This window comes from Polypterus senegalus, chromosome 1 (genome assembly GCF_016835505.1).
Source record: "Polypterus senegalus isolate Bchr_013 chromosome 1, ASM1683550v1, whole genome shotgun sequence".
Lineage (NCBI taxonomy): Eukaryota > Metazoa > Chordata > Cladistia > Polypteriformes > Polypteridae > Polypterus > Polypterus senegalus.
The window spans coordinates 166,897,067-167,041,245 of NC_053154.1; the positions used below are offsets into that span (position 1 = coordinate 166,897,067).

The following is a 144,179-nucleotide window of genomic DNA, read 5'->3' on the forward strand; positions in this document are numbered from 1 at the left end:
GTTCAAATTTGTTTCCATTTAAGCCCCCTGTATCAGAAATTGTATTATCTTTGTTCTCCATGAAAGCAAAAGTTTAAAAGTCCTTTCAGTCATCGCTACAAGCAAAATTGGCTCAGCCATCAGTTACAATAAATGTATTTCCTCTTTTTTAACTTAAGTCTTATGTAGCTTGTGAATTCATATTAGGATTTGTCAATTTTATTCCATATCATACCACACTTTTGTTCAAACATTAAAAAATTGGGCATACGTAAGAAAAATGAATTGACACACACACATGCACAAATGGCAAAAACTACCTGGGATACCTTGCTAGGACCATCCATCCATTATCCAACCCGCTATATCCTAGCTACAGGGTCACGGGGGTCTCCTGGAGCCAATCCCAGGCAACACAGGGCGCAAGGCAGGAAACAAATCCTGGGCAGGGGACCAGCCCACCGCAGGATACACACACAAACCCACCAGGGACAATTTATAATCACCAATGCACCTAACTTGCATGTCTTTGGACTGTGGGAGGAAACCCACACAGACACGGGGAGAACATGCAAACTCCACACAGGGAGGACCCGGGTCTCCTTACTGCGAGGCAGCAGCGCTACCCACTGCGCCACTGTGCCTCCCTTGCTAGAACCATCAAATACAGTATTGAATGAGGTAAGGAAGCATGACCAACAGATTCCCTAATAAGAGCTCAGTATTGACAAGATATGACCAAGAAATGGTAGTACTTCAAAATACTTTAATTCCTGGGGTGGTCAATGAAGAAAAAATGTTGAGAACTCGCTGGAAGATTACTTGTATTAAAGAAGTATTCCAAATTATATTTAGCATGGGTTTAGAAAGGGAAAATAAAGATAAACAAATAAGTTAGTCGTCTTTGAATAGGCAACTGGTGTTGCATGTGAAAACAAGTATAAGTAGATTATGCGGAATTTCAAAAAGCCCTTCATACAGCCCCACAGCTAATGCTAACTCAAAAGGTTTACGCCATTGGCACCACCTTTAAAAATATAGGCTGGATTATAAACAGTTTTTGTGCAGAAGACACAGGCTATAGGTGAAAAGAGAATGGTACATCCATTCAGATAGTGGACTTTCTTTGTATTACAATTACTTTTTTCTATTTTACAGTAATGGCATGATTCTGAAGGATGTGAGAAAACTTGTAAAAATGTGCAAACAGTACCAAAACTAGAGAAACAGCAAACAATTCAGAAAGATTTGGTTAAGTTTAAAAACTAGGAAAACACACTGTATATGAAATGCATTTTAATAAAGACAACTGCCTTATGTAAGTAATAAGAATGTTTAAGAAAAGAATATCCACAGTATAAAAGATACTGTAAATGTAGAAACCAGAAGGAATGCACAATGTAAATGTGGAAGATAAAAAGCTAGACTCTAAAGTATAAAAGAAAACAGAAATTAATGCCCCATAGCACTGGCACTGATAGCAAACATTACCTTTGGCTTTTATAATTATTGACAGATGTAAATCAGTCACGTACTGTAAGAAAAAATATAAAACTTGAGGGTTTGTTTTATAGCAGGCAAACTGTGAATTTTAATAAATACATATATATAATACATATTTTAATAGACCATTATGAATAATTATGGTAATATGTGCCTTGATTCATATTGTCAACATTTCAAGTCATGCTAATTCTATATGTAAGGTCTTAAAATGACTTCTACAGAATAAGTTATATAAAACAGAGAAATATGAGTTCTGTAAATCCTCTTTTCTATTTTTATTACAGGAAATATTTAATTAAGACAATGCAGTATCTTAAAGTGAAGGTAATGGGTTGCCTAAATTGCCTAGCCTTAATCCTGTTGCAAATCTATGGCACATGTAAACTGATGTCCATTACTGTTCCCCAACCCTGGCACCACTATGTGCAAAGTTAAAAGAGTAGTATTCAAAGATATAGACTGTTATAGTGGTTCAACAAATTAAGGCATTTCAGTTTTATTTTATAAATTTACTTTTTAATGCTGTCTTTTTTGAAATGGGGCTTTGCCAAGAACAATGTGATATCTATCTATCTATCTATCTATCTATCTATCTATCTATCTATCTATCTATCTACGTACATACATACATACATACATATATAGACACTTACACACATATGTATCAGAGTGTTGCCTTCCAGGCTCAGCTGAGGTATTTAATACCACTCTGAAAAATTAGTGGGCGCTGCCGCTAACTTTGTCACTTGTTTCTACCTTCACAGCTCCAAGAAAATGTCCAATGAGGGTAACTGACCCTTCCCTTTCTGGGTGAAGTCCTATAAAGCCAGGCACCACTGGAAGGTGATGTTTCACTTTCAGTCAAGCCAGACCAAAGGAAAGAACTCTCCATAAAGATAAAACCCGCTCAAATGAGCAGCAGTTTGGGGTTAAAAGGAGGCTACAGTCCTGTTTAAGGCTGTGCATTTCCTTCTGTTGATTTTGTTAATAGAATTAAACAGGACAATCTGTTTGCCAGCATTTTTTTTTTGAACCCAGATTTTTCTACCACCCAATTTATCAATGTATTTGTTTATCTGCTCACCTTCATATTCAAGTTTCCTTTTTTCCAGTTCAGCCTCCACTTGATCTAAAACCATTCCTAGTTCACTGAGGATTTTCTTCAGGTAGCTTACGTTATCATGGTCAAGAATTTTGGCCTATGTTAGGAATAAAGAAAAAAGAAATCACAGAGAATCCAGATAGCCAAATATAATGTGTATCATCAATAATCTCATATAACAGAGTTCCAGAAGGTTTGTGGCTGAGGAAAGCAAACATTCTGCGGCATGTTTTGTTTAGATTAGTAAAAAAAATCAATTATTATATTTCTGTCCCGATTAGTAAAAAAAATCAATTATTATATTTCTGTCCCTTCATCTTATGATACCACTTCTCTTTTATTAAGATAATGCAAAGCTACTACCTATTCATTTTCACTGGATACAAGCTGCAAAGCATGACTATTTTTGAACCCTGTGTAGGACTGGTATTAGTTTAGATTAGATATCAGTCTGTTACTGAATAGATTGGCTCTAGAAGATTTGAAAATAAACAAATAAACTTGAATTATTAAAAATGCCTATTTTTCTTTTATTTAGATTATTTTTTAATTAAGATCTAAACACATCAGTAGTGCAGTTTAGTTATGTGATTGACAGACATGCTTCACACAGCTATAATGTGCAAGACTCCTGCATCCTTGGTACATTATTTAGTATCTTTCAGCAAAGTAATTAAAGTGGTACATGAACATGAAAACATAAGAAATTTGAGAAAAACAACCATTAATTCTATAAAGTTTGTTTTATTGATAATAAGAAAAATAATTTCAATATCCCATCCGCATAATGTCCCCACACAGTTAAATGGCTCAATGTAGTGTTATGGATGTTTGTGAAACTCAGATCTGACTCTCATTGTACAAATGGGAAATTAAAATCCGCCTCTGTGTATCTACCTAGCCCACATGCTTTATTTCCGTAATAGACCAGATCCCCTGAGTATACACATGGACACATATGACCTTTTTCTTAAAAACAATGACGCCGTTGTGTTACCATGAGCTTCTTCTGTTTTGATAAATATGGCTCTGTCAGCTGAGGTTCCTCATGATCAAGCTTCATCAGTTCTGAGGCAGCATTGGCTAGGTGTCCTAGAGAAAGAATAGAAGCAGCTTATCAGCAGGTAAGGCAGGAAGCAACAGTTCACAGATAACCTCTGGTTCATTGGTCAAAAAACTGTCTGGATCCGGAAGTCATAATGTACAAGTTTTCACCATGGAAGATGGTATATATTAGACCCAGACCAATACTTACATAGATGGAAAATAGCATGAACCCTTTACCTAGGCTATCCCTCAGGTACCAATACAAAATATTATTGATGAAGATATTATCACAACTCATCATTGACCTTATACTGTATTGCCATTAGAGAGACTAACAGGTGATTTAATCTACAGATAGTCCCAATACTCCAGATATGACATCCTTTTCCTATCTTGTGCAGGCTATCATTTGGTTGCTTTTTATGCATGTCCATCAGTTAACAAAACTGCATATGAGATTCAGAAAAGGACACTTTTAAAGGCATTACAACTTACGTCGGATTTCAGCTGTGGCATATTTTGGAATCATTGAGTCTGTGGTGAGTTCTGGGTGAAGAATGCACCCATGTGTATAGGCATCCATTGGCAAGGAGTCCAGGAGTTCTCTGTACTGCTGTACCCTGGCATGAAGTGGTGTCCCCAAATCAGGAATAAGCTGAGGAATATTCTCTGTATCAGAGTAGAAAAATAAGAGAAATATAATCTAAAGATGATTTGCTTATAAATAACTTTTAACAAGCTTAAAGATGAATAGTCATGTTTGAGTTGCAGAGAAGTCAGTTTATTTTTTCTCAAAACAGGTGCATGCGTTTGTTTAGTTCTTTAACCATGAGCAAGTCAGTGACACTGCGGAACTACTCATAAGTCATAGTGAATGTGTTACATTGTGTCATCTTCTATCCATTGTGGTTACAAAGTCATTTTAAAATTGACTTTGCTTTTAAATAGTGTATACCCGTATATTTTTATTTATTTTCTGCTTCCTTGCTCCTGATGTCATTTTTGCTTTCTAATGTTCAGCAGCTTGAAGTTCAAAGTTGAATTTGGTCTCCTTTTGTAAATAAGCGTAGGAACATACAATGTGATTTTAGATCTTCATAAAGTTCTCTGTGTAACTCTGTGCAAGTGCCTTGTTTGGATTTTCACAATACAGTATTACTGTAGGGATATTAACTGCTCAAAATACATAAAAATACACAATTATACAACCCTGTATAAAGTCATGGGACAACATAATGCATGAAACTGTAAAACTGCAAAGATGTCAAACCCTAATTATTGGATGCATAGCAAATTATGACTTAAATGCAGTAAACCCATGTATTTTGTCAATTAAATACCTCCTACAAAGTTTTTCTCTAAGTAATCGATAATCTGGTTGTAGTCACTGACAATTGTGTCACCATGAATGACAACTGGGACCTCTTCTCCCAAGTTTAGTCTCATAAACCAGGGCTCTTTGTGCTCTGTCAGTGGAAGGCTCACATCTCTCTCATCACAAATGAGGCCCTTTTCATTTATAACCAGGCGAACCTGTAATGACAAAAATATGAAAAATGTAAACGTACAGCCAATTCTGAAGGTATTTCTAAAATTAGCTTAACTGCTCACTCAGAAATGACCTCAAGTAGTGATAGCTAACCATTTACTGTGCAAAATGGGCACACCTTGTATTATACAACCTTTGTTCAATGCTGTTAATGATATTTTTAAATAACTAAAATGAAACTGAAGAAGCTTTATGGGATATTTAAATGGAAGCTGATATAGCCTGTGCAAATTTCAAAAGTAAATTAGAAATAAATCAGAATAATCTATATTCTCACTTAATGCATTTTTCCTTGTGCACTGTTTTTCATACAGTACACAGGTCTACAATGGCTGTCTTTTTGTACTAATATTATGCTTAGACTTTTACACAAACCTCATCTTTTGCATGCATGTGCACATTTATTATAAGCATCAGTAGCTATTTTCCTTGATCCTCTTAATGTGCAGTCCCTTGGCAGAAAATCAAAAATGACTTCAATTCAATTCAATTTCCTGTCATTATACCTTACTGAACAATGAAAAGCTTTGGTTCCTATTCCACAGGTGTAAAACCATGCAGTGACGATGAATTATATGATAAAATAACACAAGGCAAAAACTGCAAAAAAAAAAATGTAATTACAATTATAAATAAATACATGTGGCAATTCTAAATTAAAATGAATACATAAATACTGCAGGTATCAAATATAAACATAAAATATGCATTAAACTGAACAAGTAACATTTGCAAAATTCAATTGCTAATGCAAACCTATTGGTATGCAACATTTGAATGATATTTTTTCAAATACCAGATTAACAAACTCACTTATTGCAACCCAGATCAACTAACAGTGAAAAGCTGTTGATGGATATTAAACATAGACAACAGAGCTTTCAAAAAAATTATATCGGGTAAAATATCTCTTTATCCATGTATAGCTAGTTTCCATCCTTTTAAGAAAGGCAGAGCAAAGCCAGCCTAACGAAACAATCTGTTATTTTCTGCCCAACATGGCTGGCGGGTACTCCACATACAGTATAATGTTGAAACCAGAGGGCCTAATTTATCCATTTAGGAAAATATGTACAAATAAATGGGCAACTTGATGCATTCTTGCAGCTATGATGTAAAAAATAGCATCCCCTGTAAAAATTCAAAGAATGAAACATGAACTAACAAGATACACCAGAAAACAAAATCATTTAAACGATTTATAAATTGAAGCCTAACTGACTGAATGAATGCAGTTATTTATAGTTAATTAGTGATAGTTTCATTTAATCCAACAGACACACCATGCCTGCTTTCACCAATGCAAAGGCCAAAATATTAACACCATGTGGCTTTAGGTTTTCAACATCACAGTTAACTGTGTTATTTTGTTGGTTCTGATAGCTTGTCCTCAGCTGCAAACTGAAAAAGGATGAAAAAAAAACCAAAGTGAAGGTAACACCTTTTTCCATCTTGGCAAACAGACTCTACTTTCAGTAAATCTTAAATACTGTACCTACTGCCAAGCCTTTACTCATGATATTAGATTCTAAACCTGAACACATACTGCATATAAACCACAACTGAGCTACAGTGAGCAAGTTCAGAGGTTTTGTATGCATGTGCATGATATACTGAATCATAATCCAAAACTGGATAAAACTCAAGAAGAGCTCAAAAGACATCAAAAGTAAATGAAAAAGGAGAATAAATGCTCACCAATTAACAATACAAAGGTTTCTTGACCCATAGGGCCTGGCTAATACTGAGTCAATCTCTCACAGCTTTTTTCCTTAGGAACGTGAGTACTTTTAAAGTGGACAAAACCATAAACGCACTTTTTTTTTATAAGTTCCTTATTGAATCTGTTGCTACATTTGCTTTTATATGTTGGCTTGTCAATCTCAAAATTAAGAAAATAGACCATCTTAACAACGTTGTAAAAACTAGCTGAAAAATTACTGGTTTACAGCAGATCCCTGTCACTGAGCCGTATTACAAGCAGTCAGTCATTTTCTACCTCGCTTAGTTCGTGGGGTTGGTGCCACAGGACCAAGGCAGGAACAAACCCTGGATAGAGCACCAGCCCATCACAGGGCAAACACACACGCCAAACACATACTCAGGCCAATTTAGCATCGCTAATCCACCTAACCTGAATGTCTTTGGACAGCAGGAGGAACAACAGATTTAAAAACTCTTTTAATCCCCAGAGCTATAAGCATTTTGTGTTCTGACAGTTGCAAGGATGCTGCTAAATGTGAAATACTGAGTTATTGTTTTGTATCATTTTAAAGGTATTTATTAATCTTTATACTAATCTTGAACGTGTGTGCTTATGATGACACTAGTTGTCACCTGTTGCGTCTTGGCTTGTTTTCTTGTATCTGTGTAACAATGACTTATGATTTTGTTCTTTCTCGTGCAAAAAAATTTCCGTGAAAGATAATAAAGCCTACCTAAACTAAACTATCCTCTGTCATTATCACTTTCCAATTCTCTGGCCTCCAAAACATTCTGTCAGTGAATATTTGACACAAACTCACTGCCTAATTTCAGATTCAGTGAGTTCTGGTTAACTTCAGGACAACACCTAGAAAACTGACATATAAAGATTCAAAATACTAAATTATTTTAGCACCCTAATTTTAATCCTTATTTTGTGCCTATTTTATGATTCAACAGATCCCTGGGTTCTGATTTCTGCTATGTAGAAAAAGAATTACATACTTTTGAGTGTAGATTACTAAATCACTTAAAATCAAAGCATTTTTCACGAGCATGTTAAACAGGCATGGGCATCAGTGATAACTTTGCAATTCCGAACTTTATAATTTGCAAAACAAGACATACTTGTAAATGTGTAATTTTCTGTTAGAAAGGGGTGGAACATGTTCTAACCTCGGGTTGTATTTAAGATTTTAAAATGTCCTTTCAATTCTCAGTCATTTATAACAAACATGACATATACAAACGTACTTAATTCAAGACTGCAACATGACAGGAGCCTCTAAGGACAGCATTAGGAGCAAGGTAGACACTAATTCTTCTAATATAAAAACTTAGCTTTATTGGAAGAGTGTGTGTGTGTGTGTGTGTTTACTGTAATTGGAAAACAGCACAAAAACAAAGATACAAGACAGACCCTGTTCCTGCTAATATGAAGACTGTGCTGTACTGGAAGATTGTGTGTGTGTGTGTGTGTGTGTGTTTGTAATAAAAACAACAATTATATCAGGTAGAATGAAAAGCAAAATTGCTGCAGGCCTCATAATGTGCAGTACTGAATAAATATCCTATATTGCACCCACACCCACAACATTACCCTCACCTACAAGGCTATGCCTAGCCCACTCAACTATAATGACCACGATTTTTAATTAAAATTTGGAATGATGAAATCAATACCCACACTTATAGTGCACTTGAACTTGTATGTCTGTAACTTGCTCAAATCTGTCATTGCACATTCATTGAATTCGAAATCTCAGACATCTGACCTAGTCATCTATCCTTTACTGACACCATGTACTTAGCGGTTTTAAGGTTGTGTCCAACGTACCTCTCAGCACTAAACTGAGAAAACCGTAGCAATATTTATTGTCAGTTCAAAACGCATGTTTACACAAGATATTCAGCATTTCATGAAACCATTCACAGTGTATCAAACGCTTCATTTTAGAGATAATATATGTTTCGCTTGTTCTGCCTCGTTGATTCAAGACTAATTAAAAATGCAGGTTAGGAAACAGCATTGCCTCGGCGGAGTGAACAGGCGTGTAAGATGATTTCGTCTGCACGAAGGCGTTTTAAACCTTGGGCTGGCATTGAACTCGTTATTCCCTTTGTCCTAATCCGCTTCCCCTCCAATCGGAACCATTTCCATGCCATCCAATATGCCGGGAAGAAGGCCTTAAAAAGAACAGGGCTGCATACAGTAAATGTAAACGTTACCTTCTGCGAGATGAAAGACTGTGTCCAGTGATAAAGAACGAGGCTGTCCCTCGGTGCGGAGACTACGTCTGCAGCTGGCTCTGGATTTTCCACACCGTCTGCAATTTTACCGTCTTCGTTCAAGGCAGAAATGGGCCACCAGCTACAATTGGTGGGGGTAACGTTATTGGAGGACGCCATGACAGAATGTTAGAGTAACAGTGGGGAGGTGGGGGGGAGAGAGAGAAGAAAATTCAGCACCACGAACAGAGCAATAGCAGCATCCTCAGCATCACTGCTGCTCCCCATCACGCAGCAGCGGGCCACCTGGGAGTCACAATGGGCGGGGAAAGATGACGCGTAGAAATTTAATTGGCTGATCTCAAACCGAGAATAGTGAGGCGGAGTGTGTAAGTCGTAAACAAGGCAGAGCCAAAGTTAGACGCATGCGCCTTTTTTAGACACAACTGAATGATGCTTGAGGTGAACTAAAACCCCGCAGTGTAAATGTTAAGGGGAGGAGAAGAGGGGCAGAGAACAAGCTTCCGTTAACTCAACGCAGCACCGCCCACGCTTCGCGCAGCAATAGCGTGAGGCTGCCAAATACGGCACTGAGAAGTTACTATTGTAAGTTTTAGTTCGGGCAACTTTTATGGTCGTGACTAAAAATACACCTCTGCTCTACCAGTAGTGCCAGCTTTTAAGGCTGGACATAAATTCTGAAGCAAGCACATTTTAACATATACACCCTTTTTATCAAAATGCCGTTCAATAAATTACAAGTGTACGTTTATTTTTTACATTTTGCTACAGCTGCATCTTTGATTCGATGAAGACCACAACTCGTTCACTAACGAATATAGTATTATAATTACACAATCATAACTTTAATAATGCAATATTGAACATTTATCGGGCTGCATGATGGTATTTTGATTAATGCTGCTGTTTCACACCCCCAAAACACTTAGTTAAATCCTGGCGCGGTCACTGCGTGTGCTTATGGGGTTTGCACTAACTCCCCCATATTTGCGCGGGCACTTTAGTGTTCTTTCAACATGTGCGTGTACAGTACAGTAATGTAATAATCTATATTGACTTGGTGTGAATAAGTGTGTAAAATTCGATACATTTATTTTGTGACTCACTGGCTCCCCATCCAGGGTTAGTTTTTGTACACAGTTTGAATTGGAATTAATCCGGTTTCAAAGTGAATGGAAAATAAGTTTTTTAGGAAAATGTTTACCAATTGTCTTTTTTCATTAGAAGATTTTATTTTGTATAGGTTAATGAAACATTTTTAAAAATAATAAAGCATATTCTAATTCCAATTGCAATTTGGCGAGCACCAATTCAAAATCCTTAACTGAATTCATTACTCAAATTAATGTGTATTAATAATTTTTTTACTGATTACAGTGCGTGCCAATTTTACAATATAGATATGAAGCAGTATTTGGTTTGAATACAGCACAACATTCGCACAAGACATTGTAATAAATTGCCATGTAGGAATCTAGGATTAAAAACAAAATCTGGGGTAAACACAACTGATTTTTTTTTCTGCGTTCATCACGTGGGCCGTATGTTCAGATCGATCAATGCAAAATACTCGTTTCAAATTTTTCCTGACTTGTTTATTTTCAGTCTAATCTTATGAAGTATATCGCGCCTGAGAGCAACATTCTACCGACTTGTGAGCATTGGCTGAGCGTTCACAGGTGTTCAAAAGATGTGAAGTGCTAACAGATACAGAGCTCCCGTAACTCCTATCAGTCACCAATGGCAGGATGGAGGGAGCACAGTCCGTGGTTCTTACTAAAAGCAGAGTAACAATAGAGGAAAATGTAGCTAGAGAGGTCCGTAATTTGAACGTCACTTGGACGTGAAAGAAGTGTGCATTCCTGACTACTCACCCGACCAAAAGATATGCAGTGTATGTTTGTATATATTTTCTAGAGGCATTCTTGACCGCTGGGAAGACTATACTGAAAGGTACAGCGTTTGAAATTCCTGTAAATAATTTTAAATACATTGTGGAAACGTTTCGAAGAAACATCCTATAATCAATATTAAACTATATGTTTATATATACTTTGTTACCTTATTTGTGACTGTTCATTGAAGGATTGTTGCGTATGTTGTACTGAATATATCACAAAGCGGTAGAGGGCAACCTTGATCACATTTGCTGTTCGTTTTGTTCAACACACTCATTAACACCGATTGAAAACATTGTAAGATTTGAAGGGTAGTTTTTTTTCCTATTGATTAGCTTAGCCCTTACAAATTCAAGCACATTGTGTGTTTTACACTTTACTAGATTTGGTAAAATGCAAATGAATGCTTTGTGTACTTATTTACCGAGTACTTGTACGTTGTACAGTATCCTAGACTTGGTAAAATGCAACCGATTTATACATACCTACTGCCTTTCTGTATGAGTGAATTAATTCTGCCTAGTACTGGCACCCACAATTTGAAATTAGTAGAACTGAAGATGGAATGATAGATGAATAAAGAAATTTAAACCATACATGCAATTTTTTTATTACTATTTTGAACTAAATAAATATTTCTGTTATCAGTATTGTTAGTTTGTTTATATATGAAACTGGCAACTGATGATGGATATTTTATAAATAATACAACAGGTTAATTTATTGAATCTATTAGACCCTAAGTCTGGGAGACTGAAGAGGATTTCTGTCATTTCCTTTGTGTATTCTGCTTTAGTGCTTGGAGGAAATTCTGGCGTTTCCTTGTTTAAATAATTATTTGTAAACATTAGATATTTTGCTATCTTTTTATAATCAAGAATATAATACAATTTCAGAAAACAATAAGGTTAAAAAGTTTGTTTTATGTAAAAAAAAGTTGATTTATTTTTTAATTGATTGGTTGATTGATTGATTGATTGATTGATTGATTGAAAGAGTTCATGGCCATGTCATGATGTTAGTGAGTTTTACTTCAGTACAATTTAAATAATACAGTTATTGTCAGTGTTGTTCACTGATTTTGTGTTTTATTAGCAAATCTGTCATGATCTTTCAGCTTTATCTGAATCACCTCAGTTTTCACCCACTGCATTGGCAGGTATTGGAAAATTTATTAATTATTTGGTTCTTTTTTCTAAACTTTTGTTTAAAAAATGCATCTGATCCAAAATAGGAATTAACTTTCAAATATGTAACTTAGCACAAAAGTTGTGATCTGTGTAAGCCTATTGAAGACCAGTTACAATTTAAAAATTAAGCTCCCTTTTTGTTTTGAAAAGTTTTTCAATAATGTACATACACTGCAAAATATTCATAAACACAGTATTGTATAACATGTTTATTAAATTATCCTCATAATTTATTCTTATGACAGTCTGAGCTAAATAATGGACAGAGAGCCTTTCCATCATCGCACACACCCTGTACTGACTTCCAGTTTAAGGATGTCAGTTAAACGTATGTGTTAGGATTGTGAGAGAGAAAGCTTAGGGAGATGGCCACACAGACATGACAGAATGTGCAGTACAAGCTCTGCACAGCAGTGACCAGTACACCTGTGGGTCCTGAACCAAGTGTCAATATGTTGCCAGCATATTTTGAGCCAATCAAACTCTGATTGATAAAGTGCCAAATAACAAACATAAAGTTCTTATCAGCACATGTTTGAAAATGATTATCAAAAGCAATAATACTCACAGCCCAGCTTTTCTAATACTGTGTTTCAGGAACCTACAACAATATTGTATGGCCCAAAAACCCCATACATGCACCTATACACCCAAAACAGGAATTTTATAGTTACTAGTTGACCTGGGTACATGTCTTTGAATTGTAGAATGATGCTTAACTCTATGAAAGAAACCTCATAAACAAAGGTAGAATATACACAAGTGTCTACACTCTTTAAAATGATGGTTCCACATAGAGCCATCACTTGACAAGGAATCATTTCATTCTGGGAAGAGGTCTCTGCATATGAAGTTGGTTCATTGTGCTTTTAAAATTTCCTAATATGTAGAAAAAAAATTAAATGTTTAATGTATGGTAGGCTACCTAGCAGGACACTAACAGATTAGGAAAACCTGAACTTAGCCTTTATTATTGTATGAAGCCAAAGTCCTTTTAAAATCATGACCCTTTTGATATTTCACAAATCTGTTCTTATCTATTCATGATTGTTTTTGAAGCCTGGATCTAAGTTCTTTCTGTAACCTTCATGTGAATGGGTCTTTTGGGAACCAAAAATGATTCCCTTATGGCGTTACCCTGAAAAACCACTCTGGCGTCTTTATTTTTAAGAGTGCAGGCACAGCATTTACTTAATGAAAGCACATATACTTTATTATACTACAAGAATATACAAACAAAAAAAAAAAAAGTAAACTTAAATTAGTATCATCAATCCTTCTATTTTCAAAGCCCCTTTTTTCTAGTATGAGGTCACAGAAAACTGAACCATGTCTTAGTGTAAGGCAGGAATCAACCCCAGATAAGACACTGATTTATATTCATTATATGGAAACATTGGCAAATACAAAGCTAGTTTACAGTCACACATTAACTTTACACATATTGGGATGTGGAAGAATCCAGAGTACCCATAGAACGTCCACTTGGGCAAAGACTGCAAGGGCAAATTCCAAGTCAAGAATGTAAGGAAGCAGCACTGTGTTAACAGCCTAATTAATATTATGTATTGTGGAGGACTGCCGGCTTCCCATGCTGGTCCTCACCCCCAGGCCGCCAGGAGGAGCTCTCCTGACAGCAGGATCGTGCCCTGAGGTCCAGCAGGGCCTTATGGACTTTGTAGTGTTTTTACACAGCCCTGCTGGATACCTTGGGGACCACTGGGAGTCGCTGTAGGGGGGCTCATGGGCTCTTGTGTGCTCTATAACCCGGGAGTACGTCACGGTCACGTGACGGGAAGGAACGATGTGCTCCCGGGGTGAAGAAAAGGACTGTTTGCCCTGACCCGGAAGGAATAATGAACTGTGGTCTGATTGGACAGGAACGCCTCGGGGTCAGGGGCTATAAAAGGACTATGGGCCAGTCCAGACACTGAGCTGTGCTGGGAGGTAGAGGACCAAAGTGTCTGGGCGAGGAGGAGTGATTATAGTGTTGAATTTGATTTATAATTAATGAGTAGTGTGGAAGGTGCTTGGTGCACTGTGTTAAAAGAAAATAAAAAGTCTTGGACTTTTACCTGGTGTCTGGAGTTGTACCTGAGGGTTCAAGGGAGCACTAGTGCCACAGTATGTATCTATCTATCTATCTATCTATCTATCTATCTATCTATCTATCTATCTATCTATCTATCTATCTATCTATCTATCTATCTATCTATCTATCTATCTATCTATCTATCTATCTATCTATCTATCCATTTTCTCATTCTGTTTTGTCCATTTCTGACATACTTATTCTAGCAGCTTTGAAAGAACCAAACCTGAACTGGATGCAATTCCTTTGCAGGGTGTAATAATTCATAGTGGGTTCATTTAGAATTGTAGATTATTCTAAAGTGCATGTCTTTTGTATATGAAGCAAATTCAGTGAGGCTGGAGAAAGTTCTATTTATAATCAGCTTTATTTTATACCATCCATACATACATTTTCTCAATTATTTTTTGTCCTTTTTGGGATTGCTTATTTTCAGCAGCACTAGATGCAGATCAGAACAGGATACAAGTCTGCTGCAGCGCATACTAACTCACAGCTAATCAATTTAGAGTAGCAGTTTGACCAAATGCACATCACAGAAAATCCAAGTATTCAGAGAAAGTCAAGTCCAACATGGAGAGTATATCCAAACATCATATAGATAAGAAATGGACTTGTGGAGCAGCAGCTCTAATCAATGTGCCACAGTGACACCCTTGATTTAAAATCGGTGCATATGGTAAATTGCACTTCAAATATCATGATTGTTTTGAAAATAACTAATAAACATCATAAATATAAATAAATTAATTTCCAGATACTGTATGTCTTATGAATGTTAAAGCTAATTATAAGATTAAAAGAATTAATGCGTGCATATGAAATAAACACCTGGGACCGTTTTGAGTAAAAGGTTGTATTTTAATTGTTTTACTTATGAGTGATATGTAATGCAGGTTAAGTCACTGTGAATTCTTCCTTTATATTAATTAAATATTAATTAATTAAAGGATATTAAATTTGTTTGAACTAAAAATGCTTTTGCACTATGCAGCCGAAGGCAGGCAGCATTTGGTGCAATCTAATTTACTGTTTTAAGGAAATAAAACACACACACGCACACACGCCCACACACACACACACACACACACACACACGCATACTGTATATATAATATAAAAATATAGCAATGACAATCCATAATGTATTATACGATAATGCTAAACCAGAAGTTTATGCTCGAAGATGAGAGATTAAATAGCAGTTTGGCATTTCTGTTTCTGAAACTAAGGACAAAGTAAAAAGATAAAAAAAAAGATAAAAAAAACTCGTCTTTCTGAACTTATGCAGATTCATTTGAGTATGACGACCGCAAATAACGTAGAAGATAGCTGATAAAATAAATACAAATAAATCAAACTGCGGAACTGGTACTTTGTTTGTTTGTTTGTTTGTTCTGCGGTCCATCTGCGAGGATCTTCCTTTCTACTGTTCCCAAAGAGCGTGGCGGGTCATAACACAAGCTGTCCTACCCGGGCCAGCCAACCTGACGCTCATTTTGACAAACAGATGAGCCTCGCTTCTCGTGGCTCTGTGCCCAGTCCGCCGGCCCCCATGGCAGTGATGAGAGGCTGGGATTGGGCTTTATTTTTGGAGCGGAATGGGATCTGATAGCCTTGTTAGGTCGCATATAATATTCCCAACATCCTTGTCTGGGAAAGAGACGGAGGGAGAGGAGGAAGGAAGGAAGGAAAACTTAAAACATTTGAAAGCCTGGAAGGAGCCCTCAGCCGCGTGCCATGCAGACCACCGCTGAAGGAGCTGAGCGAGTTGGAGCTCCTACAATTGTTGCCATTCTGAAGTTAGGCGAAACTTTCTGAAACTGTTTCCAGCTAAAACAATGAGTATAAGAAGACAACGGCAAGGAGTGCGTAACAATGTGTAGCTGCAACTTCAAACTCCTGTTTGGCAGAGTGTTCCAGTAGGTCTAAACGGATCCAGCGGATCACGGAACACGAATTAGGGCTACTGCACATGCCAAGCCCACCGCCCCCCAGACTTACCACTCCACCTCCTCCTGCCCTTTAGAAAGGACCCTCTTCGTACCCTGGACAGCCCATGTCCCAAGGCGCCATGAGCGGGGGGCGCTTCGAGTTTGATGACGGCGGTGCCTACTGCGGAGGCTGGGAGGGCGGAAAGGCACATGGACATGGCATCTGTACTGGCCCCAAAGGTCAAGGGGAATACTCGGGCTCCTGGAATTACGGCTTCGAGGTGGTCGGGGTGTATACCTGGCCAAGTGGAAACACCTACGAAGGGTACTGGTCTCAAGGCAAACGCCACGGTCTAGGCGTCGAAACCAAAGGACGTTGGGTCTACAAAGGCGAGTGGACGCATGGTTTTAAAGGAAGATATGGAACCCGGCTGAGTCAGGGCAGCGGGGCCAAGTACGAAGGCACCTGGAGTAACGGGCTGCAGGACGGCTACGGCACAGAGACTTACGCAGATGGAGGTATGTGTGAACATTATAAGATAGGCTTACTTAGCTTAAGTGACCTGCTTGCTTGCTTTGAAGTCATTGGATTCCACGTCATGCCCGATTCAACGCTTGTCTCAGTGCGTGGTGATCGCCCTGGTATGACAGCGATCACAGTACTAATATGTAGCAATATCGACGTGTGGTATAGAAAGGCAAGTAGTTGTGACGTCAGTCTTGGACTACGTATTACACAACTGACCAGATGGCTTTCTAGTACTAACATACTGCATTGTTATCAACTAATACACTAAAAAATCTTCTTTGCTCGTTTTCAGATTTTTGTTTTTTTCCTGATTTAAGAGAAAGCTTTTTTGCATGTGCACTTGCTGTGGTCTCAGTGTACCCTGTGGCATAGTGTTCTGATTTACGTGACACAATAGCACATGTGCAGGGTTTAATGTTTTTTTTTAATATTAAATGAATGTAATGTCTTGAAAATAAATTACTCCATTCTGATTACATATATTATATTTGCATTTAATTTGCAGTATATTTGAAAGTATATATACAAATGGCTATGCAAACACATGTATACATGTTCTGTTTATTAATTATCCCATTCACTTTTTGTGACAAGGTTGCATATGCACTGCATGTCTGTGTGGGTTAGTCACCATATCACTCAGCCGCTGACCTCCCCATCCAAATTTCAAAGTCATGCAATTTGGGTTAAACGGCAATTCTAAATTGGCCCCGAGTGAGAGTGACTGAATGTGTGGGTGTGTTTGTGTGTTAAAAGGATTTCTGCATTGGGCAGTAGTTTAATAATGGTGGGTGGGTTTAAGAATAGTGCATTTTGTATAAGCATCCCAAGAAAAACATTCATCCATGCTCAAACAATTAAAAAGTGTTACACAAAGTGTTATTTGACACACACACATAATGAAAGCTTAAGATCGATTGCAACATTGAATTTCTAACAGTCTTTTTATTTTATAAGCATAGAACTACATATTACATAAATGATATACATACATATGATTTACATATATAAAATGCAAAAACACATATCATTTTTTTCCATGCTAAAAATTTAAAAGAATAATGTGTTTAATGTTAGAGCTGATGAACTGTACACTTTGTAAATCATAGTTTTTGCTGGAATCATCAAAATAAGTACAGGAAGCCTGATTCCAGGACTGAATTGAGATTGAAAGGTACATTGAGATAGCACTCAGGCTTAAATGTTTTTATCTGTACATTTCATTAGAGCAACAATTTGAGGTATTTAATGAGCAAGAGGAGACCATCTCTCCAGTGGCTGCATGAGCTTAGCTTGCAATACTTGGCATATCATTTCAATCCTGTTGTGAAGGAGTATGCCGTGAAAAAAACAATATAAGCTAGATCATTTAATGTCCCTTGGATAAGGCTTTAAATTGAATTAGTTTGCCTTTTAAAATAGGCTTCAAAGTGAAATCACTTCAAAGCAGCCATCATTTTCTTATTTAACCTTTTAGTAAATTCAGACATAGCAGATTGCAGCAACTGTACAAGGAACACAGCCACAAGTGCAATTTTACCACTTCTTTGGTTCTTGGCTTGATAGTAAAGTGTTCCTCTGGTGCCATCTGTGAAGTTATATTCTAGTGCAGACATCATTGGGCCTGTCACAGCCAAAGTAACAAGAAGGAGACATATGCAAAAGGACAATTCCCAAGTCCATCCCACTTCTCAGCTTTAATTAATTGGCATCTCTCAATACAGGACAAACCTGTAAAAAGGATCATTCCAAAAAATGGTGAGATCACTTCAACTTAGATGTAGTACTGGGCACATTATCATAGCAAAGGACAAGGATAAAAAGAAATAGTGGTTGTAATGAAGTACATTTGCTTCTTTCATTCTTAAAGCAGATATTTGCCTTGTATACTCTGTATACTCTATATATGTCATTTCATAGTAGCCTTCCATACTGAAGCAGTATTTACATTTACATTTAGTGATAGAAATTTAAATATTTACATCAGTAAAGCAAATAATGACAAGCCCATTCCATGTTGTAGTCGTGCATGTTGAAGCTACACTTTAATTCCTGTTATGTTCATAGATCATGGACTGAAGGTATTGTTAATTCAATCATCTGGCTGCATTTTTACAAAAACAGCCAGCTAAAAAGAAGGGCATATTTAAGACATGAATAGGAACCACCATGAGGCTGGAATTGGACACAAGCAAAATCACTTCAGAAATGATAGGATGATTATGCAGAGCCATTTAATTCATGGCATAGATGGCATCAGTGGATGAAGAAAAAAAAATGTCCACCACAATTCATCACAACCCAACAGGCATTTCAGACCTTCTTCTCATTCCATATACTTCTTTTTGAACTCAGGATCTCAATGAGGAATTTTTTTTCTCAAGCAGCAATTTGGTCTGCTTAGCTTTTAGGTAACTAATCATATAATACAACATTGTTTACTTTGTAACCATAGACTGATTTCAGTTGTAATAGCACATGTACAAATAATTAAAGAGATTCACTACTTTGGGGTTATAGTCTCACATGCATAAAATTTCCACCAAATGTCCCAGTCTGTCGCTGCCAAGGACTGACCTCAGAACATATAGCATTCTTCATCTCTGGTAGTAGAACAATGGTGGAAGCAATTTCAGTTAGGTGCTACTAGATTTTTGGTGTTCTCAGTTGGGTATCAGTTGCATCACACTGTGCAGTAACCAAGGCCAAATTAGGATCCTTCTCATAGTTTATCACTTTATTAAATTCATCGTGTGGACACCTAGCCATTTATTGCAGCATGGTAATTCCCACTGTTTATGGAGAGCAGAGACTCGTCCATTGTATTAAGCTTGGATATTGGATAATGCAGCCCACAAGTGGCTTTACTGGATGGAATACAGTACTGATTATCACTCATTTAAATAGCTGATAATATTGCATTCACATGCTCTTGTAGTTTACAGAGTTCAATTCAATCTTGGGACATTTCAGCTACCTACTACAGTCCATTCATGTGAATTTCTGGTTGGACTTTTTAGAAAAATGTGAAGTTTATTTTATACAATTGGCTAATGTGAGCATTATTTCACAACTTGCTACATATTATTTTAAAGTAAATATATTCATCTGCATTGCTATAACTATGTAATAACATTGAATTATATGCTATTTTACATGCAAACATATGGCATGTGTATCCAGTAATTGGTCCACTGAATTTTACATTTCTAACAGTTTCACAGCAAGCATGGACTTTCTGAGCATCTGATAAATATGAAAATATTTGAAAAAGCCTTAAAGTAAAATAAATATATAATCAAACATGTACTGCGAACCAAAATCTGTCATTTACTCTCAGGCAATATTTAAAATGAAATGAAAGAATAATGTAACAGAAATAATATTACTTAGGTAGTTTAGTTTTCTCTAAATTGTTTGACTTGTAGCTTAGCGTTCATAGGACATTGATGTGGAATTTCCCATCTGGAAACTCATATTTACTGGTAGTACGTGAACATAGCATTGGTTGTTCATCCCATCTTCCATCCTCCATTATGTCTTCTCATTAAATTCATTTTGATCTTCCTGCTATATTTAAAAGGTTTGTTATTAGTCTCTTTAAAATTATCCAGGCTGTTTATAGGGCCTCTCTTATCCTACACAATTGATTTAAGGGACCATATTGAGTAGCTTACTGCTTCCTCCATGAGATGGCATAATTGCATTCCGATCTTTCAGTTGGTGGTAGGACATGCATTTTTCCACCTTGGCAGCACTTCAAGGTTGGCTTCCTTGACAACTTGTTTGACAACTTGGATCTTCCAATGTTCCGGTATTTACAGACTAATTTTAATCCTCCTAGCTCATATTTTATTGGTCTTCTTGCAAGTCTGGTCAGTGTTCAGGATATGTGACATCTCTTTACCTGAAGCACTTTCTTTGCACTCTTCTTATTCACTATTTCATTCATTTTCACCTAAGAAGAAGCCTGTTTCCACTTTTTCCACTATCATCTGAAATCATCCTATAAACCTACCAAATTTGTCACGTGTCCAGTGATCTCTCTGAAATGACTTCCCATCTTTCCTTGCACAATATATTCATGCTGGTTAGATTCTATTCCACATATCAATTCACACAACTTAAAATCATTTATAGACTTTATCACTCTTCTTGAAAACAATTTTTAATGGGTCTCTACTTCTGATCCATTTTGTCACCTTTGTTCTTTCCTTTTGTCTGCTTCCTTCCTACACATGTTCTGGCACTGCCCCCTGTCTTTTTGTTTCTGGATATCAGTCTGTCACTTTCTCTGTTCATTTCTTTCTGTGAAAATTACTCCCGTGAATCAGGGCCACCTTATCCTTATGCTCTCTCATTTCTCAAAACAATAAATTCTTTTATTGTGACACTTTCAGTAGCCAAATTCCCTCTTCGAATTCCCCATCAAATTTCTTCTAAGCTCATCACTTTTGATATTTGGAGTTTCTCATATTTTACAACATAATTTACCTTAAACTGTGTTCATCTGAAATTAACTGGGCACCTGTTAAATTAATTGAGATCTGGTCTGCCATGGCTTAGTCGATTAAAGGCTGGTCATCTGGGTGCTGAAAATATTGTACTTATCACGCTGATAGCCTGTTTAAGTCAATGTCACATTACATGACTTCTAGTTAGAGGTGGTGTCATTCTACACTTCCTAATCTTGTCATGTGAGTATGACATATTACACTACAAGAAATGTCAGAGTATGTCAAATTAAATGATTGCTTGACAACTTTCCAGCAGTTTCACATTTCCAAAGTATCACAATTTCAACTCTTATTCTAACAGCCAGTAATGTGGTGCCTGGCAGAATTTTAATGTATGTGAAGGTTTTATAGGTACAGCAAGGTCTGCTGCAATCCCTGCCATTTTCTCTTTTGCCCATTCTGCAATAATATGTAAGATATGTGTCATCAGATGCACAATTCTCTCTTTTGTTTGTGAATTCCAAAATACCATTGTTCCTTATTCCTTGTTGCTACATTACAGTTTATACGTTGTACCCCCGGGTAAGCGCTCATTACTTAGCTCTCACACACACAGAACTTAAGACAAGTTAGACTTTGTCAGGTGAGTCACACACAGACTGGTTGAACTGAGCCTCTGGGTATGTGAAACTTCACAACTGGTCGTCACAGGACCATACCGCAATTGTCCCCAATCTACTAATATACTGAAGATCGTTGGGAAAGACAAGTAATGTGACATGGCCTCTAGTTCACAACACTTTATTCTTAATGAGAGTTTTCAAGTAATAAAGGTCATGAATTGTGAACTAGTGGGTTACTAGCCCATTAACTTGCCAATGCTTACATTTTATCAGTGTCTTATACTTGCTTGATACGGTACCAATAAATGATTTTCTGATAGTATTCATATAACACAGTGTCTTATAAAATGAAGTTTGTTTAAGAGGGTTTCATTTGAGGCTAACTTTGGATAATGGTATTTGGTAAATAGCAAATTTGTGAGTTATAATCAGAAAATTTATTTAGGTCTAGGTGGGAATGAAACAAAATTGAAATAAAAAAACACCCAGTTTCAGTCATCACTGCAGTATAAGACACACAATCATTATTGGGCATTCAGAATATGTCCTCATTTTTGATGCCAGGACACTCTGGAGGTCCTGCCCTGAGTATCACTATTGTTTGGATAGATAGATAGATAGATAGATAGATAGATAGATAGATAGATAGATAGATAGATAGATAGATAGATAGATAGATAGATAGATAGATGCTGTAAAATGGCTTGGTATGGTGGAAGCTGTGAAAGGTGCTATACAAAGACAGTCTAATTGAATTGTTACAGAGGGAAAATATGGTGAGCAACATAAGGAATTAGTAATTGAGTCAAGTGTCTTGGCTTATCGGGTTGTAAATGAAGCACTTGCTTTTCCTCCACAACTTAAGGCTATTTAAGAGATTTACAAAAATGTATTCCCTAGGTGCCATTTTCTGTTACACCAAAATAACAATTATTAACCTTTAATTCTTTCAGAGGCATAAAGTAATATTGATATAAAAATAGACATATAGGCAACATGGTAGCGCTGTTAGGTGCTGCCTCGCAGTTAGGAGACCTGGGTTCGCTTCCCGGGTCCTTCCTGCATGGAATTTGCATGTTCTCCCTGTGTCTGCATGGGTTTCCTCCAGGTGCTCCGGTTTCCTGCCACAGTCCAAAGGCATGCAGGTTAGGTGCATTGGCGATCCTAAATTGTCCCTAGTGAGTGCGCCCTGCGGTGGACTGGCTCCCTGCTCAGGGTTTGTTTCCTGCCTTGTGCCCTGTGTTGGCTGGGATTGCCTCCAGCAGACCCCTGTGACCCTGTATAGTTAGGATACAGCGGGTTGGATAATAGATGGGTGGAAATAAACATATACTAACTTGTCCAGTTCTGTCTAAGAGCATTGGTTATAAATATACTAAAATTATCTAGATCTAAACTGCAGTGTCTTTCTATTTTTGTGTTCCATTTATGGACATTTTCAAATTTAACAATGACACAAAAAGATGTTTTATAGTGGGATCTACCTTTGTTATTTTAGATGAGGGTGCCAAATTGCATTGAGCTGGTTATTTCAATGTTTTAATGTCAATGTGTAATTAGTTTCTTTGTAAATGTTACTTAAAATTGGACATTATCACACCTCGGGGGGTAATACAGTGGTTACTACTGCTGCCTAATGAATTCCGAGTTCTGGGTCTGAATTCCACATTAAATTGCTATCCAGGTGGAGTTTGTCCATTCCCAACACATTTTTTGCATGTATTAGATTTCTTTTGCAACTAGAAATTAGCCCACTGTGGGTATGTATGTGAGTAAGCTCTGTTACGGATTGCTTACCCATTCTCAGTTGAACCAGGACATTTTAAAGTTGCCAGTTTATGTTTCATCTTTAGAATGTGGGAGTAGCCTGGATTAACCAGAAGAAACACGAGGGGAGAACAGATAGGCAGGTGAGCAGCAACATATGCAACCCAAGGCTTTGGAGTTGTAAGGCAGTCGCATTATCCAATGTGTCAGTCATATTCAATAATTCATTTGAAAGTTTTAAGATTCTTTCCAAGCATAGGTTAAGATTCATGGAAGAGAGAAAGAGTCTACTAGCTCAAGTGAAACTGTTTTGAGGAACACAACTTAAAAGAGTATGAGTGATGCCTCCATTAGCCCAGTTAGTTTAACTGCTACCACTTTAAAGATCTGAAATTCATGTACGCAAGTGTTCAGAATAAATTAAGAAGGCTCAGAGAATGATGGGTTACGTAGCATCCTTGTTTGGATATAAGTCAAGGGATGTTATGTCAAGCTGTATAAATAACTTCTTAGTGAGGCCTCGTCTGTAATATTATGTGCAGTTTTGGTGTTCAGAGTGCAGAAAGAAAATAGCAGAGCTAGAGGAAACAAGAGAAGAGTCTAAGAAGATGAGGTAGGTGCTTTGAAGAGTTTAGCAAACAAGGGTTAAGAGGGGACTTAAGTAAAACTGAAAATGTAAAAGAAGTCAGGAGGGTTAATGCCAACTGTTATGTTAAAATGAGAAAATCAGCAAGAATACTGGGTTACAGATAGGATGGTGGATTAAGAGTAAATTTCAAACTAACATTACTTTTTTCACACCATAACCATACATACATGGAATAAGTTACCAAGGAGTGTTATAGAAAGTATGACTTTGGGGATCATAAATCTCCATCTGAAGATATTTTGAAAAAGTTATATGAATGGCAATACATTTGTCATGTAGGGGCCAAACAGTCTTTTATTGTATCAGCTTTTTCTTATCTCAATAAATATGGTCATCGGGCATTACAAAATCGTCTTTTTACAAAACTTAGGAAAATGAGTTGCTTGGTCTTACCATGGATAGACGTAAGGAGTCACAGTAAACTCTGATTCACCTTCACACCAGTGTGTCATTTTCAGTGGGATAAAAGGAGTATTTCACCTTCATAAGACACTATTTACAGCACTACATGTGGAACACAGCAGATATGTACTACACTGTGACATGTGGATAAAAATATGTTAGCCAATTGAGGGTGCCAAATTCCTCCTTCTCACATCCATGCCAAGGTAACACTAATAGAGGCAGAGTTTTACAGTATCTAGTACTGTTAAGACTAATCCTGGACAATATACTCTAATATTAATATGATAGGTTGCTATAGGACAGCACAAAATATGCTTCTGTAACCTAAGAGTTGGGACATTGATCTATTACAATATCTGAAAAGAAAATCACTTCATAATCTGAGTGGCAGGATAATTAACGCTATGGGTGTATACAGTGTTCATGTTAAAAATGTATTTGATTTAAAGTTTGTACAAATCTTAGAAACATTCAAATTAAATAATTTAAAAATACTCTGCACTGCTCATTTCAGTATAAAAATAACACACTTAACTTGGTAATTAATTATAGCCCCTTCCTTGTCGGTGTCTATCTGGAATGTGACATTGATCCGCACCTTGGCATGCAATGGCCTGCATATAGTAAATCTGGTGGCTCCTTTTTTAGCTCTACTGGGATAGCCCTTGGAGACATCTGTGGAGGAAGATATCACTCTAAAATATCTCACTGCTGAGCTTTGTTGGCTGTGAGAAGGTTACATGTTGGGGCAGGCCAAAGGTCAACCAGCAAAACCAGGTGGTCAGCTGTTAGGTATAGGCAGCTCAAATTTATGACTTCAGCTATTACTGTAAATGTATTATGCTATACCAGTTTGGCTTCTGATCAGATTGAATTAGATAATCGATTGCTTCATCATTTAAAAGGAGAGGCCTAGACAATGTGGTTTGCATTAGATTAATGTCTGGCCTTTTTGAAGTCTTTGTTAACACTCAAACATGGTTAATCTGCACATCTTTGAGATGGCAAGAAGAAAAAAAAACACCAGTTATTCAGTAAACTGTACATTTTGTGACATATTTTTATTACAGGTTCAAGGGGAGCTAGAGATGACCAAGGTAGGAACTGGCATAACATGGGCGTGATCCCTAAGTAGGATGCAATTTTATTGCAGAGCACACTCATATACATATTCACACTGGCTCATGTTGGCATCCAGGTTAAATTGCTGCTTTTCATGTACCAGTCAGGAAGTGAAAATTAATACATTTTGTTTCTGATAATATCACTGTTAAGGACTTGACAGAGAAATTCACTGTTAGTTATTTGATTTCATTCTGTCTAGCTCCAGACGTGGGTGAAAGACCTATTCCCCTGTTCTGTCATGGAGATGGAATAATTTGTATCTTGGTCAAGGGACAGTGGGTAACAGTAGAAAATGTTCAGTTTTAACTGTTGTCAGAATCATACATAGTTTACCTCAGGAAGCTGGAAAAGTTTCATTAAACACCATGCAGGAGTCACTGTCTTTGTCAAACATATTTACAAGAAAGGACAAAAGGCTCCACAGTGAGTATACAAAACTTTTCTCCTGTTTGGCATACATTTCTAATGGCATGCCAAGGTGTCAGTGGAAATGTGCAACACCATTTTTTTAATTTTGGCCAGAAATAAGCAACCAAATAATTCACACTCGATACTTCTTAATATTGACCTTTTTTCTCTTTGTTTTGTAGGCACCTACCAGGGTCAGTTCACTGGAGGAATGCGTCATGGCTATGGGGTTCGTCAAAGTGTTCCATATGGAATGGCTGCTGTGGTTCGTTCCCCACTGCGCACGTCCCTCACTTCCCTTCGGAGTGAGCATAGCAATGGCACTCTTGTACAACAGGATGCTCCAAACCTTAACCCTGGAAATGCAACTCCAGGTCTGGAGAGTTCCTTTATTCCTGCCAGCCCTTCCCGAGGTGGATTTGCTCTTACCCTCTATGTAAACCCGGAGGTGGTGAAGCCTAAAAAGAAGGGTCTCTTTCGAAGGGGCTCCTTACTGGGGAAGCTCAAAAAATCAGAGTCAAGAACCTCCCTTTCCAGTCAGAAGAGTAAAATTAGCTTTCTTAAGAGTGAATCTGGTCTTAGCTCTGCGGCAAGTGACGCAAACTCCACCATTAGTCTAGGAGAGGGAACTGAAGGGGGTGAAGATTTTCCACCCGTTGAGGCAGACATTGATGCTACTACAACTGAGGTCTATATGGGGGAATGGAAGAATGACCATCGTTGTGGCTACGGGATTAGTGAGAGATCAAGTGGGCTGAAGTATGAAGGCGAGTGGCTGGATAATCAGCGCCATGGTTATGGGTGCACAACATTTCCAGATGGGAGGAAGGAAGAAGGAAAGTACATGAACAATATGCTAGTGAAAGGAATGAAGAAAAGAGTGATACCACTGAAGAGTACTAAGATAAGACAGAAAGTAGACAGAAGTGTGGAGGGTGCCCAGCGAGCAGCTGCTATTGCTAAGCAGAAGGCAGAGATTGCGGCCTCCCGGTAGGTATATCGTTGGCATATTTTCTCCAGATACTGTACATTACCAACTCTTCAGAGTATCAGATGGTTCAGTATAAGTTAATTACATTTTTATTGTCAAAACAACATTTGCCAGACACACACCTCATCCACAAACCTACTGTAATTGTTCAACCCAATTGGAAAGGTCTAGTGTCCTCCTAATTATGTTCTTTTCTTCTAGTTTTTGTGCAACACCAGAAAAACAAAGGACACAAAAAAGCTGATGGTAGTTTGTGCCCTGCATGAGGTGGACATAAACCATAGATTCAGTCTGGATTTGCACACATTGGTACACTCTGTGCTCTCCCTTTGTAGACTTTTGCATATGATAACAGGCAAGGTATAGTAATGACCATGGAATTTTCATTTTAGTCCTGATACTTCCTTGCACTTGTGGCACATGGGTTAGCACTGATACCTCACTGATCTATCATCCTGGTTTCCAATCATGTCTTGGTTGCTGTCTGTGTGGACTTTACTTATTTGCCCTGCATCTGTGTGGATTTTTCTCTGCATACTCTGACTTTCCTTCCCATGAACCATAGACTTACACAAAAGGTTAGTTGGCAATTCAAAATGTAGTAAATGTGCTTCCCTCTGGAGTCTGTACCTGCCTTGCACCTTATGCTGCTCTAATTTAACAGGTCTGCAAATGTTCTGGTCGTTTTTAAGTTTTTTTGGTACACAAAAAGAAAGGAAAGTTCTGAGCATCAAAGATTATGGAACAATTTGAACCAGTTAGTGTCAAAGCGGCTTTAATTGGAACTCCTCCGTTCTTTCCTTGTGTCAGCTTTGTGTATACCTATGTGGCTAATGCAATTAAATCTAAGAAATCTTAATCAGTGAAGCCCGTTCATACGTCTTTAAACATCAGATGTCAGTAATATTGGTTCTGCTGTGTCACATGCTTTGCTATTGCATTGTGGAGATTTCTTCTTCTGGGAATTTCACTTGCTTTGATTCTTTCCATACTCAAGTAATAATATGTCAGCTTTTTGTGGTACACTGTGTGGAGAAAGGCAGGTTTATTTCATTACAGTTATTCATCAGTAGGACATGTCACTAACGGAAAGGTTTTCTATTTCAGCCTTGTTTTCTACTGCTCACTTCTGTTTGCTTCGAAACTAGACACTAACACAGCATATCTTCCTAATACTGACCATGTTTTTCACCACAGACCAGTTCAAATATTTGCCTGCTCTCATCCATATAGGTCTGTGTGAGTCAATGTATGTGTGTTTGGAAATACCCATTCAGAATTGATCCATGTACCCAAAGCTAGACAACCACAGCCTTTAAAAGCATTAAGCATTCTTGACATCTGGTTAATGGATGTAACTTTGACGGCCTGTTAATACCTTATGAATTAACAAAGTGATCCAGAGCAGTCACCTCTCTTTTGTGAAATTCTTTCTTTTATATTGTATCATGCTTCCATAGCAGTACTGTACAAAGCTGTGTATTGTGCATCTTGTGAGACAGAGAAATGGGGTTGTGTTATTTTTATCAGATTAAGTTTTTGCATGCAGCACAAAGAAAAAGAAAGGAAAAGAAAATGTCTTCAGGTAGTCAGAGTCTGCATAGTATTTAAGCCAATTAAAGGCATCAGTCTTTATAAAAAATTTTTAAAATATATATGGGTTCTTTCGCAAACTGGTGACAATAAAAATAGGCAAGGGTGAAGAATATAATCAGCTATCATTTGGCCAAAATGAAAAATGCATTTTCCCAGCCAGCTAGATAGAAGACAAAGGGTATTATATGAGCACTACAATACTTAAAAACAGTGTGTAGTTTTAAATGTCTTATTTGTGTCAAATATTCTTTAACGCCCTATTGCCTCTTTGAGATTGTATCTGATACATACACGATTACTAACAATCATGAATTATTATCTGACCCAGGTTACTACTAAATATGACTTCCATGAATCTGGTGCTTAAGTCATAAAAAATGATTCCTGCAACAGCATTAACAATTTTTTTTATTGTACAGCCCCAATACTCACAAGGAATGCCCCAATAGGCTTTAACAGTTTGACACCATTCCATCCTTACTCTCTAAGAAGACAAGAAAAAACTCCTAAAAAAAACACCTTGTAGGGAAAAAAATGGAAGAAATTTTTGGTAAGGGCAATTCAGAGAAAGATTCCCTTCTAGGTAGGTTGGGCATACAACCTGTAACTGTAAAACTACAGATGCTGGATTAAACAAAAAGATGCATGACAAACCAATAACATTTCTAATACTCTTTATATGCTATATTTATGAAAAATATAGCACATAATAAAGCTTTGCATGGAAAACGTTATTATAATTGTTAAAATTAGTGTAGTACTAGAGTGTTGTACTGTGTTAGTCAACATGAATGTAGTGAGAAGTCAAGCAAAATGACAAGTTTTAATGACTAACTAAAAGATTACATCTTGCCTGAAGTAGGGGCCAGAGTTGCCTCGAAAGCTTGCATATTGTAATCTTTTTAGTTAGGGTTAGGGAAAATAAAGTTCCCATAAGTTCCGATCACACTGCTGCAATAGTGAGCTTGGTGTTCTCAGTCTTATGGGTGCTCAGAATGCACTGGCCATCAAAACTAATTTGTTTTGGCCTGACACTAAGACCTCCCCTTGTTCTAATGAGATTAAATATAGGTGATGGGCCCTATCCAAGTTATCCCTATCGTTTAGTTTTATTAGAACTCAGCCAATAAAAGGTGTCATTTTTCTTGACTCACTAAAATTAGTGTGAATGTAGAAATTGTAAAGAAAGTATTTAATTTTTCTGTTACTATTGTTTCACCAGTAAGGCTTTTTTCAGTTACTATCCTTATAGTTCTATTATTCTTTATTTTTTCTTTTAAACTTGCCCACAGCAAAGTAAGCAAACATACAAAACATATTGTTTCCACAGGGTGCCACGGTGGTGTGGTGGGTAGCACTACTGCCTCGCAATTAGGATGGAGTTTGCATGTTCTCTGCGTGGGTTTCCTCCGGGTGCTGGCTGGGAATGGCTCCAGCAGACCGCCGTGACCCTGCAGTTAAGATATAGTGGGTTGGATAATGGATGGATGGATTGTTTCCACAATGTATGTTATATAGAACTCCTCTGGCATTAACTTCCATGTTACCTTCAGGCAGAGTTTAGGAGTGGAGCTGACCTGAAAAAGAATTATTTTGCGAAACACCACAGAATGATATGTTTGTGACCTCGACAGAAGGCATTGTTCATTCTGTAGTCATATACAGGATAAATCATCCAAAGAAGGAAGGACAAGGAATAGGCCAAGCAAGGTGGACTCATGGTCCTACTGTACAACTGGGCCCGCTTTTCAGTCAGTGTGTATCAGTTTTCAAAAAAAGGCTTTATGTCCCATTGAATTGCTCTGAAAGCATCTAAACCAGTCACCAGAGATTCAATGAATAGTTAGTTCTGCAATTCCTTGAACACAAAGCAGGAGCACATTTGAGTTTAATGACATATTTATATACATTTAAAGTCAAATGTGTCATTGTAAAGTAGATTTTAAACTACATGTATATTACATTTTATGGTGGGTGGAACATAACATTCTAAAAGCCTTTTAATCTAATTCAGGGTTATAAAGGGATGGAACCTATCCTGAAAGGAATTTGCAAATGGCAGGAATCAGCCCTGGAGAGGGTACCAGTCCATTGCTGAGCCTGTTTATGTACACATCTGAACTGAGCCAATTCATTTATCCATTAATTGACTGCACATATCTTTGAGATGTGGCAGGATAACCAAATGACCTGGAAGAAAGCCCCCACAGTCACATAGAGAACACTACGTAGCAGTTCAGTGCAAGATACAAACCAAAAGCGCTGGGTCCATGAGGCAGGAGTGGCAACCAAAGCACCACCATGGGTTTAATGTAAGGATTCTAAACTGAATGTTTTTGCAAATGAATGATGAATGCTGGGCAATACTGAGTACTCTGACGTGATGATGGATTAATCAATCAAGCTATTTAGTTTTGCCAGCAGCACACGTACATGTTTTAAGAGACAATATTTACATTTGAATGCTCTAGGAACAGGTTCTGGATCTGCTCAATATCCACTTTCTCTTAGCAATGTACGCTCTCATACACTCTTTCCTTGTATGGAGAAATTTGATCAGATAGTGATGAAAGTGCAGTACAGTAGCAGCTCCTTTATGGTATGCGTAAACACGGAGGACTTCCAGACTACAGAAGAGCCATTAGGGGCTTGAAATAGTGAAAATCTCGGCTTATTACTGTGGAATTACATGGCTGTTGCGCGTCTCTTTCTACATTCCTAGCAAATGACAAAGTTCTTGTTTATTACCATTCCATTAAATTCACTACATGCAAACTTTTAGTGGATAAAGTGGTTCTGAAAAAAAAGTAATTAATAGAATAACCTGAATTTTTAAATTTAGGTATAGCTGTTGCAAAGCAGAGAGATGAAAAATGTAGTTATCATACATTATTTCACTGTCAAGGGCAGTGAATCTAGCTATTCTAATATAAAATAAATAAATAAATAAAATGCAGTCTACTGGAGATGCAAATAAAAACTGAAAAGCTTGCTCTTGATGTTTAAGATCTTAAAAGATAGTAAAAGATGCTCATTAATTTCTGAGAATTCTTTAAAGAATAATTAGTTAAATAGGTGTACACTGTGCATCATCTGTGCAACTATGTGGCTGCAACTCAATAAATATAGCAGACATGGTCATGAGGTTTGGTGGTTATTCAGCCCGACATGAAAATGGGCAAACATGAGACTTTGACAGTGATATTATTGTTGGTGCCAGATGTGGTGGTTCTAGAATCCCAGAAACAGCTATCCTTTTCATTAAAATCTCCAAAAAATTACGAGACAACAAAAATTTTCTGCAAGTAGCAGTTTTTTTTTGGACAAGCATACTTTGTTAATGACAGAGCTCAGAGGAGAATGGCCAGACCCATTTAAAGCTAACAGAAAGGTCACAAATACTCATATATCTGCTCTTACACCAGTGGTGTGTGGAAGGGCAGATCTGAGAACTCACAATGCATCAAAAGTGGACGTCCTGTTAAAGCCAAAGGCCAGAAAAGGTTCTACAGGTTTAGATAAGAACAGGAAGATGATATGACACTGCGACCATTGTCACTAAAACTAAATGACTAAAGATTGGAAACTGATGCTTATTCTAGTGTAGCTCAGTTTGTGCCCTTACGTGCAGATTCCAAGGCCGGAAACCACCATGGATCCATCTTGTCTTGTGTCATCAAATATATGAAGTTGCATCTATTAATACCCCATAGTAGATCTGTATTCTTCAGAAACCATCAAAATTCTTTCTAGGGTCAGTTCCCTATGACATTTGGCAGGTAATGGCTTCAATAAACCTCTTAAATCCTGCCTTGCATTAGAAGGACCAGAAATCCAGAACTGTTTTTGGATTGTGTTCTCTCTTCTATAAGTAGCAGGATCCAAATGAATCGCTGCTGAAATTCACCAGCTGTCATGCTGGAATTACATTTCTGGGCCACCTGCTAACTGTACATGTATTACCCCCATACAAGTGGTAACAAACTTAACTCATTTTAGCGTTGACAGAGACACAGATTCTGGAACCTGCACAGAACATGACCACTAGTCCTTTGTAGATCACACTGGTATACACAACCATACTCACTTACATAAGCCACAGTTTACTTTAGAGATGCCAGTTAACCTAATAATTATATCTTTGGAATGTGGCAGAAAATCAGAGTTCCCAGAGAAAACCCACACAGATACTCGAAGACCGTGTATACATCTCACTGGCAGATGGTTACCGTCATGGGAATCTAATCTAACTCAGATCCTAAAAACATTTATTTTCATTAAACAAAGCACACAAATAAGGAATAATGAAAGACAATACAAAATGCAAAGGAAAAAAGAACAAACAAAAAACAAACAGGATGCTGCCATTCCAGGCCTGGTTCACAAGTAGTTGACACTGAACTGGAGTGGCTAACCCTCTTCTCTCTCTCTCTCTCTCTCTCACACACTGTCTCTCCTGTCTAATATTTGGCCAAGCAATTTCTTTCTTCCACTTGTGTGTCTTCATCCAGGTTCTCATCCTAACTTTAAAATTTAAATAATTCTCTGCCCTGGACCACCTTATAACCCCCACTTTCAACATTTGAGTGGCTCTTATTTAGTTACAGGGATGCCAGGAAAATCAAAACAATATGTATCCAAAGATCCTGCACTGCTGAACCCTAAATAATTCCCCAGGTGCCAAGTCCTTTAAAACACCTTCCAACTTCCTTAGTCAGAAAACATGTGCCACCCCTATCAGCCAGGTGGGGTAGTCCTAGCCTCCTGTCAGTTCTTTCTCTTAAAGGCAACCTGGTCCTAGCTCCTCCAGCTACAGACCCTGTTCTACTTCATGTACTGTAGCCATGAAGGACAAGTAGCCCCATACCAGCCTATTATGCATTCTGACCCTATCATTAACTGGTTAGACTCTATCTTCAGGACTATGTGCTTCATATTGTTTGGTTTTGGGGTGGCATGACTAGTATTTATCTGACTTGGTCTGGTATCTAGTTCTAGAGGTTTCTTTTCTGGGGCACTCCAGACAATAGGATCTTCTTGCACTGCCAGTGTTTTGCCCTGTCTCCTCAGATTTTTTTTGCAAGATGACTCTTGTCACCTGGGGGACCCACTTGCTCCCCTTTTAGGCTGGGCACTCCATCAAAATATACATTTATAACCATCTTTCCCTAACAAAAAAAATCTTCTAAAATACTAATCACCAGTACCAGTACAAGACTGTACCCTACCTTGCAAAGATTAGATTCCCAAATTCATCTTTGCCCCCTAAAGTCCCTAGCACCTTCCTCCACATGTTCCGAGAATGGCCTCCAGCTGACTGGCACTATGTGGAAGAATCTCTCACTACGATCCTTTCTCTCCCCATTCCTTTGTCCCCTCAAGTTCTTGTACTTTTGGACCTTTCTTACATTTCATCTCTTTCCCTTTCTCACTATTAGTGGAGGCTTTTAAAGACTGTAACTATTGCAGCTAAGTTGCTTTTAGCCATTTGCTGAAATTCTCATGCCTTTGTCTCTCCTGCCAACTGAATTCTTCATTTTACAGTCTTACAGTCTTGAACCTTCTGCATCTTGGATCAACAAGTATTCCAGCTCTACTATTCACAACTGGCTTCATGCTGTTCAGTTAGTAAAGAGCTGGCTGGGGTTTGCTCCGTGAGACAGTTTCTCCAGTCCACCATTTCTCGTTCTTTTGTTTCCTTACTGTGCCACATGTTCCTATGGTGTGTGTGCATATATGCCAGTTTACCCACTGCCTTTTTTTATTGTATTTGTGTTTAGTTAATTGTCTTAGGTAGGGTTTGTTAGGTGTGGTGGTTCACCAGTAAGAGAGTGTTTGTTTTTGTTCTTACATAGCCCTAAAGTGTTGGTTTGCAGTTACTGTACTGCCTTTACTGTACTCTTTTTCAATCTATACAAATTTGATTGACAAAATATGCATTCATAATTATATGTACAGTAGGAATATGTATTGTAAGACAAGCAACAGACACAAAAAAGGTTTAGGGCATATCCATGATCCCGTATAATGAAAATAAATCAAAAAGAAATGATCTGTTTACAAAGATATCGATAAGGTCTTTACAGATGCCAGTCTGATGTAGAGCTGACTCAAAGATGGGTGAACTTTCCGGATAGCTACCATCAGCAGAGTCCTTAAACTACCTCCCAAGTATACATAAGTGACAATATATACAGAATTTAGTGAGAACACACAAAGTAAGGTAAGGTAAGTAAAATAAGATGGCCCTGAAGGGCAATGTATAAAACCAAACTGAAATAGAACTGCTAGTTTTTAGCCCCAGCTTCCTCACAATTCTGCCCTGGATAAATGGGACGATGGATAAATGGGATGGATGGATGTTTCACATGGCTCAGTTATCATTCAGCTGAAGAAATAGTACAATATTCTGTAACTATTGATGAATTAACTCTCACATTACCCTATAAAACCTATCCATCCATCCATCTTCGTATTCTACTTAGACAGGACAGGGATGCATGGCATCTGGAGTCTGTCCCAGGCGCCATTGGGTGCAAGGCATGAACAACACTAGGACAGGATACCAGCCCATCGCAGGGTGATGAAACACACACACACATTAGAGCTAAATTAGCAGCGGCAAATCACCTGACCCACATTTCTTTGGACTGTAGGAGCACATGGAGGAAACCATTGCGGCCCTCTTATAAAACTTATGTAACTCCTAATAAAATGAAAATTCGTCTTTTCTAACATATGTGATTACTATAACTCCAATGCTCATTTTAATTTAATTTCCTCTTTTCCTCCAAAAGTGACATAAAATACACTAAAATCTTATTAACAATCCTATTACTTGTATATTGTATATAAGCTTTACATTTCCATATAATGCTTAATGAAAAAAATCCAACTCCTGACAGCAAAGTAAACCAGATCTTCTTTAACAGCCTACTTTCATTCCCAACATCCACTAAAGGCAGGATCAAACAATGTCTTTTGCTGTTGGCAAGTAAGAAGCAGATCACTGGTTTTATCATTTTTAGATGCTACCTCAGTTTTGGAAGTTGCATGTTGACATTTCATTATTTCTTACACTTTAAAATGTAAATATAAGGGAAGTGATAAGGACTACTTCAGTCAAATAAGGTCTCTGATGGGATTTGACTTTAAAAAGATAACTATAGTCATTGCAGGTTTAGCTTATTAAAGTAAGAGACATGCTTATAGCTTGGTAGGTACTAACACAAACAGTGGTGTGGCATTTCTGTACTTTGAGTCACATCTGTGATCAAAAAGTAGGCATGGTGGGCATATGGTCAGCTGGTCTTTATAAACCAGATCAGATATTCTTCAGATACTCTGCAAAATGAGATAACCAGTTCAACTGTGGCAACTAAGAAGGGAAGCAAAACATTTCAAAGCTGGAGGTGGTCCTGGTCTCCTTCAGAATCAGAATGTAGTAGTGTCTGAATGGGAGCAAAGGACCAGGAGACATGTGAAATTTAGTGCATCTAATTCTTGGAAGAAAATGGTATCATTTTACAATAAATGCATGTCATGTGCATGTTGCATGTGTGAAATCGGTCATGTGAATATTTTCTGCAGAAAGCTCATCTGAACCACTCTAATATCTCATTTTGATGAGAGTTTGAAATAATAATATTAATTTGAGTAAAACATAGCATTAAATGTATGCCTATATTATATATAATCAATATATACAATATGTATATATTATTTTTACTTTTAACACTGCAGTGTCTTGTCTATTTTTACCCCAGTTAATATCGCTTGTGAGCAATTGCCAATTACTTAAATGTCAGCTCATCACTGCATACCAGCGTATCACAGGAGGATTAAGGATCCATACTCATCTCATTTCATCACAGGCCAGTTGTCTGTTCATCAAGAAATGTAACATATACAGTAGATGGAGAAGTTGGCACAATTCAGTTGAGCTCACCTTTACTTGTCAGCTTCCTGCCTAGCTTCACTCAGATGGCTGTTGAAGGTTGATAGATTTTGAGTGGTCACCTTTCCTTAGCTGTTGACAAAGACTCCGATATCTGCTGCAGCAATGATGCTTCATGTTGCATGTTTCAGTGGTGTAATGATTCTTTAACCTTGCACAATAATGTAGTGATGGGCTGTAAAATCTTTAAGTTGTATGGAAGACCCATTGGGCACTGTGGCTCAGCATGTTCGTGTCGGGTGGCATTAATGATACTAATTCCTTTGTGCACAATGAAATTTGTCTTTGAGAGTGTTACACTTTGAAAACCTAGAGAATTGAAATCCTAGAGGTACTGAGTAATTATTTAAAACCACCTGCTGAAGTACTGGGTTTTAGAAAGAAAATACTTCAAAAAAGTTTAAAAAATATATATTAAAATCAGACATTTTGACATTACGGCATTGAACTATAGAAACAAAAGCCCTGGAGTTGTGCTGTGCTAATAGTTCAATATTTTAGGGTCATCCTTGGGCATTACTTTATATCCCTGAGCTTCTCAACATTTGAGTGGACAATACATGCAGAACTGTGGAAGACCAATCTTACAAGCATCATGGAATAAGGTTTGCATAAAAGTGTATCTGTCTCCAAGTCTGACTCATAAATGTTGCTTTAGCTGTCATATATAAACAGAGTCATGGATAGAATGGGTGGCCTCATTCTAAAGGACAAAGAAGGTTATTGTCAGGTAGCAGAAGAAAATAATAGATCAATACATTTTATATTACAACAGTAAGGAGTACATCAGGTAAGCTGATTTGTGTTTTCTATTAATTAAAATGAATTTATGTGTTAATACATTTTGGCTTTCATGACACCGGAGTGTGATGGCATTTTGCATGTAGGGTGGACATTTAAGTAAGAAATTCATACTACTTTGTATACATTACAAGATTAATACAGCTACAACAACTGAATATTCAAAGCAAATGTGCTGTACTTAAATCATGCAGAATATGCAGAGTAACACAAAATGCAACAATGCAATGTAACATAGTCTTTAATGCCAAAGGACAGTTTAGATGCATTAGGCCCACAGATAAGGAGTTTTACTGCTGCTCATCCTTTAGCTTTGAACATAAAGCAGGCAATGGAATCAACAGCATTCATGTTCTTCTCCAGGGTTGGCAATATAAATAAGCTTCTGCTTATTAATAATCATGGTCCATGTATTCATCTCAAACAAGTGCCTAGAAGGTTCATTTCTGACTCTGGATTGGCCCTCTGTGGGTGTGAATGTGTGTCTGTATATTAGCGGCTGACTAGCATCTTGTCCAGGGATGGATCCTGCCTTGCACCTGATGCTGCTGGAATAGGCTCCAAACCTCAGTGAGGCTCAAATAGATTAAGTGGGGTTGTGTGTATGTGTGTGTTTTCTTTTGGAGTTAGTGCTTACATTTTTGAGAATTTCAGCATGGAAAGAATTGGTGGCCCCATTCTAAAGGACACTTATTGGCAAAGAAGGTAACTGCCAGGTAGTAGAAGAAAATAATAGATCAATACATTTTATATTACAGAAGAAGAACAATTGGTCGTCAGGGGCTCTTCGTGGTTTGTAACTTTGTTCATCATATAATTCTTCTGTTCAAAGGAAATAATCGAAAATACACCATGCCTGTAAATAGGAGGTTTAGTAAATGTATTGACATACAATAATAGAACTTTCTAAGTAAAATGATTAGTTCTGTTGTGCTTCACTAATGAAGCAGGAAAGAATATGCATTCTTGGTCCAAACACATGATTCACGTGTTTTATTACTGCATCAAAATGCATTCATATATTTTTTAAGCATATTTCATTTTCAGGGACAGGCTTTAATAAGCAAATACTCCATAGTGTGGATGCTAATTCTAGCCTGAGCAAAGCCTGTGTGGAGTTTACATGTTTCCCCCGTGTCCCAGGGGTAGGTTGTATTTTGATTGCTGCCTGTGTGTGTGTGTGTGTGTGTGTGTGAAGGTTTTCTTTGAAAACTAACCATCCGTCCTGAGCTGGTTCAGTGCTGCCAGATTGTGCTCTGGTGCCTGCTGATCCTTTACTGGAGTTAGACTGCTTATAATTGATTCTTTATTTTGTAAATTACTAAAAATATCATTTTTTAAGTTTTCCTTTTGTTTATGGTAATAAAACATAGTCATTGTAGCACTTGCCAAAAGTGAAAACAAACTGACTTGGATTACTGGTAAGAGCATTTAATGTGGGCATTTTTAATATGCAAAAAGAAAAAAAGAAGAAGAAGATTGGTAGTGTAGTGTTCCTTTTGTTTGTCTGGCATTGTAGTGAGGTAAGAAATTATAAATAAAATCTGCCCATTCATTATTAAGCTCAGTGTTACCCAACACTCCAGTATGACTCTCCGGTCATCAAGTGCCTCTGTTCAGAATAAGGAATGAGAATTGGCTCAGAAACTGCAGGGCCAGGGTGTAAATGACGCAAACAGGCACCGGGCCTGCCTGGAACCCTGACTAAATAAGGGAAAGCGTAGGGTTGCTGTATCACAATCACTGGGGAATTCAACAGCTGAGAGCTCTGTGCCCGCTCCACCCCCCACACCTCCCATTCTGGAGCGCGGCCTCACAAAGGGAAGCCACTTATAACTAAAAGCCTTCGTGCCTGCTGCTGGACCTGTTGAACCTTCTTTCTAGACAAGAGTCAGAGTGTGCTGGCATAGTTGATACATTAGTACCTTTGGGCATCTGCCTTTCTTCAGCGTGTGAGCCAAAAGTAGCTGCAGAACTGCGCCTGGGGGCCAGAGAAGTCAAAAGGAGCTTGGAAGATAATAGATTATTTTCTTTAAAGATTTGACTACAATTGGCAATGCTGCATTTCTTACATGTCATAAGAGCAATTATTTAGTACAAAGTGAAGGTCCTGATGTTGCAAAAGACATAGGGATATTTCTTCTTCATTCACATGTTTCCTAGTTTACCTGTCCCCTCTAATCCCTCCAGTGAGAATGCAACCTTGGGTCTCGACAGTAGCTGCTCAGGGTTGGCATTTCCAGGACCAGTTGAGTAAGGTTGTCACGAAGGTCTATTAATCAGGGCTGCGTGTTTTCATATCCAGCCAATGCCTGCTTTCAGATGGATCTGAGTTTTGAATAAACTTACTTTCTTTAGGTTGAATAGTGTGAGCAAATGAAGAAGCATGTGTGCCTGTATGTTCAGAGTTGGTTCCTACCTTGTGCACAGTTAAGCACCCACTCCCTATCACTTTGCACTGGATAAGCAGATAACAAAGTGGGTGGCTGAAGGGATGCTATTTGGTCCAAAGTGTAATAACTATGTTACCGATGTGCCACATTATTACTACTTACCTGACGCCTTTATCCAAGGTGTCTTAAAATATTTGAGTTACAATTGGTTACACTTCTTGGAGCACAGGCAGGTGAAGTGACTTGCTCATGGTCTCTCAGTGTTAGTAGAATTTGAACCCACAACCTCAGAGCTTGAAGCTTTACTATTGCAACACCACATCTGTCAGAAGAGTTTTGGGTTTCATCCTAGATGTTGTTATATATTTTTTTTTTATAAGTGCAAATAATATTTTTGAACCAGCACCTTATTATTGACTCTGAGAGAGTCAAGAAAAGACTTAAACCACATGCTTGGATGTACCATTAGGGTGACTTGGATGCACACCCTAGGGCCCAGCTCGCAATGGGGCCTTGTGATACATAACAGAAAAATGCCTAATAATAGAAAATGTTTTCATCAACGGTAGAAACATGCACAGAAGTCTGCTATCCAGCACATACTTCTACCCCACTTTGACCCTCACAATTGTTACAATATAACTCCTGGTTGGATGATATGGGCAGTTCAAAACCAGAGCAGTCTATCAGGTCACTTTTATGAGATTGTATGTGTGATATGTTGGCCATGCTGCAAAGAAGTTTTAAAGGAAAAGTAATCTTGGATGGTCATTCAAAACAAAAGCCCAGTGGTGCAGCAAAAATGAAAACGAATAAAGTCTGAATTAGCAAAAGATGCCCTACTTCAGGGTGTTCATTAGAAATGTAACGACTTGCTTCATGAGGTAAACGTACATAATAAACAAGAAGAGTTCCATCAGATAAATGAAATATTAAAATGTGTGATTCAGTATTAATGTTTAAAGTCTCAGTTCTCAATTCTAAGTAGAAATTTGTTGTTTTTCACCCTTTCATAGAAGTCCATAGTAAAGGAGCAAAAATCGAAAATAATATCATATTTATGATCACTGACCTTGAAATAGTCTAACAAATTTGTCATTTTTAACCTTCTCTAAAAGGTTAGGACCACCAGTAAGGAATATTTGTGATCAGCATCCTTGAATTAACATAAAATGACACTCTGCATGCCTATATTATTAATCCCCATTTTTGGGGAGTTTTGTGAAAAGGAGTAACTTTGACCTCTTGTATCCCATTAGGGGGTGAACCCTTGGGGTTGGCTGGTGTGGCATAGACAACTACAAACCCATCTGATCATTTTTGCTGAAGACATTTACAGATTTACGTTTTATCATAAAGGTGTAATTTCCTGCACAAAATATGGCCCAAAAATGGCCAAAAAATATGGATTTGTTGGGTCAGAAGGCCAAAAGTAGGGGGAAACCCCGTCAAGCTCAATGTCTTGCATAACTCGACATCAATACAAGACAAACTGTATAACATATGATGGAGTTTTCTTGTACCAGTAAGTCAAGAGGCACTGGACAAAAGAAGTAAATAAAGTGATTTCAAGGTGTTCATAGGTCATTCTTACAAAAACAAAACAGAAGCAAAAGACATTGTTTTGTTGACCACTATAAAATCCATCCATCCATTATCCAACTCGCTATATCCTAACTACAGGGTCACGGGGGTCTGCTGGAGCCAATCCCAGCCAACACAGGGCGCAAGGCATGAAACAAACCCCGGGCAGAGCGCCAGTCCACCACAGCACACACACACGCACACACCAAGCACACACTAGGGACAATTTAGAATCGCCAATGCACCTAACCTGCATGTCTTCGGATTGTGGGAGGAAACCCACTATAAAATAAAAATAAAAAACTAAAGGATGATTTGAAGAACTACTTTGAACAAGCTGCTAATGCTGCAGTTGAGACTGATGACAGTGACCTTACCAAGAGTCAGGAAAGGGCTGATGTTGCCTCTTCTAGCAGTTTTAGCATCAATGTGCGGTTCAATTCACCAACAAAGATGTGAACAACACTGTGACATCTGCTTCAGGTGATACACACCAAGTGACACCAAACCCAAACAAAGGATCCCCTTGCCAGCTTTTTATTTTATTTGGCCTCAAAACACTCAGTTAAATGACATCTTTCTGCCACAAAGTGGCCACACTGAGAAAAGTTCATATTCAAAAACTAGAAAAAAAAACTTTAAATGGGAATTGTTTTGCTTTTATTTAGCAAACATATCTGTCAATAGGATAAGCAAATTGTACTTGACAAAATTTCTTAAAGTAAGCTAAAAATCATAAGTACAATTTTTATAACAAGTCAATAATTCTTACAATAAGGAACACAAGATTTAATGTCATAATAATAATTATAGTAATTTATAATAATAATCCATCCATCCATCCATTTTCTAACCCGCTGAATCCGAACACAGGGTCACGGGGGTCTGCTGGAGCCAATCCCAGCCAACACAGGGCACAAGGCAGGAACCAACCCTGTGCAGGGTGCCAACCCACCGCAGATCATAATAATAATAATAATAATAATAATAATAATAATAAATTTCCCTTGGGATTAATAAAGTATCTATCTATCTATCTATCTATCTATCTAATTTAAATACTTTCACTTTCTTTATTTCATTTTTTGCAGTGCACAAGCTTTTTGATAATGTTTAACTGATATTCATTAACTGCCCTGTCAGACGAAAGTTGATTCGTACTTGTAATGATGCATTTATCAATTAGTTTATTATATTCATTGTAATACACTAATGAATACAAAAGGAGGGTGAAGGTGGCTCTACTAGTACAGGCCATGCTGGCACAATGTCTGCCATCACTCTCAGTTCTGCACTCACATGATGACTAGAAAGCAGTGTACATTAATCATGCCATGTGAAGACACTTTATGTACAAATTGTAATGCCACACAACATATCAAGATACAACAGGGCTGAGCAAACCTGATCCTCGAATGTTAAACACATTCTGAAGAGCCACGATGGCTGCAGGAGTTTGTTCAGGCCACTTTCTTAATTAGTAACCAGTTACTGCTACTAATGGACCAGGTATTTTTTACATCAATTTTAATTGACTTACTCTTTACGTAATGCTTAAAATTATTACTTTCCTTCCCTTAAACTACAGACAGACAATAACAAGATGCAAAACAAGACAACTAATGGCCAACTAACTTGTTTCCTAGAAGGTCATTGTTTTTTTTTCCACCAATTTCTGAATCAGAAGCCAGTTCTTGTTGATAATGAAATGTGTTAGTTCATTCACTCTATCATGCCAGACATTTCCATAACTTTGAATTTTCTTTTTTTTCTGAGAGCACTATCAAAATGTTTTGGTGATCAAGACCTTTGTTGTTTTCTGTCCAAACATTTTATTGAAGCAAATATTGTATGAACATTGGTACAAGTTGGATCAAGTTAGCTAACCATCTGTTGGCTCACTTTGCATCTAATTATTAACCAATAAAGGTTCTGATTCCTAAAAAAGCAAGTCAATTAAAATCAAGGCAAACGTCTCTTCCATTAGCGGCAGTGACTGGTTGCTAATTTAAAAACTGAGTGGAACAAAGCCTGTAGCCACCCACTCATAGCCCTACAGGGAGTTTTACACCCCTGGTGTAGAAGATGTTGAGATCTCTCCTCTGTTTTTAATCTTCTTATTTTGAGTAAGACCACATGTTTCCAGGAAGTGTTTATAAAGGAGCAGCTTTCTGATTCATGGCCATTTCTGTGAATGCCCCTGTCATTCATCTTAGGTTAAGACCTCTGTCCTTGAGCAAATACGTGATGTGACTGAAACAGAACACAATTTATGCACTCTGATTGACTGCAAGAAAATCAGCAGGCAATATAGCTCTCCAGGGCAGGGTTTGTTTAGATTACAAGATACATAAAATAATGCAAATGTCATTGGTAAATCATCATTTTAGGAAGTAATACTTTATATTCAGACAGCTATTTGGTGGCAATCAGAAATTTTCCCAAGAAAAAAAGTGCTTCCTCAACAAGCTAAGACACACGTTAAAGTCACAATGGTGTTTACTTACTTAGTTTTACATTTGTACTAGTCATGATACCTGTCAAAGACAGGTAAAAGAATAATTGTAAAATATTTCCTATTTCTTGCCCTACTTGTACTTTCAGCACCTTTCATCTGTATTTGCATGTGTCTAAACCTCCCTTGACCAGGGCTGCTTTCTTGAGCATGTTCCTATAAAGTCTGTTTCTCAGCCTCTGTGATTATTTTTGAGGCATCTTTTTTGCCTCCTGTCTGCTTTTTATACCTTTCCTCTTTGAAGGCAACTCTCTCAGAATGCCTCCTATGCTGTTTCTCATCTTCGCATATCTAACACTTGCACTTCCTCTTTCATTGCATCACCAAAGCCAAACTGACCAATCAGATTACTCTAATGGACAGAACACACAGACCTGAGCATTTTATTATATTGTAGATAGATACCTTATAGCATCCTTTATGGTGGGCACCATACTTATGTTCTCATTGCTTCTTTTAAATTTCAACTTTTATCTGGATAGCAGCACCTTCTTTATTGTCTGTTCTTTTCTGTAATTTGCTGTGAACGGTTCTAGAAATCTCAATTTGGTCCTTCAACCACAAAGGTTTCAGGAATCTGTATTGAACTGTGGGGTCTTGTGCAAGCACAAACACCTCCACCTTCCACTTTGCATCATTAAACTGCCAGATTGCTGTCCAGTCTAGTCTACCCTTAAATCTCAGATCTCTCACCATCCCTTCTTTCTGCTTGCATTTCCCATTTTTTCCCTCTGCCAATCAGATCCAGCCCTGCCTTGCTCCTACCAGCCACCCTTTGTGTGTGCTGAAGATCTCTTCTTGCATGTAATACATTCGACACACTTGAGTGAGTCTGCCTGTGTGATTATTATGAGAGAAGCCCTGAAGCAAGAGCAACGGCCTAAGAAACCTGACTGACTCAAGGATTTTCCAATCAGCATACACAAATTGAACAATCAGTATTTGAGCAAAATTTGTGCATTTGTCTGAGTGCAATTTATATGAAGCAGGCAAGTGTGGGGAAAAGTTTGGCTTCATTTGTCATATAAACAGAAACCAGCCTAAGAATTAATATACCAGTCATAAACAGAAGCAAACATTTGTCCAAGGATTCATGGTGCTACCCTATATGTGTGCTGTGTGCCTCATAAAAATTTTAGCACACTGCTGATCTTTTATGCACTGCTTCCACACTACTAGGGTGAGTCATCGTTTTAAACATATTGCTGCTCTCCATGAACACTGAGCCAGCTATTATCAGCATACGTTTGTTACACGTTTGTTGTTAGAATAGATGGATTTGAAGATGGATGGTTGGATTATTGAAAATGTTGTTAGATTAAGACATTGAATACCACGTTCAAGGTATGCAAATGCTTTTTGGGTTGATACAGTATTATTGTCACTGTAATTGTCCTGCAGGGAATCTGTGTTCACTTGTTAACTGAAGAGATTGAAACTATTCTTGGCGACGTTTAAAGTTACAGCATTTGAGGCATCCACAGAGTCATCAGTCTCTTAGAGTGCCACTATCTGTCAGGCAAAACCTTAGATAGCAACCAAACACACACACACACACACACACACACACACACACACACACTCTCGCTGCTTGTATGGAAGAGCAGGTTTAAAACCATTCTGGGTTTGGACAAATAGGCTTTTAGGTTTCATTCTTGCTGTTGATCAATTCCTACATTAATCAGGTCATCAGGTTACTCCCTGAGACTCTGCACTTTCCTTTGGGTTTGAATAATCTGGTATTTGACTGAAACTTGTTAGCTTATTTTGCTTCTGACATTTTTGTTTTTATTGCAAAGCACCTTTTGACTGTGTTCGCTCTGAAAAACACTGTATGAATGTCATAAATCATAAAGAATCATTAATTTGGTATAGAGGTACATAGCTGCATATAGGGCACAATATTTAGTGCGGAATCACAGATGTAACAATTGGATTCAAATTCCAGGCCAGTGTGGCCATGCATGTCCATTTGGTGCTTGTGTGGTTTTATTCCAGCTCTTCTACCACATCTCACAGACAGACAGACAGACAGACAGACAGACAGACAGACAGACAGACAGACAGACAGACAGACAGATAGATAGATAGATAGATAGATAGATAGATAGATAGATAGATAGATAGATAGATAGATCTTTATTTGTGCATGTCAGATTAAATGTTAGCTCTAAACTGGCCCAGTATGTATGAAGTGTAGGTGTGTGCACAAGTGTGTCATGTGATGTAATGGCACCTTATTCAGGGTGGTTTTCCACCATGTCTTGGAAGCTGCCAAGATAGGATTTGGCCCAGTGTGACTCTGAATTGGGAAAAGTGGATATCATGGATGAATGTTTATTTATTCCTACCTGTACAAGATTTTTTGCTGTTCCATTATTTTGCTCTACTTGGGCATTGAATTCACACACATTCAGAATATGTTATCAGGTTATGTATCTACTTATTAACCAGTTGCAATAGGGGTATGTTTATAAAGGTACTGATTAGTTACTCCATATTGGCCTGGTGTAAGTGAGTATGCCCTCTGAAGGGTTAACTTTTGCTTTAGACCCTGTGCTGTTATCAGTCCCATCTCTGCTACTCTGTAACACTCTGTTCATACTTTCCTAAACTAAGGCTCAGAACCTATAATCGGACAGTGGGTGCTGATGGTACAGTTTGCAAAGATTCCCCACATCTGACAGTCGTCATGTGCTGGGTCTTGAAGTCATGAATAAAAAAAAGTTTAAGAAACACTGCTGCAATTGAATTATCACCATCAGCCAAATTCATGAAATTTGGGGTGATTCTGTACTCCACATTTTCTTTCATTAAGCTTATTTTGTTTAAAACTCCATCTTGTCGATACTATCTTCATAATATCGGGAGGATTCAAGCCTTCCTCACAATTATGTTACACAACTCCTTGTTCAGGCACTGGTTCCACCATGAACAGAATACCCAATATAATTTCAAGCAAAACTCAACAATGATGCAAGGATTTTAATACATTTTGTTCAAACACCCATATTTTATTGCACTATCACCAACATTTTATTATAACATTATTTATTTAGTCCCCTGCTACTCTGAATTAATGTGTACAAGTTTACAAATGTCATGTTATTAAAAAATTAACTCATGAAAAAGGATACATCAAATGCCTCTATTAAAATATAAAAATGTCATTTTAAAACATGTTGTATATCTTGACATGTTTGTGAACCGTATAGAATTTCACAATCAAGAACAATCACCAATACAGAGAGAGCCAGTTACAAGCATCATAATGATATACTTGCCCCAGCAGTGAGCTGTGCCATCTTAGAGGTGTTCCCTCAGCTTAGCAGGATGTTTATTTGGTTTTTACACTCAGCAAGGAGATCTGAAGAATGTCCGGTTATAATGGTCTCATAGTGACACCCTCTTCTAGAGTTGGACTATTGAGTTGATATACGTATTATAAAAGTGGTGTTTTATATATTTTAAAAATGTCCTTTTTTGTATTTAGGCCATTATCTTTAACAGCAGCATTGCTTTATGGTTCATTATCTAGCAGTATCTGTAGTATGTTCTTGAAGCTCAAAGGAACCTTCTCAGAAAGGGAAGACAATCATTTACGAATGTAATTGAAGTTAATACCATTCATGAGCACCTTCTTCATCTTCTTTCGGCTGCTCCCGTTAGGGGTTGCCACAGCGAATCATCTTCTTCCATATCTTTCTGTCCTCTGCATCTTGTTCTGTTACACCCATCACCTGTATGTCCTCTCTCACCATGTCCATAAACCTTCGCTGAGGCCTTCCTCTTTTCCTCTTCCCTGGCAGCTCTATCCTTAGCATCCTTCTCCCAATATACCAACATCTCTCCTCTGCACATGTACTCATTTCCAATCCTATGCATCCTCGTCACACCCAGCGCAAATTTTAGCATCTTTAACTCTGCCCACCTCCAGCTTTGTCTCTTGCTTTCTGGTAAGTTCCACGGTCTCCAACCCATAGAACATACTGTAGCTGGTCTCACTACCGTCCTATAGACCTTCCCTTTTCTTCTTGCTGATATCTGCCTGTCACAAATCATTCCTGACACTCTTCTCCACCCATTCCACCCTGCCTGTACTCTTTTTATCACCTCTCTTCCACAATCTCCATTACTCTGTACTATTGATCCCAAGTATTTAAACTCATCCATCTTTGCCAACTCTACTCCCTGCATCCTCACCATTCCACTGACCTCCCTCTCATTTACACACATGTATTGTGTCTTGTTCCTACTGATCTTCATTCCTCTTCTCTAGAGCATATCTCCATGTCTCTAGGGTCTCCTCAACCTGCTCCCTACTATCGCTACAGACCACAATGTCATTAGCAAATATCATAGTCCACGGGGACTCCTATCTAATCTCGTCTGTCAACCTGTCCATCACCATTGCAAATAAGAAAGGGCTCAGAGCTGATCCCTGATGTAATCCCACCTCCACCTTGAATGCATCCGTTGCTCCTATCGCAGACCTCACCACTGTCATACTTCCCTCATACATATCCTGTACAACTCTTACATACTTCTCTGCCACTCCCGACTTCCTCATACAATACCACAGCTCCTCTCAAGGCACCCTGTCATATGCTTTCTCCAGGTCCACAAAGACGCAATGCAACTCCTTCTGGCCTTCTCTATACTTCTCCATCAACATCCTCAGAGCAAACATTGCATCTGTGGTGCTCTTTCTTGGCATGAAACCATACTGCTGCTCACTAATCATCACCTCACTTCTTAACCTAACTTCCACTACTCTTTCCCATAACTTCATGCTGTGGCTCATCAATTTTATTCCCTTGTAGTTAATACGGTCCTGCACATCCCACTTATTCTTAAAAATCAGCACCAGTACACTTCTTGTCCACTCCTCAAGCATCCTCTCACTTTCCAAGATTCCATTAAACAATCTGCTTAAAAACCCCACTGCCATCTCTCCTAAACATCTCCATGCTTCCATAGGTATGTCATCTGGACCAATGGCCTTTTCATTTTTCATCCTCTTTATAGCTGTCCTTACTTCCTCCTTGCTAATACATTGCACTTCCTGATTCACTATCTCCACACCATCCAACCTCTTCTCTCTCTCGTTCTCTTCATTCATCAGCCTCTCAAAGTACTCTTTCCATCTGCTCAACACGTTTCCATCTTTATCCTTTATCACCCTAACCTGCTGCACATCTTTCCCAGCTTGGTCCCTCTGTCTAGCCAATCGGTACAGGTCCTTTTCTCCCTCCTTAGTGTCTAGCCTCTCATAGAACTCATCATATGGCTTTTCTTTAGCCTTCACCACCTCTCTCTTCACCTTGCGCCTTATCTCCTTGTACTTTTTTCTACTTTCTGCATCTCTTTGACTATCCCACTTCTTCTTTGCCATCATCTTCCTCTGTATACTCGCCTGTATTTTCTCATTCCACCCCCAGGTTTCCTTTTTCTCCTTCCTCTTTCCAGATGTCACGCCAAGCACCCTTCTTGCTGTCACCCTTACTACATCTGCTGTAGTTTCCCAGCTGTCTGGTAACTCTTCACTGCCAACCAGTGCCTGACTCACCTCTTCCCTAAACTCAGCCTTGCCGTCTTTTTCAACTTCCACCATTTGATCCTTGGCTCTGCCCTCACTCTCTTCCTCTTCTTGATCTCCAACGTCATCCTACAGACCACCATCCTATGCTGCTTAACTACACTTTCCCCTGCCACCACTTTGCAGTCTCCAATCTCCTTCAGATCAACTCTTCTGCATAGGATGCAATCTACCTGTGTGCATCTTCCTCCACTCTTGTACATAACCCTATGTTCCTCCCTCTTCTTAAAATACGTATTCACCACAGCCATGTCCATCTTAGCACAACTGGTTCACATGAGGTGCTTTAAAAATATTAACATACTTCACAGGTACCCAATATACAACACTAATAGGTAATTATTTTTATTTATCCATCCATCCATTATCCAACCCGCTATATCCTAACTACAGGGTCACAAGGGTCTGCTGGAGCCAATAATAAAGGTTAAAATCCAATTTTGTTGAGTAACCTGTCCACAATACAGTACTTAATGTGTTCATGTTCAGATCCTTCTTATTCCAGCACACAGTTTCCATGAGTATAAGGACCAAGGCAGGAACCAGCTATGAACAGAGTATCAGTCTGTCCACAGTGCTCACACACCCTGTGGTAGAAATCAAACACGTTAACTGAAGAAAGAAACTTATCCCCTACTAGGATACGTTTGATAAAACCTTTTGAAGTCAGTAATCATGCTGGAGAAAGCTTGTCCATCTATGTCATTTATATACCCTTGCAGCACTATGCTGAAAAAGGAGCGTTCATCACAGCAGTCTGTTACAGAATGACGACAGAATAAAAGCAGAAGCTCATACTTATTGATAACTGAATTTATATAACAGTGCTGAATTAGTCCATAAACATCCCCTGACATTTACTCTGATTGGTTCATTGGCTTGCACCTAAATGACTTAGTGAAATAAAAGTATTATTTATTACACCCTTGCTCTTTTCATACTCCTTAAGTTTAGCCATCTCCCTTGAAATCTCTGTGTATGGAACAACTGTCCAGTCTTGTTGATTACAGGACATCTGCTGATCTCTTAATCATACATTTGATGCATTACATGAACCTTCTCCTTGTTCTTCACTTAACCTTTATCTGGTTTCCTGATATGCCCAACAGGTCTCTGACATTTACTAACCCTAAGATAGATGCTATATTTTAATATGGAAAACATAGTAACTGTATTACCCCTATACCTCCATGTGCCCCCTAAGTCCAGTTTTTCCTCCACAGTCAGTAATGCCAAACCGTGCAACTGAGACTGCATGTTTGTATGATGTGAGAATAATTCCAGACAGAGACAAACAGTGTGTGACTGGCACAAGATTTGAACTCAAGTCTCTTTGTCTACATGCCATGAATAAATACAAAATAAAACATAGCAAAATAAAAACACGGTTCATTCTAGTGTAGAATGATACCTTAACTATATTAAATATGGTTGAATCCATGTTCAAATCACAATATTGTCAGTCAGTCAGTCATATTCCAACCCGCCATATCCTAACACAGGGTCATGTGGGGTTTGCTGGAGCCAATCCCAGCCAGCACAGGGCGCAAGGCAGGGACAAATCCTGGGCAGGGCGCCAGCCCACTACAGGACACACACACACACACACACCAAGCACACACTAGGGAAAATTTATGTTCGCCAATGCACCTAACCTGCATGCCTTTGGACTGTGGGAGGAAACCCACTCAGCCACTGGGAGAACATGCAAACTCCATGCAGGGAAGACCCAGGAAGCAAACCCGGGTCTCCTAACTGTGAGGCAGCAGTGCTACCACTCCGCCACCGTACTGCCCTCACAATATTGTGTGACACCTTTATCCAAGGTAACTTTTGAGAGGCAATCAGTTACATTTCTTTTGTTTTTGTAAGCTAGAGCACAGACAGGTGAAGTGATTTGCTCACAGCACAGCCTCAGCAGTAGTATTTTAACCGACAACTTAAACCACACTTGACTGCCTGCTTTTACAGATTTAACTTATTTAATTCTTCTCCTAAACTGGCGACCTCTGAGTTTGATACATCTTTTTAAGGGAAAACTATCCATCCATCCATCCATCCATTTTCTAACCCGCTGAATCCAAACACAGGGTCACGGGGGGTCTGCTGGAGCCAATATAGAATAATTAAAAAGGCACTTAAATCAGTACTGTATATTTATACTTAAAATCTGTTTTTGTACACATTACATCACAATATGAATGAAAATTTGTCTTTTTTTCTTTGCAAAGATGTCAAAAATCATGTTACTGCTTTTTTTTGTCTTTTTTTAATTTCCCTGCTCCCAATCCCTGATCATTAAATAGCCTTTCAAAGAGTCTTTGTAGTTTTCTGTGAACTCATGAGCCACTTCTCAGAATTGGTAGACAACCCAGTAGATGGCGCCCAATGCCACATTGTGCAGCATAAAGCAATTTGTGCCAAATCTGTAAATTTTTTCTCAAGTAAAACTCACCATCTTTAAGACATTCAGCACAGCAAGAAATTAACTTTGAGTAAGTCTGGAAAAGATAATTTAAATGCTTTATATTTGAAAAAAATAAAGTGTTAATCATGTTTTTAATGGCTTCCTAGTAAGTGTACCTAATAATGTGCTATTATAATTTTATATCCATTCATCCATCCAACTTCTGATCTCTTTATTAAGTACATAGTCATAGGAAGCCAGTGCTTATCTAACAGAACTGGATGCAAAGCAGGAACCAGCCGTGGAGTGAGTGCCAGTCCTTGGCATGGCACATTAATGCACACCAACACAAACACACTGGATCAATTAGGAATAACTAGTTATTACTATTATTATCACCATGGACATGGGGGAGCAAAACACAGAGAGTGCAGAGAAAAATTCACACAGAATCGGGAGAGAGCTTCACACTCCATATCAGCAGTGCTTGGGCCAAAATTTGAACGTGCTACAATAAAACCGAGAGCAGTACCAACCAATGGGCTACTGTGCTGACTGTATTATTATAATTCAGTGTTTAGTTCCTCTCACATGATGTCTTTGCAGTTTTAGCTGGTAAATCCAGGCTACAACAAGAAGCCAAAGTGATTTACCCTAACGCCTTTCTAAGGATGTGTGCAGTGCCCTTAAGTGCGATCTTTTGCACTTTACTAGCTGATGGATGGCCTGGGGGCATCTTCAAGTTTTCATCATGATCTTTCTTTAATATACCTAATGTTCCAACTATATCTGGTACAGTTCCACATCCTGCTAATCTCGATTTCCAAATCCTTGTATTTATTGATCTTCTCAGTTTTTTTTAACATGATCTGCAAGTCGTCTGGGATGGCTATATCAATCAACAGGCGGGTTCTCTCTTTCTTATTATGCAGCACAATATCAGGAGAATTCCCTAGGATTGTTCTATCTGATGTTATTGGAAAATCCCACATGATGGTGATATCGTTGATGTTCACAACGTTTTCTGGCTGGTGTTCGTAATACTTGTCTGGCACTTGTACCCCTAGATTCTTGCGCATAGTCCAGTATACATAACTGGCTACTTTATTATGTCTCTGTGTATATATTATTCAGCCAGCAACAATATTATCATTATTATTATTAATATTATTATTGTTGTTTTTGTTGTAGTAGTTGTTGTTGTTATCAAATATGCTATTTTCTGATTCATTAAAACCTTTTACGGTCATGAGGATCAAAGTTCTATTCTGGATGCTATAGATGCAAGGCAGACAACACCCGTAGTTTGGATGCCAGTCCATTGTAGGGCACGTTCATACATTCATTCACACTCTGAAACAATTTAAAGGAGAATTTGATGAATGTCTTTAGACTGTGGGAGGAAAGTCAGAGTTTTTGGGGGAACTCACATGAAACAGGGAAGATTCTATACAAAAGGTTATTCATCTAGGAGTTTTAGACAGTTCTGGCTCAATTTGCTTGTAATTAATTCCAGAGAATTGTGGTCACTGTGAATCCCTTATATTCTATAAATCTTCATATCTTCTTTGTATTTTACATAAGTGTTATTTTCACAGGACTACCCACGCCAAAGCTAAGGCAGAAGGAGCAGACCATGCCGCCTTGGCCTCCAACAACGAGTCAAGCATAGCCAGGGTGGTCGCACGTGAGCTCTCCCCATCTTTCTACCAACCAGGTACTGCCTCCAGTATTCAATGCAGGGATGAATAAGAAATGTCTTGAAGTTTTAGTAGTACAATTCCTTGTGTTCTATGAGATCTATGGCTACTTTCACATTACATGCCTCATTGCTCAGATCACATTTGATCTGATGGTTCACATTCATAAGTACAAGTGACTTGTATCTAACTGTAATGTGAACACTTCTGTCCTCTGAAATGTCCTACCTACGCACATTGAAACATTTGTGCAAGAATCATCTGCATCATCAACAACAGAAAAAAGCCATATTTGTGAAATGAGTCATGGTTTCAAAACCAACAAAATGGACGCATTAGTTGCTAGTGTGTTCATCACATTTTGCTCTGGAGGACAGCAGTTTATCAACTATATATGGTTAGGTTGATAAGGCGAAAAAAGCCAGACAACTAGCTTTTGCTGTTTTCACAGTTGTCTCCTGCACTGCTGAACCAAGAGAGATGTGTGGGTATGAGAAAGGAGCCAGCAATGGTAGGGCCATGACTGTTGTCACAGCTGTAGCTCTCCTCCATTGTTGTTTTGCCTTGCTGCCAGTGCTGGCTGATGATGGCAGTGCTCAGCCCGTGCCTACAAGCAAAAATATCAGATGAATTCCTATTTGGCTGTTCTCATTCATAGCGCATGGCCACGAATCGGATACGTATCCCATCTAGGACCACATGTGGCTGATCTGAAAACATCAGATTTCTGTGTCCATACAGCCATGAAAATATCAGATTTGTGCCACCTCAAGGCAAAACATTAGATTTGAGTCATTTCTGCCTGGTAATGTGACTGTAGCCTGAATGTCTAATTCTTTTGTCATCATTGTAGAGTCCTATGAAAAAGTGAGGTGTTAAGTTTACAAAATAAGATAAAAGTTTGCAATCTCAGGTTGGTTCACTGTTTCTGTATTACTTTAATTGCCCATCATTTTCTTGGGGTTAAGATATAAATACTATTTACCTAAAAGTATGAAAAATGATTCTAAAAATGCTCCTTTGGCCGTCAAGTAATTCAAAGACCCATTTTATGATGTCTTTTGACTCACCAGCTTTGACTAACCGTCATGTTTGTATTGGGAGCACCACTCGACAAACCACCTGAGCTGGGACCTGAGTGTAGTGGGTGACTAAGTATTCCTACATCGGAAAGTTTGCATCAGCTCACTAATCCTACTTGGTTTCTTTGGAAAAACTTCTTCTAAAAGTTGTCCGGTTGGTGATTACATCTAGAATGAATGTGATCTTTGATTGTTCTTAAGAAATACTGTAAGTGCTTTAAGGATCCATCCATCCATCCATTATCCAACCCGCTATATCCTAACTACAGGGTCATGGGGGTCTGCTGGAGCCAATCCCAACCAACATAGGGTGCAAGGCAGGAAACAAACCCCGGGCAGGGCGCCAGCCCACCTCAGGCTTTAAGGACACTATATTAAATGTTAACTCAATTTGCAAAATGTATATAACTGCAGCAGCAGCATGTTGTGTTAACATAATATAATGACAAAACATTTTCACACACACAGTCCATTTCAGGGTTGTGGGAAGGCCAGAATCTATCCTGGCAGTACTGGGCACAAGGCAAGAAACCAACCTGGAACAGGATGCCAATCTGGTCCATTCTCATATACCTCACTGGAGCCACTTTGGAATCACCTTTTAATCTAATGTGCAGAGCCTTAGGGATGTGGTTGTAAAAGTGAAGTACCCTGAGGAAAACTCTGAGCAAACAAAAGAAGAACTTGATGTTCTGTATTATGGCAGCCCATAGATGATCTAGTTTGCATTTTTCTCATAAAAAGGAAAAACCCTAAAAGTAAAAAATTATTGCATATTATTTGGTGAAAGATCAATGGCAAAATTAATGTGAGATTGTTCTTGCATTTTTTCAGGGGAAAATACACTATCGATGGTGTTGGGTTCAGGGCTCCCAGACGAACGTAGGGAGCATGGAAGAGAACCCACATCATCACAGATTAGATTAGATAAACGTTATTAATCCCAATAGGAAATTTAGTTGTGTACAGCAACAGCAGAAACATAAAAACAAAGATACAGACTAACAGAACAAATAATACAATCAATCAATCAATAAATCAATGAATTAATAAATAAATAAATGTGTATTGTGCAGAAATTGCAAAACAAATGTGTGATGTCAATGTGTGTTGTCATTGTGGGAGAAAATCATCAGAATACAGATAGCAGTTGGGAATCCAGAACCTCCTCAGCTCAGTACTAATTAATCAATGCTAAATTAAAGAGTTTCTTAAGAGCCGAAACACACACACATTTTATTAGCAGTACATGGCAGATGAGACTACACTGTCAGTATGAATAAATAAGAACATATTCAGTCATTCATTGCTCACACATTCTACATACTGTATACAGTCAGCTTATTAATGAGCCTATGCACATATAGGTTGACTATGACCAGTGAGCAGAAACTGCAGCCCAGAACCTCACCTTGCCCATTCATGATACAGTATATGTCTTGTTTGTTTTGTCAATCCAAAATAACAAAGTACTCTTCACCTCTGGTGTTCATCCTGTTTTCCAAGCCCATACTTAACGCACAGGTTGTTGTTCAAGGCAATGCATGGATGCAAAGAGAATATTTTTGTCACAGCGAAGCACAGCCAATCTTTGATTTAGAAAGGATCTGACATTTGGAAGCAGGCAGTTGAGGGGATGTTGATAGCATGGTCAAGAGAATCAAGACTTCATGCTGAAGTGAGTGAATAAACAACTCGATCAGTCTATCAAAGTTAAAAGGAAAGGAAAGGAAAGGTAACGTTGATGTGAAGACTCTACTTATGCAGCCAAATGAATTTATGGACCTCAGGCACAACTGTAATTAGAGTAACATAGTAGAAGGAATCAAAATCATTAAAAAAAAAAGAAAGTTATATCAACAAACATGGCAGCAGGTATCGAGTTCATTTTGTACAAGATGTCCTTTCTAAAGTTATTTTTAACTGATACCTTTAATCCCTGAAGATAATATATCCATCATACTATTAAATGCAACATGCTGTTTAACTGCAAAAGATAGTCAGACAAATTGTTTTCAGTTATTAGACAGGCTCATGTAACTGTTCAAAATGTAACCAAAGAGGACATGTACGTTGTAACAGATATAAAAACTTCACAGAATGAATTTTGTTCAGAGGGGTTAGGATTATATGATGAAGCAACTATGATCTACAGTATCTGATTCTGTGGCATTTCACTAAAGGATTAAATGTTTACCAGAGACCTGAACGAGCCTGAGAACTTTATGTGCAGACAGGTACAGGGCCTCTTAAACATTTCCTTATAGATAGATAGATAGATAGATAGATAGATAGATAGATAGATAGATAGATAGATAGATAGATAGATAGATAGATAGATAGATAGATAGAGCACTTTAAAAAGTGGGGAATCATTACCACTTCATCCACCACTAATGTACAGAACTGACCTGGATGATACGACAGCAGCCATCTTTGCTCCAGTAGTTTCTAAACATATTAGCTATTAGTTGGTGACGGGTTAAGAAAGACAGTTAGCCAGTAAGGGACAGGTGGGCAGTTAAGTCATGGCATCAGAAAACACTGTACTCTTTTTGCAAGATGTCCAGTGATCTCGATAAGGATGTTTCAGCCAAAGGATAGTGCCATATTTACAGAACAGTGTCCCTGTCACTACACTTGGGCATTGGGATCTGTACACAGGGTAAATGCCCACTGATTGCCTCTGTAACACCTTTTCCAACAGCAACCCAGGCCTTCCCTAGTTGGTCTCCCATCCAACTACTGGTCAGGTATAAACATGCTTAGATTACGTTCTAAAGTGCAGGTGGCATCGCTAAAATTAAGAGGTGACAAAAGTAGGGTTCTCTTGCACCATTACTCCTTTTAAGCTACTAGAGGGGCAGATCTCCCATTAGGGCATTCTGGGCATGTGTCCATGTGTCCATAACAGGAAGGGACTTTTTTGCCAATCTGCCACTCCCCCATCAATGAAACAATCGAGCCTCCATATGCTAAAAACAAGAGTGGGAAATACTGCACTACATTGTTAAAAGGGGGCTTGTCAGGGGCTTGGCGTATAGAAATTATGTCATTCAAATACGGTGATGGATAATTTGCTGGATAAGCGGATCTGGCTGCAGGGGTCATTTAGCCAGGCTAAGGAACTGTACTGGCAGGAAACTGAGGCAGAAATTAGCCCAGTTGAGACCCTAAGGAAGGCACCAATGGCTGTGTCCACCTATCATAACCTACCACGGAACTAACTAATTTAATTTCACAATAATTTTAAATTAGCTAGCAAAATTCAAGGAAGTGTTAAGATATTAGAGGTAGAATCAGGAGGTGAGATCGAAAAAACAACCATTTAGTAGAATTATAGTCTACAACAGGGGTTCCCAACTCCGGTCCTGGAGGGCCCCAGTGGCTGCAGGTTTTCATTCTAACCCTTTTCTTAATTAGTGCATTTTTTTGCTGCTAATTAACTTCTTTTGAATTAATTTTAATTGAATTGTTTTTTAAGATTTGTTCCTCTGAATTGCAGTGAGTGAAGTGAGTGAGCCAACAGAAGACCAACTAAGTCAGGGCCTCAAACTCCAACCAATTTCACTCCAACCAGTTGCTTAATTAGGCACAGAGTCTTGTTGTTAATTAAACCCATTCTTTAATTTCATGGCTTGTTGCTGCTCTCATTGTACAATAGCATGCATTTCCAAAACTGTTGATTTTCTCTATTCTAAGAGCACTATTAAAATGTTTTGGGAACCTGAGCAGATCTTCGTTCCTAAGACCTTCATTTTTCTTTATTTTCAGATATTGTATGATGGACACAGTGTGCTGGTCATGTTTTGGCTCATTTTGTATCTCGTTATTGTTTGGCTGCTATTTAAGGGGTCTGAGTCTTCAAGAGCAATTCAAATAAAATTAATTCAAAAGAAGTTAATTAGGAGCAAAAACAGGTCACTAATTAAGAAAAGGGTTAGAATGATAACCTGCAGCCACTGGGGCCCTCCAGGACCGGAGTTGTGGACCCCTGGTCTTGAAAGTACCTTGACATACGTGTGTAAAATTATTAAGGAAATAAATAAAGTCAATGCCAGCTGATTCTTTAATCTTAGGAGTAAAGGAACACACCCGGTTTTCATGAACGATGTTTTAAACACTCTTTTACACACCACATCTTAGGAGCCAGCTTCCTTATATTTCAATTCAGTAAGATGCATTTAAACTGACTTTATAAGGAATAGTTTTGATTGACATGAAAGCAGATACATTTTTGTACATGTTTTAAATTGCATAAAACCAACTGTTATCTAAATATAATAGACAAATGTCCTCGCATGGAATGGAGGCAGATAAGAGTTTAAAATACCCTGGCCTGGCTGACATTCCAAGAAGCTCAAGAGACTGTCTGGAGTCTTCTGCTTTTCCCACCCCCACTTGTCTCTCTGTTTCATCTATTTTTATCTGTTGTGGATTGTGCTATATTATGAGACTACATTTTTGTTACAATATTTCTCAAATCATCCAATGTATGGACAGGAGTGCAGTGGTCAAGAATCCAGACAGTGCTTATGAACAATCAAGACTCATTTTCTATTGAATTATTTGTTACATTTGTTTTTATGTAAGTGTAGGATGCATTACAAAAAACAAAATTGTCTGAGCAACTTTTTAAAAAATAAATTAGCAGTAAAAGTATTGGTTTTCAGCAGCCTTGTCTCACTGCACTCTATTACAAATAAGTTGGAAAGAAGAGTTCAGACATTAGCCATCCTCTTGTTTCCAAAGTTTCAGTATGTTGCCATCATTCTGTAGATTTAGGATCCCAAGAATGAAGAGCAACAGATTTAAGAACTGTTTTGTTCCCAGACCTATGAGCATTTTGAATTCTAGTAGTCGCAGGGATCATGCTGACAGTATAAAGTATATTATAGTATACTGTTAGAATTCATTATTCTTATTGGTACAAGCTGTATAGGTGTGTGAATTGATTATAATAATGGTGATCATATGCTGGATTTTATTCTTGTTTCCATGTAACAATGTACTATGTTTTGTAATTACCTGCTGCAAAAAAAGTCCCTCTGGGAAGATAAAAGTCTGCCTAACCTAACCTAACCTAACCTATCCAATCTGTCTTCTGCTTTGCCTGCTAGAAGTTTAAAGTGAGCAAATCTGTATCACAATCTGTGACCTCAACCACATATGGCCACCTACTTGTTAGGCCCATTGCCTCCTTGGAGCTGGAGGACCAGTTTCACAGTGTTTAGCTGAACATTTTTCTGAACCTGTAAACCTACATGCTATGGTACATGACCACTTGTATTACCAACCATACAGGCTTGTCTCAATAGAAATGTGCCCACAGTACTAGTGGTACTCAAAGTGTCTTTGACTTTGTTAAAGCAATATCTAACAGCAGACCACTTGAGTCTGACAGTTACTTGTTCTCGTAATTCTATAAAATAGATTTGGAAAATGCATTTCTCCTATGGTCCAAAGACATGCAGGTTAGGTGGATTGGTGTTGCTAAATTGGGCCTAGTGTATGTGTGTGTGTTCACTCTGCAATGGACTGGAGACCTATCCAGGGATTGAACCTTCTCTGTGCCCTGTGATAGCTGGGATAAGTTCCAGCCCCCTGCAATCCTGCTCAGAATTAGGTGGATGGTATAGTATTTATGTAAAAAAGACTAAAATTCAGTATTACTGTGTTTACATTTCAAAATCACGCATTTCAGCCAGTGATCCATAATAACCACTTAACCATGAATATCGATTAACAGAAGGCAGCCTCTCAGCACTGATGTGCATATCACTGGTGGCAAGGATTGAAAAGACTGCCAGGAACAGACGAGGGCTCTCCACAATGACATCAAAGTGAGTTTAGAAGAAAGTCCTGTGCACTGACTGAGATTGACTGGACTGGAGAGAGGCTGAGGTTGAAGAGGTGTTGAATGTAAGAGAGTGAGAGACATAGAGGGGCAACCACAACAAGAAAATGGGAATGGAGCTGTAAGACATAATATTTAAGCAGAAGTTGTTAACGTCTCCAAGAAAGCTAGACAGTATGCTCGGTAGTGATAATTTTAGACCCTCTTCTAATTTATCTAAGTATTCTGATTTAGTAGTGCTGATGTTGACTATGAGTTGTGATTGTTACAAATAAATGCTTCATTAAGTACATACAAGACTAATTTATTCAAGCGATTGAAAAGTCACTTTTCCCTGATGACTGTCAGACTACTTGACTCACACTTGGGGACCACTTGTAGTCCATGGACCACAATTTGAAAACCACTGCCCTCTGCAGGTCCATTCTGGACCAGCATGTTTTGGAGTCATTTCCCATTCACATATTAGCTTTTTCATACAACGATTTTCTGTCCAACTGAGCCATTAATTCTGAGTGCAGTATGTGAAAATAGTATAATGCTAGGAAACATTTCTATTAGGAAGATGTTACATTTCTAGTTTGGGATTATCGGTTCAGTTATAATTTTTCAGAAAATGCAGCGCTGAAGAAATTCAAACTCAAAATTCCTTCACCTAAATACCTTTCAAATGTTGGAAGCCTGCTTGTTGTTGCTTCTTGACATGAATTCTCTTTTAAATTCATGCTCTTGTCCTGTTTCACTCCTTGTTGAAATGTTCTTCTTTGGGTCACTGTTGTCTGAATTTTAGGGTTTTTACGCAATAGTTATGTTACAGAGTTTAGCATGTGATTACAGTCTAAATATCCAAAACGTGACATCATTTAAGAAAGACTCAACATTTTTCCAAAATTTACCTGCAGATTTCACATTTAATTTTTCTTGGTTTGATTTGTGGGTGTTAGGAGATTAGCTATCTGGTGTGGTCTTTTGCCTAGTAAGGACAAAACTGCATATGCCCCCCAGTTTCCCAGCTTACAAAAGAATTGTGTTTCTAGAGGTGATTACTTTACACATGACTCTTTCATGATTCACAGTTAGTTATGTCTGCTGTGTAAGGCGCTTATACAACCCCAATTCCAATGAAGTTGGGACGTTGTGTAAAATGTAAATAAAAACAGAATACAATGATTTGCAAATCCTTTTCAACCTATATTCAATTGAATACACTACAAAGACAAGATATCGAATGTTCAAACTGATAAACTTTATTGTTGTTTTGCAAATCTTCACTCATTTTGAATTTGATGCCTGCAACACGTTCCAAAAAAGCTGGGACAGGAGCATGTTTACCACTGTGTTATATCACCTTTCCTTTTAACAACACTCAATAAGTGTTTGGGAACTGAGGACACTAATTGTTGAAGCTGTGTAGGTGGAATTCTTTCCCATTCTTGCTTGATGTATAACTTCAGTTGCTCAACAGTCCAGGGTCTCCGTTGTCGTATTTTGTGCTTCATAATGCGCCACACATTTTCAGTGGGAGACAAGTCTGGACTGCAGGCAGGCCAGTCTAGTACCCACACTCTTTTACTACGAAGCCATGCTATTGTAACACATGTAGAAGGTGGCTTTGCATTGTCCTGCTGAAATAAACAGGGACGTCCCTAAAAAAGACGTTGCTTGGATGGCAGCATATGTTGCTCCAAAACCTGTATGTACATTTAAGCATTAATGGTGCCTTCACAGATGTGCAAGTTACCCATGTCATGGGCACTAACACACCCCCATACCATCACAGACGCTGGCTTTTGAACTTTGACATGATAACAATCCGGATGGTCCTTTTCCTCTTTGGCCCAGAGGACACGACGTCCATGGTTTCCAAAACCAATTTGAAATGTGGACTCATCAGACCACAGCACACTTTTCCACTTTGCGTCAGTCCATCTCAGATGACCTCGGGCCCAGAGAAGCCAGCGGCGTTTCTGGGTGTTGTTGATATATGGCTTTCACTTTGCATGGTAGAGTTTTAACTTGCACTTGTAGATGTAGCAACGAACTGTGTTAACTGACAGTGGTTTTCTGAAGTATTCCTGAGCCCATGTGGTAATATCCTTTACAGAATTATGTCAGTTTTTAATGCAGTGCCGGGAGGGATTGAAGGTCACGGGCATCCAGTGTTGGTATTCGGCCTTGCCACTTACATGCAGAGATTTCTCCAGATTCTCTGAATCTTTTGATGATGTTATAGACAGTAGATGATGAAATCCCTAGATTCCTTGCAATTGTACGTTGAGAAACGTTGTTCTTTAACTGCTGGACTATTTGCCCACACAGTTGTTCACAAAGTGGTGAACCTCGCCCTGTCCTTGCTTGTGAACAGCTGAACCTTTTGCGGATGCTCCTTTTAGACCCAATCATGACAAACACCTGTTTCCAATTAACCTGTTCACCTGTGGAATGTTCAAAACAGGTGTTTTTTGAACATTCCTCAACTTTCCCAGTCTTTTGCTGCCCCGTCCCAGCTTTTTTGGAACGTGTTGCAGGCATCAAATTCAAAATGAGTGAAGATTTGCAAAACAACAATAAAGTTTATCAGTTTGAACACTAGATATCTTGTCTTCGTAGTGTATTTAATTGAATATAGATTGAAAAAGATTTGCAAATCATTGTTTTCTGCTTTTATTTACATTTTACACAACATCCCAACTTCATTGGAATTGGGATTGTACTTAAAGTTCAGCAACTGAACTGGTGTTGGTAGTTTGACTGCAATTGCAAATTGTCCAGAATCTTTTGTGGAGATAAGTAATCTTGCATCATTTTTTTGCCTTGAATAACAAAACGGTGACAGGACACAAGAGCAAAATTATATAGGACGACCAGGAGAAAAACAAAGGTAAATGAATGAAGGTCAAAACTGGAAGGACTTTTAAATTTAAATCAGGCAACCAAAACCAAAAGAAAACTTAAAGTCAAAAAACTAGAAGCAAAAATGAGAGCTTTTAAATATCAAGGTTTTAGGGTTTATCTGACAACTAAATACCCGCGCTTCGCAGCGGAGAAGTAGTATGTTAAAGAAGTTATGAAAAAGAAACGGAAACATTTTAAAAATAACGTAACATGATTGTCAGTGTAATAGTTTTGTCACTGTTATGAGTGTTGCTGTCATCAAGGATTTGATTATCATTATTTCTTTCAATCAGGTTCGTATTTGGAGGATGTGTTGTGTTCAAGTTATATTCCGTGTTTGTCAACTGTTGTAAAGTTAACAGGTTTCATTCTTTGAAGTGTTCACTACCCAAAGCGGTACTCGTAAATCTAAGATGTTTAACAGGCATTCCCGGTATTAAGATTTGCCTGCGAATATTTAGCGGTAGCATGTCTATGAACTTAATTTAACCTTTCCCAGTCCTGCAAAGTCAGTTCACGTGAGCCGCTCGGAGTACATGCATCAAAGCTTCTCAGCTGTGCTTGTGCTATCTCGTGCGATCTTGCGATGTCCACGGCTTTATTTAATGTAAGCTCAGACCTGGCATACCAGCAATTTTAACTCTGTTACAAAGTGATCAAAAGTCTTGTTTAAACCCTGCGTCTTCTCATTAAACTTTTATCTCACAAACATCGTATTTGTTGTGGGCATGACAAACGCCAGCGGCAGCCTGTCTATGAACTTAATTTAAACTTTAGGTTTACACCGTGCTTTGTTTCCGAAGTAGCTGCACTCATGAATATGCTTGTATGCGTCACTCGCTTCATATTCTTTTGCTGCCTTCTCAATTGTGTAATGTATTTTTTGAACAGGTTTCATTCATCGAAGTCATCACTACCCAAATCAGTACTCGTGAATCTAAGATGTTTAATAGGCATTCCCGGTATTAAGTTGTGGATTTGCCTGCGAATATTTAGTGGCAGCGTGTCAATGAACGTAATTTAAACTTAAGCTTTACACCTTGCTTTCCTATTGATATGTGTACAAAGACTTGTTCGGCGTCAGGGTTTCCGCAGTAGTTCACATGAGCCGCTCGGAGTACATGCATCGAAGCTTCTCAGCTGTGCTTGTGCTATCTCATGCGATCTCGCGATGTCCACGACTTTATATAATGTTAGCTCAGACCCGGCACTTAAAAGTTGTATCTTGCAAATATCATATTCGTCTTAGGTATGACAAACGCCAGCGGCAACATGTCTATGAACCTAATTTAAAGTTTAGCTTTCCACCCTGCCTTCCTATTCATTTGCATAAGCACAGTCCTTCTTCACCAGCAATTTTAACTCCATTACAGCAATTTTAACTCTATTACAAAGTGATCAAAAGTCTCATTTATACCCTGAGTCTTCTCATTAAACTTGTATCTCACGAATATCTTATTCATCGTAGGCATGACAAACACCAGCGGCAGCCTGTCTATGAACTTAATTTAAACTTTAGGTTTACACCATGCTTTGTTTCCGAAATAGCTGCACTTATGAATATGCTTGTATGCGTCACTCGCTTCATATTCTTTTGCTGCCTTCTCAATTGTGTAATGCATTTTTTGAACAGGTTTCATTCATCGAAGTGATCACTACCCAAACCGGTACTCGTGAATTTAAGATGTTTAACAGGCATTCCCGATATTAAGTTGTGGATTTAAATTTAAGCTTTACACCTTGCTTTCCTATTGATATGTGTACAAAGGCTTGTTTAGCGTCAGAGGGTTTCCGCAGTAGCTGCACTTATGAATACGCTAAGCACAGTCCTTCACCCGCGAATATTTACCTTATATGGGCAGGCACTCAATAACGCGGGAGGTGTGATGATGCGGGACACAACTCCGCCTCACACGGCGACCGAGCTGCCACTCAATTACGTGGGAGGCGTGATGATGCGGGATGCAACTCCGCCTCACACCGCGACCGAGCTGCAGGCTATGGCTATGGCCGTATATACGAAATTAGGTTCCAGTTATGACCGTTACGTGTAGAATGAAACCTGCCTAACTTTTGTAAGTAAGCTATAAGAAATGAGCCTGCCAAATTTCAGCCTTCCACCTACACGGGAAGTTGGAGAATTAGTGATGAGTCAGTGAGTGAGTGAGTGAGTCAGTCAGTCAGTCAGTCAGTCAGTCAGTGAGGGCTTTGCCTTTTATTAGATCAAGAATGATGCAAGTAGTTTTGATGCAGGCTGTCATGCTAGTGATGCAACATTGTGCAACAAAGTCATCCTCCTAGCAAAGGATGATTGCATTGTGAAAATGTCAGCGCCCGCAGGAAAACAATTTATGGATGCGGTAAAATGTAAATAATTTTTATCTTTGCTAAAAACATTTCAAAGAAGGATTTTTATTCTGAAACTGAAATCTCCATCATTTAAAAATCAAAATCACTTTCATAAGTATACCATTTTTATAGAAAAATAAATGATAAAGTTTGTTAAATCATAACAATCATAAACAACCAAAACCTTTGGGGCAATCTAAACGCTTAAAGTTTCAATAACAATGCAAATTATTCCTGTTGGCTGAAGATGCATGCAGTTAGACACAGTGGTTGAATGGTCAACGTTGCTTAAGAAATTTTCACATTAGAATGGACTTACTGGAGCACTGTACTTTTGGTTAAAGTTATTGCTGGGGCTGGAAAAGAACTGGGCTGCAGGCAACTCAGATTGTGACACAGCTTAAGCCAAGTCCAGTAGCTCACATGATAAAATTTGAGTTTATGAAGAGGAGGTCTTGTGATAAGTCACACTAGGTAAATGTCTAACTTCAACACATATCATGGCTTTTCTTTACAATTAATTCTACATTTTCATTTTTCAATGAAGCTCCAGTTACCTGCAGCATAAAGCTGAAGAACTATCAAACATGATTGCACATTCTTCTTCGCTAATCCATTTTTGTAAACTGCACAGTGTATTTTATCATTTTGGAAGATGATTAATATAGTTTAAAGGATTAAACTATGAATGGGAATATTTACTTGGCTAGTATCTTAACTAAAATTACTTTGAGTTATGGGATAAAATACAAATTTCCCCCAGGTGCATGCTTATTGCGGGTGACATTGTGTTGTGTAACACCAGGAAAGATGAAGTAGAGAGGAAGTTCGAAGAATGGAGAAGGGCTATAAAAGATAGAGGATTGAAGATAAATAGGAAGAAGACAGATACAAGAGGTTTAAAGATGATCAGGATTCGGAAGTTAACCTGCAGGGAGAGTTATTGAAGAATAGATAAATTTAACTATCTATGATCAGTGGTAGCCCAAGATGAAGAATTAGATGTAGATATAACTTACAGAGTGCAATGTGGATGGAACAATTGGGAGAAGGGATCAGGAGTATTGTGTGATAGAAGAATTAAAGTGAAGGTTAAAGGTAAGGTTTTTAAGGTAGCTGTAAGACCAACAATAATGTATGAACCTTAAACATGGGCAGTTAAGGGAGCACAGGAGAAAAAGGTACAGTAGATGTTCCAGGAATTGTTGAGATGGATGTGTGGAGTTACAAAAAAGGACAGAATAAGAAATGAGACAATCAGAGGTACAACAAAAGTGGGAGAGATATGTAATAAAGTACAGGAAAGTAGGTCAAAGTGGTCTGGATATGTGATGAGAAGAGACAATGACCAAATAGGCTAAAGGGTGAAGGATATGGAACTACAGGGATAGAGAAAGTGAGGGAGGCCAAAGTGGAGGTGGATGGATAAGTAAAAGAGGATCTGAAGGAAAAGGGTTTAACTGGTGAGGAAGTGCAGGACTGAGCTGTTTGGAGAAGGTTGATCAAGCATATCGACTCCATTTAGAAGTGGGGAAATATGAAGAGGAAGAAGAAGAGAATATCTTTGTTAAAATGCTATGATAAAATCTAGTTAAGGTGTGAAAATGGTGAAGGGGTGCCAGAGTACCTTTTGTGGTGAATGGGATGGATTGGATGAGATGAACTTGCTCAGGGTTGATGGTGTTGTGAATCCTGTCTCATTTAAAGGAAAACTTAAAACAATCAAAATGTTCTTAAATGTACTTTATATTAGCTTTTGTGCAGTAGGATCAAGAGTATGGTCTCTGAAATATCTTTGACTTTATTTCAGGTCCAGAATACATAAAGAGAAAAGTGCTTCAAGAAATTGCTGAAAGTAAAGAAAATGTAGAGAATGCTGAACAGGAGCCCCCATCAATAGAGGAGCCTCCTCCAACACCCCCAGAAAGCCCCCAGCTTCATGAGAAAGAAAGTCTGGATAGGAGCTCTTCTCCGGCCCATACGCCATCACCAAGTCCTGCTGCAACACCCCCAGAAGCCAAAAGGTCTAAACTGTCCCCAAAGAAGGAGACACCAAATTTTCTCAGTCCTGGAAATTGGAATGGAGAGCAGGCAAGCAGAAGTGGAAGTCGCACAAGCAGCCACCCTAACAGCCAGCCTGGCAGTCGACCCAGCACTCCTAGTAATGTGTGTCATTTGGTAGTAGATGAGAGGCATGGCTCCAGCAGCCGCAGTCATTCACGGGCCTCCAGCAGGCAGAGTAATCGGGCAGATCAAAATAGCAATTATGAGCTAGAGATTAAACCACTTCAGAAGATGGACCGTTCCAGGGAAGGCACTCCAGAACCAAAGATGGGAGATGTGCTTCATGCGTTCCATAGTTATCCTGTGAAGACCAAGGTCATCTTTCCTACTGAAGAAATTGAGAGAACACCTTTTGTCAAAGTCCCCTCAAAACCTACTACTCCAGAACCAAAAGTAGAAGTGAAGGGGCGAGAAACCAAAGTGGAGATTCGCGAGACACCAGCTACAGTACAGCATGCATCAGAACCAGAGCCTAAGTTGGAAGTACGGCCTAGTCAGAAAGAAGAGCCAAAGCCAAAGCAAGAGCCTAAAGTTATCTCAAAACCAGAAGCAAGTCCACAAGTCAAAAGAGAATCTAAAGTGGCAACTAAACCAGAACCAAAGCCAATAACCAGGTCAGAACCCAAGCCAATTGCCAAACCAGTCCCAAAGGCTGAGCCTTCATCAAGATCTGATCTTAAATCTAAGGCTGCAGCTACTGCTAAGAATCTTGCCGAAGCAAAGGAGCCATCAGATGCTGAACAGGTCAGTCAAGCATACAATATGTTCATTTGTAACATAATTTTCATTAGAACTTAACACTTCTTCCAGTAAATACTTTAACAGTTCTAACTGTTTAAAAGTTTGACATTCACATCAATTATATACTTCAAGAGACACATCTCGGTGCAATACCATATCCTAAAAAATGGGCCAAAGTCTTCAAAATATGCAAAACGGTTTTACTCAGGTTAAAAAAAATCAATGGAGATTAATGATCAGAGAATAGAAGCACACATTATCCAGCAACATCGGCAAGAGCTAAAGTCTGAATGACTTACTGGTGAAGGGGGTGACTTGTCCAATACATCACTAAACCCAATCTGAACTTTCCATCTTATTCTCATTCTTTCTCTATAAATAGTTGCATCACATCCAACTTCAGAGTCGTTAATCTGAGTTGGAGTGATGGCTTTTAAAACCACCATGGGTGTTCTCTTTTGGAGCCATTCTGGAGACATTTTGAGGATCAGGTTAGCTGAATAAAGTAATGAAGTCAGTCGGCCACTGATTGTACTGTATACACCTATGGCCTCTTGTGTCTTGTGCAGCTAACTAACACCACACCTTAAAAGAGCCCTTAAAAGTTGACTAGTTCTCTCATGGGGTGTCCTGTCAGCATTTCTTTAGTGTGCAAATGAGGCCTCTGCTGTGTCTTATAAATTAGTTTGTGCCTGCAAGGTTCTTGTTTTTAGGAAAATGGCTGTCAGACATATAAGTACAATCTGCCATTATTGGATTTAGTTCTTATACAGTCTTTGTCTTCTCTCATACTACATTACACAGAAAAACATCAGTGCTATACTACAAAGCTGACAAAGGGTCAATGGGGACATGGTTCATGGGTCAAATGGGTCATCAATGTTGGATGGGCCATGAAGGTCATGAGTCAGTGTCCATGACCCACTGGGCCACAATAAAATTTATGAAATTTAAATATAATGCAAAAAGTATTGTCTCTATAATGTAATAAAACGAAAATAGCCACAGAACTATTAGGCCTACTAACTTACATATCTCTAGGAAGACTGACTGATCGATTAACTTTATTTTTACGTTTTCATAATATGACATGCATGTGACCGTTGTAACATCACTTTGTTGATCACCATACTAATAAGAATTTTTACGTTATCTGCATAAAAGTAGTGAAATATCAGTCAAGATGTCTAAAAATGACTGTAAACTATCTCAATCACAGACACTGGACAGTTTGTATAATGTGATTTGAAATGGTTCTGTTGTTCTGAAACAAAATGCTAATGGCAAAGCCAAATGTTAGAAAACATTCAGATTGGTTGAAATCGCAAACGGTGAGCAGATTTTTGGCTGGGCGGCTTACGTGAACTGTTTGAGCGGTATACTGGTAAGTCAAGGTCAGACAACAGATCTATTAAACAGCATGGTACAAAAAATATGACAGATCATATGAAGTAATGTGCTGTCGCCAGTGAAAGGCAAACGCTGATTGATAGGTTTGTAAGAAAGGTTCCTTGTACAAATATACTCGGCAAAAAAAGAAACGTCCTCTGACTTTCAACTGTTTTTAGTTTCAGTAAACTTAATGTGTAAATAGTTGTATGAACAGTAAAAGAGTCAACACCATAAGACATAAACTAAAAATGTTTCACAATGTGTCCCTGAATGAAGGGAGGCTCAAAATCAAAAGTACCAGTCAGTATCTGGTGTGGCCACCAGCTGCTTGAAGTACTGCAGTGCATCTCCTCCTCATGGACTGGACCAGATTTGTCAGTTCTTGCTGTGAGATGTTACCCCACTCTTCCACCAAGGCACCTGCAAGTTCCTGGATATTTCTGGGGGGAATGGCCCTAGCCCTCACCCTGCGATCCAACAGGCCCCAGACGTGCTCAATGGGATTGAGATCCGGGCTCTTCCACTGTGAGGATGATCAGCTGTCCTTCCTGTCTCCCTGTAGCGCTGTCTTAGGCGTCTCACAGTGCGGACATGGCAATTTATTGCCCTAGCCACATCAGCAGTCCTCATGCCTCCCTGCAGCATGCCTAATGCACGTTCATGCAGATGAGCAGGGACCCTGGGCATCTTTCTTTGGGTGTTTTTCACAGTCGGTAGACAAGTCTCTTTAGTGTCCTGCGTTTTCAGAACTGTGACCTTAAATGCCTACTTTCTGTAAGCTGTTAAGGTCTTAACGACCATTCCACAGGTGCATGTTAATTAATTGATTATGGTTAATTGAACATGCATGGAAAACATTGTTTAAAACCTTTACAATGAAGATCTGTGAAGTTATTTGGATTTTTAAAACATTATTGTTGAAATACACAGTCCTGAAAAAGGGACGTTTCTTTTTTTGCTGAGTATATTTCACATGGGGATAGAGATGCTGTGAAGAGTGCTGAAGTGCATCTAGTTGTTAGATTTCTTTCTCTCTGTTATTGAGAGCTCGGGTTTGAAGTAATTTGCCCAGGAAATGATTTTAATCAGCAGAAAGCATTTATGTATTTTATAGATGCCAAATAGTAAAGGATGCAGTCTCCTAAAAAATGAAGTAGGAGATAAAGAAACAAGTCAAGCCTAATTCTGTCCATAAAGCCATGTCGTTCTTCACAGACATGATGACTGATGACATCAACAAGAATTCTTACAGTGATTTTACTGTGTTTTGGGTGAATAACTGAGTGCTGCATCATGCAATGTATAAATGTGAGTATTTTCTAGAGAAAAACACAGCAGAGAACATAGAAAACTTCATTGACGTTGCACTCACAGAACATGGACTCAGTTTGGATGATACACCATGCACGGCCAACAAAGGATCAAATGTTGTGGCTGCAATTACTGAAAAAATGTACGTAGATTGCTTGTGTCACTGTCTAAATACTTCCATTGACACTTCCTGAAATGAAAGTCATATCCGTGAACCCTGATATATGCCAGCTGGACAGCTATTCCCATGAACTGGTCAAATATGCAAACCAGGCATCGGGCATACAGTCCAGCCTGCCAAAAACCTTTAAAGATGGGTGAACACTGAGGCCATGGCATAGCTTGAGTGACATGTTTTCATCCATTTTGGAGATTTGTAATGCGCTGATTCTTTTGCTGAGGGACAAAAAAGAGGAATATTTGATTTTTCAATTGATATTGACCTTTTAAAGGATGTGGTGTCTTTCATGAACATTTTTCCTCCGTTATTCGATTTTCTTGAATATGCCAATATTCCCACTTCGCAAAATTCATTGCCGGTTTATTACACTCTTCACAAAGCTTGGCAACTTCAGCGTTCCGACAGTGACATAATTAGTCTGGTGAAAAAAGAATTTCTAGCAGCATTAACTGACAATAACTGGAACAGTTTCACCATGTTGCACTTTGGTGCAGCTTATCTTGATCCAACTTTGTGAGGATTTAGCTTTGTGAAAAACCTAAAAGATCACCAAGAATTCTTCGAGCAAGTGAAGGCCTCCCTTCACATGCTAGCCATTGAATCGAATGACTCAACTGCCAATGATATTAGTGAAGCAGCCTCAACTTCAGCAGGTGTTTCAGATGTCAACTTGAACGGTTATAGAAGAAACTGAAGGCTGATCCATTTGCGGTCCCAAGACAAGTGCCAGTAACATGATTCAAGTATCCAGGCGCACACTGGAACAGTGAGTCAACGATGTAATAAGAGATTATGAAAGAGAAGAGAACGCACTTCAACCTGCAGCTTCTGTGTCTGACCACTTTGACCCACTGCGGTGGGGGGGGTCTTTGTTCCAAGATGTTTCTGTTGTTATCAGACATCGCTAGATAACTTTATGTAATTAAAGTGTATGAAGCTGAATGTGAGAAACACTTCAGAGCATTCAGTGCTCGACACATATTTACATCTCAATGCAGTAGCATGTTTCCTGAAACTGTTGAAGCTATTTCGATCATACTTGAGGGGGTACGAAAATAAGCTGATCAAGTGATTTTGAAAAAGTGTCTGGCACTAGCAGCACTGGCTCAGGCTGACACGATTGTCTTTGTTTTTGCAGTCGCTGTTGCAATGCATGCCTTTCTGCCATTTATGAATGAATAGTAATTGCATTAAGCTTACAAAGTGTTTAATGAACCAACAATATTTTACGGACAATAAAATGTCATTGCAGTTATTCATTAAAATACGGAGGGTTACATTCAACAAACCAAAACTCATTTTATTCTTCAGTATTATTGCACATGTATTCCTGATGGAATACAGAATTGAAGAGAGCATAAAATGTAAATGCATAGTTGTGTATGCAGTAATCATAAAAAAAATCAACAATAATAAAAATAACCAATAAAAATAAAACAAAGAGGAGAACTTGTACCATTGCTGTCACAATCAGAACTAGTCTGGCAGTTAATAATGCAGTGCCACTTAGCCAGAAGGCTATATTCATCAACTGCAGCCTCATCTGCCAGGAAAATGCACTGCAGGTCATGAGTCATACGGGTCACGCATGGGTCAAAGGTGTCATGGGCCACAAAAGATAACCCACTGTCAGCTATGCTGTACTGGCTCAACTAAAAACACTGGCCTTATATACACATAGTGCCTATAAAAAGTATTCACCCCTTGGAAGTTATTGCATTTTATTGGTGTAAAACAATGAATCACAGTGGAGTTAATTTGGCCTTTTTGTCAAAAAGGGAACAGATCTCTGTAAAGCAGTCTAATTTAATTTCAAATATGAAACACAAAATTACTGATTGTATATGTTTTCACCCCCTCAAGTCAGTATTACGGAGATGTGCCTTTGGCAGCCATGACAGTCTTGAGGCCTCACGCACAGATCTTTCTCTATTAGCCTTACACATCTAGACACTGTCACTTTATTGCCCCATTCTGCTTGGCTAAAACTGCTCAGGTCACATTGCATGGGGATCATGAGTGAACAGCCATTTTCAAGTCCAGCCCCAAATTCTCGGTTGGATAGAGATGTGGACTGTAACTATGCCACTCGAGGATATTCATATTGTTGTTTTTAAGCCACTCCTGTGTAACTTTGGCTTTATTTTTGGCATCATATCATTTTCTGAGGAGGTGTTACCAAAGGAAAACTTCCTCAAACTCCTTCTGGGGTCACTCAATACCTCTGCTTGTCCTTCAAGGGGACAAAACCTCTGTTTTCTGTTCCTGTGTGTGTTGTTGAGTGACTGATGCTGGTTCTTTTCTGAAAAAGGGTAGAACAGAGTTTGAGTTGCCCAAAGTTCAGGGAAACTCCTCATGCAGATCCAACAAGAGCAAATGACTGGTTATATACAGTGACCTGAAAAAGTATTCCCTTTCATATACATGATTGTCAAAACATGGAATTTTGAACGATTTGACTGGGAATTTGAATTTGTACAGAAAGTCAAGTACTCTTTTCCACAGTGCTGCCTAAAAAAGAAAGAAAATTATTAACCATAAAAAAGTCAAATTCTGGAAGTTAAAATGTTAACAATTGAAAGTATTTGTCCACCCCAATAACCCCCCAACATTTTTCAGTACTTGGTTGAGCCAACTTCTCACAGCTATTACAGGAAGTAGTTTTTATGGCTGTTTCTCCTTACAAAATTGTTCAGAATGTGGCATGATATTTGGAGAGCAGTGGACAACAATATTAATGCCTAGCGACACATCCTCAATGGACAGAAGGTCAAGACTCTGAAAGGGCCACTCTAAGCCATCAGTTTTAAGCCACTCCATTGTTGCCCTGACAGTGTGGTTTGGGTTATTGCCCCGCTGAAAGACAAAGCATTACATTTTTCATTCATTTTCAACATGATGCTGACACCAACACATTTAAGAGTAGGTTTTGCAAATTATATATTATATTTATAAGCCGGGACTTTTTTTTTATTTTGTCAGTCAGGGCTTTTTCCTTTCCACTGTTCTATAAAACCCTTTTTTGTGCGATGTCACTGAACTGCAAATATCCCCTTCATTCGAAGTCACTGACATCCACAACTTGGTCAAAGTGACAGTTGACATCACAGTAGCCTCTCTGACAAGTTACGTTTAGTGGAACAGCCAGACCTAAATAGTTTAGCTGTAGATTAATATTTTTTCAACTTCTGTATGATGGACTGCACTGACCTCCAAAGTATGTTCAGTGCCTTTCAAAGGATGTTGTATCCATCCCAAATCTGTGCTTCTCAATAATTCATGCCCTGACTTGCTCTGAATGTTTTTTGTCTTCATTTTGGTCTGTTTTGTGGAAAATATCTGCCATTCTGTCAGACCTCAGTGAGGTAAGGTGGTTTTACTCTCATAAATGAATTCAAAATATGTAGTCTACCCATTTCATACTCAGGTGGACACCATCCAAAAGGCTGTGTGAGTTGTTGACTTCATACACTTCAACTGAGTAAAGTTGGCATTGTATTTTTAAAAGTATGTGACTACCTTTTAAATGACAACTTTAATATACTTTTTAGCAATCAGCAAAAGATTTTCAGTTTGTTTATTTTGATTTTGTAGATCAGCTGGGAAAATTTGATGTAAATAAAATGTGAATAGGTTTGTGATTTTTAATAGTTTTTAAGAGATACTACTATAAATGATCCATTTTTTTCATTAAATATTGTTGGTGGCATGATGTTATTAAACGTGAAAGAAAGTCTGAGATTATTTGGTTGCATGATGTTACTAAAGGTGACTCTACTTTAATCTAGACCTCAACAGACACCTGGAGTTTAATTAAGATGTGTAGTTTTAGTGCATATATATATATATATATATATATATATATATATATATATATATATATATATATATATATATATATATATATATATATATATATATATATATATGTATATTGTAATAGGTGAGGCCAACAAAGATAAAGAGTTGGGGAACCACCTTGGTTACCCTGTATAATTGAATCAATGAAAATAACAAAAGGCATGCAACTAAGTGTGGAGACATCTTCTCAAAAGTGAGTTTGTTATTGAACTTGAACAAGATGGCCAGTTCCTTGGTTAAATGGTCATGCAGCAGGAAGGGATGGGTCCAGGTAAACAATGGAAGTTGCATTAGGAGTGAAGTAGGAGATGTAGGAGAAGGGAAGACATTATAGCATAGCGCCAACCATTGGTCTGGTGGGTAACTGCTATCACCAAACCCCTTAAACTAAGCTGTCTTCTATAAACATACATGTGATTATATATATATATATATATATATATATATATATATATATATATATATATATATATATATATACACATACAGTGGAACCTCAAGATATGAGTTTAATTCGTTCCAGCACTGAGCTCGTATAGCTTAATTTTTCATATCTAAAACAAACTTCCCCATTGAAAATAATGGAAATCCAGTTAATCTGTTCTGCACCCCCAAAAATATCAACATAAAAATCAATTTTCCTATCAAATAACACTGATAAATAATATATACAAGTGGAACCTCGGTGTGCAAGTGACTTGGTTTACAATTTTTTAATTAATTTTGACTTGATAAAACGAGCAATGTCTTGCAATACAAGTAGTATGGATACACTTTGTCTGCTGAGCGTCATGTGATCATATCTGAGCTGATGGTTCTTCTCTCTCGTGCGCGTCTCTCTCTCCTTATCTCTCGCCCAGACGCCGCCTTTCTCTCTCTCCTTATCTCTTTGCTCGCCGAGCGCCTCTCTCTCTCTCTCTCTCTCTCTCTTGAGGGCAATCGTCTCCTATTCTCCGTCTACATGTCCGCGATATTTTTGGATACGCTTATACGCGAACTGCTACAGCGAAACAATGAAATCACAAGCGAACAAACGCGTAGATCCTCACGCTACGGGAGAACAAGGAACACTGAGTGAGCTGACGGGCTGGCAGCGTCAGCTTGGGTGAATCCCCGAGTTGAGGCGGATCGGGAAACGCGTCACGCATAACCACAGCCTGGCTCGTGGTTCGTTACGCGAGCCAATGCTCGTATTTAAGATCCAAATTTTTCGCTCATACTTTACTCTTATCTTGAATTTCTAGTATACAGAGGTTATCGTATCTCGAGGTTCCACTATATATATATATATATATATATATATATACAGTGCATCCGGAAAGTATTCACAGCGCATCACTTTTTCCACATTTTGTTATTTTACAGTCTTATTCCAAAATTAAATTAAATTTATTTTTTTCCTCAGAATTCTACACACAACATCCCATAATGACAACATGAAAATAGTTTACTTGAAGTTTTTGCAAATTTATTAAAAATAAAAAAACTGAGAAATCACATGTACATAAGTATTCACAGCCTTTGCTCAATACTTTGTCGACGCACCTTTGGCAGCAATTACTGCCTCAAGTCTTTTTGAATATGATGCCACGAGCTTGGCACACCTATCCTTGGCCAGTTTCGCCCATTCCTCTTTGCAGCACCTCTCAAGCTCCATCAGGTTGGATGGGAAGCGTCGGTGCACAGCCATTTTAAGATCTCTGTACATTGCTGCAGTCATCTTTCCCTTTATCCTGACTAGTCTCCCAGTTCCTGCCGCTGAAAAACATCCCCACAGCATGATGCTGCCACCACCATGTTTCACTGTAGGGATAGTATTGGCCTCTTGATGGGCGGTGCCTGGTTTTCTCCAAACGTGACTCCTGGCATTCACACCAAAGAGTTCAATCTTTGTCTCATCAGACCAGAGAATTTTGTTTCTCATGGTCTGAGAGTCCTTCAGGTGCCTTTTGGCAAACTCCAGACGGGCTGCCATGTGCCTTTATACTAAGGAGTGGCTTCCGTCTGGCCACTCTACCATACAGGCCTGATTGGTGGATTTTTGCAGAGATGGTTGTCCTTCTGGAAGGTTCTCCTCTCTCCACAGAGGACCTTTTAAGCTCTGACAGAGGGTGACCATCGGGTTCTTGGTCACCTCCCTGACTAAGGCCCTTCTCCCCCAATCTCTCAGTTTAGATGGCCGGCCAGCTCTAGGAAGAGTCCAGGTGGTTTCGAACTTCTTCCACTTATGATGATGGAGGCCACTGTGCTCATTGGGACCTTCAAATCAGCAGAAATTTTTCTGTAACCTTCCCCAGATTTGTGCCTCGAGACAATCCTGTCTCGGAGGTCTACAGACAATTCCTTTGACTTCATGCTTGGTTTGTGCTCTGACATGAACTGTCAACTGTGGGACCTTATATAGACAGGTGTGTGCCTTTCCAAATCCTGTCCAATCAACTGAATTTACCACAGGTGGACTCCAATTAAGCTGAAGAAACATCTCAAGGATGATTGGGGATGCATGTGAGCTCAATTTGGAGCTTCATGGCAAAGGCTGTGAATACTTACAGTATGTACATGTGATTTCTCAATTTTTTTATTTTTAATAAATTTGCAAAAACCTCAAGGAAACTTTTTTAATTTTGTCATTATGGGTTGTTATGTGTAGAATTCTGAGGAAAAAAATGAATTTAATTCATTTTGGAATAAGGCTGTAACATAGCAAAATGTGGAAAAAGTGATCCGCTGTGAATACTTTCCGGATGCACTGTGTATATATATACACACAGTATATATATAAATATATATAATAACTGTTTAAATTGTACATCCGCTCTTGGCAAAAGTCTCGTCTCGCCGGACTTGAAAAAATCTCTTGCCAATAGTCTCGTCTTGTCTCAAGATTTTCTTTTATAATAGAAACCTATATATACATATACACTGTATATCTTATCTTATATATGAGCATACATGGTGTTTATACTGTAAATCTTTAACAGGTAATACAAAAAGTATGGCTTTCTCACCAAGATTTATTGTGTGGTGCCCTATCCAGTGTTTTTTCCAGCTGAGCAACATCTCACAATTTCCATAACTGTTATGCAGACAGTTTACGTTTTAGCACACAGCGTGTAAGAGCCAGATCTTTTAAGTTATGGTTCTTTGCTTCACATTCACAGCAATATGCACTTGAATCTGGTTTCACGATTAATATAAATCATTTAAACAGTCTTTAATTTCTTAAACTGTTTTATCTGTGTTTAACACATTACTTTGGTAATGACTTATCCATTTTCATCTCTCATGGCTTATTTTGGCCCACTTACAAGCTCAGTATCATTTTAAAAACCCTCCCCTAAATCAACTATTCACTTTTACTGACTGACTTGACTCTTTTCATCAGTTAGATCATTTTTGAATGATCATCCCCCTATCATTAAAGCTTATCCTGAGTTACTGGACGTTCTGTTGCCACTTTTACCCAGTTGCTGTGAGGACAGCTGGTGACCTTCTTCCTGCCCTCAATGAAGCCGCAACATTCCAGACTTTAGCTCCAAATTTATTTTTTAACCATGTAGCACAGCTGTTATTTAAAGCAATATGCTTTTATTTCAATTAAATCAGCAGTAATTTTGTTGAAATAGTTTGCATCACACAGTTTCACCAATAACTGGGAACAATATGAGAATAGGAAATAAAGCTTATTAGACCAACTTGCTGCAGAGATTAAAGCCATACAGAAAGAAGTGAAATAGTCACTGAGGTGTCACTAGCCATTTTATTAACTTGAGGCAAGTCAAGAATCATATGAAGTGAACATTTGTGCAATTTTGCAAATGGTGAATTTGAATGATTATATATATAATTTTTTGATAATTACCTTTGTGTTTTTCTTTTTAGGGACCTAACACTATACTGATATGTATGGTTATACTTCTGAATATTGGTTTGGCAATTCTGTTTGTGCACATTCTGACATGAAACACCCCGCTTTGGGTAAGTGCAGGTGAAAGTCTCCAGTGCTTCCGGCTAAAAATTGTGTCTGTTATGTTGACCTCTTTTATAAATTGCTTTGGATCTGCTGATCACATAAATGTAAGCATACAAAAGAGTGCTGCTCCACCACTTACGGGTACTTTTCTTTAAATGTTTTTTAGTGTTTAATCATTTTTTTTATCAGTTAAATTATGTATAATTATAAATATTTACAATTTGTTAATTAATAAGAAAAGGAATAAAACACACAATACAAATGTCACTTTAAACTATTTATTCTTACAAACCCTCAAAATGCCTTTGCATTTATTGTTACTTGTCTAACTACTTGTGTTGCGTTTTTTTAGCTGGTATTACAACCCAGAATACAAAATCATTACCAATAAAAGTATAAAAATAATGCAATTTTAGCCAATGTTAAAAAACACATTTTTGAAGTTGTTCAAATTGTTATTTATACTTCTACAATGAAAATTTAAAACCCACTGAAAATCTTAGTTCACTGTGTTCTTACTCTGAGACAACATTAAAAGTGGGAAACTATGGTGTGCAAACCACAACTAGGCCAATAAGGGGCTTACTGAGTGTGTACTGCCAGCCATTAACCCATTTTGGACCACTAGAGAAACTTTGCTACAGGCCCCCTTGTAGCAGACCCCACAATTGGGTCAATGTGATGTTTAATTGGATTTTCCCAAGCTCACTGTGCCCATCTTATGCCCACTGGTGGACACTGTGTGCATGTTTACTGGGCAGATATTTCCCAGTTGGCGGCACGGTGGTGTAGTGGTAGCACTGCTGCCTCGCAGTTAGGAGGCCGAGGTTCGCTTCCCGGGTCCTTCCTGTGTGGAGTTTGCATGTTCTCCCTGTGTCTGCATGGGTTTCCTCCCACAGTCCAAAGACATGCAGGTTAGGTGGATTGGCGATTCTAAATTGGCCCTAGTGTGTGTTTGTGTGTGTCCTGTGGTGGGTTGGTACCCTGCCCAGGCTTGGTTCCTATGTTGGCTGGGATTGGCTCCAGCAGACCCCTGTGACCCTCTGTTCGGATTCAGAGGGTTGGAAAATGGATGGATGGATGGATATTTCCCAGTTTCACAAATTAAATTTAAAAATGCTAAATATAAATTCAGCAGTTTAGCACCTTTTATATAAATCCCAAAGCAACATAAATAAAGGGCAAATTAATTTTCTCTTCAACAGTAATGTGCATTTCTGCTTCCGGTCTTCCAGAAACAAAATATATTGTTTGCTGAATGAAACGTTTGTTATGCTTTCAGATCATTCAGGGTTTGATGTGAGTGTAGGTTTGGCGTATTAACATGTTTCAGCAGAGAAAAAATGGCAGCTCATAATTGCAGCTCCACAGCTCTTTTTTAGTTACAGGATGTACTTTACAATTTTAATTTACTACCCACTGTAATAGTATTTTAAGTCACCACAAAGGAAATTAAGTGAGCCTTTGAGGAATTTCTACCACATTCACGTGATTATGGGCATTGCCTTAAGTGATGATTTGGCTTCTTTGAGGCATACTAGAAAATACTGAAACAACGAACCTATGCATATGCAAATTCAGGATCTTATTTGGGCTGTGGTCATCAATTACCAAAATAACATTACAGTGGCATAATACTCTCAAACCCTCTTCATGCAATTCAGGGCCATAGTAGGGTACACATATAAATGGAGATTTGTTAAAACACACAGGGATCAAGGTAGGAACTGATTAAATATAAATAGAAACCTACAATATCCATCCACCCATCCATTCCGCTATATCCTAACTACAGGGTCACGGGCGTCTGTTGGAGCCAATCCCAGGGCGCAAAGCAGGAAACAAACCCCGGGCAGGGTGTCAGCCCACCACATGGCACACACACACACACACCAGGCACACACTAGGGACAATTTAGAATCGCCATTGCACCTAACCTGCATGTCTTTGGACTGTGGGAGGAAACCGGAGCGCCCGGAGGAAACCCACGCAGACACAGGGAGAACATGCAAACTCCACGCAGGGAGGACCCGGGAAGCAAACCCGGGTCTCCTAACTGCGAGGCAGCAGCACCACCCACTGTGCCACCCAACCTACAATATCTGCTTATTAATTAATTGATGAAGTATGGCAGGTTGAGTTTAAAATTGTAAAAGAGAAACAGAATTAATGTACATAATATTGTAAAGAATAATCCTTTCAGGGGAGCCTGGGCCTCATTGAGAGAGATTAAGCTTTCTTTGGTCCCCTAGATTTTACACCATGTATGCATAAGTTTTGTATCTGAGAGGAGATCCTGAGTAACCACAGAAAAAACCCAAGCAGACACAGGAAGAACATGAACACTCCACATAGGTGGTGACTGGATGTGGGACCACCGTGCAATGTACAAGTCATCTTGTATTTGAATAACACAAAAAAGCAAGGTGTGCAAGAAGTTCATTTAAATGTGAGACTTGGTAAAATAAAAGACAACAAGGAAATTCGGAGATAATTTCTTGCCATTGAAAAGAGAATAAAAATTGTCTGCATAGAAGCTGTTATAGTATAATTGGTGGGGATTGAATTAAATTTAGTTTTATTAAGTTTGACTTGTATGGAATGTTACATGCTTTTAGGAAATTCAATAAAAAATTTAAAAAAAAGAAGTTGCTATAGAAAGAACTGATAGTATCAGGACTGCAGGCGCAGAAGCAAACAAATAAAGCCCATTTAAAATGGTCAAAAAAACAGTGGTGGTGGTGGTGATGGGATTGGCACCTCCTGGAAAGATTTGAAATGGGAGTTCCACAGAGAAGGAGCCACAAAAATTAGTGTTTGCCAAGACTTCTGCAGTATGACTTTAGGACAGGGAGAAGACCATGTATTTACTAAATGTAGAGTAGGCAATGGGGATCCTGGGAGATTTGTAATTTATAGCTTTGTAAATTAGTTTAGTTGTACAGAACACCAGATACCAGGGTATCTAAACCCATTGATTGGTGATGTGCCTGCAATGCCAACTCTAAAGCAGCACCCTGGCAAACTGTTCACATTTTTGTTAAGGAGAACCAACCAAGACATGGTGTAGGCATAAAAGATCATTTGCACAGCTACAATGGTGATTAAAAGATGTTTTGATAGAAGATAATGGAATAAGCTTCCAGGATCCAACAAAAAAGGCCAAACTATCCAAATTTGTCTTGTCTTCAATTCCACTAGAAGTAGTTCAGTTTTTTAAGGGTTCGGGGGCAGTAAGGATATAGCAGACATCCAGGCACTGAACTTGACATCCAGGCACAATCAGTTGAGAAAACAAAGCACAAAAGCACGGAATGCCAAGATTACTACAGTTATCTCGTCCACTTTTTGAAGGGCATCCAGGAATTAGACTACCGGTATGTGCCAGGAATTAGCGTAAACTTTGAAATCTTTGTTATATTCTGTTTACTGTATGTGTTTTTAAATTGTTTTGTGGTTTCTTATTTGAGGTTCTGTTACTTGCAAGAAGGCTGATGAAGTAATAAAAGGTTGCCAATGGTTCCCAAAGCTGCCCTTTTATCTGATGGCATCCAAAGCACAACAAGTGAACTCACAAGAAGCTTCTTGGAAGTGACGGTTTGCACTACGCCTTTCAAGCATAGGCAAAAAGTAGACATTTGGACAAGTTTGGAATCTGCAGTTATGTGTATATATATGTATGTCTTTAATCTAAAATGGCAATATGGGCCACCGCTGCACCACATGCACAGCTACCGACGAAACCACCCAACTGTTCTGTTATCTTAATAACTTCCTACCAGAAGAGCTACATAGAGTTACATAAAATTGCCTTCAGTAGAAATGTGAAAATGATTTGGTGAAAGGTTGTTTAACTGAACAAACAATCACCGGTTTCATCTGATTATTTCTTAAATGGAGCGGGTGAGATTAAAACAAGTGGGAGTACATTAACAAAGAAATTTTCAGTTCCAAAGTATCCAGCACAGCATTCTACAGTTGCAGAAGAATTATTGGTGGAGACAATGTAAAGCATTATGTCAACAAACCTAACTTGGACTAGCGTGCCAGTCAGGATTGGTGCAGAGATTGGCTTGAGCGGCCTGTAATGTTCTCCTTGACAGGCGAGTTCAGCAAATGGATGGATGAATGGATGGAATGTTCATGACGAGACGTACAATCTCCCTTTGATTATGTGCATTTTGACTTTTTAGAGGGTATTTATAGTGTCTAATTTCAGAGCTTGAAACACATTTTGTCAAAAACAGTTATTAGTTGATTGACAAAAATGCAATGCAAAGATGAAGTGATTATAAATCTGCCTTTCAAACTAGATTTAATAGCATCTTCACCTTTATTAGACTTTACAATGGAGAAATTTCTCATACAGAACATGAATCTGAAACAAAGAGAAATGTGACATAGGCACCGATGCATATCCCAAAGTGACCATCTGTGACATAAAAAATGAACACTGATCCGTTACCTGCAGGGCCAGTATGTCTATGGGATGTTACTACAGGCCAGCAGGGTTTAGTGCAAAGCTTTTGTCTTGGGTCTTTTGTAGACCACTTGCTTTGAAGCTGCCAAAGAAATGTAAATGGAAGACCTCCCAAGCAGCAGGGGCAGACAAACCTCAAGACGTTGGCAGCAAGAGCAGAGAAGATGGTTCTGAGGGAGACATGGGTGGCATCTCTCTACGCAAAAAGTGAATTTCATCTTTGGGTGCAAAGAAAGAAAGAAGCAAAGAAAGAAAATGTGTACACTGAAAATCTTGGAGAGATTGTCCAAACAAAATGCATTTTGTTTTCCTCCCACATACTGTAGTAGTTGGGCTGATGCAAACTGCATTCCAGCTCCCTAAGAAACTGCATCAAATTTCAAAAACTAACATCACAGGACCTCAGGCCTTGGTGCTTAACAGTCACTAACATGTTAAGCATCAGGGTCTAAGACAAAAGAGGCCAAAGATTCCAAGTTTCAAGCCTAAAACACAAGATGGCATTTAGTGAACACTAGTGAAGTGGACATTTGGACATGATCCTAAGTATCATACAAGATTAGGCAAATAAACCAGGCGAGGCCTTTGTTCTGATCTGTCTTCTGGATCTGCCACATTGGATTACCCACTATACCCTTCTCTCTGTACCAATCACCCCCACCCATTTTTTTCCTGCATGTGTGTGATTTTTTTTTTTTTTGTATATTTTTATGAATTTTTGTTCTGTTATGCACACGAGTGTTTGTAAGTGAATGGTGATAACTGACAAACAATACTGTGAACTTGGGGATGTATTGTGCCCAATGCCTGTTTTCACACAAAAAGAACATGTGTGTCGCTCTCAGATGTAATCAGTTTTAGTAAAAACAAATCATCAGACTTTAAAAAAAAATAGTCACTATGGAGTAAAAACTGGGATTTCAGTATTCATGTTGATGACCCCACAGAATGCCTACGATTTCATGGAGCATTCTCATTTTTATATAATGTGGACTGTGTTATGTATACATAATGTCTCGTTATGTTCCAAACCCACCTCCATATATATTTACATAAATTCCATAACACTGTCCACTCATGGTCTGAACACTCCTTTCAATGATTTACATAAATATTAATATTGTATTTGGAGAATGAGTACAAAACTGCCTCATTATGGCCCAAACACTCCCTCAGATATATTTACATAAATTAAATAATTTAGCCATCTTATGGACTAAGTAAGCATGGCCTTGAAAATTTTGCATACATTTTATAATTCCGCCTGATGGTTTTAAATGCTCACTTGAACAATCTTGCATGAGTTTCATACATCTGACATCTATCTCATGGTACTGTACAAACACCTCCATGAATATGAGTGTGTGTCATTGTCATACACGGCTTTGTTATGGTCCATACAACTCCTTGCACTTCCATTCGTGAGTGTCATGCTGTGGTCTGAACACATTTTTCCGTATATTCCCACTATACTGCTCATCCAAACTTCAATGTCCAGCGGTAGCAGATCACTCCCTAACTTTGTCTCCACATCTCCCTTCTTTACAAATACAGTAAATATAACTTCACTGAGGTTCATTGTAGCTTTCAATGACATTCCACAGCTTTTTCCCAAAAATGGGGAAAAATAACAAGCTTAGTAATTTTACACCAATTATTTTTTTCACAAGTGATACTAGATTGGCATCCTGTCCAGGTCTGATTCCTATCTTGCACCCAAAAAGGCTGCTGGCTTTTCATAGATTTGATCAGTAAAAGTGGGTTCTACCAATCAATGGGGCTTTACTGTGAAAGTTCAAGACTCACTAAATGGGTTTTATGGAATACATTTTACATCCAACAGCTGAAACACTGCCTAGCAGAAAGAAGAGTCTCATAAAATCAAAAATGATTTCAGTTTGGATACTCTGGAATGAACCCCTCTGATTTCTTGTAAAATCTTATGGTAACGGAATGTAAAATAAACCCTCAAGCCAATTTATACCTGAAGAGATTTCACCATGATTATTCTTGGCGGAAGTTCAGAAATGAGTGATTGGATAATTTGCTGTGTTTTAACAACTCAACATTTGAACTCTGTGTTTTTTTCCCACCTTCCCATCTGTTTAGAAACCCACTTTCTTGATTCAGAATACCTGGCAACATTAAAGTGCAAGGAAGGAGCCAAACCTCCCTCAATTAGGAACAAATCACCAGAAGGCACATATTAAGTAATAAGGTCTTCGTTTGGCTGTGACGGCCCTGAAGGTGCTGCTTGCTGCCCTTCACTGTGCGAGTCAGTCAGGCAAACGGCTTGAGTAAAGCAGTCAAATTGTCCTCTATGTGTATGCGGGGGGTCATCAGCTGCAGGGTGTCAAGTCTTGTGGAGCGGACGAGGCAGGATGATCTTTTACTCGCTCACAAGTCAGTTTTCCTTTTGTTTTGTGTTGTTAAGTCAAAGTGCTGCTGCTGTGATATTTTTTTTTAAAGACCCAGCTTGTTCAACGTGTGACTACAGGAAATAAAGAAGAAACAAAATGTAGAATTACACTGAAATAAAACTGTTGTGAAGCCCTTCTTCAGTTTCTGTTGTGCTTTACTGAACTTTCCTGTCTTTTTAACAAGCTAAACATTCCCAAATGATATGCACATAAGTCCCTCACATAACGAAACCCCAAAGAGTGCTCACAGAGTGAAGGCAGTGTGTGTAGTTTGGTGACTGTAGTAGTGTAGGATGACAGAGGAAAGATGAAATGAAGCCACACTGCTACAGTACGTTTGCTGCTAGGGTCATTTAAAGCATATAAATTTTTAATTTTTATGGTGGCACAAAAGGCAGATATAAGAACTAGCAAAAACTTGAAATGGGAGTTGTTTTGCTTTTATTTAGCAAAGAAAATCCACCAGATTCCTTAATCTTAAGTGGAAATATATTGACAAGTCAATAAATCTTATAATAAGAGAAAACAAGATTTAATAGAGAGAGAGAGAAATTAGGAGCATGTGCTGATACAGCGCATTGCCGTACCCACCACCTGACAAACCAACTCAGGATCCTAGATCCCATGTGACGGGTGACACCTCAGCACCACACTAGTTCAGGTGGAATGGAACAGTGTAAGGTTTTTATGGTGGCTGGCATGCCAATTCTGCCACCAGCTCCCAGGTTTTTCCCTGCAGGTTGGAGGGCCTACATGCAGGGCTGGATGCAGATTAACGTCATACGCAGGAAGGAGCAATTGCAGGTTAAGGGCCTTGCTCAAGGACCCAATGAAGTAGAGTCACTTGTGGTGTTTACGGGATTCAAATCTGCGACTTTCTGATTGCCAGTGCAGATCCCTAGCCTCAGAGCCACCACTCTGCCCCCAAGATTTAATAGCTTGATATAAATACTTTTTACTTGGTAACAGTGGCCACTACCAACATAGACAAATAAACTGTTAAGACATGCTTTTAAAAATCAAGATGGGCTGTCTTGTGAAACAAATTATTGTCATAGTCAATTATGAAAAAGGGGAGGCACAGTGGTCAGTGTGGCTACCTCCTATTGTCTGTATGAAGTCTGACTGTTGTCCCCATGTCTCTGTGGGTTTTCCCCTCATACAGTATATTAAAATTTATGCCAATGTTATTTTAGTTCACAATTCCAAAGTGTCGTCACTGGCAGTCTATCTAAGGCTCCAGTGCTGTCAGGATAAGCCTGTCTGACTGGTAATTGAATCAAGGAGGTTGATAAAGTTATGCAACATTTAGAAATAGGTTTTATGATCATTTTTACTGTGAAAGGCAGAAAATAAATTGAGTATAGAGTGCTTTGCAGCAATTGGATGGGTGTTTTGCAAAATGATTTCAGATAGTGCTCATTATGAAAGGCACTACAGTAAATGATGTGTTGCTCACTTTTGCACTGAGCTTTGCAACAATGTTTATTTTTAAGGGTGCTCTCAAAAACATAAGCCACACTATTTCCTAAATCCATTTGCGATAAAGCTCACTTTGAAAGGTAAGTTTGCCCAGTGGAAGTGGGATGCGTGGACTTCATGTCAGGCTCTGCCACCGGGTTACTCAAAGATCTGGAAATCCAAGACCAAGCTTTAAAGCAAACAATCAAGTCTGCCTCAGATGTGGCAGAAATAAAAATAGCCAGTGGCTTAGGTTGAAGAGGCACAACCTCAGGTGGTCTCCAAAGTATTGATGCTGAAGATTAGATAGACACAGAAGCGGGGGATTCTGGGATGCCAGAAGTCAATTGTTGAACCCTACAGAGACATAATGGGCTAACTGACAAAATATCAAGGAAGAAGAATACCCACTTGAAAGGCCCTCCATGCCAAGAAGTCTTCACTATCACTAACACCAAGTAAGTGCTCCCACAATGGGTATCATCCTCTGTTTAAAGAATCCAACAAAAAAGGACTGCTTGTTTAAAGTGTTAAGTTAACATTGGGTGCTCTTTTGTTAACTATTATGCTCAGGTATGAAACTAGCCACATACTGTAATGAGGCAGCTTAATATATATATATACAGTATGTGGCTAGTTTCATACCTGAGCATAATAGTTAACAAAAGAGCACCCAATGTTAACTTAATACATATATACTCAGCAAAAAAAGAAACGTCCCTTTTTCAGGACTGTGTTTTTCAACAATAATGTTTTAAAAATCCAAATAACTTTACAGATCTTCATTGTAAAGGTTTTAAACAATGTTTTCCATGCATGTTCAATTAGCCATAATCAATTAATTAACATGCACCTTTGGAATGGTCGTTAAGACCTTAACAGCTTACAGAAAGTAGGCATTTAAGGTCACAGTTCTAACAACGCAGGACACTAAAGAGACTTGTCTACCGACTGTGAAAAACACCCAAAGAAAGATGCCCAGGGTCCCTGCTCATCTGCGTGAACGTGCATTAGGCATATTGCAGGGAGACATGAGGACTGCTGATGTGGCTAGGGCAATAAATTGCCATGTCCGCACTGTGAGATGCCTAAGACAGCGCCACAGGGAGACAGGAAGGACAGCTGATCATCCTCGCAGTGGAAGAGCCCGGATCTCAATCGCATTGAGCACGTCTGGGACCTGTTGGATCGCAGGGTGAGGGCTAGGGCCATTCCCCAGAAATGTCCAGGAACTTGCAGGTGCCTTGGTGGAAGAGTGGGGTAACAGCTCACAGCAAGAACTGACAAATCTGGTCCAGTCCATGAGGAGGAGATGCACTGCAGTACTTCAAGCAGCTGGTGGCCACACCAGATACTGACTGGTACTTTTGATTTTGAGCCTCCCTTCATTCAGGGACACATTGTGAAACATTTTTAGTTTATGTCTTATGGTGTTGACTCTTTTACTGTTCATACAAATATTTACACATTAAGTTTACTGAAAGTAAATATATATATATATATGCATATAAATGAACCAGCCACTTAGAAAAGCTATATGAAATGAAGATGGAGTGTATTCATCCATCCATTTCTATTCTGGCAGCATCAGGCCAAGACAGGAAGCAGCCTTGGCTTGCAAGCCAATCCATTTCAAGTGATAGAAACAGAAGGCTTAGCAATATTATAAAGGTGCTATATGAAATGGTCATGCTTTAATTTCTGTGTCCATTATAAACATTTTACTAAGCTAAAATGGTTTAAATTCTAAGTAATCAATGTAGACCTCAGTGTTAACATTTGCAGTGTACCATCTATTGGAATTGCAGCAGACTGCACATCACAAACGTGTGAATCACAGATATTTGTAGTAATAAAAATAGCATGTCTGAATCTGTTGGAATGATAAATGCAATTCATATGCCTTTGTTATATGCCATTTGGTATGGGATTTGTTAAATCAGTGTTAATGTTTTTGACGTGCCATCTTTTGTAATGGCGAATGCAATACATTTTATGATGACCAATGATTGTGATGAGCCATCTGTTGCAATGACAGAAACACAGCAACCAGACAGACACACAGATACTGTCATGATTTAGTTTGTGTGATGTGGTAATGATAAGACACACACAACATTTATTATTCCCTGGTTGCAAAATAGGTTGTAAATTGAACAGAGATGTTCACTGGTTTGAGTCCAAGACAGAACTGACTATGAGGAGGTAAGATGGTGGCTTTAAAGGCCGGTGGAGGAAGTGATGTCATTGATGCCTGAACCGGAAGTGATGTCATCACACACACCGGGACAAGAAGTGACGTTTTCAGAGGCGCCGGAACCGGTGGGATTTCCCAAGAATGGTCTGCAAGGAACTGAGAGAGGCAATCAGCGCACCTTGCCACCCCCTGGTCTGGTGTAGAATTACAATTACTCACACCCTTTAGCTGCGTCCTACTCACACGTGTGTGACAGTGGTTTTATTTTTTAAATTCTAACATCTTAATGACTATTTTCAGGTCCATTGCCACCGATTTCAGAGCCATTATTACTGATGCATTCTGCGTTTCTAGGTGCATGGCTTCATGGATCGTGACACGCGGGTAATCGGTGTGACAGGGTAAAAGGTCAGCTGGGGACTCGTTTCATTGTCTGATCTCTGGATAAAACCTATTTGAGGTCAGCGTGTCCCATTTGAGTGGACTTGTCAAGTTATATTCTCCAGTTATATTTTGATAAAGTCAGCATGTTATCTTGCAAACATTTAACTGAATACTGTAATGAGAAAATCCGGTGTATGTTAACATTAGGGTGGCACAGTGGTGCAGTGGGTAGCGCTGCTGCCTAAATAAATAAATAAATCTTTGCTTTTGTGTTTCTTACAATTTGTTTTATTTTCTTTTAATTCAATTCTTGTCTTTTCTTAGGATGTGTTAGCTGTGTTTATTTTTATTTGTTTTGGTTTCATTTTTTATGCACTTCTCTCAGTTAGCTCAGTTAAACAAAATCGCCTGTCCATTCCTCAGTAGGACAAATACACAGACACAAAGACTCTCATCATGTTGTTAAGGTGGATGCAGTTATAGCTCATTGTTCTATATCTTGTTAAAAGGTAAATAAATCTTTATATGTAATTACGCTACCGTGGCTGTTCATTTGTCTGTCCAGGATTTTAAATCACCTGAAGCTCGCAAACCATTTGACCTAGTGAGCAGAAATTTGGCACACATTTACTACGTGATGATGTCTGTTATCTACTTTCATGGTGATGATAGACCTCCAAGGTTATTCCTCTTTTTATTTTTATTTTATTGTAGAATCAACTGTCAGCAGCGGCCTGCAGGACGGCATGCATACGAACGCCGTTCTCATCCCTACCACCTTGGCTGTCACTTCCCCCTATCTCTTCATATCTTAAATCATTCTTGAGGCAGATTGAAGATTTAAGTGCCCGCTTAAGTGAAAAATTAAGGAAAATATACTAAGTAACTGCAACACAAACACTGACTTAACCAGTTTTAACACAAAAAGAAGAAAAGAAGCGGGTCGCTAGGGTGGAGAAAAGAAGAGCTGCTCAGGAAGAAGCAAGTGCATCAACCTCTGAGCAAACGAATGCTAAACGTACAGAGACAGGGTATGAAAACTATAAGTCAAGCGTATTCACTGCACGTTATTGTACAGTCTGCCATTACTGGTTGTATTATAATATGAAAACTGTTAATAAAGGATAACATAACTAGAATGTTATGGATAAAATAAAGAGCAACAATTCAGAGAAGACCTTTCAAATGAACATGGATCTCTCAGTGAAGTATCTGGTGAGCATGTCAGAGACTCAGCAAGGGGAGTGCTTTGTAGAGGTGATGAAAGGTGCTCAGTTACCTGTTTGTCCTGCTAAGCGCTTGGGGTCACACTTCTCTGTGAAGTGTGAAGCAGTGTAAAGAATACATCCAGTGCTAAAAGTGAAGAAAATTTTTGCTTCTGAAGTTTCATTAGGTGTTAAGTAAGAAAAAATGTTAGAAAGATGGGCAGAGGGCTGTGGACAAGCCCATATGAGAAAAAAGGGTGGCACGTAGCCATCTATGAGAATAAAATGTCCTTCATTGTATTTGGGGTTGTGGGCAATGATTTTGACCAATATATAAACTGAAATAGCTGTGAGTCTGTGATGGGCTAGTGCCGTGCCCGGGGTTTGTTTCCTGCCTTGCGCCCTGTGTTGGCTGGGATTGGCTCCAGCAGACCCCCGTGACCTTGTAGTTAGGATATAGGGGGTTGGATACTGGATGGATTGATGGATAGCTGCGAGTGTTTCAACCAATCAAGGAAACAAGTCTTTGTTGGATATGAAAACAGAGATGGTGTGCATAACTTGTTGTTGTTGGTCATATCCCAGTGATGCCATGCTGAAAAGTAATTGTTTGCACCTTCTTTGTTTGCAAGTCCATTTGGGACAGTGCATGCTGTTCACCGTCAGTAAAGTTGGACCCATGTTTGTTGAGGCTATAAGGCCCTTTTTTAGTACTCTGATAAAGGACTCAACCATTGTATGGGATACAGGTAAGCAATTGAGGCTGGGTCCTTCTGAATGAAGCATGAGCTCCCCAACATGAATAATTACGAAAGTCTGAGGTTGCCTTTATTGTAATTTAAATGGGAACTTTCCAATATGTTATTTTTATAAACAAAATATATAAAAATTCCTTTATAATAATGACAAAATGTGATGTTTTTCAAGGTGTTTTGGTTGTGGGGAAGTGAATAAAATGGGAATATAAAGTGGCATGACAGTTTCATACACTAAATGCAGTTTCAGTGGTCTTCTACAACTCCTTGGTGCTTCGTTGTGCTAATCTAAACTGACAAACACACATCTAAATAAAGCAGCTCAATAGGAGGAATTATGAGAACATCTCCTGTAAGGCATTACACTTTCATATAGGCTTACAGGGTCATTACTATGACTATGAAAATTATTTGACAGACGCCTTTTTAATTTTCACATTATTATTATTAACTTATTTGGCCAATGCCTTTATACAAGGTGGCTTACAACATCTGAGATGCAATTGGTTAAATTCTTCTGCTTTTCCAATTGGAGCACAGGTAGGTGATGTGACTATCTCATGGTCACACAGTGTCAGTAGTAGGACTTGAACCCACAACCTCTGAGTTTGAAGTGCAGAGCCTCAACTCAAGAGTGATGTTTGGGCGTGGTAAGTGGGGCAACTACCCCAGGCACCGCACCTAAGGGGGCCCTGCTTTTGAGGTCAGTGTGTCCCGTTTGAGCGGATTTGTCAAGTTATATTCTCCAGTTATATTTTGATAAAGTCCGCATGTTATCTTGCAAACATTTAACTGAATACTGTAATGAGAAAATCCAGTGTATGTTAACATTAGGGTGGCACGGTGGTGCAGTGGGTAGCGCTGCTGCCTCACAGTTAGGAGACCTGGTGGCGCCCTGCCTGGGGTTTGTTTCCTGCCTTGCACCCTGTGTTGGCTGGGATTGGCTCCAGCAGACCCCCATGACCCTGTAGTTAGGATATAGCGGGTTGCATAATGGATGGATGTTAGCATTATTTTTTTTCAATTCGTGCACATACCGGTAACAGTGTTTGTTGTAACCGGACCAGCGTGGGGTTGGTCAGCCCTAGGCCCCGCACACCCCTCTGCCTCAACCAATACACCAAACTCCTGGAAGATATTTCACTACAGTTATTACTTGCATGTGCTAACACACCGTTCAATAATAATAATACAATAAAAAGCTGTTCACAAATTTTTCTTTTGCTCAATGAGCCATTCTGTCCATTACATGAATACTAAAAACTCTGAAGCTGCTTCTCCAATCACAGAGAGACCATGTCTACCCTGGCAGCATTGTGCATAATACAAGAACCAAGCCTGGATGGTGACTGGTCACACTCATACACACTCCCACTCTCACTCATAAGGGGGTAGTTTTCAACTTACCATTATGTAACATACTCAGACCTACCTACTCCAATTCAGAGTCACAGCAATGGGCAGAAGTTTATCAGTTCTGAACATGGCTTCAGTCAGTGATAGGGCTCACCCAGTTTCCAGTAACCAAATCTACAAGTCATTAGGGATGTGGAAGGAAAAAACAGAATACCTGGAAGAAGACCCACACAGATTTTGGAAGAGCATGCAAACACCAGATTGACAGCACCCCAGGATGTAGTGTTGCGAAGCAGAAGCAACAGCGCTAGGCACTGTGTCACTCAGTTACCAATGGACCTAACGTCAAGTGTTCTACAAGAAAATACACATTTGAGCCCTGGAGCTATAAGGCTGAAGCACTTAATATTGTTGCCACCCTCAAACCAATTTTTTTTTAAACTTTATATAGCGCTTGTGGTCACACTTTATTTCAGAAAACACTTTTTGTAGCATTTTTCTCATCTCGAAGCAACCATTCGTTCTTAGTATTTAGAACACCGGTATCGAATAGTAAACGGCACTCTCAAAATTCGCGTTGCAATACAATCGGCTCATCTCCATCACAATTTGGAATTCCGTGAATTAAAAGTTCAATCCAGTGTCGAGACGGGAAGAACATGAATATTTCGTTTTGAGACAGTGCATAAGTGAACCGCCCCGTTTATGTAGTCTGTGAGATAGCGATCTGCCACGACTGCCCTGACTTAGCTGTGGTAATATGTTGAAGCCAGTAGAGGGCGCATTGACCTGCAGAATCCACACTTCCGAAAGTAGAAAGCTGTCCATCGCTGACTTGCAAGGTTAAATTGAAGCCAAGGTAAACACAGCCACACGCCGCTGTCACTGAAATCGCTCAGCTCGCAGTCCAGCTAGACGGTGCATCCCCGGAGTCCTTCCAGCCTCCTAGCTGAGCGGCTTCTCTTACAGACTGGAGGATGCGATGACCTTTGTTTGTTGCCCGGCATCAGCTTTCCGCTCCAACATCTCGTTTCTGTTTGCGTGATTAAGTGAAACTGAAGTAGGCGCGGACTGACACGGGCAGCGGGGTGCTCTCGTCACAAATGTCAGGAAAGCCAAAGAAACACGAAAAGCGCGCTATTTTTACGGCACACCTGTCTGCAGGAATGAGTGACAGATCGGGTGGTGACGAACAGAAACGAGTGTTGGGCTCAATTTTAGCACAGCCGGCCTTGAAGTCTGTACTCTTGTGTTATTTTCCATACTAAAACCCTACCGTGTTTGTTTGTCCTCAGGAGCCTCAGCTCAGCGGTTCTGACATCGCTCTGCATAATAGAAAACAAAGGTGGGCTGATACAGTTGACTTAGCTGCTCACTGCAAAAGGTGTTATACGTGATAAAGACAGAGTCAGTTTGGAAAATTTTATCAATGCCATTATGAAAAGTGCTTTATGAAACGATGTTCGTTTGTAGAACCGTTATAGTGTGGAAGACGCCGAATAGAAAAAAAAGATTGTAAATCACTTTTCAGTTAATGTTCAATAAAGTGTGCTGTTAAAGCTGGGTGGTTAGATTTGTGGAGTTAATTTCAATAGCACTCCGCATTAAAGTCACTTTATATAAGAAAGAAAGAAAGAAAGAAAGAAAGAAAGAAAGAAAGAAAGAAAGGGAAAAAAGGGAATATATATTCCACAGCATAAGTTTGTACTTATGTATACATGGAAGGAAATAATTTTTTAAAAGGCTTGAGATGGCAAATTATGGGATGCACAACTGCTTGAGTTGACTCAAGTAAATCTGCGAGTTTCATTTCAGAATTGTGATCTGTCAGCAACTACTTTGAAATTATGTATGGGTCTGCTGTACTGCCCCACGCGGTTGACATTGTCTTACTGCTTTATCAATGTCAAACTGCTCAGAGGGCAAGTCGGGTAAGTGCTGGCTACTTATCATTTGGTAGATGCGACTTAGAAATGTGGTGTTAAATTTTAAGCAACATTAGGAAAGACGAGCCTTGGGTTTAATAGGCAGAGTTTGATCAAGGCCTCTCATGTTGTGAGAACAGCAAGTAATGTGGCTTATGTGATTGTGGTGTTACACAACCTAAGTAGGCTACACCTCTGAGTGACCCAGTACCTGGACAGAGATTGTGACAATGGAAGGATGAACAAAGGATTTGTTCTATGCAAAGGATGTATTGCTTTTGCAATTACAGAGAAAGAAAATATTAATATTTGCTCTTATATTTATCAGAGGATCACATACAGTTACTATACTGGGAAGTTAATGTAGGCCCAGACAAAGAAATATTTTTCAAACAGCAATACTAACCTAAAGTTGACAGCTAATGTGCTACTGATTCCTTCGGCTTACTACTGTTATTTGGCATCATACATTCAAATGACTATAACAATGTTGAACCCCTGCTAACCACCAGCCTCCTCATCCGAGAGTTATCCTTACTAGGCATGAGATGACACTCTCATTTCACATATCTTTATATATAATACACTACTGTGGCTGTCCGTTTGTCTGTCCAGGATTTTAAATCACCTGTAGCTCGCAATTACTGACCTGCAATTTGGTACACATACGAGGTGTGGCAGAAAAGTAATGAGACTGATTTTTTATTTACCAAAGTTTTTATTTTTTTCAAACATCAATGTTATCCCCTTCAAAGTAGTTCCCTTGGGCAGCTACACACCGATGGAGACGTTGTTCCCACTGTTGGTAGCAGCGCTGGAAGTCTTCAACCGGTATGGTCTTCAGCATGTCCGTTACACTCTTTTGGATGTTTTCTAAAGATCCCGAAATGACGTCCTTTGAGGACATTTTTCAGTTTAGGAAAAAGGAAAAAGTCACAGGGACTGAGGTCAGGTGAATAAGGGGGCTGGGAAACCACAGGAATGCCTTTTGTGGTCAAAAATTCTGTTATGGAGAGGGCAGTTTTTCGGCACCATTTTGGCACAGACCTTTCGCATGTGCAAATGTTCAGTCAAAATTTGATGAACGGTAAATCTGTTCAAATTTAATTATTCACTCAACATTCTTAATGTTAAACAACGGTCTGATCTCACAAGAGTGTTCACACGTTCGATGTTTTCATTTGTTTTCCAAGTTGAAGTCCTCCCTGAACGGTGTTCATCTTCAACGTGTTTTCTGCCTTCCAAAAATTATTTGTGCCAGCGAAAAACTTGAGCTCGGGATAAAGAATGTTCCCCATAGGCCTGTTTTAACTTTTCAAACGTCACACTTGCCGTTTAATGGCACAACGTTGCTCCAAATTCCGCTGTTCCATTTTGCGTGACGCACAACCAAAAACACAACTTCGCTAATAGCAGTCACAAAAATCACGTAGTTAACGGAAGGAGTTGAAACTTGCACTGAGCTATGGGAGGGTACTGATACACGTGCTCTATCAAGGACAACAGCGCATCGTTGCCAGATCGCTTGCAGTGTTGCCAGTCTCGTTACTTTTCTGCCACACCTCGTATACTACGTGATGTCTACTGTCTGCTTCCAAGGTTATTCCACTTCTTTTTATTTTTATTTTATTGTAGAATCAACTCTCGGCAGCAGACAGCAGGGTGGCTGTGCAGCACATGCATACAGGCGCTGTTCTCATCCCTACCATCTTCGCTGTCACTTCCCCTACCTCTTCATATCGTAAATCATTTTTGGGACAGATTAAAGACTTAAGTGAAAAATTAAAGAAAATGTACTAAGTAATTGCAATACAAACACTGACCTAATCAGTTTTAACACGAAAAGATGCCGCCAAAAGAAGAGAAGAAGTGGGCCGCTGGGGTGGAGAAAAGAAGAGCTGCCCAGGAAGAAGCAAGTGCATCAACCTCTGAGCAAACGAACGCTAAACATACAGAGAATGAGGATGAAAACTAGGAACCACCATCTACTCAAAGCACTGTGATGTTCCAACAATGATGGATGGATTAAAAGCCAGAAGTCTGTATGACCATCAACATCAAGTGACTCCGTGTGAACCCTAATTACAAAGAGGACTATTTCATTTATGTTAGGTACAATGCCCAGAGGGGATTGGATGGTCCCGTGGCCTGGAACCCCTGCAGATTTTATTTTTTTCTCCAGCCATCTGGAGTTTTTCTTTTTTTTGTTTTTTCTGTCCACCCTGGCCATCGGACCTTACTCCTTTTCTATGTTAACTAATGTTGTCTTATTTTAATTTCTTATTTTGTCTTTTATTTTATTTTCTTCATTATGTAAAGCACTTTGAGCTACTTTTTGTATGAAAGTGTTCTATATAAATAATTGTTGTTGTTGTTGTTGTTGTTGTTGAATGCTCAAGTCAAGTGTATTCACTGCACGTTATTATGCAGTGCGTCATTACTGGTATTACATATTGTTATACAGGCTTCACGATAAAGTGCATTCTCTGAACAATGGACAAAAAATAAAATTTTACTTTTGGAAAAAATATAAAGAATAAAAGAGGAATAGCTTTTAAACAACAAAGCACAAATTTACATTAAAAGCAATTCAGATGTCAATCAGTCATTATCCAACCTGCTCTATACTAATACAGGGTCACGGGGGTCTGCTGGAGCCAATCCCAGCCAGCGCAGGGCAGGAACAAACCCCGGGCAGGGTGCCAGCCCACCGCAGGGCACACACACTAGGGAACATTTGGGATCACCAATTCACCTAACCTACATGTTTTTGGACTGTGGGAGGAAACTGACACAGACCTGGGGAGAACATGCAAACTCCACGCATGGAGGACGCGGGAAGCAAACCCAGGTCTCCTTACTGCGAGGCAGCAGTGCTACCACTGCACCACCGTGCCACCCTGCAATTCAGATGTTTAATGTGAAAGTCATTTTGCACACTTGTCTAACTACCTTAGTTCATTTCAAACTCCATCCTGTAAGCTAAAAGGCATGGTGCAAACTTATGAGACTCCTAACAAACATTAGTTGTGGCTGACAATTCAAACAGATTCCAGAAATTAACAAAATTTTACAAAATTGTATACTCAGAACATATGCAATGCAATATGCATATACACCAACCTGTTGTGAACAATGGAACAAGGAAGGCAAAAGTTATAGGCTATAACATGCAGATGGCAGTCCTTCATTCATAATCAAAATAATAATCCTCAAACTGGCACTGAATAGGAGACACTGGCATAGCAAAGTCAAATTAAACATAACTTCAAATGTAGACTTTAAATGCACTACTAAAGTCATATTATAATTCAGAGTATAAGCATCTCACAGACAGGCTTACATTAACTTCACAAACCCCATCCTGTGTTTTTTAGCACCATCAGTGCCTTAATGATTATAATCTTCACATTTGCTCCTGCAATTCTAAAATAAGGTTCTCGATAGTTAGAAAATATTAACATTGTTAATTCATTGCATAATAATACTGAATTATTTACATCCATTAGCAACAATGGGGTAAACAGGAAATAGGAATCATGGGTAAATGTAAAAAATAATCATATTTCGATTTTGTTTAATTTTTGATGCTATTAGGCTAGAAGGTTTAGTTCAAAGGCCTAAATATAATTTATATGTTTACAGTGTAAGGGTCTTCAATATATACAATATACATATATACAGTATATATATATATATATATATATATATATATATATATATATATATATATATATATATATATATATATATATATAAACATGTTACGGCCAAAGCCCGGCCGTTTCGCATTTTGACCGAGAGGTGTGGCCAAAGTCCGAATTACTAGAAATGACCAGTGTATATATACAAAGTACTTTGGCCGGCCATTTTGCAAAATGGTGAGAACTCCCTGGCCAAAATTTGATGTGCTGATGTAAGACTGTCCGGTCAAGGTGCAAAGATGCTTAAAAATTTCAGATGCAGATTCAGAAGTGAGTTTTCCATTCTGCATGAGAAACTGCTCAAGGTGGGTCTTATTCAGATAGCGGATGCCACTTGAGATGGCCATGTAAAGGTCCAAACATTGAATAAAACATTTTAAGAATTCATGTATGTTACCATGAAGATGCAGTGATTGCGGTCTCACAGCTCCAGAGTCCTGAGTTTCAGTGCCAGGAACAGACATTGTCTGTATGGAGTTTGCATGTTCTCTGTATGCCTATATGGAATGTTTATTCTTCAGTTATGCAAATTCTACTCCCATCTCTTGGAGAGGTTCAGGTTAATTTAACTGGAGACAATACATTCTTATGACTGTGAGTGCACTGCAATAGACTGGAGCTCTGTCCAGGATTTGTCCATGCCTTATTGGTTCAAAATGGTACTATCCCAGGAGGTCATCAGTATCAGGTTGAAAACAACATGCTGGTTAAACAGTTGGCTGGGCATTATGACAGAAGTCAAACAAGTGCTGAATCGTGTACTGTGACTTATCAAGGCCAAGTACTGTGCAACTGCTTTTCCTTGGAGACAACTGCCTGTGGAACGTGCAGAGTAGACAGGAGCTGGCATTCCTGAATAGCCCATTAATACCCGATTGGAGATAAGGAAAAGATGCTTACTTCACATAATGTACATATTGCTAGGAAATTGCAGTTGTATGTGGTTGAGCCTCTACTTGTGAAAAAATGTCACCAGGCGAAGCTGCCATGAAAATATTTCATATTGCTAACTAAGGTCAGGAAGACCCAACCCAAAAGCATACCAACTATAACCAAGTCCTGTGTTAATGTGTTTTAAAATAAACATAAGGGACTTCAGCCATTCATGCAGCAATGTCATACTAATGAGCTGTTTTTAAACATGCAGTATTATTTAACATGTACATTATAATTTAATAAAGACAGTACTTTGTGATTCAAGCCAAATTCCTTTATCTCAGAAAAATCTACAATTGCATTCCAAACAAAGACAGCAAACACATTGAATGGGTGACCATGATCAGTGATAAAATCCATCCATGTTGCAATGATTAACTGATTCACTAAGTATTCAATGCCCCTGAAAGGGAAGCTGTGGCCACTAATAGGCTGTTAAATGCAAGACAGGGCAATAAATTCACTGTGGAATACACGATAAATTTTGAAAGGCTCTCTGCTGACTTGGGCTGAGGTGGAACGTAATGCTTTAATATCAGTTTTCATGAATGATTTTTCAGAGTAATTGAAAAACGATATGTGAGTCACAATGTGGGGAATGCCTTAGAGAATGAAGTAAGCTCTAAAATTAAGAACTAATTTATCTAAAAGAAAGATGAAAAGGGCAAAATTAAAACCATTCCCTAAAACCCTGTCAGGTAATAAACACACTCTGAGGCATCTAATGAGCTTGGCAAATCCATTATTAGTTTAAAAGGAAAACAATCCAAGAGATATATTATTTATTGTGAAGGTGGAAATAATTTAAGAAATATGTGCCAAAGCTCCAGAGAAACTACCTCTCTTTATGTATTTTTTCTCAAGGTGAGTAGCTGTTTCTAACCCCAAAACCTTAGCACCTTGTTCCTGTCAATACAAATTGAAACCAACATTCAAATTTTAGCCTTACTTCATTTGAGTGCTGTTGGGCAAAATGCCAGCTCTGCCTTAAATTAGCAAATTAACATGACTGTGTTACCAGGAAAACATAAAATCAAAATACAAACTATAGGCAAGTAACCTATTGGTACTGGTTTTATTAAGCATTTAACCTCACCTTTAAAAGTGATTAATACTCTTATGTATGAGATGAGGAAATTATGTCCTTCCTAGTTATCAACTGTTCCACTTATAAATTATTTTAGAACATAAGTGGTTTAAGTGTTCAAATCTAATGAATGTTAGGGAGACTTACAAATTACAGTGCAATAGCAAGGATTGTTTTTGAACTGTATCAAAACAGCGCTCCATCAATGAATTCTCACTGTTCCTCCGTGACAACTATTCCAGGGGAATACTCTATCTAAAGTCTTTAGTAAGCAAAATTTGTTTGGACTGCTGCCACATTGCCATTAGACTATGTCATATATTTTGTGGGAAATGGAAATTTACACAAAACAAAATTGAGACAATGAATTCATTAGACCATCCAGTTGGAGTGGAATTTTTTGCCAAAATTATAGAAAATTAAATAAGTTCACCATCAAAAATAATCATTCCCATCCCATGACCTCATCTCTTCTAGGTTCATAATATCTGATTGTAGTTTGTTTCTTGGTTTTTGTGACATGTCTTCTCCAAACATGGAATGAAACTTAATTTAACACTGGGGGATCATCAAGCGTTAAATGTTAAAACAGAGAAGGCTAATCAGGAATTTAAAAAATATGCACGATGTTATTTCCACCCCCCTCCAGGGTTTTTCCGAAACATTCACTGGATGCATTACCTAGGAGCCTCTCCTTTTTAATATCAGTATAGTTATAACCCCACTCTTGTACTTTGTTGCTTTCAACCCTACTGCTGTACCCAAAGTCAAATCAATGTCAGATGAACACATCTCATCTGGTTCATTTGGCTTTTAAAGGCTTATCTGTAGTGAGAAGTTAAGTAAAATGACATCTTTTATTGGCTAACTAAAAAAGATTACAATATGCAAGCTTTTGAAGTAACTCAGGCCCCTTCTTCAGGCAATATGTACCTGAGTTGCCTCAAAGGCTTGCATATTGCAATCTTTTTTAGTTAGTCAAAAAAAGGTGTCATTTTATTTGTCTTATCACTACATTCATAATGGCTAACATGGTACAACACCCTAGTACTGAAGCCTTATCTGTAAACTCAAAAGAGTGTGCCATAAGACTAAACGGAAATGGAGGAAAACTAAATTAACATTCCACTATGAAACTCTAAGGGCTAATACTATATAACTACATACACTAAAGCAATTCCACTTGAGAAACAGTCCAGTTCTAGTTTTTGAATGTTATACAAAAAGGCAAGAAATCTCATTTTCAACTATTGATCATGAATTAAACTAAGCTCCATTGAAGGAATGAATCTTGAAAGTCTGACAAATAAAAAATAAGGCTTCACTAGCATTTAAAAAAAATAAATAAATAAATAATACAAGCTTTGATATAATACAGTCCTTAAAGACAACTTTGTTGAACCTCTGCATGGTCACTAAAATGAATTAAACTCCTATGCTTAAACAGATTTACCTAAACTTCATAGAATAATTGCTCAGCTAAACCATTTATTTGCGTCTTTGATCCAGTTTGATTTTTCAAACAAGTTTGTGATTAGCTAATCGACAGCATACTAGAATTTACTGTTCATAAGATACTTTCAACATTCTGAAAAGACTGCAGTAGTTAAACCCCTGCCCAAGAAAAGTAATCTCTACTGTTCTGTCTTGGAGAATTTTAGACCCCTCTCTAACCTGTTACTTTTTTAGTAAAACTCTAATAACAGTTTTTTTTTCTGCAGTTAAATTACTTTTTGAATAAAAGATTCATTTTGGATAAGTATCAGTCAGGTTTTACTTGAAATCATTGTACAGAAACTTTGGTTAAAGACTTTCAACTTAATGCTTATCTAAACCCCTTACTGTATCTGCAAATGCTTTTATTTGATCTGATTGCAGCTTTTGATATATTAGATCACAATATTCTTGTTGTTTGCCTTATTCTGCAGTGCCAGACGTGTTATCAAGGGTCCTCTGCTGGACTGCAGCATAGCAAACAAACACCTGCTTTTTTAGTTCCAACCTCCTTTATTTTGCCTGTAGATGAGAGGAAAACACACCAAGGGGCAGTGTAGCCAGATCAGGAGAAAGTTGGGAAACTGTGTGAGAGTTATTATCAAAAGAGAGAGAACTATTGTCGAAAACTGTGATTAATGCTGAAAAGAGAATTGTCAGAAGTGAACAATTAGTAGATGTACTGCCACAAAATGTCTAAACTTGAAAAACATGCTCTTGCCAAAATGTCACATAGAACGTTATTGAACAATAACCTAAAGGTGAGCTGTTGTCAAAATCTAAACACACAACTGCTACTAAAGCCAAAATGAGAATTACAGTGAATTCAAAACTCAAAAGTGCTCACCACTAAGGGCAGCGTGCTGTTTTACTCTTGTGTCTGGAATCTTGGATGCTGCATGGGATGTCATGGGGGGTTATTAGCCAGGTATCCTGCACATTGTAACAAATTCAGTAGGCGACAACAAAAAGGTTTGGGGTTTTCCGGCCCCTTATATTGTCGACACTCCAGAATTTCAAAAGTAAACAGCTTGGTCAAACATAAACAATTCATGCGCGATGCCATACTAGGCGCCGCGGCCATTTTTATATGGGAGGAGCCGGAAGTGCAGGAATGCTGGGAAGAAGTGATGGATGATGGGAGAGAATGACGTCATCAAAGATGGCGGAGGGAGGGCGGAAGTAGACGTACTGCGGGCAGGTCTTATGGCAGAGTGTCTTTGGGTCTGGAAAACAAAGAAACAAGGTTAGTACCCCGCCATTTCCCGCCGGCGAACATCCTTCGATGTGTTTTAAGATCCGTCCGCGATCTCCTACTCGCGCATGCGTGACAACATATTGTCTTCTGGGAAGCAGCCCCAGACATCAGTGCATTGCATCCTATTGACATATTCACAAAATTGTGAAAAACAACTGTGACATGACACACTTAAAAATAAAAAATAATACATTGTCACTGGTTCATTTCTAAATTATTTGTACCAAGCACTCATATAGTAATATTCCCTGAAGTTAAAGACAAACAAGCTATTTTTGGTCTTACAAAAAAAGTAGAACACTCTTTATAAATTGTTATAGTTGTGTTGCAAACATCAGTTTTAGGTCTACTTTTATTTTCATTCTACATGCTCCTGTTAGGATGCATCATTTCAAAGATGAACTACCACTGCTATGAATACAGCACATATCTTTAGCACCAGATGACCCTGAGGTGGTAAGGTCTCTGATCCTATGTCTCACTAGCATTACAGAATGGATGAATATTACTTTTCTCAAACAAGACAACAAAAAAGTGAAATTGTAATTATTGGCAAAAAAAAAAATGGAAAAGTGAGGGTCTTAGAAATAAAGTTGATCATCTAGCTTTGCAAATCAAGCCAGAAGTAAAACATTTAGGCATTGCTATGGACTAAAATCTAAACTTCAAGACACCTATTAACCATGCTGCTTTCTTTCATTTTAAGACATTTTGCAAGAGTTAGACCTTTTATGACATCTCAAGATGCTGAAACATTAATACACACTTTTGTTTTTAACTGAATTTATTGCTGTACAGCACATGACTTTCAAAGAAAGGCATAGATTGACTGCAGCTAGTTAAAAATGCAGCGGCATTAAACCAAACCAAGAAAATCTGAGCATATTTCACCAGTCCGAACATTGTTACGCTGCTTGCTGGTGTCCTTTAGAATTGAGTTTAAAATTACCTTAATCATATACTGTATAAAGCTTTCAACAATCTTCTGTTGCAACTTACATTTTGCAGAACCCTTGCTTTCTGAGTCGTAACCTTTTACAATTAAAAAAGATGATTTGCTTATTATTCCACGAGCAAAGAAATATTTATACCTTTTGCACTTATGCAACAAAATTCTGGAATGCTCTACCAATAGACACATGCCAACATAATATAGAAGAAGATTAAAAAAAAGAAACACTTAAAAGCCCACTTCTTTAATTTGGCTTTTCCATGACTACTTTTTTCCCTGGTCTTCAGAGTTTTTAATAAGTAATGCAATATACTGTAGAATACTGAAAACTTTTGTAGCAGTCACTATTACTTTTCTGCTTTCTTTCCCAGTTTTCTGCAGTGGTGCCTTGTGCTGCTGTTACTTGATCAATGTAGAATACAGCCGCCTTTGTTGGGTCAAGAAATGTGGATGCTGCAACTATCAATCAGACACACTGGATCCAATCTTCTAGATTAGTTCAATGTAATAATATTGAATTATTGCATTAGATCTGGGCAATCTTATAAACCCTAGAGGTTTATTTTCTCCAGCATTTTGCCAGTTGGTGATTTTGTTTAACTCTCCTTCTTGGCTATCTTTCCATAGCATCAGACTCTGTCTTTAACCATTATAACCATTACAGAAATCAGAAATATACTAATGAATAGTATTTTTGCTGTGCTTATCACTTATGCATATTGTAAATGTATCTATATATATATATTTATTTTTGTTTGCATTATACTCTGTAAACAATCTTCAATGTAGCTTCTGCAGTTGATGACTGTTTACAACATACACTGGGAGAAGAGCAGTTTGCTTATTCATTCGTGTTTCTTATTTCATACTTATATGTTGACAGCTGTGACAGGCACCTGACGTCCATGCCTAGCCGGGACGCCCCTGCACACTGTATTCAGGGGGAGCAGCCCTGGACAGTGCAATACCTCCCCCTGGACGCTAGATGGCCGCCCCCCTGGGCTGGTGTGGAGTCCTTGGTTTCCCACAAGGCTCACTGGGAATTGGAGTTGGGGGCAGCCCTGTTGGGTCCCGCAGGTACCACCAGGGGGTGCTGTGTTTGGGACTCCTGAGCCCGTGTGGGCAACAGCTTCATCACACCTGGAAGTGCCGCCAGATCTTGGTGATCAAACACCTGGAGCACTTCCAGGTGACCTATTAAAGGGAGCCAGCAACCACCACTCATCGGCCAGAGGCGGGTGGAGGAGGACAAGGTTGCGAGGGAGGAGTGGTGGTGCCAAGGAATAGAAGAGTGTTTGTGCTGTACTGTACTGGTGTTTGGGACTGTGTTGTGGCTGGGGGGAGTACGGGGAAGACGTGCCCTCCAGCTGAAGAATAATAAAAATCCTTTTATTTTACACGTGCCTCCCGTGTCCAATCTGTGTTGGGTCAGGCGCTATATAGTGCCTTTCACACAACTCATTGTAGCCACGCAGGTATGCTCTTCAAATAGTGTCTGCTGGCCACAGAGGTAATTGGTCTAACATTTCCTCATGTGTCTCTGTTTAAAATAAAGAGACTACTCCACCAGTATCTAGCTCCTTTCTAACTGAATTCCATAAATTAGTGTCCTTAAACTGATAAACAAGTGCTTTTTATGTGTTATGTTGCATGCAATCTAAGCACAGCATCTGAGTCATTACTGGTCACTTTGTCTTTCTCCACCTAATATACACATCAATTTTTGGCATAAGCTTTTGCCTTAATGTCTTTTTGTTTCTGTTTCAAATTTATTGTCGCTCACTAAGTTTTTATTAGGTTTGCAAAGACAGCCAAAATATCCCTTATTGCCAGAGGTATTACAACTCAGATGCAAGGAAGTACTTTTTATCATTACTCAAAGAACAGATCTTCTATTAAAACTAAATGAGATACGTCTAAAAATACAGCTGCCTAAAGGAACAAATCATGACAAACACACAGTGGATTTCAAAATTGATGTTGTCTCATAGAAGACATTACAGAAACATAGGATTTCCAAGAATACCTAATACTCAAGTATAGTTTTTGTTACACTGGTATGGTAAAGGAAAACAGAGGAACAATCTAAAGTATCTGCATTTGATGTTCATGCTCCTCATTTAATCTACCAGTTCCATTGTGAATATCTAATGAAAGTAGATTTGCACTGACTGCACAGGGCATCATACTTTTAAGAAAGATGAAGTCCAAACATGAATCATAATTGTAATACCAAGTAAAGAACATAAATGGGAGGAAAGCAATTAATTAAGAAAGGCCAGGGCAAGACACAAAATCAAATTAAATGAGAAATGTAGCGAGAGAGTAACTATTGTGACGGACAGCCGGGTCCCATGCCCGGCCAGGACGCCTCTGATGCATATGTCCCGGGGGAGCCATCATGGACTTTGCAATACCTCCCCCGGGGCGCTTGGGGGCAGTCTCCCTGGCACTGGATTCCTCCTCAATCTCCCCCGTGGCTCCATGGGACATGGAGTCCACCACAGCAGCCCGGTTGGGAGATGGGGTGGCCGCTAGGGGGTGCTGCAGAGATCCAGCCACCACACTGGACGGTTTATGAGCCCCACCCGGAGGTGCAATTAAGACCAGCTGGTCAGGCACCTGGATCACTCCCGGGTGGGGCATAAAAGGGCCTGCCTCCCAGCAATCGAGGCCAGAATCGGGAGGAAGAGGATGAGGTTGCCTGGGAGGAGTGGTGGAGCAGGAAAGTGTTTGGTTTCTTTGTGTGTTGGTGTTTGGGACTGTGTTTGGGCTGTGTGGCACGGGGAAGACGTGTCACACAGCTGAAGAAAAATAAAGCCCTTTTGAGTGTGAACACGTGCCTCTGTGTAAGTCTGTGCCGGGTCGGGCGCTATATAGCGCTTGTTTACACTATCTAGAATATTTCATGCAGTCTAAGCCAAAAAGCAAGACATATGTCAAAGAACAGGAAAGAACGTAAAACCAGTGATATCATTAACAATAATATTGCAAGAGTTTTTTTCATTTTTTTGTTCTGTTTTGATTTATTAATACATTTCCACAGGGATGAAGTTTATAAACCTGACCTTTATACCATAGAGATAACAACATCATGTGTTACAAACTACTGCCTAGCAATAACCTGGTAACCCTGCGTCATATAAACAATGGAGGAACATATAATAAACAAAAACAGTGCTGCAGGAACACATATTTTAAAAATAACATCTTCAAAATTATTCTAAATCAAAAAAACTTTGACCACTGAATTCCTTGACATGTAAAACTTCCAAAACAATATTTCCATTATTTTTGCAGGTCAAGGAAATGGCTGGAAACAAAAGAAATGATCATGACAAAATATGAGTGTATGTCACCCGTACTTAATATGAGGAACTTTGTCAGGAATGTGTTGTTAATCACTTTTATTAAAGTATGTTTTGTTTGACTAGAATGTGTTAATAATTTTAAGGAGCATTTGTTTATATTTGTTAATTTTGGTGATGTAATTTTCTTGTGATTTTCTTTGTTTGCATGTGAGCTCTGCCATTTTGTACGTTCATTCTAAAGAATGCAGTTTTTTGGAGTCACTGCTCCTTAGGATGCAGTACCTTGCTAAGAACATGATGTGCTTTATTCCTTACACATGATGTCATAATGGTCATACCATAAAAGAGGGCCATGAGCATTAAATTGAGTTTAGTAAAATTAAAGTGAATACTTTGTAAGACACTTGTGCTCAAGCAAACAAATTAAGTGTAGGTCACGGTTCAGACTTATATTTGTTCGATAGGCCATTTAGTGCGGAGGAAGTAAGTGATCCAAACCTGAAAATAACCTTAGCTTCTTCTGCTTTTCTTTGATGCAGACTTTCACTAATTCCATTTTTATTGAGTGCTCTTTTGTGTTTCTGCTGTCATGGGAAATTCAATTTAGGCCTTTGGTACTAATAAAGTACTTTGCTGAAATAAAATCTGCTTCCTTAGCACACAGTAAAGACTCGTGGTTCTAAAAAGGAAGTATATCTTTATTTAGGAAAGGCTTGATTCATTAAGTTCAAAGCAGTAATTCCACAGTTGAATATCCTTTAGCTTTTTGTAGTCTGTGGTCTCATATCCTGAAACCCTTTTTGCTTAAGGCAACTACATCTTTGCTAGGGAGAGTTTAAATATACAGTACATTTATTGTCTGGCTGTGGAATAGTGGTTGAATTTTTTACACTGGAAGGGAACATCAGCATGGAGAGACAATATGTGATATGTGTGTAAACTATATTATGACTGCAAAGGCATCACAGATACTACCAGCACTGTAGATAGCTCAGAGAGAGAGGTTGTGAGGGTCGGTTGGTCTTGGTTAACTATACTTTGATTTTATGTTTTGTAAATGACCGTGGGATCCCAAAGGTAAGTTGTGTTAACAATTGGTACCAAATGGTGTTTTCATTGTCCTTTATTGTGATGTACACAGGTCTTACCTATCCCTATTAATGTCACCGTTCCTATCAGTAGTGGGATTATTACAATTTAGTAATCGATTAACTTTTTATCATAAACATATTTATTTGCTTTATTTATTTTTTTTTTTTTGCATCTTATTGTTATTTTTATCCTTTCATCCATTCATTTTCCAAGCCCACTTTACCCTGAACAGGGCTTTAGGGAAGCTGGAGCCTATCCCAGCAAACAAGGAAGGGACATACTTCTTATTTGACACGAAAGTGCACCCTCGTCCTTCCTTAAAATGAACTACAGAACTAACAAAACGAGTTCAGCTAGTGATATATGAATTACTGTATGTTCAATGAGCGCCCTCCGATGGCCATATATAGAACAACATCAGCCTTCGAAATTAGCTCTTGATAACAGTATCTCTCTGTTTTGATACAAATGTAAATATAATTCAGTTTTAAAACACGACACTAAGGCTCTAGTTAATATGTCTTTGACACTATCCTCTCATAATCATATCAATTATTTAAATATCACTGGTATTTCTAAGGATTAATTTATAATATATTATGAATACCCATTTTTATGCCTTTGTGTTTATAAAGGTGTGGCATTGTGAGATTTATATTTATAGAATAAAATAAGATTTCTATTTTCCATTAAACATGCAAAAGTTTCTGGTGTTATTCTATCCTTATTAATTTATTTTTTCTGAGCAGTTTGCTACCTTAATACTGAACAACTGATAAATAGCAAGGGAGACACAGGTACCACAGACATCCAATTGTACAGCAGAGTAGCCATTCAGTTGTATGCTCATTAGTAGCAATCTCTTAAATAACAATAGCACTAAATATATATGTAAAAGCAAAATCTTAAATAGAAATATTTAAAAACCTAAGTCGTGCCTTAGCGTTGTGAATTTCGCATAAAATGTATCAACCTTGTATTTTTATTTCTGAATTGAAATGGGAATTGCAGAAATTGAGACATGATAGCATGGTTAATAAAGATGGTTGTTGGATTAAAACTAAATCTTGGTGGTTACAAACGAAACCTTTTTACCCTCAGGTCTGAGCTTTAGAAGCCAATAATATCCAACTAATGAGCCCCTTTCTTTTGGGCGCTTCTACCAGAGCACAGAATTACACCATTATTCTTTCATACTTTTGCCACCAGATGGCGACCTTTAGTAAACTATGTTTTCTTTGACTATTAAACTATAGCCGGATTATTGGAATGCACCGGTTTGAACCATTTGCTAAGTTATCTGTATAAGACAACTATTTTTAACGAAATATGATAAAGATTATGGAGTTCTGTTTAATCTTGTACACTGCGATTTACTGGTTCCCTACACAGTGCTGACCCCGCCTTATTCCGGATGCTGCTATGAGTACACCAGTATAGGGTGATGAGACGGGATTGTGCAAGTTTGACAACATACGTTATGTTATTCTTATATAGCGTTGATAACGGAGTGCAGGCAGGCTCCCAGCGCCTACACGTATTTACCACTATATGCAGATGCAACGAAATTCTTCAACGTACAACACGTCTCTCCGTCGCCATAATCAGTGAAAATTACAAAATTGCCTTGAAACTTCTGTGTTCCTTATTTGGAAACATCAGGTTGAAAAATCTGAGAATCGCATATTGCTGCGTACTAGACTGAAACAACTCTTCTTGTCATGTACAACCGAGACACGTGCAAATGAGAAAAGAATATGACCATACTGATCCTAATCCTGTAATATAAAACTATTTCAGTTTGCCACAAATACACTTAAATTGGTAAATATGGCCATAACTCCCAATCTTATATAAGGCGCCTTTAACATGATAACTGGGAAATGGTCGGTTGACAACTAGAGATCGTTAAATTAAATCCAAGGTCAACATGTTTAAACAGGAATTAAACAAATGGGCAAAACAAATAAAAGGTGCAAACGAGTAGTTTTTTCGATATAACCCATCCATCCATTCCTTTATCTTACCCATTTTTGTCCCTACCTGTTGGCCCTGTACACAAAGTGGAGTCCAAGCTGGCACACACCTATTTGAATGAATTACTGCAGCCAAACACAGAAATCACAGTATAGAGAGGTTTTGTCGTGGTCTTTAAGTTGCTGCTCTTATGGAAAGTATGGCAAGGTTATTAAAAGCAAAGTTCTCATTGAAGAGCTTACATAATTTCTTTAAGCTTCAATTTGCAGAAACTTCCCTCGCAGCTTGCAACGCTAATAGCAATTTTGAGAAAAATTCACAAAAGTTTTATGGCATTTGGAATTGAATATCGAAGCACAGACGTACCTTCACGTACCACTAAGATCCGCGAGTCATTGTTAATTTTGTTTGGCCAAAGACCAGCCGGAATTCTTGTCATGCATTTCATCGCTTGATGATGAAATACTGCGTGGGCTTGAATGTGGCTTTAATTCAGAAACTTATTCACGTGCTGTAACAGTATAGTTTCTTCACGATTTAGACATTTCAATAAAGTCTCTTCATTCTTTTTTTAATACATCTTACCTCGCCTTTTTCTTTTTTCTAAAATCAGTACCCCTCTCTTTTGTTCGCTGCATCTTGAGATTGACAGATTAATTAAATATTAATAATGAGATTGAAGGTTTCGTCCCATTCGGTCAGAGTAAGTTCGCATTTTTAAGTATAACTTTGCAACATATGTATTTGTAACAGAGTTTAAACATTAAAAATGTGTAATTTCTGCATCGATAACACACATTAGCTTGCCAACGACCCATCAAATAAACTGTCAAAAAGGTCTAAAAAGACAAAGTGTCGCCTCTGGGTACCGCCCCCTCACGATCAACCCCGCTACAGAGTATATAACATTAAGTAGCAGTACATGCAGTAGTTAAAGCTTGTGTGATGTCAGCTGTCACCTCCCAGCCGGCCTCCGACGCCTTGCCTCCGACGCCACGTCGCGCTTTGAACCTGCAGTTTGGCGGCTTCACTGCCAACGCGACAAGGCGTCCGTCCTGCTTTGCGACCGGTGTTGCCGCTTTTCCCCCTGAGCCCCGCGGCCCTGAATTGGACGAATCAAAAGAAAACAAAAAAGAAAGAAACGGGTTATGTCTTGTTTAGTTGTATTGTTTGTTGCCGTTACTTTGTCTACTGCTGTTTGTTTGCTGTATGAAAAAAGAGTATTTTCCACTGTACTGTAATCCATACTTGCTAAACTTCAGTCTTTATGCTGAAATGTGCCTTCATCTTTGCTTACAGTTTGAGTTATTGACACATCCAAATGTGTTTCCTTAAGTGTTGTTTGTGCGTTATTTTTTACATCTCCTACTACTTTGGAGACATGAGAAAAATCCCTTTAGCCAACTACTGACCAAAACAAAGTATACACACACACACACACACACATACATACAGGGGTAGTCATTATACATGGAGTCATAACCCAGGCTGGTTGGTTCTCAGTTACAGTCCCAGTCAGGATGAAAAAATAATTGATGGTGGAGGGGATAGTATCTGGCAAGAGAAGTTCCTTCCCCAATATAGTAGATGACAATGTTCCTCAGACATGGTCCCAGTATGGAAACCTACAAGGCATGCTGGGAACTGTAGTCTGGAAGGACAGCCATTCTGGAGTCCATGTATGCCCGCGTGGGGTGCTGCCAGGGCTGTACCTCCCTGTTTTGTGGGCGATCTACCTGACCTGAAAGTAGTTCCATCAGCCAATACTATGACAACAGGAGTACTCATGGGTCACCCATAAAAGAAGCCACCCCACTTATAAAAGACAATCAGAGTCAGGAGGTGGTGAGCAAGGCTGCATGGGTGAGGTGAAGAGAGCAAGGATCAAGAATTTGATTGCATATTATTGTGTTCATGGGAAGGAAGCCTGTAAAAAGTATTTTCTTGAAAAATACAAAACATGTTTTGACCCCAGGACTGCTGTCTTGGTGTACATGTGTTTGAGATTTGGGACTCAGTAGCACCCTCCACTGGCTACAATATATTTACCCTCATGGAGTATATTATACAGGGTGAGTCAAAATTATGTTAACACTAATGGTACTGATATGTATATATTTATATACTATTTTTGTGGAAAATTTATGTGCCACATATGGTACATGTGTTGAACATGATGATAAACAAGTTGAGACATTCCTGTAAATCATCTTGCATATATAAAGTACAGTATGTTTTGTGAATAAATTGTTTCCGCCATCAAATGTTAACATAATTTTGACTCACCCTGTAATGGAAAAAGCTATACTACAGAGGTGGGTTGCAGTGGCTGCAGGTTTTTGTTCTATCCCCGTTTCTTAATGAGAAGTCAATTATTGCTAATGAAGCACTTACTGCCAAATGACATTTTGGTGCTTCATTTGATCTTGCTTGTTAAGGTTCAGTCTTAAACAGTTTTGGTGAGCCTGTGCCCATTGCATCCTAAACTTTATGTTCTTGGCTGACAGGAGTGGAAACCGATTTGCCAGGGAATGTACATATGTACAGTATATTGTATATATGCACATGGTACTGTAGAAAAGTCTTAGGCACCTTAGATAGTTCACAAAAATTAGTCTTACACAGTTATTTTATATCTTTTGGATTACTGTATCAATAGAAAAGAGAATATTTTGCATAAAGTGCAAAATAAGATATTTGAATGTCCTTAAAGAACAGAATTAGCATAATAATGGACCACTTTCCATCCCTGTAGGCATATAGAGCAGTGCTTGATTAAGCAAATATAATAAACAGGTGCCACTGATCAATAACATCACATGTAGGTTGAACTAGAGTGATTAAGTGAAACAAAAACAGTTGTGTAGATGGAATAAAACTTGGCAAAGGAAAACCACACTGTAAATTTACATAATGGTAAAAGTGAGCACAGTGACCAAACACAAATTGTTTTATGCTACAGTCTATATCAAGGTCTTTCCCAAGCAGAAATGTCACGGCATACAGGTGTTTCTAGATGTGCTGTTCAAGCACAAGAAGAGGCACAAATCGACAAGCTTAAGGACTGGAAACACAGTAGCCAGCCATGGAAGGTGAGTGGAGAAATAAAGATATACAGTACATCAAGCTTAGTTCATTGTGAACTGGGAAGATGACCAACACCAATATCAACTCGGAACTAGCAGAAACCACTGCAACCTTGATACCCATCTATGGTCAGGAGAAGTCTTGCCAGAAGTGGTCTTAATTAGACCCTGAGGTGGAAATAAACCCAAAATGACTAACCTGTTCATGAAACCACAAGGTCTTGGGAGAGCAGGAAAATGGCAGCAACTGCTCTGGACTGATAAGTCAAATTTTGAACATTTTCTTGAACAGAAGGCAGTTAAAAAGGGCTATAAAAATATTCATGGATGAATGTCTGAAGGCAACAGTAAAGCACAGTGGAAGGTCACTGTGGTTTTGAGGTTGCATTTCCATAAATGAGGGTAGGAGATATGATCAAATCCCTCACCTCTCCGAAGTGCAGGCAGATTCTTATCCATCATATAAAACCATCAAGAAGGCATCCCAATGTCATTCTGCACAATGACCCCAAATGCATGGCCACAAAAATAAGAAAAGACAACCTGTTGCAATAAGAGAAATAGGGAATCCTACAACAGATGGTATGGACCCCACAGAGACATGTTTTAAGATCATCAAGCCAGAATAGGATTACTAGCAGAGGCAGAAGCATAGTTTACAGTGGAACTTTCAGACGTTCTGACTTGGAACAACCTACCACATGAGTACCTTCAGAAATGGCATGAAAGTTCACCTAGGAAAATTGCTGTGGTTTTTAAGGCAAAGGGTGGACACACCAAATACTGATTTTTTTTTTTTTGAGTGTACTTTATAGAAAGTTTAATAAAAAAAACTATTCATAACACTATTGTTGAAATCATTCACATTTTATAGCATTTTTCACAAGGAACCAAGACTTTTATACATGACTATTTGTATATACAGTATTTTCATATAGGTATAGTTTGACCTGCCTTATTATTTCAAAAGTTTTTAGCTCATAGTGGAAAATACACAAAAAAGGTTGTTGAGAATTCATTAAACCTCAAATATTGTTTTGCTGACAGAAGGGAATTACAGGTGAAGGGGAGGCCACGCAACCCAGGGACATTTGAGAGAAGCCAAGAGAACATCTAACAACAGAATAAAACTGAATAATGTTGGTTGAAATTGCAGTACTGACAAGTTCTTTTTGACATAATTAAGCATTTTGGATTTATCGCCTTACAGTTTGTTTGTTTTTTTCTAAATGAGGAAATGCATTCTTAGATTTATTTATGTTAAAATATGCAGGTATTGCTGTATGTTTTCTAATACATATTTGTCATTCACAGAATGAGGACATACAGTATTGATAATCTATTAAATAATTTGTACGGTATTAAAAATTACTGATAATTTGGTTTAACCTATAAGGAATTCCTGTTGCTTATGCTCTTGTGATCTAGGGCTTTATGATTTTAAGACGGCAATGAAATCTTTTACATTTTGTTGAATTCAAGAATGGCTTACTGAGGCCAACTGTAGTAGTTTAGGCTTGTTCAAGTAGTTCATTTTCATCTGCTGATCCAGAGTATTATATGAAAGTAAGAGTACAAAATGGATTTCAGGATGGAATCACAGTGCACTTTAAATCTATGAAGGATGCGTTAAGTATCATTTGAGAGCCAATGGATCTTTAGTGGAAATCAGCACAAAGATCCAGAAGACCAAAATTGTAATAGAGAGAATCAATGCACAAGAAAGCAGAAAATTACTGTATTTCTTTCTGAAGGATCAGTAAACAATAGTACAACTTATTTTGGTATAGCGCTCTTCATTGTGTGCAGGTGCAGTGTGTTGTGATCAATTCTCAGTTAAAGTACAAGTATAGATTATACTAAATACAGAACTAGTATGCCTATAAATTCAGATTTGTTAAAATTTACAGAGAACAAGTTAGAAACTGATTAAACATAAATGGAAACTAGCAATATCTGTCCATTAATTAATTGATTAACTATGTCCAGCTGACAATGGAAGAGAGTAAAATTGTAAAAGTGAAAGCCAATAACAAAGTCAGAGTCCTGGAGACCCTGGCCAACTGGCAGCCTACCCACTCAAGGGTTTTTATAGTGAAGTCTGTTTTGGCCATCCACCCTGATGTGAGAATCTTTCCAACTGATTATTTCAATGCCTGTTTATCAGAAATGACTTTTCCATATGCAGTCGAGCAGCTTGGTAGGAGAGCAGCGGCACCAAGTGCTATATCCTGATACCATGAAAAGAAACAGAATAGAGACAGGCTAATAATGGTTTAGAAATATTGTATTACTTATATTTCTGTACAAATGACTAACAAACAGAAATGCAGTATGCACAACTAATCAGCAATTCTAGTCAGGGTATGCTGGACTAAAGTAGTAAGTCATCATCCAAGATTTAAATGCTGAGACTGAAGGTGCATGGCTTATATTAGCAGGAAGGTCATTCCACAGCTTTGTGGCCATGTAACTAAAAGCTCAAACTTCCAGTATTATTTTAATAATCCTTGGAAAATTAAGTAGACTGGCATCTTGAGATCTTAATGTGTGCTCTAGTTTGTAAGTAATGATATGTTCAGATAAGTAAGCAGGACCTTGACCATTTAAGACTTTATAAGTTAACAGGAGGATTTTGAAATCCACCTTTAGCTTAACTGGGAGCTAGTGCAAGGATTTAAGAACTGGAGTTATGTGTTCATATTTTCTGGTTTGTGTAATAATTCCTATAGCAGCATTTTGAATTTACTTTAAGTTGCATAAAGAACATTTACAACAACTAGTGAACACCACAGTGCAGAAGTCAATCCTACAAGAAATAAACGCCTGAATTAATTTCTTAGTATCCGGCATATTTAGAAAACATCTTAATCTTCCCACATTTGTAAGATGGAAAAAACATGTTTTGGATAGTTTTGTAACGTTTGTTTTAAATGGCATGCTGGTGTCAAAGATAACACCTAAAGTGTGCATTGATTCAGTAAAACTAATGGTGACTCCAGCTGAATTAAAGAATGGAAGAATGCTGTTGCAGTCAGCATCATTACCTCCAATAGCTAACATTTGATTTTTCTGTATTCAGAGACAAGTAGTTCTCATTCATATACTCCTTTGACTCACTGACACAGGATAGCATTGGTGAAATGTCATTTGGTATAAAAGAAAGGTATAACTGGGTGTCATGTACATATGAGTGAAAATTAATGTTATGTTTTCTAATGATAGTCCCCAATGGAAGCATGTAAAGTGGAAACAATAAAGGGCCCAGTTCTGAGCCATGCTTTAATTTCTGAGTATAATGATGGAATACTGTCTGCACATTTCTGTACATTCTGGCAACAATTTGATAAATATGAACTAAACCAGGCAACCAAAGTACCTGTGAGCCCAATGTCTTTTTCCAGTCTGTGTATTAAAATTGAATGGTCAATGGTATCAAATGCTGCACTCAAATCTAACAGCATGATTACTCTGGGATTTTCTTCATCAATAAATATTGGAATGTCATTTATACCACAGGTTAGTGCCATATCTGTACTATGACAAATGCAGAAGCCAGACTGGAATTTCTGAAACAAATTATGATGGGTAAGGTAAGACTGAAGTTGTGTGGTAACTACCTTTTCAAGTAGTTTAGTGTGAAAGGGTAAAATTGAAATGGGTCTATAATTATTAAGCATATGTGGGTCTAGCTCTGGCTTTTTAAGAATTGGTCTGATAACTGACACTGTTAGTTCATATATATCTGGACAATTCAGTAGAGAACCATTAATAATACACTGTTCAAAAAATGTAGGAAACACACATCAGATCTCAGTGAATTAAATATTCAAGTGGAAAATCTTTACTGAGTAATGTGTGTAATTCAGTAAGAACGAAATTATGCCACAATGGTCAATGGAAACCAAAATCACCAACTCATTGCGGGCTAGATTCAACATCACAACAAAAATCAAAGTCAAAATTTGAAATCACAGGCTCATCTAACTTGTGTGAATTTCATCCCAGCAACTCATAATATGACTAAGTAGTGTGTATGGCTCCCACGTGTCTGTATGCACTCCTAACAACGTCTGGGCATGCTGATGGTGCCCTGGGGGATCTCCTACCAGACCTGGATCGGGGCATCAGTGAGAATTTGGACAGTCTGTTGGACTGTCTGGTGGCATAAGATGTGGCAATGTCTCCAAGGTTCTCAATTGGAATCAGGTCTGGGGAATATGCGGGCCAGTCAATGATATCAATGTCTTTGTCATCCAGGAATTGCCTACACACTCTGGCCCCATGAGGCCAGGCATTGTCCTGCACCAAGACACCAGGAAGAACCCAGGGCCCACTGCACCAGCATAGGCTCTGACAATGGCACAAATGGATGTACCATCCTGGAGGAGGTGGACTACCTGAGCAACTTGAATCAGGTGTATATACCACCTCATGCTACTAGTAGTTTCATGGACACTACCAAAATGGAGGAGAATCAGTCAAGAAAGATAAGGAGAGATCAATTGTCTGTGGCAGCCACCTGCAAATCCATTCCCTTCATGGGGGTTGTCTTGCTGTTGCCTCTCCAGTGCAACTGTTATTACTTTCATTTGCATCATAGCTGGTGAGGTTGATTCAAAATTGCTTGTTCTTCCTAACTGGACAGATTGATATCTTTGAAGTTGGTGTTAGACTGTGATTATTAAGTGTTCCCTTAAATTTTTTGAGCAGTGTATTAAGAATGGGTGCTCTCAGAATAACTGTTGAGCTTTTTACTAGTTTAGTTGGATCTAAGGAACAAGTAATGGTTTTATTTTAGAAATTAAAGTTATGACTTTCTGTTGTGTTACCAGATTAAAATTACTAAAGTGGTGCATGCAAGATAAGACAGGGTTTAGGTTTGTGAGGTAATGCTGAAATCTGGGATTTTATATTGTCAATTTTCTCATTAAAGAAGTTTATAAAGTCTGCACTGATATTGTCTGTAGATATTTTGTACATAGAATTCTCATATGTTAAATTATCCTCTGTTCTAAACAGCTCACAGGGATTAGTACTGCTGTTATGCATTAATCTAGAATAGTAGTCCAAGCAGGCTATAAAGAGAGCTGAACATGAAATATGAATATAGGAGCTCTGCTGGTTGTATTATTCATACAGGAACTTAGGACTGACAATCTGACTTTTTTTTGGACAAGTCAAGTGATAATAGATCAGACTGAAATGCTGTAAAGTAGCAGATAAAACAAAAAGATATAAATAATTTGGTTCTGGTAATAAAGGTTTTAAACATATGCTTCATTAATTGGCTACTGTATAATTGTGTAGCATCCTAATTATTCCAAATGTAAGCTACAAATGGCAACCATATTTTCAGTTGTTGGCTACCAAAAGTTGATATCTGGTTGCCAAGCCTAACAACTACATTTAAGAGACAGCATTAAGCCTTGTCCAATGGAAACATTGGTTTAAATAAAAGGATGCATGTGATTAACTGTTTTTAAATTGCTACCAAGAAAACATACACCACATATAAATAATATATAGATGGAAGAAAGAAACACATTTGCTGCTGGTCTGGAATTTCATATTTTACTGATAAAGGAAGAAGTCGATGTGGATTGGCATGTAGAGAGTCACACCTCTGGATGTTGCAATCCAAGGCATTTCAAAGTTTCTGTGTTGGGTTAATGTCAGGCGAGAATTTAAGTCATGACAGCACCTCCATACCAGCATGACCTCTTCAACATAGTTGTGTCTGCAGCACCTATGTGTGTGGCCTGACATTGTTTTGTTGTAGTCTCAGCTATAAAGCAGCTCTGAGCAGACGGCATCTAGTAGGCTGCTTTGCAACACAAAGCTTGTCCTTTACTGTCCTGTCATTGATGCCACCACTTTTCAACACTTTTATGAAAGTATTATGTCATAGGATTATTACTCTACCTGACATGTCATCTTCATTTCATTTTTTTCTTGTTGGGCAGTCAGTTTCCATTCTAACTACAGGTTAGTTGTTGAAGCACATAGTGTTGCACAAACAAGCACGAGGGGACACTAGAGAAGAATTTTAGTGGCATGTATGAGTAAATAATAAATTGTAATGCATGTGCTTCAGAGGATCACATTCTGGGCTCCACTGAGCTATACAATACCACCCTGGAGAGCTGTGAATACCCCCAGTTAGACCAATTGAACTTAAGAAGCCTTAAGAAGACACCCCTTGCAGACGAGACAGTATAAAAGCAGGCATCCTCGGAATAAGGTGTCACATTTGAACTTGAGCTACCATAGGCTGGAACTCTACCAAAGCTTGACCTGCTCTACTGCACCTTTTTCGTTTGATTGTAAACTCTCAATTCTTGTATCTTTTATTCAAATAACAAGAGAGACTATTCCTATGAAAATATATTGAAATTTCATTATATTAACATTACAGTACTTTGATGAAAAAATGTTAAAAGAATTGAACAATGTGTCAAAATAGCACCATTTTTACTGTATATAATCAAAGTTGTTGAAAGCCAGCATGTTATGCTCTGTGGTGTAATCTTACATTTCTTATTTAATATGTAGCTGCAAACATCTTCGTTTTAGTTACATCACAGCTGATTTTTTTCCTGGCACATGATGCAGTTAGTACTGTATGTCCTTCTTCATACACTTCGATTTACTTTGACACAGCACACATACTAAGTAGTGGTTCCTTTGGAATGTAAGCCTGACACACACATTTCCCATGTGCTGCATTTCAACTCGGGTCACTCTGATTTCAAGATAAGGCCATTATCAAAGAGATAAAGCAGACTTCACATACCTGTCACATGCACAACCTGCTCACACACCTTTACAAAGCAGCCGATTGTTATATTATTTAACCTTTTTACTCCCCTAAAGGAAATTAAGTGTTGTATGCATGTTTACAATTTATTTTAATCACAAAACTGATTAAGGATTGTGAAAATTAAGCAATAAACAGAGAGCTTCAATCCACTGACAACAAACCCATGCATCACTAAAGTGGTTGATATTCTTTGCAACCAAAAGCCAAAAAGTGGTTGCCAATTACATCAGAAGGGTTGCTAAAGGCTGGGACAGACTTGGGAAACTAGAGACACTTTGTTTGAACCATTGTTGGGGTGTTCTGAGGGAACTACAAAAAAAATAGTCTGTAATGTCAAAGCTTAAGAGTCAGATAAAGTTGAATAGACATTATACAAGAAGAGCAAGCACTTCAAGAGTGTGCAACAAAAACCGTAGACAAATCTGAAATTAAAAATGCTATAGAAAGGGCGGGATAGAGTATAGAGTGCTAAAGTTTAGAGTTATTATACTTGATAGACATCAGAGATAGACATCAGTATGCCAAGTCAAATATTAAAAAAAGAGAGTCTGACCCTTCAACTATCTGCTTTGAAAGAATGAGAAAGCGAGAAAAATATTTAAAAATATTATTCTGGCACCAAGTTATTTTTAAAATATCAGATTTTTAAGGTAAATTAAAAAAAATGAAAATAAATCAACTTACATGAAAAAATAAAGACATCAGCAAGTTCAGTGGTTTACCAGTTTGCAGATTCTGGAGATTTTGTCCTTCTACCAATAATCATCACAGATTGGTCAAATTAGGGATTACAAACAGCTCAGTAATTGCTTGATGTACCATTTGCAAACAACAGCATTCCACTTAGGTATGTAAAATGTACGGAACAATTTTATTTTCAAAAACAATTTCTCTCTACTGTGTGAAGTGACAGATAAGTTGTTAACAAAATGCAAAAAACAGAGAAGTAAGCAGAGATGTTTTCCACTTGTGATCCATATTTAGGATGGTTCATAGGGCAGTTGATATTATGGTTTTGGTGAAGAAAACATTTCAACATCAGACTTGAGCTATTAATAAGTACAAAAAAATCCAGCACCTTGCCATAACTTACATCAGACCACATAAGCAGTCTTGTGCATACATCCGGCCATGCCAAAGGCAACCAAAAATCTGTCATCTGTTGAATGCTGTTAAAGTATTCCGGCTAGCTGACAGTATTGGGGCATAGGGTAGGAACCAGTCCTGGTCTGACGCCTGTCAAGTTAAGGGTACTATTAACCACACTTATATAGTCAGGGCCATTTTCTGGCATAAGTGAATTAACTGAACATTGGGGTCCTGTAGCCAGCAAGGGGTCATAAACCATGCCTGGTATACAGTATTGTTGTACTTCATCTCCAAAATAAGTATACTGCTTAGGGCCTTGAAAATGCAAGCCACTGCTCATGCAGGCCAGCTTTATAGCCTTCAGTTAAATCTTACATGCAAGTTTTTGGGATGCAGGAGAACTGAGGAGTGTCCAGCGGTAACAAATTTAATGAGAAATGCAAACGCCATACAGGGGCTGGGTCTGTTTTAGGACTCTGGAGTTATGATACAGCAACAATTCTCACGGATTCACCAAGTATAAACACATATAATAGGTATCGTGTACGACGTATGAGATGACAGAAATGCACCAGCATACAAGAAAAGAAGCCAGGTCACTGCCTGCACAAACTGGGGAGCTGTGTGTGAGTGTGAGTGTGAGTGAGAGAGAGAGAGAGAGAGAAAGGGAGACTACTTAGCACACAAGCAAGCAGCTAATGTACTTCGTCTCCAGTATTAACACTGGAATGCAAAAAAAAGTTATCTGGGGCAAGAGCTCCTGTTGTCCTTTAACATTTGCTTTTGCCTAAGCACCTTTTCTACCTTGCTATTGCTTTATTTGCAAGAGGACTTCTGGGATACGTGTGGTTGAGACAGGTAAGGCATTCAACTAATTTGGAGGAAGCCAAGAGGTTTAGATTCCCTGAAGGTACAATTACAAGAGCAAATGGCTTCCTATGTACTGGCCATTCAAATTAGTTCTACTAATTTTCAAAGCCTACACACAGAACTGATAATTTAGGTGGCCAAGACCCCATTAATAGGAGACACTAAAAAAAAGGTTTTCTTGCATAATAACAACATTAATTTATATTGCACATTTTCATACAACAATGTAGCTCAAAGTGCTTTACATGGTAGCAAAGAGAAAGTTACAAGAAAGGAAAAACAAATTCCATGTCTCCTAAGTAACACCTACACAAGAGTCCATCCTTTGCCAGCCAGAGCCCTTTTCTCAGTTATCATAATCTGAAAAACATTTCAAACTGAATAAAAAAAAAAGAAAATGTTAATGGTCAAAACGTCATAATTAAAATCTATAGGTAACATTACAAAAGAAAATCAAACAACAGCGCGTCTGCGTCTGCGTCTGCGTCTGCGTCTGCGTCTTCTGCGTCTGCGTCTGCGTCTGCGTCTGCGTCTCTCCTCTACTTGTTCAGCATTGTTTTCTGGTTACCTTTTCACCTGCTCAGCTGTTATTTATCATACTAATGTAATTTCAGCTGGGAGAAATCAAGAATTAACCCATTATCAATAAGCCAATTAAATGAAAATGCCACTTAAATGAAAAGAAAAATCATAACCATTCAATACATTAATTAACTCTTACATAAAAAAGAAAAAAAAATTAATTCAAACAAAGCTGGGTAAGTGAACAATTCAAGTTAGAATTAACAAACCTGAATCATTCTAATCAATTTAACGCAGGTATCAAAACATATTAAAACAGGTGACACAGGACACTAACAGAGACTTAGCCTAGTTATTGTACAGTCCTATTGGCATTTCACAAATCTGTTACCATCTATTCAAGGTTATTTACTTTATAGCCTGCTGCGAATTCAAATAAATAATTGTTCTTTCTGGATAATTCATGTGGATGGGTCTTTTGGGAATCAAAAATGGTTCTCCTATTGCATCGCTTTGATGAACTACTCTAGCAACTTTACATTTAAGAGTGTCACGATCCACCCATCCGTTTTCTGAACGCGCTTATCAAATACGTTGTCGAGAGAACATCCCTGCAGAATAAAGGAACAGATCTGGAGGGGTGGCCAGCCCACCACAGGGCACACTTACATCCACTGAAATGGAATTAATGCAGAATCCTCCGCTCAAGCAACATGCGATTTCTGAGACTAGAGGAAGTGTGCGGAATGAGGCTGAAGTTAGCTACACTTTCGCATCTTCGTGTATTTGCTTACACAATCGACTTATTTTACTAATTTTGTGTTAACAGAAACACATCATATGTATTCATTTGTCTCATTAAAAATGCACACGATCGAGTAGCTGCTAACTTCAGGCAAGGTTTCCGGAATAAACCCTATAGAGAAACCATGCAACCAACAGAGATCGGGCCGTGATTCGGACCTAATAATCGACATGGGACAGTAGCACTAATCGCAACGTAAGTCAAAAAGCATAGTTCAAAAGTAAATTCGATCCAAGAAGACTAGCATACCAACCCATTTTCTGAGGCCGCTTAATCATGAGCAGAGTCGCGGCAAGAGGGCTAACATTCATAACGTAATTTAATTCAATGCAGGACTGCGAGTGGCAGCATGCATAGAACAATACATGCATATCAGTTCGGACAAAAAAAGCTCTCCCGCTTTTTTTTACGGATTGTTTAAGGTCCCAGTCTTCCCCCTGTCTAGGAAATATGTCATCAGAGACGGTAAAGGCCACCCTGACATGTTTTCAAGTTCTTTGTCCCGCCCACATGCAGTAATGTATGACTACAAACAGCGATTTGCTCTAATTTTCTCAGTGCCCCTGACCTCTTCTTACATCTTTGCATTCTCACTTAGCCGCCTTTTGTACACACAAACGATTCGGGTGAGGGAAAATTCACAGTTTACAAAAAGCCGCCCTCACACTGTAACAGGGGCTGACTGACAGCGGGTCCCTTAAACTCCTGAGAAAGAGGTCAGTGTTCGCAGCTGCGATCCAGATGGTGAAGGGGGTGGCTTCACAAGACGCTCCGAGGCCCCTCGTTCCGTGTCTCCGTCCATGTTTCTCCTTGGCATTTCACTCTTTACATTGCCTTGCCCGCCTTTCCTCTTGAAATTTCTAAACATAAATAATTTTGCAAATGGAATGAATTTAATTGGACTAAAGAACAGGAAATACCTCTTAGAAAACATCTTTTGATCTCTATATACAATGAGAACCAATACAAGATTCTTTACAAAGAAATTCATGTTTGTGATCGATTGTGCCTTTCAACAAAACAATTTATAGAAAACCACAGCCTGTGTTTTGTATAGTGGCTTTAATAGCAAGCCATGCTGACTCAAAGCCTGTTATTTATTTCTTTTGACAGGAGAACTCCCACCCAAAAGAGTGGCATGGTGCTGCAGTTGTAAAACTGCTGCCTTGCAGTAAGGAGACCAGGGTTTGCTTCCCAGGTGGAGCTTAAATGTTCTCCCTGTGTCTGTGGGGTTTTCCTCTGGGTGTTCCAGTTTCGTCCCACTGTCCAACAGTAGCAACATTAAATTGACCTCAGTGTTTGTTTGCTGGGTGGGTATGTGTGTTCACTCTGTGATGGACTGTCCAGGGTTTGATCCTGTCTTGCACCCTATGCTAGCTATAGGATTGGCTGCAAATCTCTCGTGACCTTATCTGGATTGAGCAGGTTAGAAAATAGCATGACTGATACTCAAAGAGCTTTGTAAAACAACTAAAGAACCAGTAATTCATGCAGTCTTGTGCCTTTCAGTGTGAGTTAAAGCAGTTTAAGCACTACTGCAAAATTGTTTACAAATTAGTCATTCTCAGGTTGAATCAAAACTTCAGTATGTGCATTATAGTATTTTACCAAAAAGAGTATGGATTCAATAACATGTTTTTCATGTAATGTTAAAAATTGCTACACATAGTACCATGACCTCTAGGCTTTAAAAGATGGTGGCAGGCATTCTGCTATAGCTAAACTTGGTTGAAATGTTAAGTCTCAAGAAATCTCTTGCAAATTTAGTCTAGATAGGGAAGGGGCATAAGCTAGGGCCTTAGTTTCCGTTTGGTTTATGTTTTTGGGTCTAATGATTGACATTTCATGTTCTCATTTTTGTTTCTCTCCTTGGCCCATTTTGACGGACTACAATTTATTGCTGACCCCTAACAGCATATCTCTCTCTCTCTCTCTCTCTCTCTTTCTTTCTCTTTCTTTCACTCTCTCTCGCTCCCTCTTCTATAGGCAATTACTTGCCATTTACAACTTTTTTTTATGTTCATTATAATGGGTTAATTGTGCTTCAAGGTTTATACTTGATTTATTTACTTTGTATTTCCATTCTCTCAATGTTTATTTCTCCCTTGTGCGTTCTTTAATACATGCAGCACTTTCTTATACATGCTTGGCTCCCTGATGTGGTTGCTTTAAGGTGTACCCTCCAGTCACAGGTGGTGAGGAGTTTTTTTTTTTTCCCTATATCTTCTTTTTACCTTAAACCTTACTACTTGGAAATAATTAGTGAAATGTAAAACTCAAACTATGAGTGCTGCAGTGGCTTATGGCTGACATGTCCTGAATCTCAACTCCTTTATGACACAATCAATTTGGAGTTTCTATGTGCTCCCTATGTCTGTATTAGTAGCCCCAGTTGTTAACTGGTGTCCCATCCAGAAACTGCTTCCTGTTTTGCACCAGATGCTGCTTGGATAGACGTCAGCCTCCAGTGACCTTCTTTTGGATTAAAAGTGACTGGAGAAAGTTATGCTATAATTTTTTTTCAATTTTGTTAATTGCCAGGAATGTATATAGTCATTCACATTTGTATATTAAACATTAATTGAAATGACAACACACATGTTCCCTTCAAAAAAAAGTTCAACAAAGCATTTGAATAATTAAAGATGTCAGCTATCTTCCTCTTCTTTACCTTCTTCCCCTTATGATAATTATTTTTAACCTTGATTTAAGTTCAAAAGATAAATGAATTAATTTATTTGGCAAATTTCATTGACTAAGCTGGCTTAGTACTTGGTAAGGTCGTGTAAATTTAACAGTAAAATGAATTAGTGAATGGAGTCAGTGCAGGTTGTCAAGGTGATATATGCTGAGAAATAACAGCAGCTATAGTTGCCAAAATGTAATAATTAAAAAAAAGGACAGAATGCATAATTCTGTATTCTTTTAAGACTATGAAGAGAAGAAACATATATATATACAGTATGTTATGATATTGTAGCAGGCTCTCCATCTGACACGAAGGGCTAAAGGTGGATACACTGCATGAGATGGACTGTGCAGGAACCACACTTCAACAATGGGAGCTCACACTGGCAACTGGACAGCCACCCCAATTGCAGTATGAATAGATGATGAGTGGGAAAATAAGTTTAAAGAGTTCCCTGGAAGTTGGCACAGGAATAGGAGGGGTCCTGGCAGATACAAAGAAAGTTGGGAGAGTTGCCATAAATTATTAGTAGGCAGTAGTGGGTTCTCAAATTAAGCAAGATAGCACTACTGAATATTACAGAGAATAAGTAGCATAGGAGCCACCAAGGATGGTGGGCCACTGAAGTGTGAAATTGAGCTGAAGATTGCTAATACTCCGAAGGTAAGAGGTGCAGGTAGCATGGAAAAAGAAAGGAAGTGTTTGGGAGGTGTATACTGTGGGGCATTAAGCTATATGTTCCACTATAAATCCCTTGTTGTGTTTTGTATCATTTTTTCTATACAGTATGTATTTGAAGTATAATGCTCTTTGCATCACAATAAAAAAGTGCACACAGGCACCCATTCACATTATTGTGCATTTGTGTTCTTTTCTTTGCTTTTCAACCATTTTGGAAGTGAATGCCACAGCAGGTCACAATGAATAACATCAATGTCCACAGTCATGAGATTTTCCTCTTATAGTCACTGTTAGGTTGACTGGCAAATAGGAATTTACCCAGTGTTTATGTGTGGATGAGCATGTCTTGTGAGGTACTAATCTACTGCCGTCTTGGCTGCTACCTTTCCCCAGATACTGCCATGATAGCATTCAGCTTATCTTTTATTGAAATGAATACATGTATAGTTATTGAACCATTCTGAATGCTGTACGTTTTCAGAAAACTAGTTTAGTTCTCCAAGCAGACTGTGCATTTCTTCAAATCTCTCATGTTTACTGCCTGTCTGCACATTACAAGTCTAAGTCTGTCTGGTATGAAAGAGTGTCAAAGTGTACTTGTGAGCATATCCCATGATGCAATGGTGACTGTACTCTCCTCTTAGTCTGTGACCCTGCACTGAATTAACAGGTTTAGAAAAACAAGTCTGCAGCCCAAAAATGTGTGTTTGGTAAATTGACATCTCTAAAATGTCAATTAAAGACGAGATTGTGGGGGATTCTCTAAACTGACGTTGTATAATGAGTGTAGGCTTCTGCATGAGTGTGCCATGCAGTGGACTGAGTCACTATCCAGGACTGCTTTAAACTTTGAACTTAGAGCCTAAGGCACCAGTTGACTTTGCCTAGAAGAAGCAGAATAGAAAATGAATGGATGGACAGATTGAAAATGATAAAAAAAAAAAAAAATAAGTCAAATCAGAGATGGAAAAGGAAACAAGAACAAATCCAAAGCTAGTGAGTCAAATACCTAAAAAATTAAAACAACACAGTAATTAATTTGCTCAATTGGAATTAACTTTGATAGAGACTTCGCTGATAAGGAAAGGGTGCTAACAGAGCCGGTCAGTTGATTAAGCAACATAGGTGGCCACATGCAGCACCATCTGAGGGGTGCCATCATGGAAGTTAAGGGGCACATGTGCCAGACACAGAGTGGGACCACTCACCCAGTCATCATACTCTGATGATACTGAGGAGTTGTTGTTACTTGTGGGGCTCTATTTATGAAAGTAAAAGTGCACACAATCTGTACACCATGGGGTGGTATATACACAAATTGTGGTACTGCTCTGGACACTGAGGGGGAGGTCATCATGTCTAATGATGCCAACTACCTATGGACAACAAGGGCCAACATCCATTCACCCCACCTAAGACTCCAAATGAGCTTCGACCGGCACTGGATGCTGATATGTTATCCTTCCTAAGACATGGTAGCCTAGTCAAGTTGGGTATTATCCTATTAGAGAATGGAACCAGAGTGGCCTGCCACATAAGGTCATGGGATGGTTGACTGTGTGAGGAAAATGGCTGTTACAGGCAATAGTGTCCCACTGTGTAACATACACTGTTTTGGTAGCATGTAATTTGAGATTGTACTGTTGCTTCTGCTCTCACTATGTCCTGTCACACATGTGCACATGGGAGGCAGCTAAAGGGCTTGAGTAAGGGTAGTTCTGAGTCATACCAGGATGTGGCAGAGTGCACTGACTCTTTTTCTCCCTTTCCTGCAGACTGTTCACATGAGATTGCACCTGGCTGTCTTGACGTCACTTCCAGGACCGAGCCTATGGAAGAGGACCTTGCCAGCTCCGGCCCCTGTGATGTCACATCCGGGCTCCAACCTATAGCTGAAGACCTTCATGAGCCCGACCCCTTTGATCTCACTTCCTGTCTTCCCCTTTAAAAGCCTCCACCTTTTCCCTATTCCCTCAGTTCTGTTTTGTACTCAGTTTTGTGCACATCAGTGCTATCATTTAAACTACAATTTGCAGCTAGGAAACCAAATATACAGGCGGCTGCCCCAAACCTTGCTATGGCACTTTGTGGCTTTTGTGATAGTCCATATCCAGAATTTACCTGTCCCAAAAGGAACTGGGACACATTCCTAAAGAATACTTTATGCCTGTCCAGACTCCTTAATCCAGCCACCAATCCATACACAGATTGTGGTCCGTGGTAGACATTATAAAGGGGTATCACCACTGCCATTCTTTAATCTTTGGTCTAATGCTTTATGTGGAATTACATGGAGGTCATCAAATCTTTACAGATGACTTGTCAAATTACTTGCTAGTCGACCAACATATGGTACCGTTTTTCTGTGCCTTCTGGATCCTTCCCAAGTCTTTCTGGACTCATCTTCACCAGTACTGTCCTACTAACAACAACAGCAGCAATTTATTTCTATTATTGCCCAAAATCACACAAATAATTCCTCAATGGGGGCATTAACAAGACAAGAAGAAAACTCCCCAAAAATAAAAAAAACTGTAGGGAAAAAATGTAAAAATTTCTTGGAAAAGGCAATTCACAAAGAGTCCCCCTTCCAAGTAGGTTTGGCGTGCAATGGGTGTCAAAAAAGGGGTAAATACAAAACACAAAATAGAGCACAAGTAACTAATTAACACTCTGTATTGACATATTTTCTTTATGTCTGACTACTTGGGCTTATCAAGATTCAACTGTGTGTCAACTATCAAACTCACTCAGATGTCTATAAGGCTAACAAATGTGAAATAAAGATGGGTAAAAATAATAAAGGAAATCTAAATTATAGTTAATAAGTGAACTAACTGAGAAGTATAAAACATCTGGTCACCCTTTTTCTTCACTAATGATAAGATATAATTATAACTAAGCTATAGTACCAAAATTGTATTAAGGCTCACCCAGACTGTGCTCCCAAAAAAGTGTTATCTTTAAAAAATGCATTTGCTTTCCAAAGCATTAGGTGGCATATGTCACTTTAATGGTAGTTGTAACACATCTGGAGATCCTCTGTGACATCAATGTTTTTTTTTCAGCAGTTTTGCTTATAATATAAAATCAGATATCCTAAGAGGGGCAGAGGCCCTTAAAACTAACAAACTATGCCGACTAAACGACATCTGCTACAGATTACTTAAGAAAGCATAAAGCTCGTTACTCACGTAGAACTCAAGAGCTGAGGCAGTGAAAACATATTGCTAAGATGCAAGCTAACTAAAGTAAATAAAACAAGCGTTTGTTCCAGAGATGAGTCATTTGAATCCAGTGTCCATTTGACAGTAACAACTGGACAATTATCTTTACTTAACACCGTTTGAAGGCAATTGCAGCAGCTGGGTCCAACTTATTTCCATGCTCACTTTGATCGATGTTATTTAGCAAGTGAGTTGTTAGTTATTCTTAGTTTAAAAAGGCGGTCTATAAGGAGCATTCTAGAGGATGGTAACTCGTTAGATATTGAAGGGAACAACCAGATATCAAGATGGTGAAAGTGGAGTGGCTGGACCTAGGAAAGTAGAGTGTCCGGTAGAAGGGAAAAGAGGAGTATTCATGAATGGAGCAAAATGTCTTCCTGGACAGAAGGAACAAGAACAAGTTTTGTGGGTTCCAACATTTACATAGACAGGTGCTGTATGATTGAACCACTGTATCTTCAAAGGCCTGAGTTTCTATATAAACAAGTCTTAAAGAAAATAAAAATGGTTATTGTTCACTGGAGGGTAAAACTGCATTTATTCCTGCACTAAGTGTAGGGGCTGGCATACTGGCATACCAAAAGCAAAGACTATTACAATGTTTGTCCAGCACAAATATGTTGAAATCTATTCATAGATGGCAAGACAATGAAACAGGATTTTCTGATAGCGACTAAGAGGTAGGTGGACTAGTAGCAGAATTCAGCTTTGGTAACTGTTCTTCTTCCAGGTTGGCAACTTTGGGACTGTTGAAGGAACAGAAGGACACATACATATAACTCCCAGTATCTCTTTTAAATTATTCTCAATAAGCTCAAATAAATGATTATACTCCAGACAAACATCAAACATGTGTTATCTCATTTTATCTTCTGTACAGGTTGTCATGGTAATGGTCGTATCTGGAAAATTCAATTATATACTGCACCATACCTGCATAACTCATGGTGCTGGAGTCTCTTTTGACCCCAGGTCATGTACCCAGTAGTAGCAAGAAAGGACTCTAAAGATTTGGACCTTTTCCTTTTGCATAGATTTCCGGAGCATCATGTACAGCAACCTCATGATCCCCCATGCTCTCTCAATCCATCTACTGACATTAAAGGAAGAGTCACCATATACATGAATGTCACTGCCGAGATAAGAAAACTTCTCAACAAGGTTGAAACTCACTCCACAGACATACACACTGCTGATGACTGCACCTAAGAGGTCATTATAGACCTGTATCTTGGTTTTTATCCAGGACACTCACAAGCCCAGACACTTAGACTCATTGCTTAATCTCTTGAGAGCCCCAATCAAAGCCTCCATTGACTCCGTGAAGATCACAGCATTGTCAGCAAAGTCAAGATCAGTAAATCTTTCTTCACCAACAGATGCCCCACACCCACTGTACCACATGATCTTGCCCAACACCCAGTCTGTTCAAGCATTGAACAGAGTAGGAGCGAGAATACACCCCTGACAAATCCCAGAATCAACTTGGAAAAAATGTAGAGGTTCTGCCTCCACTCTGCACAGCACTCACAGTACCAGTGTACTGGCCGGCCATGATATCCAGCAACCTTGTCGGGATCCTGCAAAGTCTCAGGATATGCCGCAGGGCAGCTCAATCAACTGAGTCAAATGTTTTACAAAAATCGACAAAGGCTACAAAGAAACTCTGACAATATCCTCGTTTGCGCTCCAACAGAACCCTCACGGCCAGTATGCGGTCGATGGTAGACTTCTTAGGCATAAAACCAGACACAGATCCCATTGAGGATGACCCTAGCCTTATCCGGCACCAAGAACAGTGTTATCCCCCCGTAGTTGCTGCAATCCAGGCGATCACCCTTCCCTTTCCAGATACAGATGACAAGTCCTGTTTTCCAGTTAGTTGGGATGGCGCCCATCTCCCAAATGGAAGCAAAGATTGCTTGCAATGCCAGGAAGACAGTCTTACCACCAACCTGGAGAAGTTCACCCGAGATAAACATATTCAAAAAATAAACACATTCAAAAAGGATGGATCATACATTTAAAGAAACACAACATTTAGAAATGGGCATGCACATTAAATGACAAAAAGTAAATAAGAAAAAAATGCATACAAAAATTTAATTAGGTGGAATAAAGGATAAGCAAAAGAAAATGTAAAGTGGATAAGTGAACTCAGTTGTTCAAACTGAGTCTTCTACTGGCCCTGAAAGTATAATAAATGAACAATAGATGTACAGAGTAGTAAACATTCAGTGAATGATTGCAGTGTTGGCAACAAAGGTCAAGACAGAGCTTATAAAAAGTTAAGAGTGTCATTCATTTTATTAAATCCTATAATCAATTATCAATCTTTATTATATAACACCTTGGCATGTAAGAAGTATCTCAATGTATTTCACTGAGGAAGGCCAAGTGGGTTTCTTGTGGAGTTTCTGTGTTTGATTTTCAGAACAACACAGATGGTCTTCTAATCTGTTTTGCACTCATACTAGTGAAGGCTGTTTACAATTCTTAACAACTTCAAGAGAGAGATGGCTTGCAAAACGTCTGCAACACCTCGGGAACTGTCTTAGTCAGGTGCCAATGGGCAGCATTTGCGTATGGTATGCACCCTGAAATGGAAGTGTGTTATCAGTAGATGTCCAGATGCTTTAAAGGGGTCAGGCTTAAAAGCAAAAAGAAAAAGAAAAATTGCTGCTTTCCACTTTTGTTATATTTTGTAAATATTTACAGTGAAATGGAGGCTTAATGTTGCAGGGCTTAATGTTAGAGAGATATGTTCTACAACCATGCATTTTTTGAAAATGTTATTTAAGGTACAGGATTATGAGAAAATAAAGAGTATCTTATAGGTAACAAGCGCAATGCAGGAACCAAACCTAGATAGGAAGCTAGTATTTGATACTAGATACATCCACAAGGATGTGCTGGGATGCATCATCAATGAAGTTTCCGGGAATCATTGGGTGTTTAGGGTCTCGCAACATCAGACATGAGCATCCTGACCCTCCAACCAAGTTTGGTCAGGTCTCGATTTGCATACTTGCCCACAGATTACCCCTCTTTATCTATCAATATCTAGAGGCTCTTATGGCAGCCTGTGTCACTGATCTGATGACTTTTTGAAAGCTCTTTGATCCCAAGCAGTGTGCAAATTTTGTAGAGAGAGCAGCCAGCAAAGCCTCTGCAGCTCACCTCAGCTGGATAGCAGTGAGCTCACAATTGCTGTTTCCTGGATTTCTCCAGAAGATCTTGGTACTTAGATTGTTTCCTCTAAAGTATCTCCTAAATCTGATCTTCCCAGTAAATCATGGTGAGCTGTTTTCAGGCCTGTTAAAAAATGACTGTATCTGGTCACAAAGATGTTACTGCAATATGAGCTGCAAGCTTGAGCTGTTTGACCAGGTTGACCATTAGGTACAGTGCAAATCATAAGTGGTGTTAAGCAGATCTACCTTATGTTTGGGCTGTGGTTTGGGTTACTGTATTTCTTTCAGAAAGACTAAGTGCTTTCTAGGAAAGCAGCAGTTCCTGCTATTAGTGATGGCTGAGCACCTGGTCATGTCACCAACGACAGACCCATCCAGTAGGGATTTTGGGCAGCTGCTAAGGATGTGCTCTAGTGTTGCTCTTCCGGAGCAGAGGGGGCAAGAAGATGCATCGCAGTTTCCCAAAAGGTGGAGATATGCTGAGCTGAGTAAAACGTCATAGACAGCCTGGATAAGAAATTTAATCACTGGGGTTCAGATCGCCAGATATTGTACAAAGCAAGCTGTGTTCTTCCATGTTACTTATGCCTCCTGCTGTCCCCTGCCTGCCATCTTGCTTTTACATACTTCCTCCACTGCGACTCACACTTCCTCCTTTACAAAGTGGCTCTTCTCCTTTCCCTGTGCCTTAGTGTACTAACTGTGCTCTTCCCATTGCCACTGTACACTCATGTACACAAATGAGTCAGTTTAGAATTATCTGCAAATATAACAGCATGTGTTTGAACTGCTGAAGGAAACCTGAATTCACACACATGCTTACACTTACATGCACACTGGGAGAAGATGCAGACTCCACTTAGGTTTGCAAATTTGCTGGGAGCTGAACTAGAATCAAAGAACTGTGATGTAACCGTGCAAACCTGAGTTTTTCATTTGACTTTAGTGCTAGTTCTCAAATTCATTCATGACATATATTCACCCTTATTATTAGAGCAGAGAAAATTAGCATGATTCTTGAGATTTGTGTCATAATTCAGATCTCTCTTATTCAACAAATAAACTTCCAAAAATTCTGCGTACTTAGAAAAAAATGAATTAATAAAAAAGTTACAATCTGAGGTTTCAACTAAATATTGATTTAATCAAAAGTAAGTGTTAGAGTTGTATTTTTTTAACAGATAGGGAAAGTCCTGGAAGACCTGTTGCATCGTAGTACACAGGTCATGACCTCCGAAGACATGCCTGTAAAAATCATTTCATGTCCTAACAAGTGCCCAACAGCACAGTGAATTTATGCAATTGCCTGTAAAAAATTAAATCCAATCATGAATAAATTGTCTGGGTTATTTGTTGAAAAATAGTCTATGGCCATGTCTGGACCATAACAGAGAAAGACAGTCAGTCAGTCAGTCATTTTCCAAACTGCTTTGTCTTGAACAGGGTCGTGGGGGATGCTGGAGCCTATCCCATCTAGCATAGGGTACAAGGCAGGAAGAAACGCTAGATATGGTACCAGTCCATAGCAGGATGACAGAGAAAGTTAAAGTTGATTAATGTAGACTTTTCCCAATTTATAAACCATTCAACATTAATTTGATGTCACTAGGTGGGCATCTTACTACCCATTCATCCATCCATTATCCAACCTGCTATATCCTAACAAAGGGTCACGGGGGTCTGCTGGAGCCAATCCCAGCCAACACAGGGTGCAAGGCAGGGCGCCAGCCCACCGCAGGGGCATCTTACTATTTTTTTTTTCATTTTTACTGGCATTGTCAAAGGCAACACTGACAATTACTGTAATTAACTTATTGATTAGAATCAATTAATTAATTCTTCTTCTCACTTCATATATGTTTTCTACATACTTTTTACCTCCCATACCCCAAATACATCTGTTGAGTTACTGTAATTGTTAATATTAAATTTGCCATGTGTGAGTGAGAGTGCCTTGTGGTGGAGTGGTTCCCTATCTAGAAGTGGTTCCTGTCTTGTGCCTTATGCTTCCAGAACAGGATACAACTGTGACCTTGGCCTGGATTAAGCAGCACTGATAATGGATAAAGGACTAAATTTGTAAATATTCAATAGAGATTTCATGGAAGCACTAAAAGTATATTTATAAGTAGCTACAGTGTCACACCTTTTAGTGTAAATTTGTAAGAGCTTTTCACACCTGACCTTCTACTTCTTCTGCAGCAAAATCGAGCTGTCACAAAAAAAAGAAGATGCAGGCCTATTAGAAAACAAAAACAATAATTGAACATAAATTCCTTCACTGGCAACAGTCTGGCAGCTTTACCCTCTGGACTCTGAATCCTTACCTCACTTGCCTCCACAGTCTAAGCTAGAGTACCTTTGATAAGCAGCAGCAAGTTACAGTGTATTTCATTATTGGGGTTTATGTTTTGGAAAAAATGAATCACTCTCAGAAACAGTGCAATATACTTGTACAAAGGTGTTCCATTTTGCAGACATTTATATAAAAAAGAAAGCTGGAAGCTCTGTGCTTCCATCACAAACCTTTTACAGAGTTACAGTAGATCTTGCTAAAGTGACATTAATATTGTTGTATGTGTCACAAGGTATGGACTCATTTAGTAAAAGACCCCACAGAAAGTTATTATGGGAAAGTGCTGTTATGCTGCCTCTTGGAGTCTCTCCCGAAAATCTTCTTTTGTTATGGTTATGTTACTGAAAAAACAATGAAAACAATAGTGGGTCTTCCTCTATTATTTGGTTATGAAGGCTTAGAAATTATTTTCTGTTCACCAGGCACAATTCCTGAGAAGTTTATTTCATTTTTATAAAATTGATTTTTAACAGATCTCCATCATCATGTTCAGAAGTCATACATGGTATTCGGCAGGGCTCAGTACTTGGACCTTTGCGATTCACACACTACATGCTTCCATCCACTATGAGCTGTCCTTAGAAATCATGACATGTACTTTCACTCATACGCAAATGATATACATTTGTACTTTTCTTTCACACCAAATGATATACATCTGTACTTTTCTCTCACACCAAATGATTATTCTCCTATAGTGTCCTTAATTAACAGAGTCAGTGCATTAAGGATGAATGATAATTTCCTGTATTTGAATACAGAAAACACAAAACTCTTATTTATGCAGTGCCTTTCACACAGATATAAAACATTATACGACCGTGTTCCTCCTTATCTATCTGAACATATTATTACATGCTAGTCAGTGCATGCTTTAATATTTCAAGATGCTGGTCTACTAAGGATTCCAATAATGAATTAACACACAGTGGGAGGATGAGCCTTTATCTATATGGCCCTAAAATGGTGGAATGAGCTGCCTATTTCTATAAGAGATGCCCCTTCTGTCTCAGCTTTTAAATTCAGACTGAAGGCTAACTACTTTAGTTTAGTATTGCCCTATTACAGCTTCAAATTAGATGTGCTTATTAAATTTATTTTTGTCATTTGTGCAAAGGAATATTTATAAACATTTACTTAATGTAATTTACTCCATTTTTCCCCTCAGTATACTGCTGTGGAGAATCAGATACCTGGAGACTTGTAATTAATGGATATAAAAATTGTGCCATCATATTAGATGCACTTTCCTCTGAGAGCCTTGGGATCCAAGGATAAAAAGATCTTGTAGTTGTATTAGTCCGGCAGAAATGTATCTAATACTATAGAATATCCAGTAGAGATGAGTGACAAGTGAATTTTAATTCTTTTCTATATGTTTAGAATAATGCGTATTTTTATGTGTGTGCATTTTATAATTTGTAAAGTTAGCAACTGTATTTTACCTTTGAATTTGTTACAGCATTCTGAGCCTGTGTTTAGTGAAGATCACTATACAAAAACAAATTGACTTGACTTAACTATTATAGTAGTGGAAATTCTGTGTGTTTTCTGCAGGTTTTACAATGACATTGGTTTCTGTACTATACATTTTTTTCTGAAGCAGCATAATCCAGTTTAGAGACTTGGGAAGCCAACAAAATGGAACTCAATGAGTGAAATAGCTACCACATAGTTCCCGTTTGGCACATAGCCTGTGTTGCTTCTATTATAAAACTTGGCTATGACTTGCTTATGTATGCCTCTCAGTGTAGTGTTATTATCATAGAAAGAAGAAAGAAAAAGCAGGAAAAAGACACCATTGTAACATATATTATAAAAGTTCACAAACATGTTCTGAATACAGTATATTTGACATCAGATGTAATTTGTTGTTGGGAATATTAAACTGTATAACTTATCGATCCTATACACTGATATTATTTAAAGGTATTCTGACAAAAATTGGTTTATGATCAATGAGTATTTGTACAAGTGTACGAGTGTGATGGTCTTAACTTGTACAATATTTGGAAGGATGTTCCAGAGGGGCACTCAAAATAAAGGGGTGATGGGTATGTGCCTAAGACTGAACACAGATGCTCTTATTTAATTCATTTTCCTTCATGGTAACATTATTTCCACTTTGTATGCCACCTATCTGGTCGATTTTGTGGGCTGCTGATGCGTATCCTGCCACAGGGTTGGAACCAATATCGGGTGGGCTGTCAGTCCACTGCAAGACACACTCACCCACACATTCCCCATTCACTGAAGACATTAAAAGCACCACAAATAAAGGTATGTTGGATACTACTAAAGAGTAAATTATTTCATTTGTAGTTTCTTTTGTAGTATCATACAGTACGAGGAATGTCTATTAAATAACGAGACTGTGATTCCACCTAGTAAACAAAGCAGTCAGAACCAGTTACAGCCAAATGTGTTGACATTGAACATGTCTGAACCTGCATGACAAGCAGTAAAACTCTATGACATTCAGTTGATTGTGAGTCGCCATTTAGTTTGGTTGTGTTTTCTGTAGTGTGCCGAAAAAATGCTAAGTTTTAAAGTTGAGCAACGTGTCAATTTGAAATTTTTAGTAAAATTGCACAAAACACCAACAGGATGTTTCAATATCAAGGGTGTAATTTTGGAAGAATGGCTACCAGAAGGCACAACAGTTAACCAGCATTATTATAAAGAAGTTTTGATAAAGCTGAGAGAAAAAGTCAGAAAAAACAGCCGCAACTGTGGGAAAATGGTTTCATTCTTCACCAGGACAATGCGTCTGCTCAAACAGCACTTTCTGTAAAGCAGTTTTTGACTGACAAGCACATTACTACACTTGAATATCCTTCATATTCGCCCGATTTAGCACCATGTGACTTTTATCTTTTCTCAAAAGTTAAATCAGTGCTTAAAGGGACACGTTTTGAGTCAGTCAATGCTGTAAAGAAGAAAACGGTCAGAAATTGATTTGCTCCATGCCTTCAACCAGTGGAAAACAAGACTGCAGCAATGTATTAGTGCAAATGGGGAGTAAGCATTAAAGTTGTAATACATATAAATAAAGGTGAGCTATTTAATCAGTCTCGTTATTTAATAGACACACCTCGTATTTTGTTAATTATCTTTATTACATTTAACTGATATTTTTGTCCAAAGCTACAAACAAGTTTACATATTTATTTTTATAAGTGGAGCAACAAGTAGTTAAATAACCTGCTCAGCATCACACAGTTACCTCGAATTGAGCTCCAAGCTGTGTCACTTAATGCTGATTGGTGTTTTGAAAGTTTGCTAATATGGAATTTTCACAAATCTACATATTTAAACAGTGAACAAAACTCTATAAAACTATATATATATAGAATACAGGAAGGTGTGAATGGACTGGAATTCCAGCTACATTGAATGGAGATACTATACCCAGCTGTGAGGCCATCACAACAAATAGACAGTTGGAGGCAGCCTCCTGAAGACATCTGTTTCCACAGTATGCAGGGTGGCAGCATTTACTGTCATGGTGCTCCCATTTAGACACCCACGGGGCTGCATGGGAGATGTAGTTCCAGCCCTGCTGGGGTCCATGGGTGCCACTAGAGGAGGCTGTTGGAGAGAGGCTAATCTGTTCTCAATATTTTCCACCTGACCCAGAAGTGCTTTCTTGAGGAAATACCGTTGTAATGGAAGTGTTCCCTGGTCCAGCTTAAAAGAAACTCCTTTGTATCAGGCAGGTAAGTCAGAGTAATGATTGAAGTACGATGAAGCTTACCTGGGGCGCAGAGAGAAGAAGAGCGGAAAAGGAAACAAAAAAAGAACTGTGATTATTTGAAGGAAAAAAATATAAAAGTTACCTCTTTAAATAAAATATTTGTTTGAACCCAAGACTGTCTCCAGAGTAGTTGTGTCTGGTGTTTTGGGTTAGAGGGCGCCCCCTATTGGCCACTTTATATATGCGTATAATATATGCACATATCAGTCTCTAGCCAAGTCTTAAAGTTATAAACACACACATTCCCAAAAAAGATCAATAAAATATTTGCATTTTAAGTCTGTCCCGTCTGTTTTGCATCTAAAATGCTGAAAGGGGGACCGTTTATATCCAACCCATAACCTGAGGTCAACCTATTTGACTTTAAGATATTTTATCTTTGCCCCCAAGCCATTCCTCGGGCCCTGTCGGAGAAGGTGCAATCAGAGGCTCAAGTATTATTATTCTATATGCAAAACAAAATTAAAAGATTAGGCATTACAATTAACAGTGAAGGAAATGCTTGCATCACACCACTTATTACCCATTTCTCCAAATTGTGATCACAAGGAGCCCTAGTTGTAAGTCAGACATCTACTCAGGTGGTGCCAGTCTATTGCAGGGCACACAAGCACACATACACTTACACAGGTGGATACAAATAATTCAGTCACTGTTTTTCAAACCAGCAGTAACTTTTTTGCATTTTACATTTTAAGATATCTGAAACCTGTTTCTAGATATCTCTAAAAAAGTTCCTTTACTTTTTCAAATATCTGCAGTGCATTATTTCAAACAGGGCTGTGGAGTCAATACACAAAACCTTCGACTCCAACTCTGACTCCTCTTTTTGCAGTTAGACTGATATATTTACAATGTTGATTTAAAGCACACAATATAAAATATAGAAGGCATTTTATCGCTGCCATTGTGAATCAGGAGACATTTTAGCCCTCTAAACTGTTACAGTTTGAGTTTATAGGCTGTAGGAATGTTGTTGTTGCTTACAAACACTGAGTAACATTAAACTTGCAGAAATAAAAAAGAAACTATAAAAGCCTAGAATAAATAATAGTTTCATTGAATATGTGAAATTGGAAATTTTAAAAAATTCTGTTACAATTAACATTTAGTCAGAGTCGGAGTCAGTAAATTTTAACTGACTCTGACCCTGGTAACCTAATAATTGCTTCTGAATCCATGACTCAGACTCTGACTCTGACTCCACAGACTTGATCCCAAACCGACCTTGCTTGCATTTTAAAATATCTGAAATTCATGAATATCTCAGAATCTCTTCCTGTAAAATTTAATTCTTCCAATTGGACATCTCGAAATGTGAAGGAATTCATTCTGAGATATATTGAAATGAATTTCAAATCTCTTTTAAGATATCTGCAAACGTATTTGAGATATCTAGAATTTGCACATTTATTTCTGTAGAGAAAAGCCAAGCAAAATGACACCTTTTATTGGCTAACTAAAAAGATTACAATATGCAAGCTTTCGAGGCAACTCAGGCCCCTTCCAATGCATTACTCACTGGCTGTTCAAATTATTCTATTTGCAGCTTTCAGTTAATTCAAAATACTGCTGCAACAATAATTGCAAAAAGTACAAACATATAACTCCAGTATTTAAGTCTTTACACTGGCTTCCAGGTAAGCTTATAACTGATTACAAAATCCTCCTTCTTAAATAAAAAGTATTAAATGACCCAGGCCTTCCCTACATATCTGAATTTATTATTACAAACTATTAAGATCTAAAGATTCCAGCTTACTAATGATTCCAAGGATTAAAAAAAATAACAGTGGGAGGCTGAGCTTTTAGTTGCAGGGCTCCAAAGCTATAGAATGATCTGTCTGCTTAAGTCTTTTAGATCTCAGCTTTTAAATTCAGACTGAAGACTTACAATTTTAGTATGGCATACCCTGACTAGAGATACTGATTAGCTGTGCATATTGCATCTCTGTTTGTTTGTTATTTATACAAAAACATAATACAATAATTATGAGCTACCATTGACCATTGACCATCTCCTCTTTTGTTTCTCTTCTTGACAGCCCGATGTGGTATTTGGTGCTGCTGCTCTACTTCTAAGCTGTTTTCCTGCCCATGGCAAAAAACAGCTGAGATACTGGGAAACATAAAATCAATGAGTGTAAAGATCTGCAGTCAGATTAGATGGCCCAGCGCAGACTTTACTATAGTATGCCTAAGTAGTTGTTGGGCTGACAGTTGGCCTATAGGTCTCCAGATCTCTAATTATGTCTGCCTTTGTCTTTGACTTTCTCTGTTATAACTGACCCTGGAAACCAAAGAGGTTTATTGTCTTGAAGGAAGCTGCTGACTTAAGCGATTGTTTTCCTCACCTCCGTTGTTCACTGGTTGTTGTTCAACAGTTAATGGACAGATATTGCTGGACTACATTTTTGTTTATCAGTTTCAAACTAGTTTGTTTTCCAATCTGTTAAAACAAATATGTATCTTAATGTGTAATATCAGTAATTCGTAAAAATTGTATTTGCAATTTACCTGAGAACTTGTCAAAGTACTTTGTTCTCACTTTCAGGAAAGAGTGCTACACAAAAATAAACTGAAATAAATTTTCACTAATGCTCTTATATCTGCTTGAGCTGCTTCTCTCTTAACTGTTCCTATCCGTCTTCACCCTTCATTAGCATTTCATACTGTTAACCATACCTTCTGTTACAAACTCCACACAGAGCCATAGCAAGGTTTGGGGCAGCCACCCGCATAATCGGTATCCTGGAAGCAATGTCGTAAAAATTAATACAGCACCGATGTGCACAAAACTGAGTTCAAAACAGAACTGAGGGAATAGGAAAAGGGTGGAGGATTTTAAAGGGGAAGACAGGAAGTGAGGTCAAAGGGGTTGGGCTCATGAGGGTCTTCCAGATGTGACATCACAGGGTCCGGAGTCGGCAAGGTCTTCTTCCATAGGCTTGGTTCCAGAAGTGACATCAAGAGGACCAGGTGCAATCTCCCATGACTGGTCTGCAGGAAAGGGAGAAAAAGAGTAGGTGAACTCTGTCACATCCTGGTCTGAACCGGAATTGCCCTTACTCAAGCCCTTTAGCTGCCTCCCATGCGCACGTGTGTGACACTGCTTATCTCTTCCCTTGAGAAACTTGAAATTAGTAGGTCTGCTTTAGACTGGTTCAAGGCCTACCTCTTTAACCTATTCTTTTGTATATTCTGGTCTAACTCGTTGTCTTCTCCACAGAAACTTTCTACAGGTGTGACTCAAGGATAAGTGTTGGGTCCATTTCTCTTTTCTCTCATCATTTCTTCTTATGGTTATTCCTACCACCTCTATGCCAGTGACACATAGATCTTTCTCTCATTTCCCTTCTTACAACCCACAAATTAAAGCCCAGATCTCCAGCTGTCTCTTTGTCATCTCTTCTTGGATTAATGCTACATTGCTGCTGTTGAACTGACAAAGAGTTTAGAATACTGATTTTTGACTTTTCATCCAAGTCTACTTGTAGGTATAATTATGTAGAAGTGCTGTTCCCTTGTGCTTGCTTTTTAATCCTCTTCTCTGTTACTTTGATGATTGCACTTTCATTCTACTGTAACTTGCTTTGTAAGTCACCTTGGGTAAAGGTGTCTAAT

The 144,179-nt window shown here is 38.5% G+C and overlaps 2 protein-coding genes across 3 annotated transcripts in view; one reads left to right on the forward strand and one right to left on the reverse strand.

Annotated features, from left to right (window-relative positions):
- gdap1l1 (ganglioside induced differentiation associated protein 1-like 1) overlaps positions 1-9,460 on the reverse strand; it is a 16,511-nt gene extending 7,051 nt beyond the window's left edge. The window contains exons 1-5 of the mRNA XM_039762339.1: positions 9,117-9,460; positions 4,975-5,167; positions 4,130-4,303; positions 3,585-3,679; positions 2,570-2,684 (exon numbers count right to left, since the gene is read on the reverse strand). Of these exons, the coding sequence (XP_039618273.1) occupies positions 2,570-2,684; positions 3,585-3,679; positions 4,130-4,303; positions 4,975-5,167; positions 9,117-9,296 (757 nt within the window). The 5' untranslated portion in view covers positions 9,297-9,460. The remainder of the gene's footprint in view (positions 1-2,569; positions 2,685-3,584; positions 3,680-4,129; positions 4,304-4,974; positions 5,168-9,116) is intronic.
- A 6,517-nt stretch (positions 9,461-15,977) lies between these two features.
- Positions 15,978-91,191, forward strand: jph2 (junctophilin 2). Of its 2 annotated transcripts, none has more exons than XM_039762356.1 (6): positions 15,978-16,769; positions 26,396-27,203; positions 53,655-53,773; positions 67,750-68,747; positions 79,372-79,467; positions 91,119-91,191. In XM_039762356.1, the coding sequence occupies exons 1-5, from the start codon at positions 16,376-16,378 to the stop codon at positions 79,450-79,452; spliced, it is 2,400 nt and encodes a 799-aa protein (XP_039618290.1). In that variant the 5' UTR covers positions 15,978-16,375; the 3' UTR covers positions 79,453-79,467; positions 91,119-91,191. The 2 variants fall into 2 exon arrangements, with proteins under 2 accessions (XP_039618290.1, XP_039618283.1); XM_039762349.1 differs by lacking the exon at positions 91,119-91,191 and adding an exon at positions 82,933-86,498.
- The last annotated feature ends 52,988 nt before the right edge of the window (positions 91,192-144,179 follow it).

Excerpts from the sequence above, each read along its gene's own strand:
- jph2 (XM_039762356.1), top strand. The coding sequence starts at position 16,376 with ATGTCCCAAGGCGCCATGAGCGGGGGGCGCTTCGAGTTTGATGACGGC. Across the intron at positions 27,204-53,654 it reads GCAGAGATTGCGGCCTCCCG|GACTACCCACGCCAAAGCTA; the intron begins GTAGGTATATCG and ends TTATTTTCACAG. Across the intron at positions 53,774-67,749 it reads CCCATCTTTCTACCAACCAG|GTCCAGAATACATAAAGAGA; the intron begins GTACTGCCTCCA and ends ACTTTATTTCAG.